Source organism: Sorex araneus, chromosome 6, assembly GCF_027595985.1.
Source record: "Sorex araneus isolate mSorAra2 chromosome 6, mSorAra2.pri, whole genome shotgun sequence".
Classification (NCBI taxonomy): Eukaryota; Metazoa; Chordata; class Mammalia; order Eulipotyphla; family Soricidae; genus Sorex; species Sorex araneus.
In genome coordinates, this window is record NC_073307.1 from 157,091,017 (window position 1) to 157,235,195 (window position 144,179).

General features: G+C 38.7%; 7 protein-coding genes and 3 pseudogenes across 7 annotated transcripts; 6 read left to right on the top strand and 4 right to left on the bottom strand.

Annotated features, from left to right (window-relative positions):
- The first annotated feature begins 8,499 nt into the window (after nucleotides 1–8,499).
- Nucleotides 8,500–18,517, top strand: LOC129406043 (olfactory receptor 1440-like). The gene is made up of 3 exons (XM_055143787.1): nucleotides 8,500–8,527; nucleotides 8,816–9,057; nucleotides 17,555–18,517. Exons 1-3 carry the CDS (start codon nucleotides 8,500–8,502, stop codon nucleotides 18,515–18,517), a joined length of 1,233 nt encoding a protein of 410 aa, XP_054999762.1.
- Nucleotides 18,518–28,392: 9,875 nt separating this feature from the next.
- LOC129406044 (olfactory receptor 5A1-like) lies at nucleotides 28,393–29,355 on the bottom strand. Its single transcript, XM_055143788.1, has one exon. The coding sequence runs from the start codon at nucleotides 29,353–29,355 to the stop codon at nucleotides 28,393–28,395; it is 963 nt and encodes a 320-aa protein (XP_054999763.1).
- Nucleotides 29,356–41,899: 12,544 nt separating this feature from the next.
- Nucleotides 41,900–42,862, top strand: LOC129406045 (olfactory receptor 1440-like). The gene has a single exon (XM_055143789.1). The coding sequence runs from the start codon at nucleotides 41,900–41,902 to the stop codon at nucleotides 42,860–42,862; it is 963 nt and encodes a 320-aa protein (XP_054999764.1).
- Nucleotides 42,863–43,768: 906 nt separating this feature from the next.
- On the top strand, nucleotides 43,769–67,142 carry LOC101552786 (olfactory receptor 1440-like). The gene is made up of 2 exons (XM_055143790.1): nucleotides 43,769–43,846; nucleotides 66,180–67,142. Exons 1-2 carry the CDS (start codon nucleotides 43,769–43,771, stop codon nucleotides 67,140–67,142), a joined length of 1,041 nt encoding a protein of 346 aa, XP_054999765.1.
- LOC129406151 (small nucleolar RNA U3) lies at nucleotides 50,046–50,118 on the bottom strand (annotated as a pseudogene).
- A 17,008-nt stretch (nucleotides 67,143–84,150) lies between the features above and the next one.
- On the bottom strand, nucleotides 84,151–85,110 carry LOC129406046 (olfactory receptor 5A1-like). The gene has a single exon (XM_055143791.1). It carries the CDS (start codon nucleotides 85,108–85,110, stop codon nucleotides 84,151–84,153), a length of 960 nt encoding a protein of 319 aa, XP_054999766.1.
- A 4,358-nt stretch (nucleotides 85,111–89,468) lies between these two features.
- Nucleotides 89,469–90,395, top strand: LOC129406047 (olfactory receptor 5A1-like). Its single transcript, XM_055143792.1, has one exon. It carries the CDS (start codon nucleotides 89,469–89,471, stop codon nucleotides 90,393–90,395), a length of 927 nt encoding a protein of 308 aa, XP_054999767.1.
- Nucleotides 90,396–96,308: 5,913 nt separating this feature from the next.
- On the top strand, nucleotides 96,309–102,130 carry LOC129406048 (olfactory receptor 5AN1-like). Its single transcript, XM_055143793.1, has 3 exons — nucleotides 96,309–96,368; nucleotides 100,168–100,241; nucleotides 101,182–102,130. Exons 1-3 carry the CDS (start codon nucleotides 96,309–96,311, stop codon nucleotides 102,128–102,130), a joined length of 1,083 nt encoding a protein of 360 aa, XP_054999768.1.
- An 18,680-nt stretch (nucleotides 102,131–120,810) lies between these two features.
- LOC129405790 (olfactory receptor 1440-like) lies at nucleotides 120,811–121,754 on the top strand (annotated as a pseudogene).
- A 5,617-nt stretch (nucleotides 121,755–127,371) lies between these two features.
- LOC105943518 (uncharacterized) lies at nucleotides 127,372–134,350 on the bottom strand (annotated as a pseudogene).
- Between the last annotated feature and the right edge of the window lie 9,829 nt (nucleotides 134,351–144,179).

Genomic DNA, 144,179 nt, shown 5'->3' on the forward strand with positions numbered 1-144,179 from the left:
AACTTTCCACATGGTGATTCAATAAAAAATTTTTTAAAATAAATAAATAAATAACTCCCGACTCTCACAGTCTGACCTCTGATTTAAATCACGAACTTACAGTCCACCTCACACTTGAAGCTAAAATGTATTCACATAGTCTAATGATTCATTTCACCCTTCAATAGATTTACTTTCATCATCGTCAACAAGTCACCACAGCCTAATAATCATTCATTATCTCTAATCTTCAAGGGAAAAGGCAGTGAGTTATTTTTACATCTTTGATATTATTACTGAATTCAATGTACTCAACATTCCTTACAACAAGACCTTAATGACTCACCTAAGAGTTGTGGTAAAATTTAACCTTGTGAGTTCTAACTCCTCAGACTTCATGGTATAACCAGATAGTCAAATATGACCAAGACATTGTTCACTGCAGGCTTCTGAGAGTAACCCACCTGTCAGGATTCTGACTACTCAAGTCCACAGTCTTTTGATAAGTGAAGTTTGGTTCACAAAACTTTTTTTCAGAAGCTATCCAACCGGGGAAGATAAGGTCTCTAAAAGCTGTGGGGTGCGTTCTACCACATCCAAGAAATGATGTGGGAACAAAAAGAAAAAATAATTACAATTTTATAGGCTGAAACATTTTCCCTTGGGCATAGAGGAAGATCAACTCTATAATTGGTCCCTTGTTGAGGCTACAAGAGATTCCTGTGACAAGAGTTTAATCTCTTGAGACATTATTATATCAAGAAAAAACTTCATTTAATCTTAGAAGGATCGTGTGGCTAAAATCAGAGGTAACTCCCAAATTTGTCATGAACATAATAGAAAAGTATAGAAGTAATAACTTATAGAACCCGTCTTCCGGCAAAAACACCAGGAAATAGCATAACATAGTCAGTACTTAATGAGACTTCGTTCAATTGAGGAAGTCTCTGCCCTCAGCCTTCTTTCTTTGAACCAATTGTTTTACTTTCAGCTGGAATGCCTTAGGTGAACCAAGTTCAGAAACATTAGAGGAAGCTGGAGTAGAGTCAATCAAATGAAGTCCTTTGTTTTTTCTCATGAGTAAATCTGTATGCTTTGAAAAGTAGGAGAGTGAGAATGACATAGAAGACATAAATGACTGTGAATGGAGGATGAAGATCAGGGGAAAAGAGAAGACTGGACAAAGTGCTCACTGTCACTGTCATCCCGTTGTCATCAATTTGTTCAAGCAGGCACCAGTAATATCGCTCATTGAGAGACTTATTGTTACTGTTTTTGGCATATCTAATACGAACGGGTAGCTTGCCAGGCTCTGCCACGTGGGCTCCATACTCTTCGTAGCTTGCCGGGCTCTCCGAGAGGGGTGGAGGAATCAAACTCGGGTTGGCCCCATGAAAGGCGAACGTCCAACCGCTGTGCTATCGCTCCAGCCCCAGACAAAGTGCTCATAAACTTTAAACATATAATAAGCAAGTCTCCCCAAAATACATGTCATATTTTTCAATCATCACTTTCAATACTTTTCTTTCATTGAACTTTCAATTAAAAAGTGTGCTTGTACATATGTACACATATGTAGCACTGTAGTACTGTCCTCCTGTTGTACATCAATTTGCTCGAGTAGGCACCAGTAACGTCTCCATTGTGAGACTTGTTGTCACTGTTTTTGGCCTACTGAATATGCCATGGTAGCATGCCAGGCTCTGCCATGTGGGCAGGATACTCTTGGTAGCTTGCTGGTCTCTCTGAGAGAGACGGAAGAATTGAACCTGGGTCAGCCCCATGCAAGGCAAACACCCTTCCTGCTGTGCTATAGCTCCAACCCTGTACACATATGTACACAATGTAAACGCACACATTGTATGTGCATAGATATTATGTATTTATACATGTATGAGTACAGAAGAAGAAACTTTTTAAGTCTTTTACTAATAATAATAACAGTTTTCTAGTCCTTATTTAATTATTCTGACCATCAATACAAGCTTAGTGTTGAAAAAAGGGTGGGGGGGGAGTCTCCTTTGCTTGTTTTCTTATTTTAAAGTTATCGACTTTTGCCATTGAGTGTGGATTTTAATTGTAGTGATTTTGTTAAATTAAGGTGCTTTCCTGATCTGTTTTGTTTGTTGAGTTTTTACAATCATGAGTCAGATGATTGAGTTTTGAGAATGTTGAATTTTATCAAATGATTTCTGTATCTGTTGAACATGCAACTTTTTCCCTCATTTTTTTTGATGTGGTACATAAAATGAGTTGATTTGCGTGAGTTGAAGCATATTTGTTTCCTAGAATAAATCCTCAGGATAGAGAGATAGTACAGCAAATGGGGTGCTTGCCTTGCATGCAGCCAGCCCTGGTTCACTACATTTGGTCCCCTAAAGCTCCACCAGGATTGATTCCCTAAGAACAGACCCAGGAGTAAACCCTGAGTATCACCTGATATAACTGAAAAATAAAAAGAAACAACTAAAAAAGATATACCACTAGTACCTGATGCTTAGTCCTTTTATTGTATATTTAATTAGATTTATTACTATTTTCTTCATTGTATTTCCATGCTGTTTGTCATACAATTTTACATTCTTATGGTGCCTTGGTCTGATTTTTGGTATCAAGCTGCTTCTTCCTTCAAAAGTAAGTGTTGAAATCTTCCTTCATGAAAGTTTATTTCTCTGACAGTCTTTAAACCGATGTTTGATAAATAAAAAGTAAAACAAAGTGAATTAAAACGTCATGTATGCTTTAAAAATTTAGAAAAAATTAACATGATGTCATAAAGATATGAATAATGAAGAAATGTCAAAATATTGGTAAACTATTAAACATGTATTTGAGAGTAACAAATGTATGTCATTACATTGGAATCTATATATTATGGGTAGTAAGAAAAGTCAAGATAAATTCACTATCTTCTAAATTTTTAACTACATTCTTGCCCTCAGTTGCCTGGACATTCTAATCCATGTAATATGTGCCTTTATGATGTGTCTAGAGAAAGAAAATCAAGATGTTGAGGAGGAAGGTCATACCTTATACCTTTTGTTAATGTCTGATGCTGCAAAACAAGAATTACTACTACTGTTCATTAGGAGATTTATGAGTGGATTTGGAATGAAGTGTAAACCTTCTCCTATTTGTACTTGGGGAAAATTGACTATTTCATTAAAATGGTTTATTTTTTTGCCCCATCATCTCAGTTTTCTATCTTTTCCCTTTTGTCTCTGCCCTTCTTCCATCTTTTCTCATTCCCCACTCTTACGCTTTCATAGCTGTAAAGAAAATAGTTGGAATCACAGGACTCAAGTGTAATTTTTGTTTCTTTCTTACTACTGCAAATCCCTATAAGTATGTCTAAATATGATAAATCTCAATTAGCACAACGGGTGGGGCATTTGCCTTGCATGGGGAGGACCAGGGTTTGATTCCTCCATCTATCTCGGAGAGCCCGGCAGCTACCGAGAATATCGTGACCACACAGAAGAGCCTTGCAAGCTACCTGTGGGTATTTAATATGCCAAAAATAGTAACAAGTCTCACAATGGAGACATTACTGAAGCTTGCTCCAGGAAAATACATGAATAGCGAGATGACAAGGCTAACAGTGCTATCGTTGAATTACTATTTCGTGGAATACCAGTTTAGCGTTATACATCTACATCTGTGTAGGTGTCACCATAACACAATTAAAGAAACAGAGTGGGGCACGGAGCTATTGTATAGCCCGTAGCATGTTAGCCTTGCATGTGGCCAAACTGGCTGCCCTCCCAGAGCTACATAAGGTCCCCAAAGCCCCTCTTAGAGTGATCCCTGAGTACAGAGTCAGGAATAAACCCTGATAACCCCTGGGTCTGCCATCAAAATCAGAGAGAGTGATCAATTCCTAACACAAGAGAGAAAAGCAAAGATAGTAAGGGAACATCAAGTGGTCAAAGTCGTCAAAACTGATGAATTTGTCTAGAGAACTGAGCTCTCATGGCAGGAGGGGTACTTAGAACTCTGGGGAGGGGAGTGGGCTCTCCGGGTATTATGTTTTCAAGAAAAGGCTAAGTAACAATTTTATATATCTAAGCACCTAACTAAAATAATTTAGATTATATAATTCTTAAATAAAATGTGATGAATTTATTCATAATTTAATAAAATGTAAATTTTATTTTATCTTAAAATCATCTAAACTTAGTTATTTGGTTTAAAATAATAAATAAATATGGAAAACCTATACAGTAAAATCTTAAAGCCAAAGAACTGTTTCAAATAAGAATGTGGAAAGCTATGCTCCTCTACTGAAGAAACACACTTCACCATTGACGGTTCATAGCAGATTTTTCCCAGTGATTCTTTGATGATTATTAATATGTTTTCATGACATAAATTTATTTCACCATTTAAAAGGTCGTCAGAGGAGCTGAAGAGATAGGTCTGGGTCAAGCACTTGCCTTGTATGTGGCTGATCTGTATTTGATTCCTGACACCCAAGATAATCCCGTAAACACCACCCAGCAGAGATCTCTGAATACAGAGCCCGGCGTAAGCTCTGAGCACTGCCAGATATGGCCCCTGAACAAACAAAAATTTTAGAAGTGATGTTTATAACAGACCCATAATACTTCCAGGGTGAAAGAACTTTTGATATAATGAAGTCTCAAAAGAATAATGCCATGACGGAATATCTTGTTGAGACCAATTATTAGACTTCATCTGCCTGTGGTCCCAGGAGAGGTAATTGACAGCTTGAGATGTTAATTGCTTTGCTTCTCTGTAGTTGTCCTCCCATTTTCTTTCTTAGATGTGATGGAGCAGGTTCAGGAACATTTAAGGCTTCTTTTTTCCACATGAAGATCAGTCCTGGAGTTTCAGTGAGTCAAACATCATTAACAAAAGATTGTTGACTCCCCTCAAGTTAACTCCCTAATTCTCTTAGAACACTGACAAGAATCCCTTCAAAGCAGGAAGACAATCATCTATTGGCCTTTTCAATTTCCTGGTACACTACAAGTAAAAGAACCTGGATCACTGGAGAGTAGAACTTTGCAGAATTCTTAGGTGAGTTATTCGACACTGCTCTGAAGAATATGAAGGACCTGTGATCTAGAAAGAAATCAAAATGTGTACAAACATCTCAGTATCATTGTCCTTAAATTTTAAATTGTATAGGGGTCCTTTCCATACCTCCTTTAGCATGTAAATGTAAAGCAAAATCAGTTGAAGGACAATATCATAGCATAAAGTGGATCTACACTGCCTCTAAGTCATCTGTTTTTAAAAAGAACTAAAAATCAAAGAGCTGTGAATTGTTTTAGGGTTCTGTACTACCTTATCAGTTCTATTCTTTAGTGGCCTCAGAAGATTCTCTGGGCGCCATCCACAACTGAGTAGATCTGTGTGTCATCCATTACTGTGCTAGGCTCCAGAATAAGAAAAAAAATCAGTCAAGAATAAAAGGAACACTTGCTTTTGTGAGAATAATCTTGTCTGTACTAAAGTGTTCAACAAGCTCTTCAGACTTTGCTTCCTGGCCTACAAAATTTACCCAGCTCAAACAATTTAATATCAGAAGGATTACCCAACTTTTCTAAAAAAACAAGGACCACATTTCATGTTTCCTTTCCATTTTCTCCTTCTCCTCACTCTACCCCTCTCCCCACCACCCACCCTCCTATCCTTACCCCTCCTCCTCACCCCTTCATTACCTCCATATCCACCTCCTCCTCCTCCTCCTTCTCCTCTTGTCCTCCTCATCCTCCTTCTCTCATCCTCCTCTTCTCTACCTCCTCCTCCTTCTTTTTCTTCTTTTCCTGCTCATCCTCCTTCTTTTTTCATATCCTCCTTCTCATTCTTCTCCTTCTCCTTTTTCTCCTTCTCCTTCTCCTTATCCTCCTTCTTCTTCTCCTTCTCCTTCTCCTTCTCCTTCTTCTTCTTCTTCTTCTTCTTCTTCTTCTTCTTCTTCTTCTTCTTCTTCTTCTTCTTCTTCTTCTTCTTCTTCTTCTTCTTCTCCTCCTCCTCCTCCTCCTCCTCCTCCTCCTCCTCCTCCTTCTTCTTCTGCTTCTCCTCCCCCTCCCCCTCACCTTCCTTCTCCTTCCCCTAATCCTTCTCCTCCTCCTTTTTCTTCTTCTTCTTCTTCTTCTTCTTCTTCTTCTTCTTCTTCTTCTTCTTCTTCTTCTTCTTCTTCTTCTTCTTCTTCTTCTCCTCCTCCTTCTTGTTCTTCTCCTTCTTCTTCATCTTTTTCTTTTTCTTCTTCTCTTCTTCCTCTCCTTCTTCTCCTTCGCTCTTTATTCTCTTTCTCCTGCACCTTCTTCTCCTTCTTCATCTTCATCATCATCTTCTTCTTCTTCTTCTCCTACTCCTTCTCAATCTCATTCTTCTTCTTCTTTTTCTTTTTTCTTCATCTTCTTCTTCCTCTTCTTTCTCTTCTTCCTCTCCTTCTTCTCCTTCTCCTTCTTCTCCTTCTGCTTCTTCTTTTTCTTCTTATTCTCCTTCTGCTTCTCCTTGTCCTTCTCCTTCTCTTTTTCCTTCTCCTTCTCCTTCTTCTTCTTCTTCTTCTTCTTCTTCTTCTTCTTCTTCTTCTTCTTCTTCTTCTTCTTCTTCTTCTTCTTCTTCTTCTTCTTCTTCTCCTTCTTCTTCTCCTTCTTCTTCTCCTTCTTGTTGTTGTTGTTGTTGTTCTTCTTCTTCCTCTTCTTCTTCTTCTTCTTCATCTTCATCTTCTTGCTCCTCCTACTAGTCCTCCTCTTCCTCTTCCTCGTTCTCCTCCTCCTCCTCCTATCCTCCTCTTCAACCTTCTTCAGGGTCCAATGGAAATGAGTATGGAGAGATGAATATACTATGTCAATAATTATGTGAAAGAAAAATGAAAAATGAAGGGTCAATCAATAGCAACCATATTTGAAACAAAAGAAAATGTAGGCATCTTTGAAATAGAAAGTAAAACTAAATATATGTTGAACTTAAAGATAAGTTGAACTCCAAATATATGAAACTAAAATTTCTAAATGAGAATTCATAGAATCTGGCATGATTTAGAGAACAAACATGGCAATTAGTCTTACCCATATTAACATGTGTCATTAATTCCATATACTTCCTTGCACAAGGGTTTTTGATTGATTTTGCTGTTTCTTTGAGTTCAATTGCTGTAATTATTTATATTCTACATATGCGTTATAATGCATTGTCCTTCAGTATAATTATTTCCTCTCAATTTATGACTTATTTCCAGGGATAAGCATTCATGATCCATCCATTTGTTACAAAATATATTTCACATTTTTAATGATAAAGCAATCCAAAAATAATATGTACCAGCTTCTTAATCTGACTATCTGTTGATGGACATTTTGGTTGGAAGTTGCCAATAATGTTCTTATTAGCATATGTATTTAATAAATGTTTTCTTACTGGTTGAATAAGCGTCTGAGAGTAGTACTATGGAAACATATGGAATCTCCATTTCAATTTTTTATCTCCATGACATTTACCACTGGGGTTGTACCAACTGATATCACACTCAACAATTTACATTAACCTCAATTGTGCGCGTGAAATCATTTTACTCCACTTTTGCAAAGAATGATTTCAATTTTTGCCTTCCTTGATTCCCACAACTACGAATTGACATGCTGCAGTTTACTTTTTGGTTATCATCTTCCTAATAAGGGATAAAGAACATTATTTTCATGTGTCTGTGAAGAAGTGCCTAAGTGTTTTCCCAAATTTGATTTCGTTGTTTTCTTGTTGGTGTTGTTGTAGTTGTTGTTGCTGTTTTGTAAATGTGTGATAAGTTTATGCATTCCCAAAAGGTCTCAAAGATTGGCGATTATCAATGGAATGTGCAGTTTGACACAATATTAGATACAAGGCTATAAGTACAAGACTATACTTAGAGTCAGAGCTGGCTAGATGAAAATAATAATCATTCCTTTTTGGTTTTTCTTTGTTTGTGAGGGGATGAAGTGGTTGGCTCACACATGGCAGTGATCAGAAGTTATTCCTGGCTCTGTGCTCAAGGATCATCCCTAAGGACCACATGTGCTTTCAGGCATTGATCCAACGCTGTTCATGTTCATAGCTAGTGCCTTTCCCTCTGTACTCTCTATCTAGCCCTCCGTTTGGTATTTTAATTCTGAATATTTTCTTTCATCTTTTCCTCAACAGATGTCTGAAAGCATCTCTCAGGAAGGATATAGAAACCACACCTCCGTGACCATGTTTCTACTCTTGGGACTCACGAGTGAAAAAAATCTACAGCTCATTCTCTTTCCTGTCTTCCTAGTGATCTACCTGGTGACCCTAATTTCAAACCTGGGTCTGATCATCCTAATCAGAATGGACTCTCACCTGCACACACCTATGTACTTTTTTCTCAGCTGCCTGTCGTTCATAGATATCTGCTATACGACTTCCATTAGCCCAAGGATGCTTTCAGATTTCCTTAAGGATGTAAAAATGATTTCCTTTGTTTCATGTGCTACTCAGCATTCTGTGTTTGCTTGGATGTGACTGTCTGAGTGCTTCATCTTAGCCACCATGGCCTATGACAGATATGTGGCCATTGGTAACCCTCTGCAATACTCAGCCATTATGAACCCTAATTTCTGTTGCAAAATGGTTACTGCAGCCCTTGGAAGTAGTTTTATTAGTATTTTAGTTGAAACAGTGATTTGCATTAATCTTTATTTCTGTGGTCCAAACATCATTCAACATTTCTTCTGTGACCTACCCCAGATTGTTTCCTTGGCTTGCTCCAATACCTTTGTCTGCCAAGTCATTATTTTTCTGGTAGCTCTGTTGTTTGGTTTTGGTTCTATGCTCTTTATCCTTTTGTCCTATGGTTTTATTGCAGCTTCCATCCTGAAAATATCCTCTGGTAAAGGCAGTCTCAAGGCCTTCAATACCTGTGCCTCCCACCTGGCAGTTGTGACCCTCTTCTATGGCACAGCCCTCGCAGTGTACATGCGTCCTAGTTCTAATAATTCCAAGAATCAGGTCAAGATTCTGTCAGTGTTCTATATTAATGTTATTCCCATGCTGAATCCTCTTATCTATAGTCTGAGAAACAAGGAGATCAAAGAGTCTCTTAAAAGGGTGATGAAAAGGGCAAGATTTTTATCTTAATAGATTAATACCTTGTTGTTGGGTTTAAAACATATAAGGTAGTGTAAGAATTTGCAAGTAATCTATTGTCAGTTATAATAACAGCCAGGTAGAGATAATAATGAATAATTCTGCATTCTTCCTCTTTATGTTATCATTTTTAGTTGTGAGTTAATATCTGTAAAAAACTAAAGCTCGCAGAGGACTGGATCAGGACAGCCGTGGTCAAGTCTCTGAATGTACTCTGCTACCTTCTCTAGTCTCTCCTTCCCCATGTCTCTCTCTCGGAACCCCTTTTTGCTCATGGCGCAATACATTGATGTCACCAAAGGCACCGAAAGATCTTACAGGAAGAACATTGACGCAACATTATTCTCTTGTATCTGCAGGCCAGTAATCTAGGTCTCTGGAAAGAAGATACAAAACCAAAACTAAAGCCTTCCTTGGGCTGAAAAGCATTCGGATTTACATACCAAAGACTGCGCTGGGCTGCCACATGAAATCTACATTGTCAATTACAAACTAGGCAGCACCTGAAATCTACATCCCAAAAACTAGGCTGGGCCAGAGCCTGGAATCTACAATGTAACAATTCAAGCTTAAAAGGTTCAGTAACACCTATTCTCTAGGACAGATACTCTTTCAGCAGGACCCATCAATGATGAAATCCCATGGTTGTGTTTCTCCTCTCCTTGTCCAACAAACATATAAGCATTCATAATATTAATCATTTTGTATGGGTATAGCAAGAGATGCATTAATCTTTTAGAATTGCTCTCCTGGGGTCATCTCAATCTCAGACTACAGTGCTCAGGCCAGATTAGTCTTTCCTATCCCTAGCAGGTTCCTAGTCTCGTCATTACTTTAAGATCATGACAGCACTTGTCCATTATCAGACACTTAACTTATAGTTAAGAATGAGGCACTTTGGCCAGGCCCATCTCGATGCCAGGATAGCACATAACTTACCACATGCCCTGGGTCCGTCTCGTCCCCCGTTGGGACCCTGCCTTTTAGAGGGCTAGGAACTGAGGGCAACCAAGGCTACAGTTAATAAAGCAGATGCTCGGGAATTAATAATATTCAAAGCCAATTAAATCCCAATTGTAAGGGCATATTAATAAATGCCTTTCTTTGTCCATACAAAAAGGACTTGCTCTGAATAAGCTATGCAAAGGACTCAAGGAGAAGAGAAAGACATTATTTACAAGTCAACAGAACACTAAGAAAGAAGCTACAAATAAACACAGAGGAATGGGAGCACTGTGACGGGAGTAACCCAAAAAACCTAAACTACCTTAAACTATGTAATCCTACAAATATCACCATAGTTCAAGTTGGTTTTATAAGCTTGTTTCTAGGCCAGATTGATAGTACAGTGTGTAGGGTACATCCTGGCATGTAGCAACCCAGGTTTGATACCCGGCACCACATAGGGTCCCCTGAGCACCAATATAAATGATCTCTGAGCACAAAACTAGAAGTAAGCTGTAAGGAACTTGATGTGGTGAAAAAATTAAATAAATATAAATAAAAGCTTGTTTCCACGATCTAATCCAAGATCAAGGCCTAAGCAATGAGAATAGAAATCCTTGTGGATATATGTAAAGAAATTACAAGCTCAAGATGCCACATAGATTGTTGTTTTCATCACTGTTTCCCTTTATTTACTTATATATATACTCATTAAGGATTTTGTACATCTATAAAAATAGAGCAAAATTAAAGCATGTGAAATTATTTTTAGACATTAAATGAGTGCTTGGTGGTGAATCCACAATACAGCTCGTGGAGGATTTTAATATACTGAGTTTGAATGCCCTGTTTGACCAAGACTTCAGTCTCAACTGAATAGAAGGCCTTCTTTAAGTCGATGAATGTTTGACATCTGGAACTCTCTGGAGCGGCATCTGGAACTCTCGCAAAACTTCAATGAGTTTGGTCACTGTGTGGATATGGTCTATGGTGCTGAATCTTCTTTGGAACCCAGCTTGCTCGCATGGTTCTCCTTCCTCTAGTGTTCTGCCTAGTCTATTCAGGATGACACGGGTGAACAACTTGTAGATGACAGAGAACAGGCAGATTGGACGATAGTTGCCTATGTCGTGGATGTCTCCCTTCTTGTACAATAGAATGGTCCTACTAGTTTTCCACTGGGATGGAACCTTGCATGTGAAGGTAGCGTGTGAAGGGTCAGGCCAGTATATTGATGAGTATTGGCGGCAGATTGTTCAGGTGTTCGGGTCTGACCTTGTCTGGACCAGGTGGTGTTAGCATCTTTACCAGCGAAATGGCATGTCGGATTTCAGAAGGGAGAACGTTGGGAACAATATATCCATCCTGTGGAATCTGGTATGTGGGCAGGTGGACATGGCTGTCAAAGATATCCTAGTAGAAGTTGTGAATAATTTTCTCCATTGCCTTTCTGGAGAATGTGATAGATCCATCGGGACCTAGAAGGGCAGTCATCTTGGTCTTGTAGTTGGCGAAGGACAGGTGAGCGTTGCGAATACTTTTGCCGGCTTCTGCTGCACTGGCTAACACTGTTGCTCTTCTCTCTTTGAGGTCTTCCTTTATCGCATCTCTGCACAGCTTTGTGAGCTCAGACGTTAGCTTGTGGTTGCCTGAGGCTCGCGCCAAACCACATTGACAAATGAGCTAGAGAGTTTCTGAAGACAGGCGTCTGTTTGTGGCTTTCTCACTCTCGGCATTCTTCGCACAGACATGGAGGTGCTGAACCATTCGACTGTATTCCTTGTCGATGTTGTCAAGGATGGCATCTTCCCACCATTCTACAAGGAAGTGATCATTGATGTAAAGAGAGGGCTGCAGCAAGGTGATACCATTTCACCAAAACTCTTCAGTGCCGCCCTTGAGACAACTGGAATGGGAAGGAATGGGAGTGAAGATAGACGGTCGGCAATTACACCACCTCCACTTCGCTGATGACATCGTTCTCATAACGCCAAACATTAGCCAAGTGGCACAAATGCTGGCCGACTTCGACCGCGAGTGTGGAAAGGTCAGATTGCAGCTGAATCTAAACAAGACGATGTTCATGAAAAATGAACTGGTCCCTGAAGCTCCATTTGCTCTCAATGGAATGAACATCTCTGAATGCCGCAGCTATGTGTACCTGGGTCGAGAAATCACCATGAGGAATGACAGAGAAAGTGAACAGAGAAAGTGAATGTATTTGATAACGATGAAAGAGAAAGAGAGGGTAAGAGTGAGATAGATAATATCAGGGTCGTTTTTTAGAAATACACTACATTTAGCAGTTACATGTTTCCTTCCTTTGTTAACTTATGCTTTTATATTAAAAGACATTACAATGATTTTTAAACAATTTTGTATCTCTACTTCACAATCCCTAAGTGTAGCTTTAATAAGTATTCTTATGTGTGTGGGAATTAAAGATACATCAGGAAGGTGCAACAAAAAGAACAAAGGTAACACAATGGAAGAACTGAGCAACACAACTGAGATGGTGGCTTGGGGAGTTAAAGACAGCAACATTGGGGTCCTGGGGAAGAGAGGTAGGTGCACGCGGCTAAGTGTTGTGTTAATATATGTGCATTGAAAAGCATGCACCAGTAACAAAAGTATGATTTTATGGTTTACAAATCATAAAACATGAACGAAAGTAGACATAAAAATTAATAGACATTCTTAAAAGTACTCTTAATTGGGTTCTCTAGTGTAACAAATTTCTAATTGCTGTATCACTTTAGTTTTATCTATGTCAAAACTATGTCATTCCCCCCCAAGATTATACAAATGCATATGCATGCAATGTTCTAGTGCTTTTTATTGCAGAAAGACTGATATCGAATATCATTTATAGGAGAAATCATAATCTATAATTTAAAACATTCAATTTTCCAATTATTTAATCCCTATCAATATTCCAGCTTTCTTCATTTATTTTTGATGCCAGTCAAATCTTAGAATCATAGTATATTATCAGTGTTTAGAATACTTGTCAATTTGAAGTTAATGTCTGTTCTAATGACTAGTATTTTAAAATTATAATTGCTTATTTATTAATATACACTTTCATCTAATCACTTGTATCACTTGTAGTCCCGTTGATCTTCAATTTGCTCAAGCAGGTGCCAGTAACGTCTCCATTTGTCCCTGTCTCGAGCTAGTGCAGCCCAATGATACCTCTTGCTCGAGGAACAGGAAGAACCTCAAATCGTTCATTCAGAGATTTAACAAAGAAATCTGACGATCTAGTTGGTGGGCGGAAACGAGGTCTTCTGATATCCATGGAATTCAGTCGGTAACAGCTCTAGTCCAGTGGTCGTCTCTGAATCACATTACATGACCGGCCCATCTGATTTTTGATGCCTTGGCAAATGAGATAGCATCCCTGATTTTTGATCGTCGACGGAGGTCAGAACTCCGGATTCCTTCTCTCACTTGAGTGAGACATGAGATTCCCAGCATAGCTCTTTTGATTCCTCTTTGGGATACCCAAATAGCATTCTCATCCTGTTTGCATAGGGCCCAGGTCTCTTCATCTAATAAAGAATAATTTATATTCATAACATATCCAGTTTGTGCTCTTTATTATTAACCTGTGAATGTGCTCTAACATCCTGACTGCATCCCTCTATCCTCAAAGTCGTCAAAACTAATGAATATCTCTAGAGAACTGAGCTCTCATGGAAGGAAGGATACTTAGAACACTGGGGAAGGGAAGTGGGCTCTCTGGGTATGATGTTTTCAGGAAAAAGCTAAGTAACAATTTTATAAATCTAAGTACTTAAATAAAAAATTTAGATTATTGCATTCTTAAATCAAATGTGATAATTTTATTCATAATTTAATAAAATGTCATTTTTTATTTTATTTAAAATCATCTAAATTTAGTTATTTACTTTTAAAATAATAAATCAATGTGGTAAATCTATATAGTAAAATCTGAAAGCCAAAGAACTGTTTCAATTAAGAATGTGGAAAGCTACAATCCTCTACTGAAGAAACACATTCCGGGGGCCGGAGCGATAGCACAGCGGGTAGGGCGTTTGCCTTGCATGCGGCCGGCCCGGGTTCGATCCCCGGCATCCCATATGGTCCCCCAAGCACCTCCAGGAGTAATTCCTGAGTTTAGAGCCAGGAGTAACCCCTGAGCATTGCCAGGTGTAACCCAAAAAGCAAAAAAAAAAAAAAAAAGAAACACATTCCACCGTTGAGGGTTCATAGCAGGTATTTCCAAGGTGTTCTCGATGATTATTAATAGGTTTTCTTGATATAAATTTATTTCACCATTTAAAAGGTCAGTAGAGGATCTGAAGAGATACGTCTGGGTGAAGCAAGTGCCTTGCATGTGGCTGATCTGCATTTGATTCCTGACACCCCAGATAATCCCCTAAACACCACCCAGGAGAGATCTCTGGATACAGAGCCTGGCATAAGCCCTGAGCATTGCCAGTGGTGACCTCCAAACATAGAAAAATTTTGGAAGGGTTTATAACAGACCCAGATTTCTTCCAGGGTGAAAGGACTTTTGATATAATGAAGTCTCAAGAGAATAATGCCATGAAGGAATATCTTGTTGAGACCAATTATTAGACTTCATCTGCCTCTGTACCCAGGAGAGGTAATTGACAGCTTACAATGTTAATTGCTCTGCTTCATTGTAGTTGTCCTCCCATTTTCGTTCTTAGATGTGATGGAGCAGGTTCAGGAACATTTAAAAAAAATAATTTTTTTCCACATTAAGATATTTTCTGGAGTTTCAGTGAGTCAAACATCATTAACAAAAGATTGTTGACTCCTCTCAAGTTAACTCCCTAATTCTCTTAGAACACTGACGAGGATTTTCTCAAAGCAGGAAGACAAACATCTACTGGCATTTTCTGAATCCTGGGTACACTACAAGTAAAAGAACCTGGATCACAGGAAAGTAGAACTTTGAAGAATTCTTAGGTGAGTTATTAGACACTGCTCTGAAGAATATCAAGGACCTATGATCTAGAAAGAAATCAAAATGTGTACAAATATCTCAGTATATTGTCCTTAAATTTTAAATTTTATAGGGGACCTTTCCAGACCTCCTTTAGCATGTAAATGCAAAGCAAAATCAGTTGAAGGACAGTGTCTTAGCATAAAGTGGATTTACACTGCCTCTAACTCGTCTGTTTAAGAAAAAAAAACTAAAACTCAAAGAGCTTGAATTATTTTAGAGTTCTGTACTATCGTATCAGTTCTATTTCTTAGTGGCCTCAGAAGATTCTGTGGGAGGCATCCATAATTGAGTAGTTCTGTGTTTCATCTATTACCATGCTAGGCTCTAGAATAAGAAAAAAGAATTAGTCAAGAATAAATGGAACACTTGTTTTTCTGAGAATAATCTTTTCTGTACTGAAGTGTTCAAAAGAGCTCTTCAGCCTTTGCTTCCTGGCCTACAAAATTTTCCCCTTTCAGACAATTAAATATTTTAAAGGATTACTGCTCTTTCCTAAAAAACAAGCAACATTTTTCATGTTTCTTTCCATCTTCTCCTTCTTCTCACCCTCCTGCTCTCCCCACCAAATTCCCCCTATCCTCACCCCTCCTCCTCCTCACCCCTCCTCATAAACCTCCTCCTTCTCCTCCTGCTCCTTCTGTTCTTCTCCTCTTTGTCTTCCTCCTTTCCTTCTCCTTCTACTGAACCTCTTCCTTCTTCTTTTTCTCCTTCTTCTGCTCCTTCTTTTCTCCTTCTCCTTCTTCTTTTCTTTTCTCTTTCTTCTTCTTCTTCTTCTTCTTCTTCTTCTTCTTCTTCTTCTTCTTCTTCTTCTTCTTCTTCTTCTTCTTCTTCTTCTTCTTCTTCTTCTTCTTCTTCTCTTTCTCCTTCTCCTTCTTCTCCTTCTACTCCTCCTCCTCCTACTCCTCCTCCTCCTCCTCCTCCTTCTTCTCCTTCTCCTTCTCCTTCTTCTTCTTCTTCGTCTTCGTCTTCTTCTTCCTCTTCTTCTTCTTCTTCTTCTACTTCTTCTTCTTCTTCTTCTTCTTCTTCTTCTTCTTCTTCTTCTTCTTCTTCTTCTTCTTCTTCTTCTTCTTCTTCTTCTTCTTCTCCTCCTCCTCCTCCTTGTCCTCCTCCACCTTCTCCTCCTCCACGTCAACCTCTTCCTCCTCGTTCTCCTCCTCCTTCTCTTTCTGCAGGGTCCAGTGGAAATGAGTATGGAGAATGAATATGCTATGTCGATAATTATGTGAGGAAAAAATGAAGGGTGAATCAACAGCACCTGTATCTGAAACAAAAGGAAATTTAGGCATCTTAGAAAAAGAAAGTTCAATAAAATATATGAACTCAAAATAAAGTTGAGACAAAAATATGTGAAATCAAAATTTCTTAATGAGAAGTCATGAATCTGGCATGATTTGGAGAACAAACATTGTCATTAGACTTACTCAGATTAACAACAGTGTCATTGGTTCCACATAGTTCTTTGCATATGGTTCCTTAATCGGTTTTGCTATTTCATTCAGTACAATTGCTGTAATTATTTATATCCTACATGTAAGCAATATGCATTGTCCTTCAGTATAATTATGTCCTTTCAATTCATGACTAAATACTCAATAATCAACACAAGATCCATCCATTTGTTTCAAAATGTATTTTATCTTTTTTAATGATAAAACATTCCAAAAATAGTATGTACCAGTTTCTAAATCTGACCATCTGTTGATGGACATTTATGTTGGCAGTTGCGAGTAATGCTCTTATTAGCATATGTATTTAATAAATGTGTTCTTACATATTGAGTAAGTGCCTAAGAGTAATACTATGGAAACACATGGAATCTCTATTTCAATATTTTTAACTCCATGACATTTACCACAGTGGTTGTACCAACTGATATCACAGCCAACAGCTTATGTTAAGCTCAACTGTACACCAGAATTCACTTCTCTCCACTTCTTTGACAAGACTGATTTTAATATTTGCCTAATGTGATTCTCACAGTTGTGAATTGACATGCTGCAGTTAATGTTTTGATTTTCATCTTCTGAATAAGGGATATAGAACATTCTTTACATGTGTCTGTGGAGAAGTGTCTAAGATTTATGCTTAATTTTATTTGGTTGTTGCTGTTGCTCTTTTGTAAATGTGTGATAAATTTATACATGCCCAAACCGTCTAAAATGTTGGAGATTATCCATGGAATGTACAGATTGACGCAATATTAGATACAATGCTATAAGTATAAGACTATACTTAGAGTCAGCTAACTGGCTAGAGAAAATAATAAAAATTCCCTTTTGGTTTTTCTATGTTGGGTGATGGAGTGAAGTGTTTGCTCACCCGTGGTAGTGATCAGAAGTTACTCCTGGCTCTGGGCTCAAGGAACATTACTAAGGAAAACATGTGATTTCAGGGATTTGTCCGATGTTGGTCATGTGCAAAGAAAGTCTCTTTCCTGCTACACTCTCTCTCTAGCCCTCCGTTTGGTGTTCAGAGTCTGAATATTTTCTTTCATCTTTTCCTCAACAGATGTCTGAAAGCATCTCTAAGGAAGGATATAGAAACCACACCTCCGTGACCATGTTTGTCCTCTTGGGACTCACAAGTGAAAAAGATCTACAGTTCATTCTCTTTCCTGTCTTCCTAGTGATCTACCTGGTGACCCTAATTTCAAACCTGGGTCTGATCATCCTAATCAGAATGGACTCTCACCTGCACACACCTATGTACTTTTTTCTCAGCTGCCTGTCGTTCATAGATATCTGCTATACGACTTCCGTTAGCCCAAGGATGCTTTCAGATTTCTTTAAGGATAGAAAGATGATTTCCTTTGTTTCATGTGCTACTCAGTATTTTATGTTTGCTTGGATGGGTCTGTCTGAGTGCTGCCTCTTAGCCACCATGGCCTATGACAGATATGTGGCCATTGGTAACCCTCTGCAGTACTCAGCCATCATGAACCCTAACTTCTGTTGTAAAATGGTTATTGCATCCCTTGGAAGTGGTTTTCTTAGTTGTTTAGCTGAGACAGTGCCTTGCGTTAGTCTTTATTATTGTGGTCCAAACATAATTCGACATTTCTTTTGTGAGTTACCCCAGATTATTTCCTTGTCTTGCTCCAATACCTTTGTTTGCCAAGTCATGATTTTTCTGGTGGCTCTATTGTTTGTGTTTGGTCCTATGATCTTTATACTTTTATCCTATGCTTTTATTGTAGCTTCCATCCTGAAAATATCCTCTGCTAAAGGCAGTCTCAAGGCCTTCAATACCTGTGCCTCCCACCTGGCAGTCGTGACCCTCTTCTATGGCACAGTCCTGCTTGTGTACATGCGTCCTACTTCTAATAGTTCCAAGAGTCAGGACAAGGTTCTGTCAGTGTTCTATGTTAATGTTATTCCCATGTTGAATCCTCTTATCTATAGTCTGAGGAACAAGGAGATCAAAGAGGCTCTTAAAAGGGTGATGAAGAGGGCAACATTTTTATCTCAATAGAGTAATACCTAGTAGGGGGGGTTAAAACATATAATAAAGGTAGTGTAAGAATTTATAATCTTATAAATTTATAATCTGATCTATTGCCATTTAAAATAACAGGTAGAGATAATAATGACAAATTCTGCTTTCTTACTCTTTATGTTATCATAGTTGTGAGGGAATGTCACTATAGTTGGAGTAGGTTTTAAAAGTTTGTTTCTAGGCCAGATTGATAGTACAGTGTGTAGGTTACATCCTGGCATGCAGCAACCCAGGTTTGATACCGGCACCACATTTGGTCCCCTGAGCACCACTATGAATGACCTCTGAGCACAGAACTAGGAGTAAGCTGTAAGCATTACTGGGTATAGTAAAAAAATTAAATAAACAGAAGTAAAGGCTTGTTTCCAGGATCTAATCCAAGATCAAGTTCTAAGTAATGAATATAGAATTCCTTATAGATATTTGTTAAGAAATTACAAGCTCAAGATGCCACACAGATTGTTGTTTTCATCACTGTTTCCCTTAATTTACTTATATATATTCATTAAGGATTTTATACGTCTATAAAATAGAGCAAAAATAAAGCATGTGAAATTATTTTTAGACATTAAATAAATGCTTAATTTACTTACACTGCAACAGAGAGCGTGACTATATGTGTGTATTTGATAAAGATGAAATAGAAAGTGAGAGTAAGAGTGATTAATACAACATCAGGGTAATGTTTTAGAAATACACTACATTTAACAGTTATGTTTCCTTCCCTTATTAACTTATGCTTTTATATTTAAAGACATTACAATGATTTTTAAACATTTTTATAGTTTTACTTCATAATCACTAAGTATACCTTTAATAAGTATTCTTATCTATATGGGACTTAAAGATACATCAGAAAGTTGCAACAAAAATAACAAAGGCAACACAATGGAAGAACTGAGCAACACAACTGAGATGGCGGCTTGGGGAGTTGAAGACAGGAAATTGGGGTCCTTGTTGAAGAGCGGTAGGTGCACGGGGCTGTGTTGTGTTGATACATGTGCATTGAAAAGCATGCACCATTATAAAACTATTGTAAGTCATAAAACATCAACAAAAGTTGACATAAAATATATACATTTTTAAGTATTCTTATAATTGGTTCTCTAATGTAACAAATTTCTACTTGCTGTTTCAAAATAATTGCTGTTTTTTGGTTTTATCTCTGTCAAAAAAATGTCATTCTCTCCCCAGGATTATACAACCCCATATGCATGCAATGTTCTGATGCTTTTTATGACAGTAAGAGTGATATCACACATCATTTATAAAATAAATTATAATTTATAATTAAAAACGTTTGATTTGCCAAATATTAAATCTCTACCAATATTCAGCTTTTTCATTTGTTTTTGATCCAAGTCAAATTTTCCAGTCATAGTATATTATAAATGTTTTGAATACTTGTCAATTTGAACTTTATGTCTGTTCTAATGACTAGTATTTTAAAATTATAATTTCTTGTTTATTAGTATACTCTTTCATCTCAGGGAGAATAATTTATATTCATAACATATCCAGTTGGTGCTCTTTATTATACACCTGTGAATGTGCTCTAACATCCTGACTGCATCCCTCTATTCTCAAGTGTATTTATCTGCATCCCTCCATCCTCAAATGTATTTATCTTGTTTTATTTGCAAGCTGAAATATTTTCTCTCAGCCTCTTAAAGGATAAAGGTCTACCTGAGCTTGTTACTTTTTGACAGGTATTGATTTGATCCTAGTATATTTCAATAAAGTAAAAATAAATTGAAAAGTATTTACTAATTTTTTCATGATTTATTTCTCCATGGTCCCAGACAGTTTGCCTTGTCTAAATCCACACCACAAAAATGGACTGTTTCTGGGGTAAATTATATCTCAGAAATTTGTCCAAATTAGCCCATAATATTCTACACCCCACATTTTCAATCCATAAGAACAGTTTACATTCATGGTTATCTGCAAGCAAGAAAGGCAACACCCCCCTTTTTTTTAATGAATCACCATGAGGTACAGTTACAGATTTGCAAACGTTCGTGCTTACGATTCGTCATACAATGTTCACCACCAGAGCTAATTCTCCCTTGGGATCAAAACAATAACTTTTGAACTATTGCTGCATATTGAATGGTGTGCTGATATATTTAGGAATTTTTTCAAATATCATTTCATAGGCTGAGACTGTATCAGCAATAAACCTTTTTTGTCAGTCTTATTAAGACATAGCAAATGTGTCAGTGTAATGGATACAACATACTGATTTCATATCCATACATATTGTTAAACAATTACCACGTAACAAATTGGTTTACTCTATAATTTATATAGCTATCATATTTTGTGTGTAAAACACAAAAATAAAAAGAAAGGGCGCGCAGGCGGAGAGGCAGGCGAAGGAAGGAACAAGGCCAAACTGGTTGCTCGATCGGTTTATTTCATGTCCATCTCCATTCTCCTCTGATTCTCCTCCTGCTTCTTTCTCCCCCATCCTACTTCATTCTCTCTCTCTCTCTCTCTGCCTCTCGTCCGGCTCTCGGTCTCTCTCTCTGGATCTGTGGATCTGGCTCTCGTGGATCTGGCCCCGTGGATCTGGCCCCCGTGGATCTGGCCCCCAACCCACTCTTACAGCCTAGTTAAATCTCCACAGCATGAGGGGGTTGGGGCATACACATAGGTGTGGTCAGCAATAGGGTAAGGTTCTTTTCCCTCAGTGGATGCTTCTCCTAGGACTTAATTCTCTATCAGCAGGAGGATCCACCCAAAGGCAGAGTCCCATGAATGTGTTTCTCTTCTCCTCAGCCAGCAAACATATAAGAATTCATAATATTAATTATTTTGTATGGACACAATAAGAGATGCATTAAAGCTTATAGAATTGCTCTCCTGGGGCCATCTCAATCTCAGACTACAGTGCTCAGGCCAGATCAGTCTTTCCTATCCCTGGCAGGGTCCCAGTCTCATAATTACTATTGGATCATGACAGCATTTGTCTATGATCAAGCTCTTAACTTATAGTTAAGAATTAGGCACTTTGGCCAGGCCCATCTCGATGCCAGGGTAGCACATAACTCACCGCTTGCCCTGGATCCTTCCTGTCCCACGTCGGGGACCCTACTTTGGGGTGCTAGGAACTGAGGGCAACTGAGGCTTAAGTAGAGAAAGCAGATGCCCAGAAGGGAATAATATTCGAGGCCAATTAAGTCTTAAGTTATAAAAACATAATATTGTCTTCTTGTGTCTATACAAAAAAGACATAGCTTTAAAGTAAATTATTCAAAAGGCATAAAGAGGAGAGAAAGGCAATGTTATAATATTCAGTGTCCTAGAAAGTTCTGACCTTACCAATTAACAGAGCTTGATTAAGGGAAGAGCAGATAAACTGGTAGAAATGGTTACAGATAAACAAAGGAATGGGAGTGACTCGGGAGCACCTTGATGGGTGTGACTGATAAACCTAAGCTCCTAGTGGCAAGGGGGAAAGGACAAACCAATGATATCCAACATCTTGCTCATGTATGATGCAACTTTGCATAGATTTAGGTCTGATACAATATTTGGTCTTTTGTTTTGGGGCCACATCAATGGTGCTCAAGACTTACTTCTTGCCATTCACCCAGAAATCTCCGCTGATGGGCTCAGGGGACCTTTTTGGGTGCTAAAGATTGAACCCAGATAGGCTGCATGCAAGGCAGATGTTCTGTCCTCATGAGATACCTGATCTGTTAGTGACCAAAAGAATTTATCCTTATAGAATGGCTGTATTAAACTCATAAAAAAAAAACACTTCTGTGGGGAATTTACATGTGGATTTCTATAAACTTCATGTTGCCTTTGCTTCCTTACAGGCCAACCACATCTTTTTTTTTTGAAGTTTTTGTACTACTTTTATTACATTTATTTTTACATTCTTTATAGCTTTTGTGGCTACAAAATATGGTTCTTAAAATAAATTTTAAGAACAGCATCACAGTGAACTGAAGACTACACAGAGAAGAGTTATAAGGGGGTTCTCATGAGTAAGCATCTGGGGATATAGCTAAAGGATGGAATTGCATGCCTTACACTTGCCAGGTGCCAAGATCCATCCTTGGTACTGTGTTTTCCCCTTGGGGCTGACAGGGTGAGAAGTACAAGGCTTGAGCAGTTCTGCATACCCAGAGCAGAACACTGAACTGACAAGGCCCACACAACCATTTGAGTAAGGCTGTAGTTCCTGGGTCCCCTGAGCACTGCTTGGGAGGCTCCTCAGAACATGTCAGTGCAAATGATCATTCTAGATGGGGACTGTGTGCTTCAAGGAGTAAAGGAACAAACATGAGGACCTCTCAGTATCTTTGTTGTGGATCATAGTGCCCAGAAGAATAGGGTGGTGGGAGGGAGAGAAAGAAAGTGCCTGGTATAGAGCCCTATAGGAAAGCTGGGGTGGGAGGGAAGGTGGTAGGATGGAAACTGGGGTCATTGGTGGTGGTAAATTGACACTGGTGGAGGGAGGAATGTTGTATCATTGTATGGTTTAAACCTGATCCATACAGCTTCGTAACTATATATCTACTGTGACTCAATTAAAAAGATAAGTTTTTAAATATAATAATGTCAGGAATACTATATCAGCTAAGTTGTTTTCAAGGCCAATGAGATACCCTTGCACCCCCTATGGTTCCCCAACACTGCCCGGAATGATCCCTGAGCAGAGTCAGGAGTAAGCCCTGAGAATTAACTGGTATACCATCCCCCAAAAAAAACTATTACCATTTTGATGAGTAATGAAGATGCTCTTAACCCTTTTGAAGTCTATACTTTGACCCACTTTGCATTGCTGAAATGCCATTGCAAAGATTATCATTCTACCAAATTAATAAAACATTTTATTTTTATGATCAATGGTAATAAACATTAAAGTAGAATAGTAAAAATGAAATTATACCACATAGTGAGCATTTGGCATATACCCGACATTACTTGAATGCTTATACGTAAATATATATACCAACTCATTTACTCATTTCAAGGAACCTCTTGAATAATTAATATTATTCTTATTGTATCACTGTATCACTGTCATCCTGTTGTTCGTGGATTTACTCAAGTGAGCACCAGTAACATCTCTATTACGCTCAAACCTGAGATTTTAGCAGCCTCTCCTTACTCATCTTTCCCAATGATTGGAAGCTCTTTCAAGGTCAGGGGAATGAGACCTATCGTTACGATTTTTGGCATATCAAATACACCATTGGTAGCTTGCCAGGCTCTGCTGTGTGGGCGGGATACTCTTGGTAGCTTGCCGGGCTCTCCAAGAGGTATGTGTATATCTTTTACTTTATTTGGATGAATACGCCATGAGGAGCTTACAAAGCTCTCCTGTGTGGACAATAGACTCTTGGTTGTTTTTCAGGTACTCTGAGAAGGAGAACAAGGCTATTAGATATTGCGCGACCTCATGAAATTGCAGTTTGCAAACACTGAGAGTGTCTGGAGGATATTGATGCAGGTGAGGCAGAAGCAGTGGCCGAGGGTCTCTGTTGGTTCATGAAATTCAGGCACTTCGATATTTTCAAGAGACAAATTATTGAAAAATAAAGATGCTCGAACTTCGGTTTGGAAAGTAGAAAATTTTATTGGAAGTAGAAGAGAAAAGAGAAGGAGCTCCCCAAGTAGGGAGGAACTTAATATAGGACTATGTAAACTATGGTTTGTTTTGTGAGACTTATATAGGGAAACTGGGTCTTTTAGTAAAACCTGAATTGATAGGTATGAACGCCCCCACCCAAAAAAAAAGTAAAAAAATAAAAGGCGTAATGATGCTTTTAGACAAAAATTATTGAGGTATACCTATCTGGTATATACTGCATAAAATCTACTTATTTGCATCTAAAATATGGGTGTTATTGTTACACCCGATTTCTTACCAAGGATCACTACTATCACTTGTCATCCTGTTGATCTATTTGCTCAAACGTCTCCATTCATCCCTGTTACGTGCTAGTGTAGCCCAATGGTATCTGCTCGCTCCAGAAACACAAAGAGCCTCAATCCATTCTTCCAGGGTTTTGATGAAGAATCAAAACTTTTTTTTTATCAAAAAAAACTCAAAATTTTGAAGTTCAAAATAGTATTGCCGGTAAGTAGCTTTGTAATAAAAAGTTAAATAATGGAACTTCCATCTTAACTTTTGCTTTTTAAATATACATTCAGACATTTGCTCAGTGTCCTATTAATAACCAACCAATCCTGTGAGACAGATTTTAGATTAATCCATTTTATTGGTGAGAAAAGACAGGTGAAGTAGGGACATGAAAAAACAAAGTCAAGATAAGACAATTACAACAGTCATAATCAGGGTTAACAGAATCACCCAATCTGGGGTGACTTCTAGTTTCTTTATATCTACTAATGTGACTAGAGAAACTTAACATGTGCAAGCTCAATTTTATTATCTATAAAGCCAGTAGTAGTAGTTGTTATATACAGTAGTAGTTATTATATACAGTAGGTTATCAATGAGTGAATCAAATTAATGTCTATAAAATGCCTATGAGTTTTTAATACAGTGAATATCTGACATTAATGGTAGGTACATTCATGTGACCTAATATAATTTTTACATTATATGACACTATTAATTCTTCACTACAAATGTCAATTTCAGATCATTGCCACAAATATTTATTCTTTTTATCTGCATTGAACTCATCTACACTGACTGTTACTAGGGATATAGTTTAGTATTAACAAGATCCCATTGATTTTATGTATATAAGTTACAAGATTGTATATGTATTAGATTGGGCTACAGTTTCATGCATTTCTTAAAAAGTACATATTACCAGTACTGAGAAAACCGGAATGTCACATGCAAAAAACTGAAAACTGGATACGTATCTTACAAAGGTTAATTCTAAGTGGGAAAATACTTTGACAGGGGCTAGAGCGATAGTACAATGGATAGGGTGTTTGCCTTGCATGTGGCCAACCTGGGTTCAATTCCCAGCATTCTATATGGTCCCCCGAGTACTGCCAAGAGTAATTCCTGAGTGCAAATCTAGGAGTAACCCCGATGCATCATCAGGTATGACCGAAAAAGCAAACAAAAAACCTTAATATTGAATCAGGATTCATAACATATATTGAGACATAGGTGGGACATTCCAGAATATGTACCTCAGACATATCTGCAACAATTTGATTCTGCTGGCAAAGAAAACAATTGCAGAAATAAACAAAGGGGACTATATAACAAACTAAAAAGGTTTGGCATAGATAAAATGTGAGCTAAGCTCGAAAGATCCTACTCAATAGGAATCAATATTTGTACATAAGACATCACATAGTCTGCTAACTTCCAAGGTATATGTAGAAGCTCATAAATCTCACAACAACAAAAAGCCAACCTATCAAAATGTGAGAAAGGAAATGCCAGACAACTTCCCAAAGAGTAGAGTCATATGGAAAAGTGTTTCTCAGCACTTTTGTGAGAAAAATGCAAATTAAAATGAAAATGAACTATTATTTCACAGCAACAAATACAGAATACATCCAAAAGACTGGAAACACCTTCTAGTGATGGGGGCAGAGTGAGAAAGTAACCTGCATTTACTACTGGTGAGAATGTTTTCCAGTTCAGTCACTAGAGAAAAAGTGTGGTGACTTCTCAAAAAGGAAAGAACTTCTAGCTGACCCAGTTATTTCTCTTCATGATACCCCTCCCATTAAAAAATAACTTAATTTTTTAAAATATGTTTTGAAATAATTTTGAAAATATATATCCTTATGTTCTGTCACTGTCATCCTGTTGCTCATCAATTTGCTCAAGTTGGCACCAGTAACGTCTACACTGTGAGACTTGTTACTATTTTTGGCATATCGAATACGCCACGGGAAGCATACCAGGCTCTGCCATGCCGTCTAGATACTCTTGGTAGCTTCCCAGGCTCTCCAAGAGGGGAAGAGTAATCAAACCCGGGTCAGCCTCATGCAAGGCAAATGCCCTAAGACTGTGCTATCACTCCAGCCTTCCCCTATGTTAATTAATTTTAAAAGATATATACTATGCACACTTACATTTATTGCTCTGCTAATACAATAGCCAGATAGAAAAACAACCAAAATGTTTAATGACAGATGGATAGAGCAAGTATGATATAGATACAAAACAAATATAGTGCAGTTTTAACAAAAAACAAAATATTGAATTCATCTGCAATCTAAATGGAATTTAAATAAGTCAGAAGAAAAAGATCAAATACCATTTTCTCCCACTCATTGAGAGGCATAAAGAAACAAACCCCAAAAAAGAAAGACCTAGACATAGCAAACAACAACAAACCTATTACCTTGGATTTTAAAAAATGAAATCAACAAAAAATCAATGAAGAGCATGACAATGCTGTGAAGAAATGTAAAAATACCATGAGGATAAATTTTGATAATCTCTATGAATTTTATTTTTCCAATCATAAGTTTAATGGTTGTTAAATCAGAAATGAGACAAGGTAATATGGTATTGACTCAGGTAATAGAAACTCAGAGTTCTCACTGTACCATCACCCCACCACACACACACACACACACACACACACACACACACACACACACACACACACACAGAATATTGGCAAAGGCAAAAAAAAATATTCACTGTCCCGGTGGAAACACCTCAAATTTTAAATTGTACTTGTTCTTCTGATTCCTGCCCAAACTTTGGAGTAAATCTCCAGAAAAAGTCAAATCTCTGGGGCTGGAGTGATAGCACAGTGGGAAGGGTGTTTGCCTTACATGCGGCCGACCTGGGTTCGATTCCCAGCATCCCATATGGTTCCCTGAGCACTCAGGATAATTCCTGAGTGCAGAGCCAGGAGTGTCCCATGTGCACCGCTGGGTGTGACCCAAAAAGCAAAGCAAAAAAAAAAAGCCAAATCTCTGGATGGGACACGGATTCTACCCTTCTAGATGTTATCCAGCACAAACATAAAATCTTGTACAGTTTTTTGAAATCAACCATGAAGCACATCCCAGGCACATCTATGTGACTAAAAAGATACCAATGCTTCTTTCTGGCTGCAGGGAATTTTCCTGATCTTGATTTTAAGAGAATCCCATTCCTTTCCATGACTTTCCCTCATATTTTTAAAGTATAGCACAATAGCACAGCGTGTAGGGTGTCTGCCTTGCATGGGGGTGACCCAGGTTTGATTTCCAACATCCCCTATGATCCCCCTAGCACCATCAGGAGTAATTCCTGAGTACATGAGCCAGGAGTAACCCCTGTGCATCGTCAGATGTGACCCAAAAATGAAAAAAAAAGACAGTTCATTGAGAAAGGTGGAAGGAAAGAAGTCATTTGGGAAAAAAACATACTGAAAATTATCGCTCTTCTTTCATTAGTTCTCCCCCACACTGCCCCCTTTTCTCTTCCACACTTTCTCTGTTCCTCTGGCATTAAAGATTTTTTTCATTATTTCAACTTTCATATATTTAGCTGTGTGAAATATTTTAATTTTATTTAACTATACTTGCTGAACAATCAAATATAAAGACATATAGAAAATAAACAAAACAAAAGGGCAATTCAATTAAATATCTTGTCATTTCCCTAACTTGTCATTTCTATGGGACTTTATCTACCTAAATGTAGTCATGGAGACAGATGCTTAAATAGGCATCTGTATCAATGGTAGTAGTTGAGGCACATTAATTTTGGGAGAATGAATCAATGGAAACAGGAACCAAGGAAACCAGGTTTCACTTTCCAAAATGGATATTATTATACCTACTGAAATGTCACACATTCTTAAACTGTCTCTTTTACAGTTTAATGTAAAAATTAATAATGTCTGGACAGGCTCAGAATACCTGTCCAGACATTATTCTTATTGGGGCAAATGTCTCACCTTCTTCATCACCCTCCTCAGAGCCTCTTTTATTTCCTTATTCCTCAGACTATAGATTAGAGGATTTAACACGGGAATAATGATAACATAGAACACTGACAGTACCGTGTCCTGCTTATCGGGGTGACTCGAAGTAGGACGCATGTACACAGCCAGGGCTGTGCCATAATTGAGGGTCACAACTGCCAGGTGGGAGGCACAGGTATTGAAGGCCTTGGCACTACATTTCACCGAGGATATTTTCAGGATGGAAGCAGCAATGAAACTGTAGGATAACAGGATACTGAGCAAAGAACCGAACCCAACAAGCAGAGCGACAAGAAAAATAATCATTTGAGTGATGGAAGGATCAGAGCAAGACAAGGTAAGAATCTGGGGTATATTACAAAAGAAATGTTGAATGATATTTGACCCACAGTAGTACATATGAAAGGCAGGAATTGTCTCAAGCAAACTACAGAGGAAACCAGTTCCAAGGGCCCCAGCCACCATCTTCTGACAGAACCCAGGCGCCATGATGGTTGAGTACTGCAGAGGGTTACCAATGGCCACGTATCTGTCATAGGCCATGGCCGCCAAGAGGCAGCACTCAGACAGAGCCATCCAGCACCCAACAAAATACTGGATGGCACAGCCAATGAGGGAAATTGTTTTTTCATCTTTGAAGAAATCAGAAAGCATACTTGGGCTGATGGAAGAAGAGTAACAAATGTCAATAAATGACAGAACGCTCAGAAAAAAGTACATAGGTGTTTGCAGGTGGGAGTCCATCCTGATTAGGAGGATGATACCAAGGTTCCACAATATTGTCAGAAGATAGATCCCTAGGAAGACTGGAAAGAGAATCAGTTGCAGCTCCTTTTCATCTGTGAGTCCCAATAAAACAAACACAACCACTGAGGTGTTATTTCTATTCTTTTCGGTCAAGATGCTTGAGTCCATCTGCAGAAAGGGAGATGATTAAAAAAACAATGACTCCATTCACATAATATGACACAGGTGTTTCTCTTTTTTTAAGTCATGTATTAGACCAGATACATAATATTGAAGCATCATCATTGAGTTAGTTTCTGTTGTCAATGTATAAATATATATTTTATTAATTTTTAATTGAATCACCAGTGACAGTGACAATTGTATAACTGTGAGATAGACAGTCACAAAGTTGTTTGTGATTAGGTTTCAGCCATACAATGTTCCAATATCACTCCTGTCACCAATGTACATTGTCATCACCAGTGTCCCCAGTTTTCCTCCCCCATCCCCAGCCTGCTTCTATTGAAGCACTTTTCCTCCCTCTCTTCCCTCCCCCCTCTCTCCAATTATACACTTCAACTGAAAAATTCTCTTAAATAAATTTCTCACATTCTCTTTGGGAATAAAAATAAAATTTGATATCTTTGGAATATTGTACACTAAAATTTCTTATTCGTTTTTTCCATTTTATATTTATAAGGTATAAGAACTAAAGGAAATACATTAGAAAAAAATCTGTCTTTTCTCTATTTGCTGATCCAGTATTATTTTACACAGGCTCAGGTTTGATAAATAATTCAATGTTTAAAGTGCCTAAGAATTCTGGACCTCTTATGTAAAATAGGATACTGGAACAGATATTCATAAAATCTCCTTGAGTGCAAACATTCACTTCTTCCCTGTCAGGGAAGAGAGACAATTCTTTAGCTGACTCTCTGCTTTCAAATACTTAAAGATATGTAAGAATAACATCATGAGGGGCTGGTGTGATAGCACAGCAGGTAGGGCATTTTGCCCTGCATGCGGCCGAACTGGGTTCGATTCCCAGCATCCCATTTTGTCCCCTGAGAACCGCCAGGAGTAATTCTTGAGTACCTGAGCCAGGAGTAACCCCTGTGCATTGCTGGGTGTGGTCCAAAAAAAAGGAAAAAAATTTAAAAAAAAAAGAATGACATCATGAAATTAGAGTAATGGTCACACAGTGAGAGACGGCTTGAAAATGAATATTATCTAATCAACATAGTTGAAGTTTGAAATTTTTTTAAGTTTTTGTTAAGGCAAAAGTTTAAAGTCATGCTATCTTTACTTTCTTGCAGCTGCAAAATTTACTTATGTAATTCAAAGAAAAGTAAAACAACTTGTCTATAATGAATATCCTTAATCTTTTGTTTATGATAATTTTCGAAAATGTGTTAAAATATCTAGGACCTCCTTGCATAAAACTATAAGATATGTTTATAGTTTTATTGAAATAATTTATTTTATTAAATTTATTGAGTTGATTGATGTGAATATTATATCTCTTATGATACTCAAAATGCAGAATTATAACACCAAGGTCCTACAAAGATTTGTAACTGGAAATTATACACGGTTTATGATGCTTAAGCAATGAACACAGAAATTCGGAAAATGAAGTAAGGTTTCTGGAAGCTCTATCCTCTTTTAATTTTGGGGGATTAGTCTAAGGAAAGTCTTCAGAATGAATGATAAATAATCTGAAGAATATTTTTCAAGAACAAAATATGTTGTCCTCAATATGCTATGGATATTACTTTCTCCACTCATTGAAAAGTTTTCAACACAAACAAAATTTTGATCAGAAAAACTTAAACTAGATGTAAAACTATAGAAAATTTATAGATAGAAAGTAGCTGTCAATAAACCCTGGGGATTGGTTAGACAGAAGAATGTAGAAGTTTTAAATATTTCTCTTGAAAAAAACATAGACATTACTGAAATGAATAAAGCCCATGGCCATAAATATCTGTCAACATTAGCCAGCCATAATGTCTTCTTCCCTACAGCCATTTTCTCTCTTAGCCCAAAAAATGAATTATACAGAAAATATACCCCCCTTACTCAGAATAATATTGTCAAAGGGGTAATTTCCCCTCAAATAATGAGTCATTTCTTGTACACTGCTGTGAGAATTTGTGATTATAAATGGATGGACATGAAGAACACCATGCTAAGTGAAATGAGTCCGAAGGAGAGGGACAGACACAGAATGATTACACTCATTTGTGGAATAAAAAAACATAGTATGAGAATAATACTCAAGAAGAGTAGAAATAAGGACGAGGAGAACTAGTTCATGGTTGGAAGCTTGCCATAGCGGGAGGTAGTGGGGAGTGCAGTTAGGACAAACAACCACTGTGACAATGATAGCTGGAAATGATCGCTCCAGAAAGAACTGTGTAACGAAAGGAAGTAAAGGGACATACACTCAGTATCTATATTGCAAATTATAATTTCCAAAAGAAAAGAAAAAGGAAGGAGAAATTCTTTCCAAAATGAAAGAGAAAGAGACTAGTGGGAGAGAGAGAGAAAGAAAGAAAGAGAAGAAGAAAGAAAGAAAAGAAAGAAAGAAAGAAAGAAAGAAAGAAGGAAGGAAGGAAGGAAGGAAGGAAGGAAGGAAGGAAGGAAGGAAGGAAGGAAGGAAGGAAGGAAGGAAGGAAGGAAGGAAGAAAGGAAGGAAGGAAGAAAGAAGGAAGGAAGGAAGGAAGGAAGGAAGGAAGGAAGGAAGGAAGGAAGGAAGGAAGGAAGGAAGGAAGGAAGGAAGGAAGGAAGGAAGGAAGGAAGGAGAGAAAGAAGGAAGGAAGGAAGGAAGGAAGGAAGGAAGGAAGGAAGGAAGGAAGGAAGGAAGGAAGGAAGGAAGGAAGGAAGGAAGGAAGGAAGGAAGGAAGGAAGCACTTGCCATAGAAACTGGCTGTGGGAGGGGGCAGGTATGATGGGAGGGAAATTGGGGATATTGGTGGTGAGAAATGTGCACTGGTGAAGATATTGGTGTTAGAACATTGTATGACTGAAACCCAGTCATGAACCACTTTGTAACCGTGTATCTCACAGGGATTCAATTTTTAAAAAGGTAGGAAAAAAAAGAAAAATATCAGTGAGCTATGTATTTATCACCCTACACTGAGGTTGGTTGTGTCCACAGTAAGACTGAGTGGAGAGACTATTCTATGTAAAGATAGCAAGTAATAGCAGTTTATCAATCCCAGGTCAGCCACAATAAGGCAAGTTCCTACCCACTGTACAATCGCTTTCACCACCACCACACACTTTAATGTAGATATTATTTCAGGAAATAAACTGAGAAACTGCACTGCTTGCTACTTGCCTAGTAAATGAGATAAGTTGTAGAAGAATGTAACTCTTTTAGGAGGAATAAATGAGAAAGCACCTATTCACAGCATTTTTTAAAAGATAAACATTGCAAAGCATATGTTCATAGGTTACTAAGGAATGAAATATCACAATAAACCGTACTGGAAACAGAAGGTTATTTTAAACCAGTGATAATGGTTTAATCTTAGAAAATGTATTGTTATCATAATGCTATTTCTCAGCCAACACAGACTATAATTTATAATAAAGTCTTAAATCTAGTTGTCTCTTATTTATTAAGAAATCAGGAATTTCCTTCTTGCTTAAAAATTTATTTTGGGGGGCCGGAGCAATGGTACAGCATTACGGAGTTTGCGTTGCACGCAGCTAAACCTGGTTCAAAACCTGACATCCCATATGGTTCCCCAAGCACCACCAGGAGTAATCCTGAGTGCAAAGCCAGGAGTAACCCCTGAGCATCAATGGGTGTGACCCAAAAAGAAAAAAAATACTTATTTGGGCTGCCTTTTGATTTTTCTCAAATATTCTTAGTATAAGAATCGTTTCTCCGCATGTTTAAAGTGGCCGACCTGGATTTGATTCCTCCGCCCCAGCAACCTACCAAGAGTTTCCCATCGGCACGGCAAAGACTGGCAAGCTAACCATGGTGTATTCCACATGCCAAAAATAGTAACAAGTCTCACAACGGAGACTTTACTTGTGTGCGCTCCAGCAAAACGATGAACAATGGGACATCAGTGCTACAGTTTCTGAGAAATGAAAATAAGATAGAGGAGAAGAGAATATTTAATAGTGGTCCCTTTGACTGTTTCTTCATTTAAGTTAATCCATCAGTAGTCCTTCCTCATGTTCACTTAATAAATATTGGAAAGTTCAATGTCTTCACAGGTAATGAAACAAAATTTGAAACTTGCTTGTCAGGAACAGGATAAATAACGTTAATTTCAGAATAACAAATTTCATTGGTAACACTGTATTGGAATTTAATCACTTCCTCTAGAACTTGGAAAGTTAATCCAAGTTGCATTGAACCCTCTCAGGTCAGAAATAATACGTGCATGAGTGAAACTGCTGAAATGTGACTTTATATAGAATGCATGAGCGTGAGGCCATTTAAATACCTCCCGACTCTTTCACAGTCTGACCTGTCATTGTAATCACTAAATTTTAGCCCTCCTCACACTTCAAGCTAAAATGTATTGACATAATCTAATGATTCATTTCACCCTTCAATAGATTTACTTTCATCATCATCAAGTCACCACAGCCTAATAATCATTTATTATCTCTAATCTTCAAGGAAAAAGGTAATGAGTTATTTTTACATCTTTGATATTATTAATAAATTTTATGCACTCAACACTCCTTACAGCAAGACCTTAATAACTCACCTAAGAGTTCTGGTAAACTTTAATCTTGTGAGTTCCAACTCCTCAGACGTCATGGTATAACTTGATAGTCAAATATGACCAAGACATTGTTCACTGCAGGCTTCTGAGAGTAACCCACCCTGTCACGACTCTGAGTACTCAAGTCCATAGTATTTTGATAAGTGAAGTTTGGTTCACATAAGTTTTTTTCAGAAGCTATCCAACTGAGGAAGATAAGGTCTCTAAAATCTGTGGGGTCTGCTCTACCACATCCAAGAAATGATGTGGGAACAAAAAGGAAAAATAATTAAAATTTTATAGGCTGAAACATTTTCCCTTGGGCATAGAGGAAGATCAACTCTATAATTGGTCCCTTGTTGAGGCTACAAGAGATTCCTGTGACAAGAGTGCAATCTCTTGAGACATTATTATATCAAGATAAAACTTCCTTCAATCTTAAAAGTATCCTGTGGCTAAAAATCAGAGGTAACTCCCAAGATTGTAATGAACATAATAGCAAAGTATAGAAGTAATAACTCATCGAACCCATCTTCTTGACAAAAGCACCAGGAAAAAACATAACATTGTCAGCACTAAATCTGACTTCCTTCAACAGAGGAAGTCTCTGCCCTCAGCCTTCTTTCTTTGAACCAATTGTTTTACTTTCAGCTGGAATGCCTTAGATGAACCAAGTTCAGAAACATTAGAGAAAGTTGAAGTAAAGTTGATCAAATGAAGTCCTTTGTTTTTTCTCATGAGTAAATAAATCTGTATGCTTTGAAAAGTAGTACAATGAGAATGAGATAGAAGAGATAAATGACTGTGAATGTAGGATGAAGATTGGGGGGAAAGAGACAGGACTGGACAAAGTGCTCACAAACTTTAAGCATATAATAAGCCAGTCTCCCCAAAATACATGCCATATTTTTAATCAACACTCTCAATACTTTTCTTTCATTGAACTTTCAATTAAAAAGTGTGCTTATCATGAAAAAGTGCTCTGCATCACTAATCATCAGAGAGATGCAGATCAAAACAACCATGAGATACCACCTCACACCACAGAGACTGGCACACATCCAAAAGAACAAAAACAACCGCTGTTGGAGAGGATGTGGGGAGAAAGGGACCCTTCTACACTGCTGGTGGGAATGCCGGCTACTTCAGCCCTTTTGGAAAACAGTATGGACGATTCTCAGAAAACTAGAGGCTGAGCTCCCATTTGACCCAGCAATACCACTGCTGGGAATATATCCCAGAGAGGCAAAAAAGTACAATCGAAACAACATCTGCACATGTATGTTCATCGCAGCACTGTTTACAATAGCCAGAATCTGGAAAAAACCCGAATGCCCTAAAACGGATGACTGGTTGAGGAAACTTTGGTACATCTATACAATGGAATACTATGCAGCTGTTAGAAAAAAGGAAGTCAAGAATTTTGTAGTTAAGTGGATGGGCATGAAAAGTTTCATGCTGAGTGAAATGAGTCAGAAAGAGAGAGACAGACATAGAAAGACTGCACTCATCTATGGTATATAGAATATCAGAGTGGGAGACTAATACCCAAGAACCGTAGAAATAAGTACCAGGAGGTTGACCCCATGGCTTCGCGGCTGGCCTCACGTTCCGGGGAAAGGGCCACTCAGAGAAGCGATCACCAACTACATTGTAGTTGAAGGCCATGTGGGGGAAGGGAGTTGCAGGCTGAATGAGGGCTAGAGACTGAGCACAGCGGCCACTCAACACCTTTATTGCAAACCACAACAGCTAATTAGAGAGAGAGAACAGAAGGGAATGCCCTGCCACAGTGGCAGGGGGGGTTGGGGGGAGATGGGATCGGGGAGGGTGGGAGGGATGCTGGGTTTACTGGGTTTACTGGTGGTGGAGAATGGGCACTGGTGAAGGGATGGGTTCCCGAACTTTGTATGAGGGAAGTATAAGCACAAAAGTGTATAAATCTGTAACTGTACCCTCACGGTGATTCTCTAATTAAAAATAAATAAATTATAAAAAAAAGTGTGCTTATACATATGTACACATATGTAGCACTGTTCTACTGTCCTCCTTTTGTTCATCAATTTGCTTGGGCGGGCACCAGAAACGTCTCCATTGTGAGACTTGTTCTCACTGTTTTTGGTATACTGAATATGCCACGCGTAGCTTGCCAGGCTCTGCCATGTGGGCGGGATACTCTTGGTAGCTTCCCGGTCTCTCTGAGAGGGACAGAAGAATTGAACCCGGGTCAGCCACGTGCAAGGCAAACCCCCTACCTGCTGTGCTATAGCTCTAGCCCTATACACATATGTACACAATGTACATGCACACATTGTATGTGCATAGATATTATGTATTTATACATGTATGAGCTACAGAGGAAGACAATTTTTAAGGCTTTTACTACTCACAATATCATTTTTCTAATTTTATTTAATTATTCTGACCATCAATACAAGCTTAGTGTTGATAAATGGGTTGGAGGGGGGCTGTAAGTCTCCTTTGCTTGTTTTCTTTTTTAAAGATATCAGCTTTGGCCATTGAGTGTGGACTTTTATTGTATTGATTTTGTTACATTGAGGTGTTTTCCTGATCTGCCTTGTTTCTTGAGTTTTTACAATCATGAGTCAAATGATAGAGTTTTGAGAATGTTGAATTTTGTCAAATTATTTCTGTATATGTTGAAGACGCAACTTGTTCCCTCATTTTTTTTTGATGTGGTACATAAAATTATTTGATTTGTGTAATTTGAAGCATCTTTGTTTCCTGGAATAAATCCTCAGGATAGAGAGATAGTACAGCAAATGGGGTGCTTGCCTTGCATGCAGCCAGCCCTGGTTCACTACATTTGGTTCCCTAAAGCTCCAGCAGGATTGATTCCCTAAGAACAGACCCAGGAGTAAACCCTGAGTATCACCTGATATAACTGAAAAATAAAAAGAAACAACTAAAAAAGATATCTCAGTAGTTCCTGGTGCTTGGTCCTTTTATTGTATATTGAATTAGATTTATTAATATTTTCTTCATTGTATTTACATGTTGTTTGTCATACAATTTTACATTCTTATGGTGTCTTGGTTTAATTTTTGGTATCAAGTTGCTTCTTCCACAAAAAGTAAGTTTTGAAATCTTCCTTCATGAAAGTTTATTTCTCTAACAGTCTTTAAACCGATGTTTGATGAATAAAAAGTAAAATAAAGTGAGTTAAAACATCATGTATGCTTTAAAAATTTAAAACAGTTAACAGATGTCATAAAAATATGAAAAATGAAGAAATGTCAAAAAATTGGTAAACTATCAAACATGTATTTGAGAGTAATAAATGTATGTCATTACATTGGAATCCATATAATATGGGTAGTATGAAAAGTCAAAATAAATTCACTATCTCCTACATTTGAAACTACATTCTTGCCCTCGGTTGTCTGGACTTTCTCACCCATGTAATATGTGCCTTTACGATGTGTCTAGAGAAAGAAAAACAAGATCTTGAGGAGGAAGGTCATACCTTATGCCTTTTGTTAATGTCTGATGCTGCAAAACAAGAATTACTTCTCCTGTTCATTTGGAGATTTAAGAGTGGATCTGGAATGAAGTGAAAAAGTTCTCCCATTTGTACTTGGGGAAATTTGACTATTTCATTAAAAATTTTTTTTTAGCCTCATCGACTCAGTTTTCTATCTTTTCCCTTTTGTCTCTGCCCTTCTTCCACTTTCTTTCATTTCCCGCTCTTACTCTTTAATAGCTGTAAAGAAAATTGTTTGAATCACAGGACTCAAGAATAATTTTTGGTTCTTTCTCACTACTGCAAATCCCTATAAGTATGTCTAAATATGAAATATCTCAATTAGCACAGTGGGTAGGGCATTTTCCTTGCACGCGGACGACAAGGGTTTGATTCCTCCATCCCTCTAGGAGAGCCCAGCAGCTACCGATAATATCCTGACCACATGGCAGAGCCTTGCAAGCTACCTGTGGGTATTGAATATGCCAAAAACAATAACAACAAGTCTCACAATGGAGACATTACTGGTGCTCGCTCAAGCAGAATGCACGAATAATTAGAGGACAAGGCTAACAGTGCTATCGTTGATTTACTATTTCTTGGATTACCAGTTTAGCGTTATACATCTACATCTGTGTAGGTGTCACCATAACCCAATTAAAGAAACAGAGTGGGGCACGGAGCTATTGTATAGCCCATAGAGTGTTAGCCTTGCATGTGGCCAAGCTGACTGCCCTCCCAGTGCTACATAAGGTCCCCCAAGCCCCTCTAAGAGTGATCCCTGATCATAGAGTCAGGAATAAACCCTGATATCACCGGGATTTGCCACCAAAAACAAAGAGAGTGATCAATTCCTAACACAAGAGAGAAAAGCAAAGATAGTAAGGGAACATCAAGTGGTCAAAGTCGTCAAAACTGATGAATTTTTATAGAGAACTGAGATCTCATGGCAGGAGGGATACTTAGAACTCTGGGGAAGGAAGTGGGCTCTCCGGATATTATGTTTTCAAGAAAAGGCTAAGTAACAGTTTTATAAATCTAAGTACCTAACTAAAATTATTTAGATTATTCCATTCTTAAATAAAATGTGATGATTTTATTCAAAATTTAATAAAATGTAATTTTTTATTTTATTTTAAAATCATCTAAACTTAATTATTTGTTTTAAAATAATAAATAAATATGGTAAACCTATATAATAAAATCTTAAAGCCAAAGAACTGTTTATAAATAAGAATATGGAAAGTTACGATCTTCTACTGAAGAAACAGACTTCACCGTTGAAGGTTCATAGCAGATTTTTCCCAGAGTTTCTTTGATAATTATTAATATGTTTTTGTGATATAAATTTATTTCAGCATTTAAAAGGTCATCAGAGGAGCTGAAGAAATAGGTCTGGGTCAAGCACTTGCCTTGTATGTGGCTGATCTGTATTTGATTCCTGACACCCAAGATAATCCCGTAAACACCACCCAGGAGAGATCTCTGAATATAGAACCCGGCGTAAGCTCTGAGCACGGCCAGATGTGGCCCCTGAACAAACAAAAATTTTAGAAGTGATGTTTATAACAGACCCATAAGTCTTCCAGGGTGAAAGGACTTTGATATAATGAAGTCTCAAAAGAATAATTCCATGAAGGTATATCTTGTTGAGACCAATTATTAGATTTCATCTGACTCTGTACCCAGGAGAGGTAATTGACAGATTTCTATGTTAATTGCTCTGCTTCGTTGTAATTGTCCTCCTATTTTCTTTCTTAGATATGATTGAGCAGGTTCAGAAACATTTAAGGCTTCTTTTTTCCACACTAAGATGATTTCTGGAGTTTCAGTGAGTCAAACATCACTAACAAAAGATTGTTGACTCCCCTCAAGTTAACTCCCTAATTCTCTTAGAACACTGACAAGGATCCTTCAAAGCAGGAAGACAAACATTTATTGGCCTTTTCTGATTTTTGGGTACACTACAAGTAAAAGAACCTGGATCAGAGGAAAGTAGAACTTTGAAGAATTCTTAGGTGAGTTATTAGAAAATGCTCTGAAGAATATCAAGGACCTATGATCTAGAAAGAAATCAAAATGTGTACACACATCCATGGTATCATTGTCCTTAAATTTTAAATTTTATAGGGGTCCTTTCCATACCTCCTTTAGCATGTAAATGTAAAGAAAAATCTGTTGAAGGAGAGTATCAGAGCATAAAGTGGATCTACACTGCCTCTAACTCATCTGTTTTAAAAAATGAACTAAGACTCAAAGAGCTGTGAATTGTTTTAGAGTTCTGTACTACCTTATCAATTTTACTCTTTTGTGGCCTCAGAAGATTCTGTGGGCGCCATCCAGATTTGAGTAGATCTGTGTGTCATCCATTACCGTGCTAGGCTCTAGAATAAGAAAAAGAAATCAGTCAAGAATAAATGGAACACTTGCTTTTCTGAGAATAATCTTGTCTGTACTAAGGTGTTCAACAAGCTCTTCAGACTTTGCTTCCTTGCCTACAAAATTTTCCCAGCTCAAACAATTTAATATGAGAAGGATTCTGATCTTTTTTTAAAAACAAGGACCACTTTTCATGTTTCCTTTCCATTTTCTCCTTCTCTTCCCCCTCTCCCTCTCCCCACCACACTCCCTTCTCTCCTCACCCCTCCTCCTCCTCACCCCTGCTTTTCCTCCACATCCACATCCTCCTCCTCCTTCTCCTCTTGTCCCCCTATTCATCCTCCTCCTCTCATCCTCCTCATCTCAATCTCCTCCTCCTTCTTTTTCTTCTTTTCCTGCTCCTCCTCCTTCTCTTTTTCTCCTTCTCCTTCCCCTTCTTCTTCTTCTTCTCCTCTTTCTCCTTTTTCTTCTCCTTCTCCTTCTCCATAATCTTCTTCTCCTTCTCCTTCTCCATAATCTTCTTCTTCTTCTTCTTCTTCTTCTTCTTCTTCTTCTTCTTCTTCTTCTTCTTCTTCTTCTTCTTCTTCTTCTTCTTCTTCTTCTTCTTCTTCTTCTTCTTCTTCGTCGTCTTCTTCTTCTTCTTCTTCTTCTTCTTCTTCTTCTTCTTCTTCTTCTTCTTCTTCTTCTTCTTCTTCTTCTTCTTCTTCTTCTTCTTCTTCTTCTTCTTCTTCTTCCTCCTCGTCCTCCTCCTCCTCCTCTGCTCCTCGTCCTTCTGCAGGGTTCAGTGGAAATGAGTATGGAGAGATGAAAATACTATGTCAATAATTATGTAAAGGAAAAATGAAGGGTCAATCAATAGCACCCGTATCTGAAACAAAAAAAATTAGGCATCTTTGAAAAAGAAAGGTGAACTAAATATATGATGAACTCAAAGAAAAGTTTAACTAAAAATATGTAAAACTAAAGTTTCTTAATGAGAAGTCATAGAATCTGGCATGATTTAGAGAACAAACATGGTCATTAGACTTATTCAGATTAACAACAGTGTCATTGATTCCATATAGTTCTTTGCACAAGGTTTTTTGATTGATTTTGCTCTTTCTTTGAGTTCAGTTCTTGTAATTATTTATATTCTACATATGAGCAATATGCATGGTCCTTCAGTATGATTATTTCCTTTCAATTTATGACTCATTTCCTTGGATAATCAATTCATGATCTATCCATTTTTTACAAAATATATTTCACTTTTTTGATGATAAAGCATTCCAAAAACAATATGTACAGCTTCTTGATCTGTTGATGGACATTTAGGTTGGCATTTGCAAATAATGTTCTTATTACCATATATATTTAATAAATGTTTTCTTACATATTGAATAACCATCTGAGAGTAGTACTATGGAAACATATGGAATCTCCATTTCAATATTTTGTCTCCATGACATTTACCACAGTGGTTGTACCAACTGATAGCACACTCTACAATTTACATTAACCTCAATTGTGCACCTGAAATCATTTTTCTCCACTTCTCTGCAAAGAATGATTTAAATTTTTGCCTAATTAGATTCTCACAGGTGCGAATTGACATGCTGCAGTTAACTTTTTGGTTTTCATCTTCCTGATAAAGGATATAGAACATTTTTTCATGTGTCTGTAAAGAAGTGTCTAAGTGTTTTCCCAAATTTGATTTGGTTGTTTTGTTGTTGATGTTGTTGTGGTGGTGCTCTTTTGCAAATGGGTGATAAGTTTACGCATTCCCAAAAGGTCTCAAAGATTGGCGATTATTAATGGAATGTACAGTTTGACACAATATTAGATATAATGCTATAAGTACAAGACTATACTTAGAGTCAGAGCAGGCTAGATGAAAATAATGATCATTCCTTTTTGGTTTTTGTTTGTTGGTGAGGGAGTGAAGTGTTTGGCTCTCAAATGGCAGTGATCAGAAGTTATTCCTGGCTCTGTGCTCAAGGATCAACCCTAAGGACCACATATGCTGTCAGGGATTGATCCAACAATGGTCATGTTCATAGCTAGTGCCTTTCACTCTGTACTCTCTCTCGAGTCCTCCGTTTGGTGTTTTGAGTCTGAATATTTTCTTTCATCTTTTCCTCAACAGATGTCTGAAAGCATCTCTAAGGAAGGATATAGAAACCACACCCGCGTGACCATGTTTGTCCTCTTGGGACTCACAAGTGAAAACGATCTGCAGCTCATTCTCTTTCCTGTCTTCCTAGTGATCTACCTGGTGACCCTAATTTCAAACCTGGGTCTGATCATCCTAATCAGAATGGACTCTCAGCTGCACACACCTATGTACTTTTTTCTCAGTTGCCTGTCGTTCATAGATATCTGCTATACGACTTCCATTAGCCCAAGGATGCTTTCAGATTTCTTTAAGGATGGAAAGATGATTTCCTTTGTTTCATGTGCTACTCAGTATTTGGTGTTTGCTTGGATGGGTCTGTCTGAGTGCTGCATCTTAGCCACCATGGCCTATGACAGATATGTGGCCATTGGTAACCCTCTGCAGTACTCAGCCATTATGAACCCTAACCTCTGTTGCAAAATGGTTACTGCAGCCCTTGGAAGTGGTTTTATTAGTAGTTTAGTTGAAACAGTGACTTGCATTAATCTTTATTACTGTGGTCCAAACATCATTCGACATTTCTTCTGTGATTTACCCCAGATTGTTTCCTTGTCTTGCTCCAATACCTTTGTCTGCCAAGTCATGATTTTTCTGGTAGCTCTGTTGTTTGGTTTTGGTTCTATGCTCTTTATCCTCTTATCCTATGGTTTCATTGCAGCTTCCATCCTGAAAATATCCTCTGCTAAAGGCAGTCTCAAGGCCTTCAACACCTGTGCCTCCCACCTGGCAGTTGTGACCCTCTTCTATGGCACAGCCCTCTCAGTGTACATGCGTCCTACTTCTAATCATTCCAAGAATCAGGACAAGGTTCTGTCAGTGTTCTATATTAATGTTATTCCCATGCTGAATCCTCTTATCTATAGTCTGAGAAACAAGGAGATTAAAGAGGCTCTTAAAAGGGTGATGAAGAGGGCGAGATTTTTATCTCAGTAGAGTAATACCTAGTAGGGGGGGTTAAAACATCTAATAAAGTTAGTGCAAGAATTTATAAGTAATCTATTGTCAGTTATAATAACAGTCAGGTAGACATAATAATGAATCATTCTGCTTTCTTACTCCTTATGTTATCATTCTTAGTTGTGAGGTAATATTATCATAGTTGAAGTTGGTTTTAAAAGTTTGTTTCTATGATCCCAGATTGATAGCACAGTGTGTAGGGCACATCCTGGCATGGAGCACCCCAGGTTTGATATCCGGCACCACATATGGTCCCCTGAGCACCGATACGAAGGATCCCTGAGCACAAAACTTGGAGTAAGCTGTAAGCAAGTGGGTGTGGTGAAAAAAATAAATAAATATAAATAAAAGCTTGTTTCCATGATCTAATTCAAAATCAAGGTCTAAGTAATGAAAATAGAATTTCTTGTATATAAATGTAAAGAAATTAGAAGTTCACTATGGAACATAGATTGTTATTTTCATCAGTTTCCCTTTATTTACTTATATAAATTCATTAAGGATTTTATACATCTATAAATATAGAGAAAAAATAAAGCATGTGAAATTATTTTTAGACATTAAATGAATGCTTAATACACTTACACTGCAATGGAGAAAGTGAATGTATGTGTGTATTTGATAAAGATGAAAGAGAAAGGGAGGGTAAGAGTGAGATAGATAATATCAGGGTCATTTTTTAGAAATACACTACATTTAGCACTTACATGTTTCCTTCCTTTATTAACTTATGCTTTTATATTAAAAGACATTACAATGATTTTTAAACAATTTTTATAGCTCTACTTCACAATCACTAAGTGTAGCTTTAATAAGTATTCTTATGTTGTGGGAATTAAAGATACATCAGAAAGGTGCAACAAAAAGAACAAAGGTAACACAATGGCAGAACTGAGCAACACAACTGAGATGGTGGATTGGGGAGTTAAAGACGGCAACATTGGGTCCTTGATAAGACAGGTTGGTGCACGTGGCTAAGTGTTGTGTTGATATATGTGCATTGAAAAGCATGCACCAGTAACAAAAGTATGATTTTATGATTTACAAATCATAAAACATGAACGGAAGTAGACATAAAAATTAATAGACATTCTTAAAAGTACTCTTAATTGGGTTCTCTATTGTAACAAATTTCTAATTGCCGTATCACTTTTTGGTTTTATCTATGTCTAAAAAATCTCATTCCCACCCTGCAATAGTGGCAGTTTGTGGTGGGGGGAGATGGGACTGGGGAGGGTGGGAGGGACGCTGGGTTTACTGGTGGTGAGAATGGGCACTGATGAAGGGATGGGTTCTCGAACTTTGTATGGGGGAAACATGAGCAGAATAATGTATAAATCTGTAACTGTACCCTTACAGTGATTCACTAATTAAAAATAAATGAATAAGTAAATAAAATTTAAAAAATAATAATAAAAAAATTAAAAATCTCATTCTCTTCCAAAGATTATACAAATGCATATGCATGCAATGTTCTAATTATTTTTATGACAGCAAAACTGATATAAAATATCATTTATGGGAGAAATTATAATCTATAATTTAAAACATTCAATTTCTCAAATATTAAATCCCTATCAATATTCCAGTTTTCATTTATTTTTGATGCCAGTCAAATTTTACAATCATAGTATATTATCAGTGTCTAGAATACTTGTCAATTTGAGCTTAATGTCTGTTCTAATGACTAGTATTTTAAAATTACAATTGCTTATTTACTAATATACTCTTTCATCTAATCACTTGTTTCACTTGTAGTCCCGTTGATCTTCGATTTGTTCGAGCAGGTGCCAGTAACGTCTCCATTTGTCCCTGTCTCGAGCTAGTGCAGCCCAATGATACCTGCTCGCTCCAGGAACAGGAAGAACCTCAAATCGTTCATTCAGAGATTTGACGAAGAAATCTGAACATCTAGTTGGTGGGCAGCCACAAGGTCTTCTGACATCCCGTGGAATTCAGTCGGTAACAGCTCTAGTCCAGCGGTCATCTCTGACTCTCATTACATGACCAGCCCATCTGATTTTTGATGCCTTGGTAAACGAGACAGCGTCCCTGATTTTTGACCGTCGATGGAAGTCAGAACTCCGGATTACCTCTCTCACTTGAGTGAGACATGAGATTCCCAGCATAGCTCTTTCGATTCCTCTTTGGGACCCTAATAGCATTCTCATCCTGTTTGCGTAGGGCCAAGGTCTCTTCATCTAATAGAGAATAATTTATATTCATAACATATCCAGTTCATGCTCTTTATTATAAACCGGTGAATGTGCTCTAACATCCTGACTGCATCCCTCTATCCTCAAGTGTATTTATCTGCATCCCTCCATCCGCACATGTATTTATCTTGTTTTATTTGCAAGCTTAAATATTTTCTCTCGCCCTCTTAAAAGATAAAGATCTACCTGAGTTTGTTACTTTTTGGCAGGTATTGATTTGATCCTAGTATATTTTAATAAAGTAAAAATAAACTGAAAATTATTTACTAATTTTTTCATGATTTCATGATTTATGTCTGCGTGGTCCCAGACAGTTTGCCTTGTCTAAATCTACACCACAAAAATGGACTGTTTTTGGGATATATTATGTCTCAGAAATTTGTTCAAATTTGCCCATTATATTCTACCCCCACCCCATTTTCAATCCATAGGTACAGTTTACATTCATGGTTATCTGCAAGCTAGAAAGGCAACACTGCATTTTTCTTTTTTTTAACGAATCACCGTGATTTACAGTTACAGATTTGCAAACATTCCTGCTTACTATTCAGACATACAATGTTCAAGTACCCATCTCTCCACCAGTGCCAATTGTCCCGTGGGATCAATGCAACACCTTTTGAACTATTGTTGGATATTGAATGGTTTGCTGATATTTACAGGAATTTTTTCAAATACCATTTCATAGAATGAGACTATATCAGCAATAAACCTCTCTTTAGCCAGTCTTATTGAGATATAACAACTGTGTCAGTGAAATGGACAGAACATACTGATTTCATATCTGTAGATATTGTTAAATGATTACCACTTTACAAATTGGTTTAGTCTATAATTCATATAGCTGTCATGTTTTGCTAATGTATGATGCAAATCTGCATAGATATAGTCTGATACAATTTTTGGTCATTTGTTTTGGGGCCACATCAATGGTGCTCAAGAATTACTTCTTGCTCTCTACCCAGAAATCTATACTGGTAGGCTCAGTGGACCTTTTTGGATGCTAAAGATTGAACCCAGATAGGCTGCATGTAAGGCAGATGTTCTGTCCCTATGAGATACCTGATTCTATTAACCACCAAAAGAACTAGTGACAAAAAGAAGTTAGTTACCAAAAGAATCTTTAGGGCATGGCTGTATCAAACTCATAAAAAAATACCCACTTATGTGGGGAATTTACATGTGGATTTCTATAAACTTCATTTTGCCTTTGCTTCCTACAAGCCAACCACATCTTATGTACTAGAATTATTGACTTGTAATGAATGTCATTTTTCTGTAGTAGTTAGCTAACTGGCAAAACACTTGATGTCTGTCTTCTCCAAAAATTAAAACTAAAAAGGGGATTGGCTGGGAAAAAGATAGTTCAAAGAATGGGAGCACATACTTTGCATGTGGAAGGCTCCACTTCAATCCCTGACCCCCATGGTCCCCTGTAAACTCCAAGTTCTGAGTCAGCAGTAGTACCTGAATGGTTTTCTGTGTGCTCCACTCAAAAATAAGTCAAAAACATACAGAGTTTTACTACTGTCAAATATACATGTGGCCAAACAAAGATATTTATAAGGACATATTCTGACTCTATATTCATGTGGAATGTACTGAAAGATGGTGATCGTGAAACTAGCATAAAGAAATGATTAAGTAAATCAGTATAAGAACACAAAAGGGTTGTGTAGGCAAAGAAAACTGTCCTTTCTTACCTACCCCAGTCTAACTTTTTTGCTTTGCTTAGTTTCACAGATACGACAGAGTGTGCTGACAACACAGTCTGCCCACAGGGGAATTTATTGTTCATTCTAGCTTTGCACAGTGGCGGTATTGTTGCCACGAGGTTTATCTGAGGAGTGATCATTGCTAATTGAAAACTTTATTGTTCATTCTGGCACCCATTGGCCCACAACCCACCCCCTTTCTACAAATCTACTTCATGTTCTCCTTCTCTACAAAAAGCCTTCTTGTGCCCCTGCAAGGCAGATGGTTTCTTGGAGGACAGAAGTCCAGCATCACCCAACCAACCTATTTGTTGCCAAAAAAGGCTCTTTCTCAAACCATCACCTGATCACTGACCCTATAACAGCAGCAAAACCAGACTCTTGCAGTCACCATGGCCCCACTAATACCAAAGCATGAGGCATAATTCATTTATATAGTTAAGATTGGCTACAAAAAATGAGTTTTAAGAAGAGCATCACAGTGAACTGAAGACTACACAGAGAAGAGTGGAGAAGGGGGTTCTCATGAGTAAGGAGCTGGGGCGATGGCTTAAAGGATGAGAGTGCATGCCTTACACTCGCCAGGTGCCCAGTCCCATCCTTGCTACTGTGTTCTCCCCTTGGGGCCTACAGGGGGGTGAACCCAGAAGCACAAGGCTTGAGCAGTTCTGCATAGGCAGAGCAGAACACTGAACTGACAAGGCCCACTCATCCATTTGAGTAAGACTGTAGATCCTGTGTCCTATGAGCACTGCTTGGGAGGCTCCTCAAAACATGTCAGTGCAAATGATCATTCTGGATAGGAACTGTATGCTTCAAGGAGGTAAAGGAACCAACATGAGGACTTCTCAGTGTCTGTGTTGTTGACTATAGTGCCCAGAAGGAAAGGGGGGGTGGAGAGAAAGAAAGTGCCTGGCATAGAGCCATAGAGGCAGGCTGGGGTGGGAGGGAGGGTGGCAGGATAGAAACTGGGGTCATTGGTGGTAGTAAATGGACACCGGTGGAGGGAGGGATGTTGTATCACTGTATGACTGAAACCTGATCATATATAGCTTCGTAACTGTGTATTTCACTGTGACTCAATCAAATAGATAATTTTTAAATGCCATAATGTGAGGAATATTATAGCAGCTAAGGTGTTTGCAAGGCCAATTAGATACCCTTGCACCACATATGGTTCTCCAGAGCCCTGCCCGGAATGATCCCTGAGCAGAGTCAGGAGTAAGCCCTGAGAACTAACTGGTATACCATCCCCCAAAACAACTATTAAAAGTTTGATGAGTAATGAAGATGCTCTTAACCCTTTTTAAGTCTACACTTTGACCACTTTGCAATGCTTGAAAGCCATTGCACAGATTATTTTTCTATCAAATTAACAAAACATTTTATTTTTATGATCAAGGGTAGTAATTCATTAAAGTAGAATGGTAAAAATGAAATTATACCACATAATGAGCATTTAGAATGTACGAGACATTACTTGAATGCTTATATATATACAAACTCATTTAATTCATTTCAAGGAACCTCTTGCATAATTAATATTATTCTTATGTGTAGAATAAAATTTTTTATTTTTTTCTTGTTAAAAATATTTTTATTTTATTGAATCACTGTGATATATAGTGACAAGCTTTCATGTTTCAGTTACAATCACACAATAATCAAACACCCATCCCTCCACAAGTGCACATTCTCCACCACCAATATCCCGGGTATACCCCCCCTTTCCCACCCTCCCCCTGCCTCTATAGCAGACAGTATTCCCCATACTCTCTGTCTACTTTGGGCATTATGCTTTACAGCGCAGATAGGGAGCGATTATCATTCTTGCTCCTTTTTCTACTTGTAGCACATATTTCCATCCTGACAGATTCCTCCAACCATCATTTTCTTAGTGATCCCTTCTCTATACCAGCTGCCTTCTCCCCACCCACCCCGCTCATGAGGCAGACTTCAAACTATGGAGCAATCTTACTGGCCCTTGTATCTACTGTCCTTGGATGTCAGTCTCATGTTAAGTTATTTTGTACTCCACAAATGAGTGCAGTCCTTCTATACCTGTCCCTCTCTTTCTGACTCATTTCACTTAGCATGATACTCTCCATGTCTATCCACTTAAAAGCAAATTTCATGGCTTCATCTCTCCTAACAGATGCATAGTATTCCATTGTGTAGATGTACCAAAGTTAGAATAATATTATAATATATAAAATAGAAGATATATACAAACCATGTCTCTGAGAAGAGGTAAGATTAATATTCAAAAAAGCTAAAAGACTCTACAACTTAATATAATAAAACTATCTAATTAAAAACTTGGCATCCATCCTGAATAGGCAGTTTTCCAAAGAAGACAACGGCCAACAGAACATGTAAAGGTAATCACATTCACTAATCATCAGGAAAATGTAAATCAAAAACTATAGTGGGATATCAATAAACATCTCTTAGGATTTGGTAATCTCTTATTACCAAAACTACAAGGGCTAGCAAATGGTAAGACGTATATAATGAGAAGCTTTGTGCATGAATTTGGGAATGTAAGGTGCTACAAGCACAGAGGAAAATAGTAAAGAGATCCTCTGAAAGTTCAAGGTACAGAACTGGAGCTGGAGACATAATTTATATTATAAAAGAAATGCTCAAGGAGCTGAAGGGATAGCTCAGCAGGTAGAGCATTTGCCTTGCACGCGGCTGACCCGAGTTCGACTCCCGGCATCACATATGTTCCCTTGAATGCCGCCAGGAGTAATTCCTGAGTGCATGAGCCAGGTATAACCCTTGGCATCACCGGGTGTGGCCCAAAAAGCAAAAAAATAAGAGCTCAAGTTTGACCCCAGTACCGTATGGTCCCTAAACACCATGTATGGCCTTCGTGGCCGCGGACAATCTCCAGGATGACTCTAGTGTCTTCCAACTCCACCAGCTGAGAAGTGAGTTGCATATCCACATCACTGAGCACAGGACATAGGAATGACTGAGATCCTCTGACTACTGCTTAGGGTGACACGTCTAAATAAAAACTTACTGCCTATATTCTACCAAATTCATTTGTATATATCCACAGGCATGAAAAATCACAGACCTCAGTACCCACGCCCCTTTGTGTACTATTGGCAAACATTATCCAAACACTTGTCCATTCTCTCTTGGCAATTTAAGTGTCCAAATGATAGATAAATGAGAGAATCATTGTATGTATATATTTATATGTGTGTATATAGAGTCACTGCTGTACATGATCAGAGAAACTTCTCTAGTAACATACTATAGAAATGATCCCTGAAAGTATGGACACATTGTCATAAAGGGAAATATATATACATACATATAAATTTATATATGTATAAATATATATGCCTCTTGGAGATCCCGGCAATCTATCGAGAGCATCTGCCCACACAGAAGAGCCTGGCAATATTCCCATGGTGTATTCAATATGCCAAATACAGTAACAATAACAGGTCTTACTCCCTGACCCTGAAAAGAGCCTCTAATGGTTGGGAAAAACGAGTAAGGAAAGGCTGCTAAAATCACAGGGCTGAGATGAATTGACCTGGCGTCTGCTCTAGTAAATAGATGAACAACGAGATGACAGTGAAAGTGACAGTGATACAGTATATAGAATCACATTATATAATTAGATGTCAAAACTATAATATGGACTGATTTTGTAACTCTGAAATAAATTTATATTATTAAATATAGGGGTTCACATTTATATCAATGTTTTTCAGATAAAATGAAAATACTGAGCTAGTGGCAAGCAGAGTGATATGCTAGGTGAAATCACTCTGTGAAAGAGTATTTCATGATCTCACTTTAAGTAAAATCTAAATATAAACAAATTCAAAAGGTCAAAAAATAGATTTATGATTGCCAGAGGCAGTAGATGTGAATGAGATAGTGGGTAATGTGTCCAAAATTTCTAGGCTTCCATTTACATTATCACTAAATACTGGGAATAAAATATAGAATATTGTGAGTATAGTTCTCAGAATTACTATCATAAGAAGTAAAATTTAAACTATGTGCTGCTATTTGTGTTTTTGTGGTAATCAGTTTGAATGTACACATATATATATCAAGTTATCAAGTCATCCATGAACTGTATCTCTGAATAAAATTAAACAACTAAAAAATTAGTACCAGTATTGTCTCATTCTGTGAAATTCAAGAATATTATAAGGGCTATGTGAAGAAGTTTGTGCAAAGATTTAGCATCACTTGTATCACTTGTAGTCCCGTTGACCTTTGATTTGCTCGAGCAGGCACCAGTAATGTCTCCATTAGTCCCTGTCGCATGCTAGTGCAGCCCAATGATACCTGCTTGCTCCAGGAACAGAAAGAGCCTCAAATCATTCATTCAGGGACCCTGAAGATGTACCATTTGTTGACAGAGACATTAAGGACAGTTCACGAGCACATCAACATTGAATAAGTAGATCAGAATTTGGGGTATTTTACATAACTACCAGAAGGCATCCTTAAAACCTCAAGTCTTGACAATTTCCTGTTCTATTTTTGCCCATGTTTCCACGGCATCTAAAAGACCCTAAATGGTCTTATTCTATGCTAAGCTGGAACATCTTTGCAGCCAACAAAATTATTCTATTCTTATCTGAGTGCAGTTTTGCATTCTAAGACCTAAACTATTTTACCAAGGGGCATATTCCATTATTGGGTTGCTTTTCATTTTTATTAGGGGGATGAATTCCCACAAAACATAAAATTGCAGTTTGCAAAAACCCAGAGGATCTGGAGGGTATTGATGCAGGAGAGACAGAAGCAGTGGCCAGGGTCTCTGTTGGTTCACGAAACCCAGGCACTTCAGTATTTTCAAGAGACAAAATATTGAAAAATAAAGATGCTCAAACTCCAGTTTGGAAAGTAGAAAAGTATATTGAAAGTAGAAGAGAAACGAGAAGGAGCTCTTCAGTAGGGAGGAATTAAGTATAGAACTATGTTAACTATGGTCTTTTTGTGAGGTTTATATAGGGAATCTGGATCTTCATGTAACTCCTGAATTGATGGGTATGACCGACTCCACAAAAAAAAGCAAAAGATTTAATGATGCTTTTAGATAAAAATTATTGAGGCATAACTTAGACACTGAATAAAACCTACTTATTTGCATCTAAAATATAGGTGTTACTGTTACACCTGATTTCTAACCAAGGATCACTAGTATCACTTGTCATCCCATTGATCTTCAATTTGCTCCTGTGGGTGCCAGTTATGTCTCCATTTGTCCCAGTTGCATGCTAGTGTAGCCTAAGGATATCTGCTCACTCTAGGAACAGGAGGAACCTCAAACCGTTCATTCAGGGTTTTGACGAAGAAGTATGACCATCTTGCTGATGGGGGCCACGTGGTCTTTTGACATCCCGAGGAATCTAGTCAGCAACAGCTCTAGTACAGCAGTCATCTCTAAATCGCATTACCTGTCCAGCCCATCTGATTTTTGATGCCTTGGCAAACGAGACAGCGTCCCTCATTCTTATCTTCGATGAAACTCGGAACTCTGGATTCCTACTCTCACATGAGTGAAACGTGATACTGCAAGCAGAGTTCTTTCAATTCCTCTTTGGGATACCTAATTAGTGGTCTCAACCTGTCTTCCCAGGACCCAGGTCTCTGAGGCGTATGTTAGTGCAGGAAGAATGATGGAGTCCAAAAGATATGCCCGAGAGCCAGAGTTTCTTCATCCTCTTATCTTCTTTTTTGATACTCTGAAGGCATTCCACTCTGCTCTCTTCCTCCTGTGCAGTACTGGCACCAAGTCGTTCCTCATGTTGAGTTCTTGACCCAGGTACACAGAGCTGCTGCATTCAGAGATGTTTGTTCCATTAAGAGCAAATGGAACGTCAGAGGCTAGTTCGTTTTTTATGTTTTGCTGAGATTCAGCTGCGGTCCAACATTTCCAGACTCGAGGTCAAAGTCAGCCAGCATTTGTGCCACGTGGCTAATGCTTGATGTTATGAGAACGATGTCATCAGCGAAGCGGAAGTGGTGTAATTGCCAACTGTCTATCTTCACTCACATTGCTTCCCATTCCAGTCATCGCATGATGTTCGTGGGTGGCACTGAAGAGTTTCGATGAAATGATATCACCCTGCCCAATCCCTCTCTTTACGTCAATGATCACTTCCTTGTAGAATCGTGAGATCCTGGTGGTGAATCTGTAATACAGCTCTCAGAGGATATTGATGTACTGAGTTCGAATGCCCTGTTTGGTTAGGTCTTCGATGACTGTGTCAGTCTCAACAGAATCGAAGCTCTTTTTTAAATCAATGAATGTTAGAGCAGCATCTTGAACTCTTGCGAAACTTCAATGAGATTGGTCACTCTGTGGATAGGGTCGATCATGGTGAATCTTTTTCAGAACTACATTTGCTCATATGGTTCTCCTTAATCTATTGTTCTGCCTATTCTATTCAGTATGACTTGAGTGAGCAACTTGTAGACGATGGACAACAGGCAGATTGGGCTATAGTTGCCGATGTCATGGATGTCTCCCTTTCTGTACAAAAGAATAGTCCTGCTAGTTTTTCACTGGGACAGAACATTGCATATGGACAGCATGTAAAGAGCCTAGCCAGTGTATTGACAAGTACTGTAGCAGATTTTTCAGGTGTTGATGTTTGACCTTGTCTGACTGGGTGATGAATGCATCTTTACTAACGGAATGGCATGTCAGATTTGAGAAGGGAGGACATTGGGGACAACATATCCATCCTACGAAATTTGGTATGTGGGTCGGTGGACATCGCTATCGAAGAGATCTGAGTAGAAGTCATGAATAATCCTCTCCATTGTCCTTCTGGAAGATGTGATAGATCCATCAGGACATCGGAGGGCAGTCATCTGGTCTTTTAGTTGGCTACAGACAGGCGAACGTTGCGAATACTTTTCCCGGCTTCTGCCACATCAGCCAACACTGCTGCTCTTCTCTCTTTGAGGGCTTCCTTTATCGCATCTCTGCACAGCTTTTCGAGCATGGATGTTAACTTGTGATTTCCTGAGGCTCATGCCAAACCGCGTTAATGAATGAGCTTGAGAGTTTCCGAAGACAGGCTTTCCCACTCTCAGCATTCCTCAAGCTGTCATGGAGCTGATTTCTAACCCAGGATATAATGATTAATAGAAGCTGAGGCATTTCTTATGCTTATGTGCATAAAATGGCAAAATCAAAATTCAAGCCACAAGTTTTGAGTTAAAAGTCACTTCTGTTGGAGGTATACTTTCATCCAAGTGGTTTTGGTATTCATACTCTGCATTGACTTCATCTGTAGAAACATGAAAACACAGAAAGATGTGCTAGTACTCTACCATGGGAATGACTTGTAAATCATTTTAAAAGGAGCATACATTATTCATCACAAGTATATCAAGTTAATTTGTGTTTTTTTGAGGTTATTTGTTATAATTAGGTTGGAAAACTGTGCATGTGATTTTGTATATCGCATCAATGAGAAAAGATCTCAACAAAGTTTGCCCTACTTTTTAAAAAAATTTATTTATTTATTCATTCATTTTTTAATGAATCACCGTGGGTACAGTTACAGATTTACAATTTTTTGTGCTTATGTTTTAGTCATACAATGGATCTAGTGCCCATCCCTCCACTAGTGCCCGTTCTCCACCACCAATGTTCTCAAGATCCCTCCCATCCCCTATACTTCCCTGGCCGCATCTGTGACAGGCACATTTCCTTTTAATCTCTCTCTCATTTAGGGTTTTGTGCTATGCAATGCAGTTATTGAATGGCCATCAAGTTTTGTCTATAGTCTACTTTTTAAAAAACATTATTCTTGTATTGAATCACCATGTGGAAAGTTACAAAGTTTTCAGGTTAAAGTCTCAGTTATACAATGCTTGAACACCCATCCCTTCAGCAGTGCATATATTCCACCACCAAGAATCGCAGTATACCTCCCACCACCACCCCACTTCCCCAGCCCCCCCACCCCTCCTGTGTAACTGATAAATTTCACTTTACTTTCACTTTACTTTGATTACATTCAATATTTCAACAAAAAACTCACTATTATTGTTTGGAGGTTCTTTCCCCTAAAGTCGGACCTGCTGAAAAGGAAGCATTTGATAATTTGTTTTCTATTGCTGGGAATGAAGAGATACGAGTTCGAGTGGCCACACTAGCGGCCACATGGTTCTGGATTTCTGTATTTTAGTACTTTGGTAACTAAGTCCAGAGAAATATCTGCCAGAAATTGCATCATTGCAAGCTTGCACCTCTCAGCTGCTTTATATTCCACATACGAGTGCAATCTTTCTATGTCTGTCTCTTTCTTTCTGACTCATTTCACTCAACATGATACTTTTCATGTTGATCCACTTATATGCAAATTTCATGACTTCATGTTTTCTGACAGCTATATAGTATTCCATTGTGTAGATGTATCAGAGTTTCTTTAACCAGTCATGTGTTTTGGGCACTCTGGCTTTTTCAGAATTGTGGCTATTGTAAACAGTGCTGCAATGAACAAAGAAATAGAGATGTCATTTCTACTATACCTTTTCGCCTCTCCGGGATATATTCCCAGGAGTGGTATTGCTGGGTCAAATGGAAGCTCAATTTCTAATTTTTTGAGAATCGTCCATATTGTTTTCCAAAAGGGCTGAACCAGTAGGCATTCCCACCAGCAGTGAAGGAGAGTCCCTTTCTCCCCACATCCACGCCAATACCGGTTGCTTTTGTTTTTTGGGATGTAGATCAGTCTCTGGGGTGTGAGATGATATATCATTGTTGTTTTGATCTGCATCTACCTGATGATTAGTGATGTCGAGCATTTTCTCATGTGCCTCTCAGCCACTCGGATTTCTTCTTTGGGAAACTTTCTGTTCATTTTATCACCCCATTTTTTGATTGGGTCGGCAGTTTACTTCTTGTGGAGTTCAACCAGTGCATTGTATATCCTTGATATCAACCCCTTATTGGATGGGTACTGAGTAAATATCCTTTCCCATTCTGTAAGCTGTCTTTGTACTTTGGTCACTGTATCTTTTGAGGTGCAGAAGCTCTTAGTTTGAGATAGTCCCATTTATTTATCTCTGTTTTCACTTGCTTGGCCAGTGGTGTGTAGGCTTTGAAGATACTGTTGGCTACCATGTCGTGGAGGGTTTTGCCGACCTTATCTTCTATGTACCTTATGGATTGTGTTCTGATGTTGAGGTCTTTAATCTATTTTGATCTGACTTTTGTACATGGTGATAGGTGGAGATCAAAGCCCATTTTTTTGCATGTAGCTGTACAGTTTTGCCAGCACAATTTGTTAAACATGCTTTCCTTGCTCCACTTCACATTTCTTGCTTCCTTATAAAAATTAGATGATCATATATTTGGGGGTGTGTGTCAGAGTATTCAACCCTGTTCCATTGGTCTGCAGCTCTGCCTTTGTTCCAGTACCATGCTGTTTTAATGACTAGCGCTTTGTAGTAGAGTTGGAAGTTGGGGACGTTGATTCCTCCCATTTTCTTTTTTACCAAGAATTGCTTTAGCTATTCGTGGGGGCTTATTGTTCCATATGAATTTCAGGAGCACTTGCTCCATTTCTTTGAAGAATGTCAAGGGTATCTCTATAGGGATCACACTGAATTTGTACAATGCTTTGGGGAGTATTGCCATTTTGACTATATTAATTCTTCCAATCCATGAGTAGGGGATGTCTTTCCATTTCCTCATGTCTTCTTTTATTTCCTGAAGTAGCGTTTTTTAGTTTTCATTATACAAGTCCTTTACCTCCTTAGTTAAGCTGATTCCAAGGTACTTGATTTTTTGCTGCACAATTGTGAAAGGGATTGCTTTTATCATGTCGCTTTCTTCTCTCTCATTATTTGCATATAGGAAAGCCATGGACTTTTGGGTATTGATTTTATAGCCTGCAACTTTACTATATGAGTCTATTGTTCCTAGGAGTTTCTTCTTAGAAGTTTCAGGGTTCTCTAAGTATAGTATCATATCATCTGCGAATAGTGAGAGCTTGATTTCTTCTGATGCTTGCCAGAGGCTTGTGGTTAACAGCTTTGACTGTATTGAGGAAGGTTCCTCCTATACCCATTTTGGTGAGAGTTTTCATCACAAACAGGTGCTGGATGATGTCAAATGCTTTCTCTGCATCTATTGATGTGATTATATGATTTTTATCTTTTGTTGATATGATGGATAATGTTTATTGATTTCCAGATGTTAAACCATCCTTGCGTCCCTGGGATGGATCCAACTTGGTCGTGGTGCATGATCTTTTTGATGAGTTGTTGAATTCTATTTGCTAATATTTTGTTGAGAATCTTCGCACCTGTGTTCATCAGGGATATTGGCCTGTAGTTTTCTTTTTTTGTGGTGTCTTTGTTTGCTTTTGGTATTAGGGAGATATGAGCCTCATAAAAACTGTTTGGGAGGGTTACTGTTTCTTCAATTTCCTGGAAAAGCTTGGGAAGAACTGGCAATAGGTCCTTTTTAAATGTTTGAAAGAATTCGCTAGTGAATCCGTTTGGACCTGGGCTTTTGTTTTTTGGAATACTTTTGATTACTGTTTCAATTTCCTTGATATTAATAGGACTATTCAGGTACTCAGGGTCTTCTTGGTTCAGCCTTGGGAGATTATAGGAATCCAGGAATTTATTCATTTCTTCTAGGTTCTCTTGTTTCGTGGCATACAGAATTTCAAAGTAGTCTCTGATGATCTTTCGAATTTCATTGTTTTCTGTTGTGATGTCCCCCTTTTCATTTGAACAAAAATGGGCATTGCCTCCTCCTGAGCCAGCGGCCCCTCACGCGGCCATACATATTTTCAAAATACCAAGCAATTTTTCGGTACATCTCAGTGTCCATCACGTATGTCCCTGAGTATCATCTTAGGTGTCCCCAAAACAGTTCACCAATAGGTTTCTACTAATTCCAATTTTCAAAATTACCAATGAATATAAGCAGCTCTTCAAGCCAAAGGTAAAGGAGCCCATTCTCAAAAACATCACTTAAAACCCCACATAAGAATAGAGGAACATCAGAGAGGGACATGTTCTAGAGGGGGTACAGAAAAAATTGATCACCACTGACCAAGCCCATTCAAAATCCTTTTTCACAACCAGAGCTGAACTTGAAGGTCCCTATTCCATACAACCACAACAATATGGAGGAACAGCGCAAATCCCCGCCACAAGGAGAGGACAATGAAAGGAGTCCAGATGCCTCAATAGACGTTTCCTACAAACTTGAGCTCTTCGATAAAGAATTCAGAGGTGAAAACCTGAAGATGCTCAATGAACTCAATGGAAAGATTGACAAGTTAAAGGAGGACCTGACAGAAATGATGCAACAGGCAGCCGAGAAATTATGGGAAGAAATGAGAGCGGAAATAAAAAACCTACAAAAGAAAATATCACAAATAAAGGATTCCGTAGATAAATTAAAAAACTCAGTGGGTGCCTTCAACAATAGAATGGGTACAGCTGAAGAGAGAATCAGTGAGCTCGAAGATTAGCTGCAGAAAGCCTACAGGCAACAACAATCAATGGGGAGAGACCTCAAAATAGCTCTAGGGAGAATCAGAGTCCTAGGGGATAATTTCAAGAGGAAAAACATTAGAATTATCGGAGTAACAGAAGGTCAGGGAACCAACCCCAAGGAAAAAGCCACAGTCAAAAAAATCATTGCTGAATAGTTCCCAGAGCTGGAGAATGCAGACATCCAGATTCAAGGAGTCAGTAGGGTGCCAGCTAAAAGAGACCCTAACAAAAAACTCCAAGACATATCATAGTTAGGATGATGGACCTAACGGATAGAGACACAACGCTGCAAGCAACAAGGTTGAAGAAGGAAATCACATTCAAAGAAGAACCCCTTAGATTCACAGAAGACCTATTGGAGGAAAACCTCCAAACCCAAAGGCAGTGGTGGGATATAGTGAAAAAACTCAATGAAATGAACGCTTCACCAAGAATACTTTATCTGGCCAAACTCTCATTCAAACTAGAAGGAATGATACACTATTTGGGTGATAAACAACTCAGGAACTTCATAGACTCAAAACCAAACCAAAAAGGACTAAAGGGGCTACTGTAAGACAAGAAAAAACCCTACAAGCACAACAAACCCTTACAGAAAGATGGCACAAAACCCCATGACAATAATATCTCTCAATGTCAATGGTCTTAATTCACGAATTAAGAGATACAGACTGGCAAAATAAATTCAGAGACTGAACCCCACATTCTGCTGCCTGCAAGAAACAAATATGAATAGGCAGAACAAACACAGACTAAAAGTCAAAGGATAGAAAAAATCCTGCAAGCAAACAACTCCCTCAAAAAAAGCTGGGGTGGCTTTACTAGTATTGGACAACATAGACTTCAGGTTGAAATAGATGAGAAGGGATAGTGAAGGCCATTTTTTATTAATCAAGGGATATGTACAGCAGGAAGAAATCACACTCCTAAACGTGTACGCACCCAGTGAGAGACCAGCTAAATACCTACTATAGTTGCTAAAAGACCTTAAGAAGGACATTGTGAGCAACAGAATAGTAGTTGGAGACTTCAACACCGCCCTATCATCTCTGTACAGATCAAGAAGATTAAAACTCACCAAGGAAATACTGGATTTGATGGAAGAAATAGAAGAGAGAGGGCTAATAGATCTATACAGGGCTTTATGTCCCCCCAAAAAAGGAATACAAATTCTTTTCCAGTGCACATGGAACATTTTCCAGAATAGACCATGCGCTGGGCCACACAACATACCTCAACAGAATCAACAAGATAGACATTGTACCAGCTATCTTTTCAGACCATGATGCACTGAAGATTGAAGTTAATCATGGACAGATGCAGAAAACCAAATCAAACACCTGGAAATTAAACAGCTCGATGTTGAACAATGAGTGGGTCAGGAAGGATATCAAGGAAGAAATCAAAAGGTACCTGGAAACAAATGAGAATGAAGACACGAGCTACCAGAACCTGTGGGATGCAGCTAAAGCTGTATTAAGGGGAAAATTTATAGCTCTCCAAGCATATCTCAGGAAGGAAGAAAGGGCCCGCACAAATAACTTGACCTCACAGCTCAAGACCTTAGAAAAGGACCAACAAAGGATCCCAAACCAGGCAGAAGGAAAGAGACAATAAAACTTAGAGCAGAAATCAATGACATGGAAACCCAAAAAGACTATCTGAAAGATCAATGAAACCAAGAGCTGGTTCTTCGAGAAAATAAACAAGATTGATAAACCACTAGCAAGACTCATATAGTCTGCTTTTGGCATGCATCTCACATCCCAAGCATGTCCTCCAAGCATCATTTACGTGGTGTTCTCTTCTGTAGCTGAGCGTTTTTTCCCCCACCGTGTGAGGCTGGCTTCCAAGCCATGAACCAAACCTCCTGATACTTATCTCTACTATCCTTGGGTGATAGTCTCCCTTTCTTCTACTTTATATTCCACAAATGAGTACAATATTTCTATGTCTGTCCCTCTCTTTCAGATTCATTTCACTTAACATGATACTTTTCATGTTCATCCACTGATAAGCAAATGTCATGACTTCATGTTTTCTAGCAGTGGCATAGTATCCCATTGTATAGAAGTGCTAAAGTTTCTTTAACCAGTCATCTGTTCTTGAACACTGTTTTTTCGATTCTGTCTATTGTAAACAGTGCTGCAATGAATATACAAGTAAAGATGTCATCTCTACTATACTTTTTTGCATCTCTAGGATATATTCCCAAGACTGGTATTACTGGGTCCAATGGAAGCTCAATTTCTAATTTTTTACTGAACCAGTCGGCATTCCCACCAGCAGTGAAGCAGAGTCCCTTTCACCCCACATCCATGCCAACAGCGATTGATTGTGTTTTTCTGAATGTGGGCCAGTCTTTCTGGTGTGAGATGATATCTCATTGTTGTTTTGATCTGCATCTCCCTGATGATTAATGATGAAGAGCATTTTTTCATGTGCCTTTTGATATTCGGATTTCTTCTTTGAGAAAATTTCTGTTTATTTCATCGCCCCATTTTCCTATGGGGTTGGATATTTTCTTAAAGTGTTCAACCAGTGCTTTGTATATCCTTGATATTAACCCCTTATCAGATGGGTATTGGGTGAATAACTTTTCGCATTCTGAAGATTGTCTTTGTAGTCTGCTCACTGTTTCTTTTGAGGTACAGAAGCTTCTTACTTTATCCAGCTAGGCCTCACTCAAACTCAAAGGATCCATACACAATTTCATGAATGAACAACAGCTCATTAACTTCATAGATTCAAAACCAAACTTAAAAGAAGGAATAAAGGGGCTCCTGTAAGAAAAAGAAAACCCCCTGCAAGCACAACAAACTCCTACAGAAAGATGGCAAAAACTCCATGACAATAATCTCGCTCAACATCAATGGTCTGAATACAACCATCAAGAGACACAGAGTGACAAAATGGATTCAGAAACTGAACCCAGCATTCTTCTGCCTACAAGAAACACATCTGAATGGTCAGAGCAAACACAGACTCAAAGTCAAAGAATAGAAACCAATCCTTCAAACAAACAACTCCCTCAAAATAAGACGGGGTGGCCGTACTAGTATCGGAGAATATAGATTTCAGGTTGAAAAAGATTAGAAGTGACAGCAAAGGTAATTTCTTACTAATCAAGGTATACGTAAAACAGGACAAATTCACATCCATAAAAGTATATGCAGTTTATGAGGGACCAACCAATTACTAAAAACAACTTGCTTGCTGGGTTCTCCAAGAGGGACGAAGGAATCGAGCCCTGGTCGGCCTCATGCAAGGCAAACACCCACATGGCAGAGCCTTGCAAGCTCCCTGTGGCGTATTCGATATGCCAAAAACAGTAACAACAAGTCTCACAATGGAGATGTTACTGGTGCTTGCTTGAGCAACAAGCACGAATAACTGGACGACAAGGCTAACAGTGCTATCATTGACTTACTATTTAGTGGAATACCAGTTTAGCGTTATACATCTACATCTGTGTAGGTGTCACCGCAACCCAATTGAAGACACAGAGTGGGGCACGGAGCTATTGTGCAGCCCGTAAGGTGTTAGCCTTGCATGTGGCCAAACTGGCTGCCCTCCCAGTGCTACATCAGGTCCCCTAAACTCTCTAGATGTGATCCCTGAGCACAGAGTCAGGAATAAACCATGATAACTCCGGGGTGTGCCACCAAAATCAGAAAGAGTGATTATTCCTAACACAAGAGAGAAAAGCAAAGATAGTAAGAGAACATCAAGTGGTCAAAGTCATCAAAACTGATGAATTTGTCTAGAGAACTGAGCTCTCATGGCAGGAGGGATATACAGAACTCTGAGAGAGGGAAGTGGGCTCTCTGGTACGATGTTTTTAGGAAAAGGCTAAGTAACAATGTTATAAATCTAAGTATCTAAATAAAATTACTTAGATTATTTCATTCTTAAATATAATGATATGATTTTATTCGTAATTTAATAAAATGTAAATACTTATTTTATTTTAAGATAATACAAATTTAGTTATTTACTTTTAAAATAATAAATAAATATGGTAAATTTTTATGGAAAAATCTTAAAGCCAAAGAACTGTTTCAAATAAGAATGTGGAAAGCTACGATCCTCTACTGAAGAAACACCATTGAAGGTTCATAGTAGATTTTTCAGAGGTTCTTTGATGATTATGAATATGTTTTGGTGATATAAATTTATTTCACTTTTAAAAGGTCAGCAGAGGAGCTGAAGAGATAGGTCTGGTCAAGCACTTGCCTTGCATGTGACTGATCTGCATTTGATTCCTGACACCCCAGATAATTCCCTAAACACCACCCAGGAGAGATCTCTGAATACAGAGCCTGGCATAAGCCCTGAGCATTGCCAGTGGTGACCACCAAACAAACAAAAATTTTGGAAGTGTTGTTTATAACAGACCCATATTTCTTCCAGGGTGAAAGGACTTTTGATATGATGAAGTCTCAAAAGAATAATGCCATAAAGGAATGTCTTGTTGAGACCAATTATTAAACTTCATCTGCCTCTGTACCCAGGAGAGGTCATCGTCAGCTTGCGATGTTAATTGCTCTGCTTCATGGTAGTTGTCCTCCCATTTTCTTCCTTAGATGTGGTGGAGCAGGTTCAGGAATATTTAAGGCTTCTTTTTTCCACACTAAGATGATTTCTGGAGTTTCAGTGAGTCAAACATCATTAACAAAAGATTGTTGACTCCCCTCAAGTTCACTCCCTAAGTCTCTTAGAACACTAATGAGGATCCCCTCAAAGCAGTAAAAGAAACATCCATTAAACTTTTCTGAATCCTGCGGACACTACAAGTAAAAAGAACCTGTATCACAGGAACGTAGAACTTTGAAGAATTCTTAGGTGAGTTATTAGACACTGCTTTGAAGAATGTAAGCACCTATGATCTAGAAAGAAATCAAAATGTGTACACTGATGTCACTATCATTGTCTTTAAATTTTAAATTTTAATTTTTAAATTTTATAGGGGTCCTTTCCAGACCCTATTTTGTATGTAAATGTAAAGCAAAATCTGTTGAAGGACAGTGTCATAGCATAAAGTGGATCTACACTGCCTCTAACTTATCTGTTTAAGAAAAAAAGAACTGGGGCTGGAGTGATAGCACAGCGGGTAGGGCGTTTGCCTTGCACGCGGCCAACCCAGGTTCGAATCCCAGCATCCCATATGGTCCTCTGAGCACCGCCAGGAGTGATTCCTGAGTGCATGAGCCAGGAGTGACCCCTGTGCATCGCCGGGTGACCCAAAAAGAAAAAAAAACGGAACTAAGACTCAAAGAGCTGTGAATTATTTTAGAGTTCTGTACTACCTTATCAGTTCTATTCTTTAGTGACCTCAGCAAATTCTCTGGGAGCCATCCAGATTTGAGTAGGTCTCTGTGTCATCTATTACCATGCTAGCCTCTAGAATAAGAAAAAAGAATCAGTCCAGAATAAATGGAACACTGCTTTTCTGAGAATAATCTTGTCTCTACTAAAGTGTTCAACAGAGCTCTTCAGACTGCTTCCTGGCCTACAAAATTTTCCCCATTCAGAAAATTAAATGTTAGAAAGGATTAATGATCTTTCCCAAAAAAATACAGACCACATTTCATGTTTCCTTTGCATCTTCTTCTTCTCACCCTCCCCATCTCCCCACCATCTTCCTCTTCTCCTCACCCCTCTTCTTCCTCACCCCTCATCATCAACTTCCTCCTTCTCTTCCTTTTTCTATTCTTCTCCTCCTCTTTGTCCTCCTCCTATCCTCCTCCTTCTCCTGCACCTTCTCCTTCTTCTTTTTCTACTTCTCCATCTGCTCCATCTTTTCTCCTTCTCCTTCTCCTAATTCTCCTGCTTCTTCTGCTTTTCCTCCTCCCCCTTCTCCTCCTCCTCCTTCTTCTTCTTCTTTTTCTTCTTTTTCTTCTTCTTCTTCATCATCTTCTTCTTCTTCTGCTTCTGCTTCTTCTCTTCCTCTTCTTCTTCCTCTTCTTCCTCTTCCTCTTATTCTTCCTCTTCTTCCTCTTCCTCTACTACTTCTTGTTCTTGTTTTTCTTGTTCTTGTTCTTCTTCTTCATCTTCTTCTTCTTCTGCTGCTTCTTCTCTTCCTCTTCTTCTTCCTCTTCTTCCTCTTCCTCTTCTTCTTCCTCTTCTTCCTCTTCCTCTTCTTCTTCCTCTTCTTCCTCTTCCTCTACTACTTCTTGTTCTTGTTTTTCTTGTTCTTGTTCTTCTTCTTCATCTTCTTCTTCTGCTGCTGCTTCTTCTCTTCCTCTTCTTCTTCCTCTTCTTCTTCCTCTTCTTCCTCTTCCTCTACTACTTCTTGTTCTTGTTTTTCTTGTTCTTGTTCTTGTTCTTCTTCATCTTCTTCTTCTTCTTCTTCTTCTTCTTCTTCTTCTTTCTAGTTCTTCTTCTTCTTGTTGGTCTTCTTCTTCTTCTTCTATTCTTCTTCGTCTTCTTCCTCTTCCTCCTCCTCTTCCTCCTCCACTTTAACCTCCTCCTCCTCCTCTTTCTGCAGGGTCCAGTGGAAATGAGTGTGGAGAGATGAATATGTTATGTCTATAATTATGTGAGGGAAAAATAAAGGGTGAATCAACAGCACCTACATCTGAAACAAAAGAAAATTTAGGCATCTTAGAAGAAGAAAAGTGAATGAAATATATGATGAACTCAAAGGTGAGCAAAAAAAATGTGAAATCAAAATTTCTTAATGAGAAGTCATGAATCTGGCATTATTTAGAGAACAAACATGATCATTATACTTACTCAGATTAGGAACAGTGTCATTAATTCCACATAGTTCTGTGCATATGGTTCTTTGATCAGTTTTACTATTTTGTTCCATTCAATTGCTGTAATTATTTATATTCTACATACTACCAATATGGATTGTCCTTCAGTATAATTATGTTTTTTCAATTTATGACTTATTTCTCAGGATAATCAACTCAAGATCCATCTATTTGTTTCAAAATGTATTTTATCATTTTTAATGATAAAACATTCCAAAAATAATATGCACCAGCTTCTAGAACTGACCATCTGTTGATGGACATTTTGGTTAGCAGTTGCAAATGATGTTCTTATTAGCATATGGATTAATAAATGTTTTCTTACATGTTGAATAAGTGCCTGAGAGTAGTACTATGGAAACATATGGAATCTTCATTTCAATATGTTTAACTCCATGACATTTACCACAGTGGTTGTACCAACTGATATCACAGTCAACAGCTTACACTAAACCTCAATTGTGCAACAGAATTCACTTTTCTCCACTTCTTCGCCAAGACTGATTTCAATATTTGCCTTATGTGATTCTCACAGGTGTGAATTGGCATGCTACAGTTAACTTTTTGGTTTTCTTCTTCCTGATAAGGGATATAGAACATTCTTTATATGTGTCTGTGGAGAAGTGTCTAAGTTTTATGCCAAATTTGACCTCGTTGCTTTGTTGTTGTTGTTGCTCTTTTGTAAATGTGTGATAAATTTATACATTCCCAAAACGTCTAAAAGATTGGAGATTATCCATGGGATGTACAGATTGACACAATATTAGATCCAAGGTTATAAAACTATACTTAGAGTCAACTAGCGGGCTAGAGAAAATAATAAGAATTCTGTTTTGGTTTTTCTTTGTTGGGTGATTGAGTGAAGTGTTTGGCTCACACATGGCAGTGATCAGAAGTTACTCCCGGCTCTGTGCTCAAGGATCATCCCTAAGGAAAACATGTGATTTCAAGGATTTGTCCAATATTGGTCATGTGCAAAGGAAGTCTCTTTCCTGCTACACTCTCTCTCTAGCCCTCCATTTGGTGTTTTGAGTCTGAATATTTTCTTTCATCTTTTCCTCAACAGATGTCTGAAAGCATCTCTAAGGAAGGATATAGAAACCACACCTCCGTTACCATGTTTGTCCTCTTGGGACTCACAAGTGAAAAAGATCTGCAGCTCATTCTCTTTCCTCTCTTCCTAGTGATCTACCTGGTGACCCTAATTTCAAACCTGGGTCTGATCATCCTAATCAGAATGGACTCTCACCTGCACACACCGATGTACTTTTTTCTCAGCTGCCTGTCATTCATAGATATCTGCTATACGACTTCCGTTAGCCCAAGGATGCTTTCAGATTTCTTTAAGGATAGAAAGATGATTTCCTTTGTTTCATGTGCTACTCAGTATTATATGTTTGCTTCGATGGGTCTGTCTGAGTGCTGCCTCTTAGCCACCATGGCCTATGACAGATATGTGGCCATTGGTAACCCTCTGCAGTACTCAGCCATTATGAACCCTAACGTCTGTTGCAAAATGGTTACTGCAGTCCTTGGAAGTGGTTTTCTTAGTTGTTTAGCTGAGACAGTGCCTTGCTTTAATCTTTATTACTGTGGTCCAAACATCGTTCGACATTTCTTCTGTGAGTTACCCCAGATTGTTTCCTTATCATGCTCCAATGCCTTTTTTTGCCAAGTCATGATTTTTCTGGTGGCTCTATTGTTTGGGTTTGGTTCTATGCTCTTTACCCTTTTATCCTACATTTTTATTGCAGTTTCCATTCTGAAAATATCCTCAGCTAGAGGCAGTCTCAAGGCCTTCAATACCTGTGCCTCCCACCTCGCAGTTGTCACCCTCTTCTATGGCACATGCCTCTCTGTGTACTTGAGTCCTTCTTCTAATCATTCCAAGAGTAAGGATAAGTTTCTGTCAGTGTTCTATATTAATGTTATTCCCATGTTGAATCCTCTTATCTATAGTCTGAGGAACAAGGAAATCAAAGAGGCTCTTAAAAGGGTAATGAAGAGGGCAAGATTTTTATCTCAATAGAGTAATACCTAGTAGGGGGGTTTAAGACATATAATAGAGGTAGTGTAAGAATTTATAAGTGATCTATTGTCAGTTACAATAACAGTCAGGTAGATATAATAATGAATAATACTGTTTTCTAACTCCTTATGTTATTCTTAGTTGTGAGGTAATGTCACCATAGTTGAAGTTGGTTTTAAAAGTTTGTTTCTAGGATCCCACATTGATAGTAAATTGTGTAGGGTACAACATGGCATGCAGGTTTGATACCCAGTTTGATACCTGGTACCACATATAGTCCCCTGAGCACTATTATGAATGATCCCTGAGAACAGAACTAGGAGTAAGCTGTAAGAAACTGGATGTGGTTAAACATTTAAATAAACAGAAATAAAAGCTTGTTTCCATGTTCTAATCCAAGATCAAGGCCTAAGTATTAAGAATAGAAATTCTTATAGACATATGTAAAGAAATTGAAGCTCAAGATGCCACATAGATTGTTGTTTTCATCACTGTTTCTCTTTATTTCCTTATATATATTTATTAACTATTTATACATCTATAAAAATACAACAAAAATAAAGCATGTGAAATTATTTTTAAACATTAAATGAATGCTTAATACATTTATACTGCAACAGAGAGAGTGAATGTATGTTTGTATCTGATAAAGATGAAAGAGTGAGAGTGAGAAAGATTATATCAGGTAATTTTTTAGAAACACACTGCATTTAGCAGTTACACGTTTCCTTCCTTTATTAACGTATGCTTTTATATAGAAAGACATTACAGTGATTTTTAAGCATTTTTTATAGCTTTACTTCACTAAGTGTAGTTTTCATAAGTATTCTTATGTATGTGGGACTTAAAGATACATCAGAAAAGTGCAAGAAAAAGAACAAAGGGAACACAATGGAAGAACTGAGAAACACAATGGAGATGGTGGCTTAGGGAGTTGAAAGCAGCAATCTTGGGGTTTTGCGGAAGGGAGGTAGGTGCACGAGGCTAAGTATTGTGTTGACACATGTGCAGTGGAAAGCACCTGTGATAAAAGTATTGTAAATTATTAAACATCAACAAAAATAGACATAAAAATAAATATACATTTTTAAGTATTCTTATAATTGAACTCTTATGTAACAAATTTCTAATTTCTGTATCACTTTTTGGTTTTATCTATGTCCAAAAAATTGTCATTCCCTTCCCAAGATTATAGAAATGCATATGCATGCAATGTTCTAATGCTTTTTTATGACAGCAGGACTGATATCACACATCGTTTATGAGAGAAATTATAACCTATAATTTAAAACATTCAATTTGCCAAATATTAAATCCCTACCAATGTTCCAGTTATTTCTATTAATGAATCACCATGAGGGCACAGATACAGATTTACATATTCTCCTGCTTGTGTTTCTGTCATGCACAGCTTGAGTACCCATCCCTCCACCAGTGCCCGTTCTCCACTGATGACCCCATCATCCCTCCAACCCCCCCAACCACCTCCCCCACCCCGCCTCTGTGGCAGGGCATTCCCTTTTGTTCTCTCTCTCCTTTTGTGGGTTGTGGTTATCAATGGAGGAATTGGGTGACCATCGTGTTCGGTCTATACTCTGTTTTGAGCACGTCTCTCCCATCCGGAGCTGGTCTTCCCACCACATTTTCCTTGGTGTTCCCTACTCTAGTCTGAACTGTCTTTTCCCCCAGCATGTGAGGCCATTTTCCAAGCCATGGAGAAAATTTGGTACTTATTTCTGCTGTTCTTGGGTGTTAGTCTCCCATTCTGTTGTTTTATATTCCGCAGATGAATGCAATTCTTCTATATCTCTCTCTCTCTTTCTGGCTCATTTCACTTAGCATACTTTCCACGTTGATCCACTTATATGCAAAGTTCATGACTTCGTCTTTTCTAACAGCTGCATAGTATTCCATTGTGTAGATTTACCAAAGTTTCTTTAACCAGTCATCTGTTCTCGGGCACTCGGGTTTCATCCAGATTCTGGCTATTGTAAACAGTGCTGCAATGAACATACCAGTGCAGATGTCATTTCGACTATACCTTTTGCCTCTTCAGGATGTATTCCCAGAAGTGGTATTGCTGGGTCAAATGAGAGCTCAATTTCTAATTTTTTGAGGAGCCACCATATTGTTTTCCAGAAGGGTTGAACCAGTCGGTTTTCCCACTAGTCTTGTAGGAGAGTCCCTTACTTCCCGCGTCCAAGCCAACAGCCGTTGCTTCTGTTCTTTTGGATGTGGTCAGGTCTCTGTGGTGTGAGGTGGTATCTGATAGTTGTTTTGGTATGCATCTGCCTGATGATTAGTCATGAACAGCATTTTTCCATGTGCCTTTTGGCCATTTGTATTTCTTCCTTGAGAAAGTTTCTGTTCATTTCTTCCATTCCAGTTTTTTTAATTTATTTTTGTTGCAAGTCAAATTTAACAATCACAGTATATTATCAATGTTTAGAATACTTGTCAATTTGAACTTTATGTCTCTTCTAATGATTAGTATTTTAAAATTAGACTTGCTTGTTTATTAATATACTCTTTTATTCCAAGGACAATAATTATTTTCATAACATATCCAGTGGGTACCCTATATTTTTATAAACCTGTGAATGTGCTCTAGCATCCTGACTGCATCCCTCTATCCTCAAATGTATTTATCTGCATGTCTCCATCCTCAAACGTATTTATCTTGTTTTATTTGGGAGCTGAAATATTTACTCTCACCTTCTTAAAGGATAAAGGTCTACGTGAGCTTGTTACCTTTTGAAAGGTATTTATTTGATCCTAGTATATTTCAATAAAGTCAAATTAAACTGAAAATAATTTCTTAATTTTTTCATGATTTATGTCTCCATGGTCCCAGACAGGTTGCCTTGTCTAAATCTGCACCACAAAAATTGACTGTTTGGGGGGTAAATTGTATCTCTGAAATTTGTCCAAATTAGTTCACAATATTCTACTGCCCCACATTTTCATTCCATAGGTACAGTTTACATTCATGGTTATCTGCAAGCAAGTAAGGCAACACCTTTTTTTTTTCTTTTTTTTTAATGAATCAGCTTGAGGTACAGTTACAGATTTGCAAACTTTCATGCTTACAATTCAGTCATACAATGTTCACCACCAGTGCCAATTCTCCCTTGGGATCAAGACAATACCTTTTGAACAATTGGTGCATATTGAATGGTATGCTGATATATTTAGGAATTTCTTCAAATACCATTCCATAGACTGAGACTAGATCAGCAATAAACCTCTTTTATCACTCTTATTTAGACATAGCAACTGTGTCAGTATAATGGATAAAATATACCGAATTCATATCTGTCCATATTGTAAAACGATTACCATGTTAACAAACTGTTTTACACTATAATTCATACACCTATCATGTTTTACTCATGTATGATGAAAATCTGCATAGATTTAGGTCTGATACAATTTTGGGGTTGTTTTTGGGCCACATCAATGGTGCTCAAGACTTACTTCTTGCTCTGTACCCAGAGATCACTACTCTCTGCTCAGGGAATCTTTTGGGGTGCTAAAGATTGAACCCAGATAGGCTGCATGCAAGGCAGATGTTCTGTCCCTATGAGATACCTGATTCTGGGAGTGACCAAAAGAATTTATCTTTAGGGCATGGCTGTATCAAACTCATAAAAAAACCCACATATGTGAAGAATTTACATGTGGATTTCTATAAACTGCACGTTGCCTTTGCTTCCTACAAGCCAACCACATCTTATGCACTAGAATTACTGATTTATAATGAATGTCACTGTTCCTTAGTAGTTAGGTAACTGGCAAAACCACTTGATGTCTATATTCTCCAAAAATTAAAATTTAAAATGGGGTGGCTCAGAAGAAGATAGTTCAAAGAACGGAAATACATACTTTGCATGTGGAAGGCTCCACTTTAATCCCTGACCCCGCATGGCCCCCCGTGAACTCCCAGTACTGAGTCAGCAGTAGTACCTGTACTGACTATGTACCCCACTCAAAAATAAAACAAAAACATACAGAGATTCACTACTGTAAAATATGCATGTGGCCAAACAAAGATATTTATAAGGACATATTCTGACTCTTTATTCCCGTGAAATGAATTTAAAAATGATGATAGGAAAGCCAGCATAAAGAAATAGTTAACTAAATTCAGTATAAGAAACCAAAAGGGTTGTGTAGGCAAAAAAAAACCCTGTACTTTCTTACCTTCCCCCTATAGTCTAACTTTTTTGCTTTGCTTAGCTTCAAGATACGACAGAGTGTCCTGGACAATACAGTCTGCCTACAGAAGCATTTATTGTTCATTCTACCACCCAATGGCCCACACCCCCACCTTTCTGAAAATGTGCTTCCTTGTTCTCCTTCTCTACAAAACATTTCTTGTGGCCCTGCAAGTTTTAAGAACAGCATCACAGTGAACTAAAGACTACACAGAGAAGAGTGAATAAGGGGGTACTCGTGAGTAAGGATGTGGGGAGATAGCTTAAAGGATGGGAGTGCATGCCTTACACTCGCCAGGTGCCAAGTTCCATCCTTGGTACTGTGTTTTCCCCTTGGGGCCGACAGGGGGAGAAGTACAAGGCTTGAGCAGTTCTGCATAGCCAGAGCTGAACACTGAACTGACAAGGCCCACTCAACCATGTGAGTAAGGCTATAGTTCCTGGGTCCCCTGAGCACTGCTTTGGAGGCTCCTCAAAACATGTCAGTGCAAATGATCATTCTGGATAGGAACTGCGTGCTCCAAAGAGTAAAGGAACAAACATGAAGACCTCTCAGTGTCTGTGTTGTGGACCATAGTGCCCATAAGGAATCGGTGGGGGAGGGAGAGAAGGAAAGTGCCTGGCATAGAGCCTTAGAGGCAGGGTGAGGTGGGAAGGAAGGTGGCAGGATGGAAACTTGGGTCATTGGTGTTGGTAAATGGACACTGGTGGAGGGAGGGATGTTGTATCACTATATGATTGAAATCTTATCCAATATGGCTTTGTAACTGTGTATCTACTGTGACTCAATTAAAAAGATAATTTTTTAAATGTCATAATGTTAGGAATAGTATAACAGCTAAGGTGTTTGCAAGGGCAATTAGATACCCTTTCACCACATATGGTTCTACTGAGCCCTGCCAGGAATGATCCCTGAGCAGGGTCAGGAGTAAGCCCTGAGAACTAACTGGTATACCATGCCCCCAAAATAACTATTAACAGTTTGATGAGTAATAAAGATGCTCTTAACCCTTTTGAAGTCTACACTTTGACCCACTTTGCAATGCTGAAAAGCCATTGCAAAGATTATTTTTCTACCAAATTAATAAAATGTATTTTATTTTTATAATCAATAGTGATAAATCATTAAAGTAGAATAGTATTAATAAAACTATACCACATAGTGAGCATTTATTGTACCGGACATTACTTGAATGCTTATATATATGTGTATATATATATATATCAACCCATTTACTCATTTTCAAGGAATCTCTTGCATAATTAATATTATTCTAATTATATCACCATATCACTGTCATCCCATTGTTCATCGATTTACTAGAGCGAGGACCAGTAACATCTTTATTACACTCAGCCCTCTGATTTTAGCAGCCTCTCCTTACTCATCTTTCCCAATGATTGGAGACTCTTTCAGGGTCAGGGGAATGAGACCTATTGTTACTATTTTTGGCATATCGAATACACCACGGTAGCTACCAGGCTCTGCCATGTGGGCAGGATACTCTCAGTAGCTTGCCGGGCTCTCCAAGAGGTATGTATATATCTTTTACAGTATTTGGGATAATAATACTCCATGGGGAGCTTACAAAGCTTCCCGTGTGGGCAATAGATTCTTGGAAGCTTGTCAGGTTCTCCAAGAAGGAGACCAAGGCTATTGGATGTTTCGAGGCCACATGAAATCGCAGTTTGCAAAAACTGAGAGGGTCTGGAGGGTATTGATGCAGGTGAGGCAGAAGCGGTGGCCGAGGGTCTCTGTTGGTTCACAAAACCCAGGCACTTTGATATTTTCAAGAGAAAAAATATTGAAAAGTAAAGATTCTCAGACTCTGGTTTCGAAAGTAGAAAAGTATATTGAAAATAGAAAAGAGAAGGTGCTCCCTAAGTAGGGAGGAACTTAGTATAGGACTAAGTTAACTATGGCTCTTTGGGTGAGATTTATATATAGAAACTGGGTCTTTGAGTAACTCCTGAATTGATGGGTATGAACGCCCCCACCAAAAAAAAGTAAAAAATTAAAAGATTTAATGATGCTTTTGGACAAAAATTATTGAGGTATACCTATCTGTTAGACACTGCATAAAACCTACTTATTTGCATCTAAATTATAGGTGTTATTGTTATGCCTGATTTCTAACCAAGGATCATTAGTATCACTTGTCATCCCATTGACCTACGATTTTCTTAAGTGGGTGCCAAAACGTCTCCATTTGTCCCTGTTGCATGCTAGTGTAGCCCAATGGTATCTGCTCACTCCAGGAACACGAAGAGTGCCAAACCGTAAGTTCAGGGTTTTGATGAAGAAGCCTGACCATCTTGTAGTTGGGGTGTCACTCGGTCTTTTGACATCCCTCAGAATCCAGTCAGTAACAGCTCTAGTCCAGGGGTTGTCTCTAAATCACATTACGTGTATGGCCCATCTGATTTTTGACTCCTTGGCAAACAGACAGCATCCCTGAATCTTGACCATTGACAGAGGTCAGAACTCCATATTCCTACTCTCACTTGAGTGAAACGTGATACTCCAAGCATTCCTGTTTGGGATTGCCAAATAGAGTTCTCATCCTGTTTTCATAGGGCCCAGGTCTCTGAGGCTTATGTCAATGCAGGAAGAACAGTGGAGTCGAAAAGATGTGCCCGGAGCCAGAGATTCTTTGTCCTCTTAACCACTTCTTCGACGCTCTTGAAGTTGTTCCATGCTACTTCTTTCTCCTGCACAGTTCTGGCTCCAAGTTGTTCCTCATGTTGAGTTCTCAACCCAGGTACACATAGCTGCTGCATTTGGAGATGTTTGTCCCATTGAGAGCAAATAGAATGTCAGGGACTAGTTCGTTTTTCATGAACATTGTTTTCCTGAGATTCAGCTGTAGTCCAACCTTACCAGACTCGCATTCAAAGTCAGCCAGCATTTGTGCCGCTTGGCTAATGTTTGCTGTTATTAGAATAATGTTATTAGTACATCAACAAAGCGGAGGTGGTGTAGTTGCCAACTGTCTACCTTCACTCCAATTCCTTCCCATTGCAGTAGTTGCATGACATTCTCGAGGGTGGCACTAAAGAGTTTCGATGAAATGGCATCACCCTGCCAAATCCCTCTCTCTACATCAATGATCACTTCCTTGTAGAATGGTGAGATCCTGGTGGTGAATCTGTAATCTCACAGAGGAACTTGATGTACTGAGTTTGAATGCCCTGTTTGGCTAGGGCTTCGATGACCACTTCAGCCTCAACAGAATCAAAGACTTTATTTAAATCTATGAATGTTAGACAGAGCAGCATCTTGAACTCTCGAGAAACTTCAATGATCTTGGTCACTGTATGGAAATGGCTAATTGTCCTGAATACTTTTTGAAACCTGGCTTGCTCACATGGTTGTCCTTCGTCTAGTGTCCTATCTATTCTCTTCAGGATGACTTGAGTGAACAAATTGTAGACGATGAACAACAGGCAGATTGGGCGATAGTCGCTGATGTCATGTATGTCTCCCTTCTTGTATAACAGAATGGTCCTGCTGGTTTTTCATTGGGACAAAACCTTGCATATGGACAGGTAGTGTGTGAAGAGCTGAGTCAGTGTATTGATGAAAACTGGCAGCAGATTCTTCAAGTATTTGTGTCTGACCTTGTCTGGACCGGGTGCTGTACACGTCTTTACCGACCAAATGGCATGTCAGATTTCGGAAGGGAGGCCCTTGGGAATGACATATCCATCCTGTGGAATTTGGTATCTGGGCAGGTGGACGTGGCAGTCAAAGATATCCGAGTAGAAGTCGTGAGCAATCCTCTCCATTGCTCTTCTAGAAGATGTGATAGATCCATCAGGCCGTTGGAGGGCAGTCAACTTGGTCTTGTAGTTCTTGAAGCACAGGTGGGCATTGTGAATACTCTTCCCAGATTCTGCCACATCGGCCAACACTGTTGCTCTTCTCTCCTTAAGGTCTTCCTTTGTCACTTCTCTACTCAGTGTTGCCAGCTCGAACATTAGCTTGTGATTTCCTGAGGCTCGTGCCAAACCACCTTGTCGAAAGAGCTCAAGAGTTTCTGAAGACAGGCGTCTCTTTGTGTCTTTCCCATTCTTGTCTTTCCTAATGAAGTAATGGAGCTGATTTCTAACCCAGGATATAATAATTAATAGAACTTAAGGCACTTCCTATGCTTATGTGCATAAAATGGTAAAATCAAAATTCAAGTCAAACGTTTTTAGTTAAAAATCAATTTTGTTTGAGGTTTACTTTCATCAAAGTGGTTCTTGTATTCATACTTTGTTTTTTGAGTTCATCTGTAGAAACATAAAAGCACAGAAAGATGTGCTAATACCCTCCCATGTGAATAACTTGTAAATCATTTTAAAAGGAGCATGCATTATTCATCACAATGATATCCAGTTGACTTGAAGTTGTTTTTAGTTTATTTGGTATAATTAGGTTGGAAAACTTTGTATGTAATTTTGTTTAATGCATCAATGAGAAAAGATCTCAACAAAGTTTGCCCTACTTCTTTTTAAATTTTATTTATTTATTCATTTTTTAATATATCACCCTGGGGTACAATTACAGACTTACAAATTTTTGTGCTTACATTTCAGTCATACAATGGATCTAGTGCCCATTCCTCGACCAGTGCCTGTTCTCCACCACAAATGTTTTCAGCAACCCTCCCATCCTTCATATCCCCCCTACCTCACCCCCCTCCACCTCCTTGATGGGCATATTTCCTTTTACTCTCTCTCTCTCTCCTTTAGGGTTTTGTGCTCTGCAATGCAAGTATTCAGTGGCCATCATGTTTGGTCTATAGTCTACTTTCGACACGCATCTCCCATCCAGAGTGGGCCCTCTAAACACACTTTCTTGGTAGTTCCTTCTCTATCTGAGCTGTCTTTTCCCCCAGCATGTAAGGTTGGCTACAAGCCATGGTGCCTGGTACTTATCTCTCCTATCCTTGGGTGATAGTCTCCTGTTCTGTTACTTTATATTCCACAAACGAGCTCAATCTTTTTATGTCTGTTTTTATATCTCTATTTCAGACTGATTTCACTTGACATGATAATTACCATGTTGTTCCACTGATATGCAAATTTCATGTCTTCATCTTTTCTAATAGCTGCATAGTATTCCATTATGTAGATGTGACAAAGTTTCTTTAACCAGTCATCTGTTCTGGGGCACTATTTTTTCCAGATTCTGGCTATTCTAAACAATGCTGCAATAAACATATATGTACAGGTGTCATTTCTATTACACTTTTTGGCATCTCCGGGTTATATTCCCAGAAGTGGTATTGTTGGGTCAAATGGGAGCTCAATTTCTAATTTTTTCAGAAGTGTTTCCATACTGTTTTCCAAGGAAGGCTGAACCAGTCGGCATTCCCACCAGCAATAAATGAGAGTCCCTTTCTCCCCACATCCACGCCAATAACAGTTGCTTTTGTTCTTTGGATGTGGCCAGTCTCTGTGTTGTGAGATGGTATCTCATTGTTGTTTTGATCTGCATCTCCCTGATGATTAGTGATGAAGAATGTTTCTCCATGTGCCTTTTAGCCAGTCAAATTACTTCTTTGAGAAAATTTTTGTTCTTTCATCACCCCATTTTCCGATGGGATTAGATGTTTTCTTCTAGTAAAGTTCAACCAGTGCTTTGTATATCCTTGATATCAACCCCTTATCAGATGGGTTTGGGTGAATATCCTTTCCCATTCTGTAGATTGTCTTTGTAATCTAGTCACTGTTTCATTTGAGGTACAGAAGCTTCTTAGTTTTTAATAGTCCCATTTGTTTATCACTGTTTCCACTTGCCTGTCCAGTGGCATTTCATCTTAGATGATACCTTTAGCTTCAATGTCCTGGAGGGTCTTAGGGAACTTTTCTTCAATTTACCTTATGAATTCTGGACTGATGTTGAGGTCTTTAATGCATTTTGATCTGACTTTTGTGCATGGAGTTAGGTAGAGGTCCGAGCCCATTCTTTTGTATGTAGCTGTCCAGTTTTGCCAGTACCACTTGTTAAAGAGGCTTTCCTTGCTCCATTTCACATTTCTTTAACCCTCATCAAAGATTAGATGATCATATATTTGAGGTTGAGTGTAAGGATATTGAACCCTATTTCATTAGTCTATGGCTCTGCCTTTGCTACAGTACCATGCTATTTTAATTATTACTGCTTCCTAGTAGAGTTTGAGGTTGGGGAAAGTGATGCATCCCATCTTCTTTTTCCCCAGTACTGCTATAGCTATTTGTGGGGGCTTTCTGTTCTGTATGGATTTCAGGAGTGTTTGATCCATTTCTTTGAAGAATGTCATGGATATCCTTATAGGATCGTATTGAATCTGTATAATGCTTTGAGGAGTATTGCCATTTTGACAATGTTAATTCTCCCAATCCATAAGCAGGGAATAAGTTTACATTTCCTTGTGTCCTCATTTATTTCTTGTGAAGTAGCATTTTGTAGATTTCTTTTTATAGGTCCTTTACCTCCTTAGTTAAGCTGATTCCACGGTACTTGATTTTCTGAGGATGATTGTGAACTGAATTACTATTTTCATGTCACTTTCTTCTCTCTCATTATTTGCATATAAGAAAGCTATGGACTTTTGGGTATTGATTTTATAGCCTGTGACTTTACTATACAAGTCTATTGTTCTGGGAGTTTCTTAGAAGAGGCTTTAGGGTTCTCTAAATATAGTATTATATCATCTGCAATAGTGAGAGCTTGATTTCTTCCTTTCATATCTGGATGCCTTTAATATATTTTTCTTGTCTACCTGCTTTGCAAGTACTTACTATTCTGTTCTATATTGTAAAGAAGGGGTAAAAGTGGGCATCCTTGACTTGTCCCTAATCTTAGAGAAAAGGCTCTTAATTTTTCCCCATTGAAGATGATGCTTGCCATAGGTTTGTAGTAGAGGGCTTTAACTAGATTGAGGAAAGTTCGTTCAATGCCCATTTTGGTAAGAGTTTTCATCATAAATAGATGCTGGATCTTGTCAAATGCTTTCTCTGCATCTATTGATATGATCATATGGTTTTTATCTTTTCTTTGTTGATATGATGGATCATATTGATTGCTTTCCAGATGTTTAACCATCCTTGCATCCCCGGGATTAATCCCACTTGGTCGGGGCATATGATTTTTTTGATGAGTTGTTGGATTCTATTGCTAATATTTTGTTAAGATTCTTTGCATCCATTATCATCAGGGATATAGGCCTGTAGTTTTCTTTTTCTGTGGTGTCTCTGTTTGCTTTTGGTATTAGGAGATATGTGCTTGTTAGAAAATGCCTGGTAGAGTTTTTATTTCTTCAATTTCCTGGAAAATCTTGCGATGAACTGGCAATAGCTCATCTCTAAATGTTTGGAAGAATCGCTAGTGAATCCATCTGGACCTGAGCTTTTGTTTTGGGGAAGACTTTTGATTGCAGTTTCAATTTCCTTGATCGTAATAGGGCTATTCAGGTATTCTAAATCTTCTTTGTTCAGTCTTGGGAGATTATAGGAATCCAGGAATTTACCCATTTCTTCTAGGTTCTCTTGTTTCATCGCATATAGACTTTCAAAGTAGTCTCTGATGATCTTTTGAATTTCTTTAGTTTCTGTTGTGATGTCCCCCTTTCCATTTCTGATTCAGCTTATTTGGGATCTCAATTTCTTTGTGAGTCTTGTTTTTATTTTTTCTCAAAGAAACAGCTCTTGGTTACACTGATCTTTCGGTTTTTTTTATTTCTATGTCATTAATATCTGCTCTAGGTTTTATTATTTCTTTCCTTCTGCCTGGTTTGGGCTCCTTTTTCTGGTTCTTTTCTAACATTATGAGCTGTGAAGTCAGGTTATTTTTGTGGGTTCTTTCTTTCTTCCTGAGAAATGCTTCCAGAGCTATAAATTTTCCCCTTAACACATCTTTAGCTGCGTATTTGTGGCTAATGCCTGTTGAGGCTTCTCCACTCTACTTTATTCTCTCCTTGTGGTGGAATTTGCGTTGTTTCTTCATGTTGTTGTGGTGGTATGAAGGTGGGACCTTCCAGTTCACTACAGTATTCCCCACTTGCTGCAAGAAAGGATTTGTATGAGCTCAGTTGATGGTGGCCTCCTTTTTATCCTTCTAGAATATTAGCTTCTTTTTACGCAGTCTTCTTTTACTTGTGTGAGGCCTCTAGTGAAGCTACATAGGTTGTTTTCTTTTATATTAACTTGCACAACTTCTTTTTTTCATTTTTTTTAAATTAGAGAATCACTCTGAGGTACAGTTACAGACTTACAAGTTTTTGTGCTTGTGTTTTAGTCATACAATGCTAGAATACCCATCCCTCCACCAGTGCCCATTCTCCACCACTGAAGATCCCAGTGTCCTCCCACCCTCCTATCCAATCCCCCCCAACCCCACCTCGCCTCTGTGACAGGGCATTCCGTTTTGCTCTCTCTCCCTCTTTTTGGATGTTGTGGTTCGCAATAGAGGTATTGAGTGTCCATTGTGTTTGATCCATAGTCCACTTTCAGCGTGCATCTCCATCCCCAGCGAGTCCTCAAACCACACTTTACCTGCTTCTCCCTTCTCTATCTGAGCCACCTTTTCCCCCCTGCTTGTGTTGCACAGCTTCTTTTGTTTACCATTATTTTGTGAAGTTGGAATGGGCTAGTGGACTATTGGTCTATTGTATTTGAAATAGCCAGGAAGTTCTCTACAGAATTAGGAAATGGGAATTGAGATATGAGTCCAGAGTGCTGGGAAAGGGGGAAATGAATGAGGATGGAGGCCACACCCCTGCAGTGCAAGCCACGCCCCTGCTATAGAGGCCACACTCACTACTGCAGAGGCCACACCTCCTGCCACTCCCAGGATGCTCAGAGGTGTTCAGGTCCTGGTGGTCGACTGGGGCACAGGTGTAGGGTTGGACCGAAGGCCAGGAGGTCACTCACCTATGTAGCAAACCAGGGGTGCTAGAAGGGCCTGCTCTATGGTTTTAGCCCTTCTTGATTTGGTAGAGACAACCATATATACCATTTGTGAGTGTCATACCTAGTGCAACATGACGGAAGTTCTCCTGTGCCTTAATGGAGCTCTTTCAAACACTTTCATTCAAGCTGTGAATTTCCTAAGCTGTTGCCTGTTCATAACCCTCTGTGTAGTTCCTTCAAACATGAATGATAATCTAGCTAGATAGAGTATTCCTGGTGACATATTCTTTCATTGATTATTTTGTACTATATATTTCCATAATCCTTCGGCTTTTCAAGTCTCATTTGATAGGTCTGTTGTATGACTATTAGGTTTTCCTTCATATTTAAATTCCTTTTTGTACCTTGCTGCTTTTAGTATTCTGATTCTATCTTTGAATTTGATCATTTTGAGTATAATGTGCATTTGAGTTTTTCTAATTTGGTCTATTTTCACTGGGACACCTTGGGCCTGTTGGATCTGAATGCCTATTACCCTCAAATCTGGGACATTCTTATTGATGATTTAACTATTGCTTCTTTGTCACTTTTGCATTCCTTCTATTCATTGATGGATATAGATTTTCTGTAAACAAAGTTGGAGCTGTAAGAATTGGAAAGTGTCTCCAAAGAGTCCTATCTAGTTCATTGTCTTATGACGAACTTGAACCAGAGGAACCAGCTGATTAATTCAAGATAGTACTGCTGGTAAATAGCTTCATAAAGGAAAGTTAAATAATGGAACATCCATCTTAACTTTTGCTTTTTAAATATACATTCAGACATTTGCTTAGTGTCCTATACATAAACAACCAATCTTGTGAGACAGATTATGCATTAATCTGTTTTATTAGTGAGAAAAGACAGGTAACGTAGGGCCATAAAAAAACAAAGTCAAGATAAGACAATTACAATGGTCATAATCAGGGTTAACAGAATTACCCAATCTGGGGTGAATTCTAGTTTCTTTATATCTAGTAATGTGACTAGAGAAACTTAACATGTGCAAGCTCAATTTTATTATCTATAAAGCCAGTAGTAGTAGTTGTTATATACAGTAGTAGTTTTTTTTTAATTTATTTATTTTTAATTAGAGAATCACCGTGAGGGTACAGTTACAGATTTATACACTTTTGTGCTTATACTTCCCTCATACAAAGTTTGGGAACCCATCCCTTCACCAGTGCCCATTCTCCACCACCCGTAAACCCAGTGTCCCTCCCACCCTCCCCAATCCCATCTCCCCCCCACCCCACCCTGCCACTGTGGCAAGGCATTCCCTTCTGTTTTCTCTCTCTAATTAGCTGTTGTGGTTTGCAATAAAGGTGTTGAGTGGCCGCTGTGCTCAGTCTCTAGCCCTCATTCAGCCCGCAACTCCCTTCCCCCACATGGCCTTCGACTACAATGTAGTTGGTGATCGCTTCTCTGAGTTGACCTTTCCCCGGAACGTGAGGCCAGCCTCGAAGCCATGGAGTCAACCTCCTGGTTATACAGTAGTAGTTATTATATACAGTAGGTTATCAATGAGTGAATCAAATTAATGTTTATAAAATGCCTATGAGTGTTTAATACACTGAATATCTTACATTAATGGTAGGTACATTCATGTGACCTAATATAATTTTTACAACATTATATGACACTATTAATTCTTCAGTACAAATGTCAACTTCAAATATTGCCACAAATATTTATTCCTTTTATTTGCATTGAACTCATCTATAATGACTGTTACTAGGGATATAGTTTAGTTTTAACAAGATCCCATTCTTTATTTTATGTATACAAGTTACAAGATCATATATGTATTAGATTAGGCTACAGTTTTATCCATTTCTTCAAAAATACATATTACAAGTGCTGAGAAAACTGGACTGTCACATGCAAAAATGAAAACTGGATACATCTCTTACAAAGGTTAATTCTAAGTGGGAAAATACTTTGAAGGGGCTGGAGTGATAGTACAGTGTGTAGGGTGTTTGCCTTGTGTCTGGCAAACCCGAGTTCAATTCCCAGCATCCCATATGATCCTCCAAGCAATACCAGGAGTAATTGCTGAGTGCAAATTTTTGGCATATCAAATGCACCACGGATAGCTAGCCAGGCTCTGCCGTGCAAGTGAGATACTCTCGGTAGCTTGCCAGGCTCTTCGAGAGGGGCAAAGTAATCAAACCTGGGTCAGCTTCATGCAAGGCAAACGCCCTACAGCTGTGCTATCTCTCCAGCCCTCCCCTATGTTAATTAATTTTTAAAAGATATACACTATGCACACTAACATTTATTGCTGTGCTAATACAATAGCCAGATAGAAAAACAACCAAAATGTCCAATGACAGATGAATAGATAGAGCAACTATGACATAGATACAAAATAAATATTATGCAGTTATAACAAAAAGTCAAATATTGAGTTCATCTGCAATCTGAATGGAATTTAAAGGCATTGTATTAATTTAAATCAGTCAGGAGGAAAAGAGTAAATACCACTTTCTCCCACTCATATGGGATGTATAAAGAAACAAGTCCCCAAAAAGAAAGAACTAGATATAGCAAACATCAACAAACCTCTTACCTTGGATTTTAAAAAATGAAATCAACATTAAATCAATGAAGAGCATGACAATGCTGTGAAGAAATGTAAATATACAATGAGAATAAATTTGGGTAATCTCTATAAAATTTATTGTTCCAATCATAAGTTTAGTACTTGTAAAATCAAAAATGAGACAAGGTAATATGTTATTGACTCAGGTAACAGAAACTTAGAGTTCTCACTGTACCATCACTCCCACCACACACACACACACACACACACACACACACACACACAGATACACACAGACATTAAGTATTGGCAAAGGCAAAAAAAAAATTATTGTCCTGGTGAAAACACCCCAAATTTTAAATTGTACTTGTTCTTCTGATTCCTGTTCAAACTTTGGAGTAAAACTTCTGGAAACATCAAATCTCTGGATGGGACCCAGATACTACCTTGCTAGATGTTGTCCAGCACAAGCATGAAATCTTGTACAGTCTTTGGGAATCAACCATGAAGCAAGTCCTAGGCACATCTATGTGGAGAAATTGATACCAATTCCTCTTTCTGGATGCTGGGAACTTTCTGATCTTGATTTTAAGAGAACCCCTTTACTTTTCCATGACTCTCCCTGATTTTTTTAAAGAATAGCACAGCAATAGCACAGCTAGAAGGGCGTTTTCCTTGCATGTGGTCGACCTGGCTTCAATTTCCAACATCCCATATGGTCCCCGGAGCACTGCAGGAGTAATTTCTGAGTACATGAGCCAGGAATAACCCCTGTGCATCATCGGGTGTGACACAAAAAGAAAAAAATACATACAGACAAATATCTTTGTCACTCTTCCTTCCTTAGTTCTCCCCCATCCCGCCCCCTTTTTTCTTCCACACTTTGTCTGTTCCTGTGGGATTAAAGTTTTTTCTCATTATTTCAACTTTCACATATTTAGCTAAAATAATTTCAGTAAACTATATGTGTTGAACAATCAAATATAAAGACATATAGAAAATAAACGAAACAAAAGGGCAATTCAATTAAATATCTTGTCATTTACCTAACTTTCCATTTCTATGGGTCTTTATCTACCTAAATCTAGTCATGGAGACCGATGCTTAAATAGGCATCTGTATCAATGGTAGTAGTTGAGGCACATTAATTTTGGTGAGAATGAATCAATGGAAACAGGAACCAAGAAAACCAAGTTTCACTTTCTTAATAGGATATTATTATAACTATTATAATAATATAGGATATTATTATAACTAAGAAATGTCACACATTCTTAACTGTCTCTTTTACGGTGCTCAGGATATCTGTCCAGACATTATTCTATTAGGGCAAATGTCTCACCTTCTTCATCACCCTCCTCAGAGCCTCTTTTATCTCCTTATTCCTCAGACTATAGATTAGAGGATTTAACACGGGAATAATGATAATATAGAACACTGACAGTACCGTGTCCTGCTTATCGGGGTGACAAGAAGTAGGACGCATGTACACAGCCAGGGCTGTGCCATAATAAAGGGTCACAACTGCCAGGTGGGAGGCACAGGTATTGAAGGCCTTGGCGCTACCTTTCACCGAGGATATTTTTAGGATGGAAGCAGCAATGAAACTGTAGGATAACAGGATACTGAGCAAAGAACCGAATCCAACAAGCAGAGCGACAAGAAAAATAATCATTTGAGTGATGGAAGGATCAGAGCAAGACAAGGTAACAATCTGGGGTAAATTACAAAAGAAATGTTGAATGATATTTGGCCCACAGTAGTCGAGATTAAAGCAAGAGATTATTTCAAGTAAGCTACAGAGGAAACCAGTTCCAAGGGCCCCAGCAACCATCTTCTGACAGAATTCAGGCGCCATGATGGTCGAGTACTGTAGAGGATTACCAATGGCCACGTATCTGTCATAGGCCATGGCGGCCAAGAGGCAACACTCAGACAGAGCCATCCAGCACACACAAAAATACTGGGTGGCACAGCCAATGAAGGAAATCGTTTTTTCATCTTTAAAGAAATCTGAAAGCATACTTGGGCTGATGGAAGAAGAATAACAGATGTCAATAAAAGACAGAACGCTGAGAAAAAAGTACATAGTTGTTTGCAGGTGGGAGTCCATCCTGATTAGGAGGATGATACCAAGGTTCCACAAGAAGGTCACAAGATAGATCCCTAGGAAGACTGGAAAGAGAATCAGTTGCAGCTCCTTTTCATGTGTGAGTCCTAGGAAAACAAATACAACCACTGAGGTGTAATTTCTATTCCCTTCCGTTGAGTGGCTTGGATCCATCTGCAGAAAGGGAGATGATAAAAAAAACGACTTCATTCACAAAATACAACACAGGTGTTTCTCATTTTTCAGTCATGTATTAGACCAGATACTTAATATTGAATCCTCATCATTGAGTTAGTTTATGTCTCCCACGTATAGTTATCTATTTTATTTTTATTTTTTTTTTAATTGACTCACTATGAGATATACAGTTACAAAGTTGTTTGTGACTGGGTTTGAGTCACACAATGTTCCAACATCAGTCCTGTCACCAGTGTACATTTCTCACAACCAGTGTCCAGTTTTCCTCCCCTGTTCCCAGCCCCCCAGCCTGCCTCTATAGGAAGCATTTTCCTGCCTCTGTAGGAAGCACTTTTCTTCTCTCTATCTTTTTCTCTCTCACTCTCCTTCTCTCTCTTTTTTTCTCTCTCTCCATCTCTCTCATTCCTCCTCTCCACTCTCTCCTATAATACACCTTAACTGAACAATTCTCTTAACTAAATTTCATTTCTTGTACACTGCTGTGAGAATTTGTGGATTATAAATGGATGGACATGGAGAGTACCATGCTAAGTGAAATGAGTCTGAAGGAGAGGGACAGACATAGAATGATTGCACTCATTTGTGGAATTTAAAAAATAGTATGAGAATAATACTCAAGGAGAGTAGAAATAAGGGCGAGGAGAACTGGTTCATGTTTGGAAGCTTTTCACAGCAAGAGGTAGTAGGGAGGGCCGTTAGGACAGAGAAAAGACCACTATGACAATGATAGCTGGAAATGATCGCTCCAGAAAGAACTGTGTAATGAAAGAAGGTATAGGGACATACATGATACCTTTCAGTACCTATATTGCAAGTCATAATTCCTCCACCCAAACCCCCCATTTTCCAGTAGTTTAGCAGCCACACCCACAGACTGCCTCTGGCACCATGTAATCCCATCAACAGCCAAGATCCAGAGACTATAAAACAATGCTCTTTGAAGAGAGGATGCAGAGTCTCTTGCCCCCGCATCTAGCTGTCTTCACCAGGGCCCCTAGGAGCAGGCGAGTTGAGTTTCCCTCTCGGCCCTGAGCAGAGCCCAGGCAGCCGGAGACCTCCGGAACCCAGCCACAACCATGTTCAAGGCCCCTCTCCACACGTTCGAACAAGCCTCATGGGTGAAGGAACCGGCAGAGGAACCCAGGTGTGCAGGACCCGGGTCTGAGGTCTATAAGCCTGCTTGGACTGGGCCTCCTCCACCCAGAACCCCCATTTTCCAGTAGCTTGGAAGCCACATCCACAAACTGCCCCCCCCATGTAATCCCATCAAAGGCCAAGATTCAGAGACTATAAAACAATGCTCCCAGAAGTGTGTGGCCACATCCGCAGCAGTGCAACCTCTTATAGCCTAGTTCTCCCTCTCAGAGAACCTGGCAAGGTACGGAGAGCATCCTGCCCACACTGCTGAGCCTGGCAAGCTCTCCGTGGTGTATTCAATATGTCAAATACAGTAACAATGATGGGTCTCATTCACCTTATCCTGAAAAGGCCTCCAATGAGGGACCGCTGGGAAGAACATGTAAAGCGATTCTGCAAAAATCTCAGGGTTAGGATGAATGGAGACGTTACTGGTGCCTGCTCAAAAAAATTGATGATCAATGGGATGACAGTGATACAGTGATACTTATGCAAATTCTCTAATGCTCATTCATTCAATACACTAAGGTAGTTCTGCTAGGTTATTTACTGAATCTTAACTTTAATCTAAAACTTTATTCTATGTTTATGTTCTTAAAACACACATCATGCTCTATCCTCCACTTCTTGGCATCTACCCTAATGACCCAAAAACACTGCTCAGATAAGACAATGGTACATTCTTGTTACATTTTTGGTTTTGGTGCATACAGTTATTGTATCTCAACACCACCAAAGTGACCCAAACTCTTACCACTGCCCTTATATTATATATAGTCCTCCTCTTTATTCCATTCAATGATGCTCTGTTTGATGAGCACAGTTTTCACAGAAAAAATTTAAAAGTACAATACATGAATTTAATATGACAGTATTACTTAACACACAGAGTATGCTGAGCAAAAATAGTGTAAGACAAGTAGTATAAGCATAAGAAATAAAATTATAGATCAAATTTTCAAAAATGCACTAAATTATTTAACAATACTGTTTAAATTATTTTAATGTGTTTAAATAAGACATTAAAAGTATGATGGAATATAAAAAGATTCTCAAAATGACCCCTTGAAAAAAATAAATTGTAACATCTAGGGGGAATATAAGCTATTATCATTGATATTTTTAATTCAGTTATTGAGCTAAATCACCAATTATTGACACATTATAGATTAATCTGAACAAATTTGCTGAAAATTATATATAATTAATTGAAACTCGGTAAGGATATACAAGCCTATATTTCTGATATGCTGGGTAGAACACAATAATTCAGCATATATAATTGTACTCCAGAGAAATATAAAACAAATATAGAATCAATTTTCAGAATACTAGATAGCAGGTATATATTACTGAACTAGATGTATATTACTAAATTTTTTATTATCTTCTTCAACATATGGAGAAATTAGAATATGTTATGGATAATCAATGAGTATTTTATTTGTAATGATTATTGATTATTGTGATAATGATAAGAATGTAACTTTCTTATTTGAAAAAAAAATCCCTCCACTGAGTCTTACTGTGGGAAATACTAACTTAAGTCTGGGATCAGGAATTCATTATCTATTTGCTATTATTTCTCATTCATATTGATGGAAGACATTTTTATTTTCATTTGTTATTAGCCACTGCATAAGTCTTAATTCTTTTTTACAGTTTGTCAAGAAGAAATTACTCATTATCTGGGGGAAAAATGCTTTAACTTTACCTATCAGTGGAGATTTACTTATAATTCTGTGGAGATTTACTCTTTAATTCACTTTTGGACTAAGACTGGACAAAGGTTGTGGAAAATGAAGACATTCTGAATGATTGACACATGTATGTAGTTCATAGACATAGTTTACTTTATTAATTCATAATTTTTCTCCAGTGTCCCTAGGACTTCTGCTTGTTTCCATCTATACAACTTCGAGGATACAGGTATTAGCTATATTCTACCTTAAAATTTTCCGTAATTTTGCTCACAGTTTAAGCTTGTCTAATAAAATTTTATTTGGAACTATAGCACAGTGGGTAAGGCGTTTGCCTTGTATGTGGCCAACCCAGGTTCGATTCCTCCGTCCCTCTCAGAGAGCCAGGCAAGCTACTGAGAGTGTCCAGCCCACACGGCAGAGCCTCACAAGTTACCCCTGGTGTATTAGATATGCCCAAAACAGTAACAACAATTCTCACAATGAAGACATTACTGGTGCCTGCTCGAGCAAATCGATGAGCAACAGGATGGAAGTTATTCTAATAGTCATCTGGAGAAAGTAACATTCACAACATATTGAAGAGAACATTGCCCGCTGCAAAAACATTCTTTTGCTTATTTATATTTGTCCTGAATATCTGCTTGCCTTCCCTATACTGATCACATAGAAGGGGAAAAAAAGAACGAAAAAGGACTTCCAGATATTTTGCCACGTTTCCTAATTGCCATGTATATTGCTTAAATATCCAAAACATTATATGAGTTCAGACCATTATTCTTTGTAAGAATTTAGTGTTCCTAGTGTGTCGTCTGAGAACCAAGAATTGACACAAGCTTGACTTGAGAATTCAAATAGCCATGTTATGCTTTTCTGGAGGTGGAAACTAAAGATCCAAAAGAGTTGAAAAATGAAAAAAGGATCACTGAAAGGAAGCTAACTTTTTTTTTCTAGAGAATGAATTAAATAGAATGTGTGATGGCAAAAAGGGGGACATGATGGATCTTTGGATTTTGTTTTACGATTCAGCAGTTTATCTAGCTTCAATTATACTGATCGTACATATGTTTTCAAGCTGCTTCTCACTGCGTCCTGGTCCCTGAATACCATTACATAACTCTTATGTACACCGAGACTTTCTAAAAAACAGAAAGGAAATTAAAGACTTATAGACCCTCCCTGACATGAATTTATTGTTTTCTGAAAATAATTCTTAAACATCTGTAAATATTTGGAATGGGAGAACTTAAAATGAAGAAATTTTAGATGATATACTGGAGCTTGTCAATGACTGTATTTGCCTCCAAAGGCAGAGTTAAAATGTTAGGTTAGAGAAATGTTCGGTTAGACCACAGTTATACATGGAAAACAGGGATTAACTCAACTGTGGTGATTTGTAATTTTGTATCAAGTCTTATGCTTTGCTGAATTAAAGAAGTGTCTTTTGTTTTATTCTTTTGTCTTTTTATTTTCCAGCACATGGAACCAAGAATCCCCATGAATGAGAGTAGAAATTACTCCTCAGTGGTCATGTTTGTTCTCCTGGGGCTAACAGATGACAAAGAGTTGCAGCTTATTCTATTTCCAATATTCCTAGGGATCTATCTTGTAACCATATTCTGGAACCTTAGTCTTATCCTACTAATCAGAATGGACTCCCATCTGCACACACCGATGTACTTTTTTCTCAGCTTCCTTTCATTCATAGACATCTGCTACTCTTCTTCCACCAGCCCAAGGATGCTTTCAGATTTCTTCAAAGATGAAAGAACAATTTCCTTCATTGCCTGTGCTACCCAGTATTTCGTTGGGTGCTGGATGGCTTTGAGTGAGTGTTGCCTCTTGGCCGCCATGGCCTATGACAGATACGTGGCCATTGGTAACCCTCTCCAGTACACAACCATCATGGCGCCTGGGTTCTGTCAGAAGATGGTGGCTGGGGCCCTCGGGAGTGGTTTCCTTAATAGTTTACTTCAAACAATCCCTTGCTTTAATCTCTACTATTGTAAATCAAATGCCATTCAACATTTTTTCTGCAATTTACCCCAGATTATTGCCTTGTCTTGCTCCAGTCCCTTCATTACTCAAATAATTCTTTTTCTGGAAGCTCTATTTATTGGATTCGGTTCCTTGGTCTTTATCCTGTTATCCTATGGTTTCATTACAGCCTCCATCCTGAAAATATCCTCCATCAAGGGCAGTGCCAAGGCCTTCAATACCTGTGCCTCCCACCTCACAGTTGTGTCACTCTTCTATGGCACAGCCCTCAGTTCGGTCCACCCCAATAAACAGGACAAGGCTTTGTCAGTGCTCTATGCTATAATCATCCCCATGTTGGACCCTTTGATCTATAGTCTGAGGAACAAGGAGATCAAAGAGGCTCTCAGAAGGCTGATGAAGAGGATATGGCATTTACCTCAGTAGGAATATTATTTGGTCAGGTATTATCGCCACTATATGGAAGATAAATTAAGAATTTTTCAGTGACATTTTAGAAGATAAAAGAGTAGCTAAGGAGAGAAAATAAAATATCCTGGTTCCTTCCTTCTTGGCCCATTTTTCTCAGCAGTCACCAAAATTAATCCTTTTTAGCAGTGACCTTGACATTTATGCCTGTTAAAACACTTGTTTCCATGATTAGACCTAGAAAAAGTCTTATGGTTTGAGAATAAAAGATCTAATCATACATTTAGAGAAATGACAAGAGTATTGGATGCCACAAAATTATTTATTCATTTTTTAATTCCTGTATTTTTATTTAACTAATTACTTCAGTAAAAATAAAAATGCATAATTATGTTCATAAAATTAAAAATTATTTTATAAAACACTTTAATTCTAAACAGAAACAGAAGAAGAGTGATAAAAGCCAAAAAAGCAAATAGAATAGAATAATATGTTTTTTAAAACATTAAAACAGGGGGCATATATGGCACATACAATTTATTCTACAATGAGTTGTGTATTTTATTAATTTCCATTTATTTTACTTATTTGAGAGGTGATTGTTGGGCCAATCTGTGGATGTTCAAGGCTTACTCCTGGCTTTGCACACAGGAAGTACAGCTGGTGGTGCTCAGGGGACCAGATGTGGTCCCGGGCATGAAACTTGGGTCAGCTGCATGCAAGGCAAGTGCTTGCCAGCTGTACTATCTCACCAGTCTCTACATTTACAATAGTAAGTGCTACTGCACCACTATAGGATAACATTGACTTCGTCCTTTTAGCCTTGCTGCAGGGAACTTAGTTTACCTTAAAGCAATGTCCTTTCTGTATGGACACAGGAAGACAGTGAATACTATGCTTTGTAACTTGGGAGCTGATTGACTCCAACATTTACTCCCAGGCATCTGCTTTCTCAACTCAGTTGCCCTTAGTTCCTAGCAACCCAAATGCAGGGTCCCTACGAGGGACAGAATGGAACCCAGGGCAAGCTGTGAGCTACTCTGGCATCAAAATGGGCCAGGCCAAAGCACCACAATCCTCAACTGGAAATTGAGAGCATGGTCATAGACAAATGCTGTCATGATCCAAAAGTAACGACGAGACTAGGACCCTGCTGGGGTTAGGAAGGCTAACTTGACCTGAGGACTGTGGTCTAGAAAATATAGTGAGATGTCCTCAGGAAGAACCAAACTTTAAGTTTGATACATCTCTTACTGTGCTCATACAGAATGACATTGCTGGAAATATTTGAAGTAGATTTACAACTGTTTCAGTGGATTACTAGCTGAGGAAGGAAGAAAGGGACACACCCCGACACACCCTTGTTTGGACCGCACACTTGAGCAGATCTCCTAGTAATCTGGAGTAATCTTCTTAGATGAGATTTTTGTTAATCTCCTGGAGAAGTGGTCTTACCCCTCTTTGTTGGTTTGTTATTGTTCAACCCACCTTTGTGTCACTGCCCTATGTGATTGCTATATAAACTAAGACTGTGGGGGAAGAGAAGGAGACAGCAGAGACAAAAGAAGAGGCAACAGGACAGAGACAGAGGCAGCAGGACACAGACAGATGAAGACACAGGAAAGAGAGGACAGAGGCAAGACACAGAAGCAGAGGTAAGACAGAAGCAAGGAGAAGACACAGAAGCGGAGAGAGAAGACACAGAAGCAAAAGAGAAGAAGCAGAGACAGAGAGAGGTTGAAAGAGACCAGAGGAGAGACTACAGAGACAGAGACAGAGATAGAGAGATGGACAGAAGAGAGCACAGTGGCACACACAGAAGCAGAGCACAAGGAGGAGCCATCCTGATCGGTCCATACACAGAGGCCCAAGAGCACCGAACGCGAGTGGTGAGAGAGAGAGAGAGAGAGAGAGAGAGAGAGAGCAAGCGCCGCCCCAAGAGCCTGCAAACAACAGAACAAAACACACACATCACATCTCCCCCTACCAAGTGTGCACACCCTTTGTAATTTTTAACACACCACCATTAACCCAAAATCTCCCCACATGTTGCAGCATCCAAATTCCCACCCGACGTCCCATCTCTCAGATCAGATATAGTCAGTAGAACTGTATCTTGGGATATAGTTGTATAGCTTTGCTTATCCTCCACATATCTGTATCATTATCTGCGGCTTTTCTTTTGCTTCTGATTCTCTTAAGATAATTTCCTCCAATTCCATCTGCAGAAAATGGCATGATTTTTTTCTCCCATCCCTCCATTATATTTAGACACCAAGAGTCACAACACTATTAATGACAGAGCTTTCATGCACACAGTGTGTCAACAGCACTCCCACCACCAACAGGTCATTGTTGGAATATAGCTCTAAATATGTTAGGCCTGACTTTGGTTCGTCCTTGCTCCCCTTGCCCAAGGAGCTTGGGTTTATCAGTCACACCCATCAAAGTGCTCCCGAGTCACTCCCATTCCTTTGTTTATCTGTAACCACTTCTACCAGTTTATCTGCTCTTCCTCTAATCAAACTCTGTTAATTGGTAAGGTCAGAACTTCCTAGGACACTGAATATTATAACATTGCCTTTCTCTCCTCTTTATGCCTTTTGAATAATTTACTTTAAAGCTATGTCTTTTTTGTATAGACACAAGAAGACAATATTATGTTTTTATAACTTGGGACTTAATTGGGCTCGAATATTATTCCCTCCCGGGCATCTGCTTTCTCCACTTAAGCCTCAGTTGCCCTCAGTTCCTAGCACCCCAAAAGCAGGGTCCCGACGAGGGACAGGAAGGATCCAGGGCAGGCGGTGAGTTATGTGCTACCCTGGCATCGAGATGGGCCTGGCCAAAGTGCCTAATTCTTAACTGTAAGTTAAGAGCTTGATCATAGACAAATGCTGTCATGATCCAAAAGTAATGATGAGACTAGGACCCTGCTAGGGATAGGAAAGACTGTTCTGGCCTGAGCACTGTAGTCTGAGATTGAGATGGCCCCAGGAGAGCAATTCTATAAGCTTTAATGCATCTCTTATTGTGTCCATACAAAATGATTAATATTATGAATTCTTATATGTTTGCTGGCTGAGGAGAAGAGAAACACATTCATGGGACTCTGCCCTTGGGTGGATCCTCCTGCTGAAAGAGAGATTCTGTCCTAGTGAAAGCATTCCCCTAAGGGATAGAACTTTACCCCCTATGGATTGTAAACACACCTTTGCATAAGCCCCAGGCTTATGGGGGGACTCGGGAGATTTAAGGTAGCTGTGTGAGGGGGCAAGGGGAGAGTTCCAGAGGAGAGTGTATAGAGGGAAGATTGGAATAAACTGCAAGTGAGACCAAACATCTTGGCTCCATTCCTTCCTTCGCCTGCCACATCATCACCATCAACCTCCCCGGGGTGGGGGAAGCGGCCGGAGGCTACCGAACTCAGGTGGCGGGAGAGACAGCGCTGCTGCCCTAGGCCCTGTGCGGTGAGGCGCTCTTTGCCTCGCCCACACCTTTCTTTTTATTTTTGTGTTTTACACAGGTCATGACCCTCTAGATCCACCCGCATAGAGGCAGATTATGTGATTTCATTATTGCTTGTAGCTGAGTCATATTCCATTGTTGATATATACCAGAACTCCTGAATCCACTCATTTGTTTGTGGGTTGTTTCCAGAATTTAGCTATTGTAGCTGGTTGTTTCCAGACTTTGGCTATTGTGAATAGATCTACAATGAGCATAGAAACAACGGGTGTCTTTTTAAAATAGTGTTTATAGACTTTTGGTGTGGATCCCAAGAAGTGGAATTGCCATGTCATAGGGGAGCCCAATTCTTAATTCTTTGAGAAGTCTCCAAATGTTTTCAGCCCATAGGGCTGAACCAGTCAACATTCCCAACAGTGAATAAATCTTTTATTCCACAGCCCCATCTGCTCTGGCTGCTTCCGATCTTTTTGACTTGTACCAATCTCACTGGTGTGAGGTGATATCTCATGATTTTGATTTACATTTCCCTGAGGATATGTGATTAGGAATATTTTTCATACAACTATTGACCATAGGTATGTCTTTCTCTGAAGAAATTTTGGTTCAATTTTTCTCCTCACTCTTATGGGGTTGGGGTTTTTGTTATTAAATTTTATGAGTTATTTAGATATCTTGTATATATATATATTAGCCCATTTGTTTATTTTTATTTGTTTGCTTGACCAATGTCATTGAGTCATTGAAAATGCCAATACATTCAATGCTAGAAGGGGTCTCTCTGCTTTCCTGATTATAATTAATTAAATCAGATCTGATACCAAGGTCTCTAGTCCATTTTGGATTGATTTGAATTTTGTGTATGGTATATGGTGAACTTTGTGTATGGTGGGAGATAGGTGTCAGAGTTCATTTATTGTATGTGGCTGACTAGGTTTCCAGGTATCATTAGCTGAATAGGCTTTCCTTGCTCGACTTCATATATCTAAATCCTTTGTCAAAAATTAGCGCTATGTGTGCATGTATGTGTGTGTGTGTATAAATACTATCACTGTAGCACTGTAATCCCATGGTTCATTGATTTGCTCGAGCAGGCAACCGTAACATCTCCACTGTGAGACTTGTTACTGTTTTTGGCATATCGAATACGCCACAGGAAGCTTGCCAGGCTCTGCCGTGCTGTCTGAATACTTTCGGTAGTTTGCCGGGCTCTCTAAGAGGGACAGAGGAATCCATCCTAGGTCGGCCACATGCAAGGCAAATGCCTTCCCTGCTGTGCTATCGCTCCAGTCTCATATATACACTATAGTTTTATAATTTAAAACAGAGGAAGAAAATCCTCTCATCTGCTTTCATAGGATTATTTTGGATATTCAGGGAGAACATGGGATGCCTTTCACTCTTCTGCTATACTGATTCCCAGATGCTCAATTTTGAGGTGAGGTAGCACAATTGGAATGGGACAGAAAGTCTTTCTCTATTATTAGGCACAAAACAAGGTTATTCACTCTCACCACTATTATTCAAACATAATATTTGAAGTCTTGACACAGAAAGCAGACAAGAAATATGTATTAATGTTATCCAGATTGGAAAAAGGTCAAACTATCACATTTTGCTAATTACATAATACATACTTGGAAAACCTGACTATTCTGCCAAAAAAAATTCAAGAAACAGTAAACTTTTACAGTAAAGTGGCAGGCTACAAAATCAATGTAAACAAATCCATTGCATTTCTATAAGCAAACAATAAAGTAGAAGAAAGAGGGGCTGGGGAAAAGATATAATCTCTTCTCTGACTGGAGTACTATTCATTGGGTAAACACCACAATATCTTTATGTATTAATCTTTGTTAAGCATCTATGTTGTCTCCAGATCATGGCTATTATAAATAATACTAGGATGAAAAAGATATTTTAAACATACTTATTATTATCAGTCTAATTTTTGAAGTACCAATGCTGATTCTTTCAAATGGTAAGTGAATGAGTCAGAATTTAACTCATATTGACTCGTACCAATATCTATGGTTGAAACCAAAATAACTCATGCATTTATAAGTGTCATCAGTGTTTCTGTGGCCCTCATTGCTTTGATATTTTTACCTATGCTAAATACATTATGCATGGGTACCTCAAAGAGCTGCAGTGATGATTTGATGATTTTTAAGGTCTGGAAGAGAAGGTAATGTAAGTACAAAGTACATAAACTATCAGTTGGTAAACAGGGAAATATTTACATATTAAATCCATTGCTATCCTTTTTACAAGCTATCTATATCATACTCGGAAAATCTTTTAACTTCATTGATTTTAGATTCCACACCCAGAAATTGAACGTGCTAGATCACATGATCTAGCTCTGTCATTTCTAATGACTACCAGTTCATTAAAATAAAACATACAATTAAGAGTTTAGATAGGACCATGAGGGACGATGGGAATTGAATCAGAAGGGACATGGAAAAAGATGTTGAAATTAGTCAAAAACTCTATGGCAACCATGACTACAGAGAACAAGTATCTGGAGGGTTTTCTCTGGCTGTCTTTTCTCCTTTCACCTCCACTTAATATCACATTTAAAAGTACCCCTCATCTATGGGCACCTTTATTGTTGTGGCTGATTTTTTTTTAATTGCTTGACCATGAAAAGACCCTTCTTAGAGGAAAATAGGGACCTTCCGGAAAATCCCTCTGGCAAAAACTCAATTCAACTTTTGCCAAGAATGTTGTCTTTGTGGAGCATCTGGATCAAGATGTGAAGGCAAGACTTAGAGATAACAGTGGATTCTGTGTTCTTTAAATAACAATTTGATCCTTCTAGTAGGACCTGAATGAAGCAAGGTTTATATTCTCACTCTCTCGCATCCTTCAAGCCTTCCATATTTCTCTTCTATATCCTACACTAGGGATCTTCCTGTCATTCTCCTTCCTTTCCCAAATTCTCAACCTTCAGTGAAACCTGGTCTAAAAGTTTTTGCTTTGTGATAAAGGGGGAGATGCTATATTCAAGTTCTGAAATTTCTTTTCTTTCTTTCTTTTTTTATTTTTTGCTTTTTGGATCACACCTGGCTATGCACAGGGGTTACTCCTGGCTCTGCACTCAGAAATTACTCCAGGCAATGCTCAGAGCACTATATGGGATGCTGGAAATTGAACCCAGGTCGGCCACATGCAAGGCAAATGACCCACCTGCTATGCTATTGCTCTAGCCCCCACTGAAATTTCTTAAGAATTTGACCTTTAATTCTCTTTCCTTCTAGCTTTTTATATGAAAAATAAAAATATAATTCAAAATCTAAAGAGATGATATAAAATCTAATAATTGTAAACCAAATAAAGTAATATATATTTTTTAATTCAGGGGACTTTACTAAGATAAAACATGTTTTTATCTTCATCCTAACTATATATATCACAAGTACCCTTTATTAGTTTTTCCTTTGAAATCTTTGTTTTTATTTAATAATAATTAATTGCAGTTCCTTTTCAATTAAAAATTTTGATGCAAAAATTTTGAGTAACTAAAGGCAAGCTAAGCAGTCTGTAATACAAAACAAAGTACTCACACACAATTCCACTGGACTTGAACATCTTTCAGGTAGTTCTTGATTGTCATCTTGAAGACACTAATATGGGGCACACAGATATCAGAAATGCACCACTCTAAGCAGTAATGGTTTGGTGAGTCTTTTGCTTTTAACCACCTTATATTCCATTGATCTTCATTGATCTTCATTCAGCAGCATGGATTTCTAAAACTACTGTTGAATCTGAACAAACTTGCAAATGACTAGGTTATAAGCAAATCAGATCTGCCTATATTTGGAAAAGGTTTTGACTAGCTAGATCTGTTAGCTGTCTAGCTAGTTAAAAATATTCAACTAAGTGAACCAGTTCAAGCAAATGGATGAGCAATGGGATGACAGTGATACAGTGATATAGTTTATATCCTATATATGAGAGCATAAAGTGCCTTATATTATTAGCATAATATCCTCAAGAGCTGTCAAAGATACATTAGAACTGAGGATTTCCTTTGTCATTCTAAAGTAATATTCCATTGCACATGCATACTGTTAATATATGTATACATACTTTTATGGTATACATGAATGTATTTTCATATATCTTAATTGTCCATATTTATGATAATTTCTTTGGTAATTGGGCCCTTAAGTTAATAAAATGACTTGTAAATAATGCTATAATTAGCATGAGTAGATATAATTCTGCATTTTTCCTTTCCTTTGGATATATACCTAGAAAAGGAATTAATTAATATGATAGTTCTATATTTAAATTTCTGAGGAACTTCCACATATATGATTTTGGTGACTGTACCAATTTACACTCTCACCAACAGTGCAAAAAGTTTTATGTATTTTCTAGGAGTTTATAATTAGCTTATATGTAATCCTAATTCATTTGGGACACGATCTAGTTTTTGTGCATGGAGTGACGTTCTTTTCTTCATCCACACATTCTTCAATTTTAGGCTCCCTGTAAAAATACTAGTTGACCACATGAGGATAATTTTATTTCTGAATTCTGATTTTGTTCCATTGGTTAATGTGTCTGGATTTATGCCAGGTCCAATTGTTTCTATTATTGTAATTTTGCAATACAAACTGAAATCAGTATGTATAGTGAATCCAACTTTATTCTCTCTCAAGATTGAATCATCTGTTCAGGATCTTTTGTGCTTATGTAAAAAATATATAGGATTGTTCTATTTCTGTGAAAATGTCATTACACTCTTGATTAGGGTTGCACTGAATCTATTATGTACTTTATTTATTTATTTATTTGCTTTTGGGTCACACCCGGCGATGCACAGGGGTCACTCCTGGCTCTGCACTCAGGAATTACCCCTGGCTGAGCTCAGGAGACCATATGGGATGCTGGGACTCGAACCCGGGTCGGCCGCATGCAAGGCAAACGCCCTACCCACTGAGCTATCACTCCAGCCCCTGAACCTATTATGTACTTTAAATCATGTGAATGATCTTAAAGTATGAATTATTTCCACCCTTGAATGTAAGATAAACTCTTATTATTTATATCTCTGCTTCCTTTTTCAAAGTCTAACAGCATTAGTTTCAGAGGTCATTAACCTCCTTGTTTAAATTTATTCCTAAGTATTTTATTGTGTTTGATGTCAATAAATGAAATTGTTCTCTTTTTTCAGATTATTCATGTCATTACAGAAACACCACTGATTTATACATATTGATTTTGTATCCTGCAAGTTTGTTAAATTAGATAGATCTAATAGTAGTTCCTGCAGTAGTTAGGATGTTTTACATGTCAAATCATGTTATCTACAATAGAGACTATTTTAATTATTTATTTACAATGCAAATGCTTTTCTCTTTATGTTGTTTACATTGATTAAGACTTAATTTTCTATAATATAGGTGAGATTGATCACCTCTGTCTTTTTCCCGATCTTAAATGAAAAGTTTCAAATCTTTTACCATTGATTAGACTGGATGTTAACTTACTAGATACTTTTATTATTTTGAAATAAGTTCTAACATGCTAAATTTTCGGAGGCTTTTCATGTGTCATGAATATTGTCAAATGCATTCAGTGTATCTGATAAGGGAATTATGTGTTTTATGTTTTATCTATCAATGTGATTATCATATTCATTTATTTTTACATGTTGAATTATTTCATCCCAGAGTGAATTCTCCTTGATCTTAGTGTAGTAGTCCTTTAAAGTGCTAGTGAAATCAGTTTTCTGATTTTGTTGGGAATTTTGAAATCTGTAATAATGAGGGATATTGTCTTTAAAACTAAAGACTTTGGTGCAAGTGTCTATATCTGACTTTGACATTCAGTTCAATGGCCTTTAACAGGCCATTATGCTGACCTTGTTTTAATACATTCATCCTTACTCAATTTTTGGCAAGACAGAAATTCGATGTGAATTCTTATCTTAATACTTAGTATAATTTACCACAAAGATATCTGTTCCAGAATTTTTTGCTCTTGATGTGAGATTTTGGTTACTGACCTAGTAGTCTTACTTGTTATTGATCTATGGAGATTTTATGCCTTCCTGATTGAGATTTGGGGCTCTATATTTCTTATTCTTTTGGTTTGGTTTAATTTGTTTTTGGACCTAGCAGAGCTCAGCACTTACTCCTGGCTCTATGCTCAGGGAAAACTCCTGGCAGGCTCTAAGTACCAGATGGGGTGCTGGGGAACAAACCCTGGTCAGCTGTGTGCCAGGCAAGTGCCTTAACCTCTGTACAATTTCTCTGGCACCCAAGTTCTCTATTTCTATGAATTTAGCTATTTTTTCTAGGTTATCAGGATTATTAAAACAACTGTTGATCAGAAAAGGCCCTTACGGCATGGTGCACTACCACAGCAGATACGGTGAGAGTTTAACTGCTTGCCTTCCGTTCCAATGTGGTCCTTCTCAGTCTCTGTTCCAGTCTTATGGCCATGTTCTAAGATTTTCACAATGATGTCATTATTTATGAATGACTGTTATTTGTTTTCCCGGTGAAGAAAATTAGGTCAGATTGACCTATATACTCTCTTAATGATGTCTCTCAGAGCTAAACCTCTTAATCACAGTACTATATTGTTTCTTAACAAGAAAAATATTCTAAAATTGAGACAATAGTTGGGATCAGTAGACCAATAGACTAGGAGTTGAACTAGTCTTCTTTTGGGAATGTTCACATGAAATTTTCCCAAAAATTATCTAATAACATATGGTACATAAATGTGTAACCCAAGAAAGTATTATCAGCAATATCAATTTTGATATAATTGTCCAAGCCATTTGGACATGGTATGTTAAATATATTTGTGAAAATGTTTGAGAAGTTAATATAAACTTTCTAAAGACTCTGACAAGTAAAGAAGAAATATTTAAAAACTTTCTAGATGATCATTTGGGAGAGGAGTTATTTTATATTTATCCTGAAGTATTGCCATTTAGGTTTCAATATTAAAAGGGAGTAGTTATTTATATATTAAATTGTTATAAGTCTTTTAAATGTCATTTATTTTTGTCAATCATCTCTACCTTATTTTAGCAGTGATAGGATGTCGCTTTTTAAACTTATCTATTAAAAGTATAGATATTTTAATTTCCATTAGACTATGAAATAATTGAGAACCTGAAGCACTAAGAAGTACTTTGAAACAGTCAAGATGAAAAGTTGGGGTACATCCATTAGGTCAGTGTAACATTTAGCCTTTCCCAGTAATCAAAGAGGGGGAAAAGATGGCACACGGGAAAATTATAATGCTATCATTCCTCCTGAGTCACTAATATATTCTTTTGTCATTTTTATGATTTTAGGAGCATCAGCCCAGTGACAGGTGGAAATAATATTACAGAAATCACTGTGTTCATCTTCTTAGGATTCTCAGATTTCCCCAAATTCTTAGCAGTTCTCTTCGTTGTATTTCTATTCATCTATATTTCCACTCTGACTTGGAATCTGTGCCTTATTGTACTAATAAGAACGAACGCCCACCTTCACACCCCCATGTACTTCTTCCTCAGTAATTTGTCCTTTATAGATATCTGCTATGTGACCTCTACGGCTCCTAAGATGCTCTCTGGATTTTTCCAGGAGCAGCCAACTATCACCTTCGTGGGTTGTGCTGTTCAGTACTTTGTCTTTTCAACCATGGGACTGACTGAGTCTTGTCTTATGACAGCCATGGCTTATGACCGCTATGCTGCCATTTGTAATCCACTTCTCTACTCATCAATCATGTCACCCACCCTTTGTGTGAGGATGGTGTTGGGATCCTATCTGGCTGCGCTCTCTGGTTCTGTATCCCAATTGTGTGCCATACTTCAGCTCCATTTCTGTGGTCCCAATCTCATCCATCACTTCTTCTGTGACATGCCCCAATTGTTAATCTTGTCCTGCACGGACACTTTCTTTGTACAACTCATGTTGGCTATATTATCAATGATTTTTGGGATAACAAATGTTGTACTTATCATGATATCCTACATCTATATTGTCCTCTCCATCTTAAAGATCACTTCAGCTAGAGGCAGAGCCAAGGCTTTCAATACCTGTGCTTCTCACCTGACAGCCGTCACTCTCTTTTACACCTCAGCTATCTTTGTCTACTTGAGTTCCAGCACCGGAAGTTCCTCAGCCTTTGACAGATTCGCATCAGTGTTCTATACTGTGTTGATCCCCATGTTGAATCCTTTGATTTACAGCTTAAGAAACCGAGAAATAAAAGATGCCATGAAAAAGTTTCCAAAGAAAAGGTATTGCTGAGGTCACATATCTGGTCTTTCAGAATTCCTTAGTCAACAAAAATATACACATGAATGTACCGTCGCACAATTCAGATGCCTTTGGATAAAGAAGATTCTAACACAAATAATATGCTAAAGTGGACGCAGATCTCAGTCAGTGCCACACAAACATCATAGCCCTCATTCGTGACTTTCATTATTTTAAAACTACATGAGGATGTATTAATCTTCCAGAAAACGTTTGTGGGAATCTGCGGTTTAGAAATGAGTTGCTTCTGTTTCTGAGGTTGATCTTTGTTCACTCTCAAATATCTGATACTGATACCTGACAAAGGTACCAGGTGATAAAACCCTTGCTACTTAAGATGCAACATAACTCAGACATGTTTGTGATTGCTGTATGCACTGTTACTTGAATGAGAATAAATTGTTATGGGAGATATGTTTTAGACCAAAAAAATTATTCATTTGACTTAGTGTTTCCTGGGAAAATCAGTGTCAATATATAATATTTGTCTAAGACCTCTTCAAGTCCTAATCATTTTACATGGTTTCAGCTACATCCTACTCTCCATCAGGGTAAGATGTGTACATTTCACTAGTGTACATTTCCCAGCAATGTTCAGTTTCCCTCCTGCCCCCACCCACCACCTCACCACCTGCCTCTATGGGCAAATATTCTCTCCTCTCTCATTCTCTCTCTCTCTCTCTCTCTCTCTCTCTCTCTCTCTCTCTCTCTCTCCCTCTCTCTCTCTCTCTCTTTCCTCTTGGGCATTATGGTTTTTCAACCCAGGTACTGAAAGCTTCTCATGTCTATCCCTTTACCTCCTTTCAGCACTCAGTTCTTGTTCAGAGTGATCATTTCCAACTATCATTGTCGTAGTAGTTACTTCTCTTTCCTAACTGCTCTCCCCAACCTCTTACTGGTGGCAAACTTCCAACCATGGATCAGTTCTCCTGACCCTCATTTCTACTGTCCTTGAGAATGTTGATTTGAAGAACAAAGAGGAGTTATGGGATCCCATCACTGACTTATAATTAAGTTTCTTGCATCTAGTGTCCAGTGGTAACCTCTGATTTTAGAATACGCAAATTTCACGGCATAGCTAACAGTTTCTGATATTGTATGACTTAAAACATCCCATTACATGTTGAAAATATAGCCTGTTTGGCATGGGGAGTTGGATCACACTAATCATTTCTGATAATTCAAGAAATCAACTCTGTTTATTATGAGGAAACTTTCCTCAGAGGTCTCTGTAATAAATGAATAATAGAACATTCAATATTGCAGACTATGAAAAACTGATATGCCCACTTTCCTATTGTCTAGTCAATATTTTCTGTGCTAGAGATTTGTAATTAGATGAAGTGATATAACTGACACAGTAGACTGGCTAGATTTACTTTAATGCTATTTCCTGGAACCTCAAGATTTCCCAGGAGAGGAAATAGATACTGGAATAAACAAGGTCTTCAACTCTGACCAGCTTTTGCCGTCTAAAGAGGATAAAAAGTCGTGATCCTTGAGGTCTGGTTTAAAAGAGAGCAGAGTGTGCAGCCACATTGACTACTTAATTCCAGATTTTCCAGTTTTGAACTAATATACAGCAGATGCAATTACAGTTCCATATTATCCTTTGTGATTTATTCGATTTTAAAATCTTTTAAGGTCTCAAATTTACGAGTCACATAAATTATCCTGCTTAATTAAAGACTATAAGAGCTATTTGAAGCCTTTGTCAAAACTTTCATGGGTTTACATATGGAAAAGATTGAGAGGAAGGAGTTTTGGACTTCCGTGAGAAAATGTGTGGGCTTAAAGTCAAGAAAATAATGTAATATGAACAAAAGTTGTATGATTACTTCGACCAAGTTAGGCATGATCTATGATGCATTGTCTTGAATATGAATGAATGTGTGATAATTGTATTTCTGAAGGGAGAGATGCGGGCTAAGACAGATTTTTGCTTGTTTATAATACAGTGTTGCTGCTTATAATTATGATGTGCTTTAGAGAAAATACAAACATTGGGAAAATCCATTTTAAGGGTACAGGCTAATCAATAAAGAGGAGTAAGTTTTAGCAGTGTTTAAAAGAGTATGTTCGAGTGCACATCTTCTAAAAAATCATCCCAATTTTTCTGCTCCCAGATCTTAGTAACAACCATTTTTCTTTGTTTCTGTGAAAATGGAATTTTATATTTCATATATCAATTATATCATATGGTTTTGCCATTTTCTGTCCAGTTTAGCTCACTGAGTATAATGCTCTCAAGTTCTACACTAGTAGTAACAATTTTATAGCATTTTTTTCTCCTGTGGTTGAATGATACTATGTTACATACCACATCCTCATCCATTCATCCACTGGCAGTTCCTATATTTTAGCTACCACAAATAATGATACAATACATATAGGGGTACAGGTATATTTTAAATATCTTCTTTTCATTTTCTTTGATTATGTATTCAGAAGTCAAATTACTGAATTATGCACTATTTGAAGCAAACCATCTGATTTTCATAGTAACTAAACAATTTCTTCTTCCCCATAAATGAAATGTAAGGTCTTCTTTCTCCATATTGTGATCAAACTTTTTCATCTTTAGTTTTCTTGATGATAGACATTCTAACAGATGTGAAATTATATATCATTTTGGGGTTTGGGTTTGTTTGTTTTTTTTTTTTTTTTTGCTTTTTGGGTCACACCCGGCAATGCTCAGGGGTTACTTTTGGCTCATGCACTCAGAAATTACTCCTGGCAGTACGTGGGGGACCATATGGGATCCTGGGCATCGAACCCGAGTTGGTCACATGCAAGGCAAACACCCTATCTCCTGTGCAGTCACTCTAGCCCATTATTTTGGTTTTGATTTTAATTTCTCTAATGGCCAGTGACATGGATCATCTCTTTGGTCTTGTTGACCATTTAGATGTCCACTTTAGGAAAATATACATTGGGTTCCTCTGTCTATTATTAAGTTGGATTGTTTCGCTTTTTGTTTGTGTTATTTGTTTTGAATTGGAAAACTTCTTTATATAGTTTGGTTATTACCCCTTAAATGGAAAATGGCTCACAAATATTTTTTCTAATTTCTATTTTGTTATTTTTACTGTTGTCAATTTTTTAAATCAACATCTTGTATTTTGGGGTACAGAGGTTTAGTACAGTTGGTAGGGTGCTTGCCTAACATGTGACCAACCTGAGTTTGATCCCTAGGACCCTATATTGTTCCCCAGACCTGATGAGAGTGATCTCTGAGCACAGAGCCAGGGGTAAACCCTGAGAACCATCAGTTGTGGTACAAAAAACCAAAATCTTGTATTTTGCACTAGTATGATTTTACAGCACCAACGTCCCCAGTTTTCCTTCCATCCCCTCAAACCCCCTCAAATCCCCCCACCACAACCTACCTCCATGGCATGCACCTCTCTGTCTCTCTCTCTCTCTTTCTCTCTCTCTCTCTCACACACACACACTAGCTTGCTCACTCGCTCGTTCTCATTTTAGGCATATATATATATATTTTTTTATTAAAGAACCACAATTGACAAAGTCATTAATAGTTGAGTTCTAGACAGATAATGTTCTAGTGTTTTTTGAAGTGAATACCTTGGAATGGAATTACTGAGTCATATGATAATCCATTTTTATGGAATTACCGAATCATACAATAATTCTATTTTTAATTTTTGCATAACCTGTTAGCTATAAAAGTTGAGCCAGTTTATATTTCCATTAACACTAAATAAGAGTCTCTTATTCTCCCCATCCATCTCAGAAAAGTTTGTTTTTAACTTTTAATTTGTAGGTTATTCTTACTGGTGTGAGGTGATATCACATTACCATGTTGATTTGCAATTCCCTGACAATCAGTAATGTGATAAGAATATTTTCATGTGTCTGTGGACATATGCATCTTTTCCCATTTTGTTTGTATTTTTGTTTCAAGGGCTGTTCTGGCTATGCATTTAGGGATCACTCCTAGTGGGGTTTGGATTGTATGTGGTGCCAGAGATTGAATCTGGGTTAACCTTCCCAAGTGCCTTACCCACTGTAGTCTCTCTTTGGTCCATCTTTAGCTATATGTTTTCTTTGAAGATATATCTCCTCTTTTCTTGAAATGTCATTGTGTATATTTTGTGATTGAGTTTTATGTGTCCCGTGTCTTTAGTATTGATGTGCAAATTCTCTTTTTGTTTTAATGATAGTTGCTATCATTGTGAAGAAACATTGTATTTTGATGTAATCCTATTTGGTTTTTTTTTCTTTTTTCTTGCCAGTGGAGTGAAACCACCAAAGACAACATTCAAGAAAATATCACAAAGAGTGTTTTGCCCATTTTCTTGATTGTGTTTTGTGGGCTTGGTTTAACATTTATATCATTAATGAGTTTTTTAATTGACTTTTTTACCTAACCTGAGACATGGTCCAGTTTCATTCTTTAGTGCATGACTGTCCAGTTTTCTCAGTGCCATTTGTTGTAAAAAAACCTTTTTCTTCTTCATTTTTATGTCCTGGCTCTTTGGAATAAATTAATTGTCCATCCATCTGACAGTTTATTTCTAGACCAAGCTCTCAATTCTTTTCCACCAATCTAAATGTCTGTTTTTATTCCAAGTTCAAGCTGTTTTGAGTGCTATCATGGTAGTATAGTTAAAAGCCAGGGACCGTCTACTCCAGATGGAATCCTGGCGACCAAGAGCTTCCACAAGCAAGGCCCAGGTATGCAGGTTCCAGGATTAAATCTCTATGGCCCATGGTGGCAGACATGCTGAGCCGTCCCTCCCCGGTTCCCTACTCGCTCACTGGCCTGGCTGTCAGCCCACAATGTGCCTCTGGGCACCACCTTGGCTCACTAACAGCCCTGGTCCAGAGAGGCCCAGTTGAATCCCAAAATGGGTTAGTGCCCCACAGAAATGTCTCCAGAAGCCAACCATTTACAATCTAGGATTCCAGAAGTGCCAGCCACCGCACCCAAGATTTTCAAAGTGAGCAATGTATAATAAATGATCTATTATCTGCATCATGGGCTGGAGCGATAGCACAGCAGTTGGGCGTTCTCCTTTCACGCGGCCGACCTGAGTTCGATTCCTCCGCCCCTCTCAGAGAGCCTGGCAAGCTACCAAGAGTGTGAGCCCTCGTAGCAGAGCCTGGCAAGCTACCCGTGCATATTAAATATGCCAAAAACAGTAACAATAAGTCTCTCAATGAGAGACGTTACTGGTGCCCGCTCGAACAAATCGATGAGCAACAGGATGACAGTGACAGTGACACATCTGCATCTGCCCCTGACAGGCAGGCTTGAACGGTGGTGGGAAAATTCGAGGAAAACATAATGGCCAAAAGCAGAGAGAGAGAGAGTATTGGGGAAATTGCCTGCCATGGACGCAGGGTGAGGACTGGGATGAGGGTGGGGATATATACTGGGGACACTGGTGGTGGAAAGTGTGCACTGGTGGAGGGATGGGTGTTCGATCATTGTACGGCTGAATCTTGAACATGGAAGCTTTGTAATTGTATCTCACGGTGATTCAATTAAAAAAAAAAGTAATGTGGAGTTCATGTCCAATTCAATCAGCTGAATCAATGACTGAATAAAAAGCAGTACTCCTACATTAAAAAAAAAAAGCCAGGGACTGTGATGTGCCCCATGTTCATTTCTCTCAGGATTGTTTTGCCAATTTAAGGAGTTTTGTGATTCTATAAAATTTTGGTAATGTTTGTTCTATGACCTTGAAAATGCCATTGTAAATTTGATTTAGGATTTTATTAATTGCATAATGCTTTGAGTAGATAGACTTTTAAGCAATACTAATTTTTAAGCAATACTAATCTTTTCATCTATCAGCTTGAAAAACTTTTACGTATTTGTTATATTCTATTCTTTTGTATAGTATATTCTTTGTATAATTTTTTTCCTCTTTTAAGCTGATTCTTAGGCCAGGGCCAGAGTGATAGTACAGCTGATATAGGGAATTGATCCTTCTCGAAGCAGATCCGGGTTTGATCCTGGGAATCCCCTATGTTCCCAGAGCACTGCCAGCAGAGCCAGGAGTAACCCCTGAGCACCTCTGGGTATAACTCAAAACAAACAAACAAACAAAAAAGATTCTTAGGAATTAATTTTTGTTGATACAATTGCAATTAGAATTATGTTATTCATTTCTTTCTTTTAAATTTTGTTGCTGGTATGTAGAAATGCGAAGCACTTTGTATGTCGATTTGTAACCTCCCACTTTGCTACATTTTATCATCATCATCATTATTATTATTATTATTATTATTATTATTTGCTTTTTTGGCTCACTCCTGGTGATATGCAGGGGTTACTCCTGGGTCATGCACTCGGGAATTACTCCTGGCAGTGCTCAGGGGACCATATGGGATTCTGGGAATCGAACCCAGGTCGACCGTTTGCAAGGCAAACACCCTCCCCGCTGTGCTATCGCTCCAGCCCCCATTTTATTATTTTTATTAGCTGCATATAATTAAGCCATTAGATTTTTCTATGCATGTTATCATATCTGAAAATTATGATGATTGAGAGTTTGTTATTGTTTTGGGACTACACCAGAATTCAGGGCTTACTCCTGGCTCTGTGTTCAGTAATCACTCCTGGCAGAGCACAGAAGTGATAGGGTCCCTGAAGATCAAACCTGGTGGGCCACATGTGAGATAAGCACCCTACCGGCTGCAAGATCTCTCCATGCCAAGATTTAAAAAACTTTTTTTCCAATTTGGGAAGCTTTGCTTTTTTTTTTTTATTTCCAAGTTTCTGTGTCTAATACTTCCACTACTATACTGAATAATAGTGGTGATCATAGACATACTTGTGTCTGATTTCTGAGGAAATATTTTTAGTTTTTCACTACTTAGTATGGTGTTAGTTGGCAGTTTGTTGTACATGTACAGCAAAAATAAATAAGTTAACAAATAAATAAATAAAAATGGACTTTCATTATTACCCAGTTATGCTGTTCTTATGTACTTCTATGAAGGCAATGAAACCGCCTTTATTTCAAAAATTACTTGCATCTATACATTGTAGCAGCATTATTCACGGCAGTCAAAACAAAGTATCAATTTAAACATCCATAATATTCATCTACAGGTGACTGGATAGAGGACTGGCTATATATATATATATATATATATATATATATGTGTGTGTGTGTGTGTGTGTGTGTGTGCAAGTGTGTATGTATATATATACACACACACACATATATATAGAATACTATACTGCCGAAAACAACCCGAGTGCCAGTGACAATTTAATATCTCAACATCCATGTAATTAACTACATTGTATTGAATATGTTACAGTAGTGATCATTCTAGCAAACGTATAAACTTTCAAAAAATTTTAAATGAAAATTTTCCATATATACAATGGAATACCACTGCAACTATAAGAAAAGATGAAGTCTTACCTTTTGCTACAACATGAATATAACTGGAGGGTGTAAAAATAAGCAAAAGAAGTTAAAAGGAGAAGGACAGATTCCAGATGATCTCATTCATGGTAGTATATAAAGAAACAAAGCCAAGGAACAGACAATGTCCAGTAAAAACAAACCCTCAGACTCTGACAACAGAATTGAGTTTATCCAATGAGAAAAAATCAAAAAGAAGGACCCCATGAGCTGAGATATTGACACATTGGTGATGGGTGTAATGTGTGACGCCGTATTCTTAAAACAAGAATTTTTATACTTATTAAACTATGCAACCTCATTATATTCAAAATCAAATCATGTCTTCTGAAGTAAAATGAATTTAACTTGAAGCGGTTATACTAAGTGTAATAATAAAGAATCGAGTGATAATCACTGAGTGAAAATATGGTGGTTAGAGTAGTAAAAGAAAAAGGGAAAAAATTAAAATAAAATTTTTAAAAAAAGGAAAAAGGGGTAGAAAGAATGAGTAGAAGAAGCCCAGCTGTAGGGTGTTTGCTTTGCACAAGGCTGACCTGGGTTCCATTCCTCCGCCCCTCTTGGAGAGCCCGGCAAGCTACCACCAGTATCTCGCCTGCACAGCAGAGCCTGGCAAGATACCTGTGGTGTATTTGATAAGCCAAAAACAGTAACAAGTCTCACAATGGAGACATTACTGGTGCCCGCTTGAGCAAATTGATGAGCAACGGGATGACAGTGATAGTAACAGAGATCAAGGCACTTGCCTGGTTTGCAACTGACCCTTGGGTCCATCCCTGGTATGCTTATGGATCCCTGGGCTACCAGAAGAAACTCCTGATCACAGAGCTAGGGGAGTATGCCTTGAGAATATGTAGGTATGGCCTAAAGCTCAAAGAATTTTTAAAATATAAGACAATAATTGGATATGGCAAAAATTAATTTAATTTAAATTTTGAATAGGATAGTATATGTATATTTTATAATAGAATTTGCAGTTTCTATTATAATTGTGTAGCAAAAGCAATAGTAAGTTCATATATTATATGGCCTCAACTTTAATCAAAGTATTACCATAAGTAATTTGGAAATCAACATAATAATAACATTACCAAGAATAAAATTCCAAGCATTACCATGCACTTTGCAAATATAGCTTCCTTTAAGTTCACCACAGTCCTATTAACTACTAACTACTATTATTCCAAATTCACTCTATTATCAACTTAATTTTACTGACTAAGTAATTGAGGCACAGATAGATTAAGTAAAAAAAGGATCAAGGTCACATAGCTCATAAGGAATTTTGTCAGAATTCAGCTTGGTTGGATTCAACCCAAGTTGAATTCTTGGGTTGAAATTCAAGGTTCAGGGCCCAATTTCATAATCACCAAATATACAGCGAAAGAAAATTGAAAGCATCAACTGTTGACTGACCACACAATCTGGTTTGCCTCACACAGTCTTAATTTTTATGTTTCTTGTCCTGACAGGACTATTAATAGTTCTACTTTCCATGACCCAAATTATCCAACAGGATGATCAATGCTATATTCACTCTGTTTGGAGAGTTTGTCTTAAATCTATGTTTCAAAAATTCCTGAAGGTAAAGATGAGCTTGATTCAACTAGGTCACGTGGGGGATCATGACAGTGTTTAGAAATGGAATCGACTGGGGACATACCTCTATTGTTTGCTCCATCCATCACTCTAGAGAATAATTTACAGATAATGGCGCCTTTCTGTTAATTGCCTCATCTAGCTATCTTCACTAAGGACCCCGCATTTAAGAGAATCTGTAGTTGGAATCACCTCTTCCAAATATGATACGGCTGCTAGAGTCATATTCAAAGTCTCAGAGCCCAGAGGATGCAAATTCCTCCATCCTGAACGCTCATATTCATGTTCGCGTGCTCTCACTCTCTAAAGAACTCTGTGCACTTCTGGCACTTCTGGTCATCCAGAGTGCAGTTAAGATTTGGGTCCAGAAGAAAGCAGCTGTGACGGAAGCATTCCCTCAAATTTGCCAAAACACTCCTGTCCAAGTATTAACAAAAATATCTAGGAGGGTAAAATCGCCACATGACAAATTTTCTTCCTCCCTCCCTCCCTCCCTCCCTCCCTCCCTCTCTCCCTTTCCTTCCTTCCTTCCACCCTTCTTTCTTTATTTCTTTCCTTCCTTCCATTTTTCCTTCCTTCCTTCCTCCTTTTCTCTTTTTCTGTCTTTCTTTCTTTTTCCTTTTGTTTTCTTTTGCATCCATATTTTGTAAACTCAACACAGAAACCTCATGTCTTCAAGGTTAATTGCTATATTTTTCTTTTTTGTAAATGTTCCTACAATAACCATGTTCCCTTTTCCCCATCCCTGTGAGATAACTTGAATTCATATATATATATATAAATTTGAATTTCTATATTATATATGTTCATAAATCCAAAATATAACAGAAACCAAGATATATGTGACAAAATAAAAAATGTAACAGGAATTTCTGACATCAGAAATTAGGTGGAGTAAGAAATGGATTACAGAGAAGTTTATGTAAGCAAAATAATGCTTTAACTTTTTATCACCAAATAATCCTATTCTTTCCCTGTAAGAGATTTTGGTCAAAATTAAAAGATGTAAAAGATTTTTAGTTGAAAAAACATTTAAGATATAATCAATATTTTTACTTATTATATCAACTGCTATTTTTGAGAGTTTATTATGTGAACTGCTCTCCATTGCATATACATACTTAAATAGGTCTTTACCAAAACCACAAAGTGATAATCATTTCCTTTTCACAGATAGAGAAATAGAAGGAGATGGTGTTATGTGCCAAAAATCATAAAATTAATAAATGGTGGGACTAAATATATTATTTCTCAGTAATTAATTTAATGTTCCATTTATATTCATCAGAGATAACTAAAACTTCTAGATTAATCTGAAGGAGAGTAGCAGAGAGAGGTGATGTAATATTACTACAGTTCAATTTTATAATATTATTTTTGCATAAATATATAACTTTCATAGCTTTGGGAAATATTAAAAATTATCCTCAGTGTCTATCTTTATAGGCCTGAAAAATGATAATCATAATAGTTGATGTAGTGGGTGTTTTACTTTCCAAACCTATTCATATATGTTTATAAATGTAAAAGAATCTTCAAATTTTAAATAATTATATATTTCATGAAATATATACAAAGCTAATGACTAGGAATATTCAGAGGAAAGAGAATACACTCTTTTATTTATTTATTTATTTATTTGCTTTTTGGGTCACACCCGGCAATGCACAGGGGTTACTCCTGGCTCTGCACTCAGGAATCTCCCCTGGCGGTGCTCAGGGCACCAGATGGGATGCTGGGATTCGAACCTGGGTCAACCGCGTGCTGGGCAAATGCCCTACCCGCTGTGCTATTCCTCCAGCCCCAGAATACACTCTTTTAATGCAACTTTTTAGCATGGTGTAATTGTTAAATGCACCACCAGCATGCTAGTCTACTTGACTAGATTTTTAAATTCCAAGTTTATGAGCATGATAAATTCTCCAATTCCATCTACATTATATTTAGATAGGGCTGTTGCAGAGATGTAATGGATTAATATATGTATTAGAAGAACGACCAGATCAACAAGTTCTTAACTGACAAAGACAGAAATAAAGTGTAGATATCGACACTCTACCCAAAATACTATAGTTGACTTGACTGATATTCAAACCCTATCAGAATGCAATCTCTTCATGGTTCATACTAGTTTGCTTCATTTCATAATATCTAAGTATTTTAGTAAGAAACTATTTATTTCACATTTAGAGTCATGTGTTTCTGACTAAATTCATTGTCCTTCTTAGAACTTAATGTTTATGGCATGTAAATGAACTATCCCAATTCTTACCCCAAGTCCTGAAATGTGGAGAACTTCTATAATCAATGAATTAAATGTTCCTCATTGTGGATCTACATCCTTTTCTCCCCTAAGTGTGGCACTTTTTTTTTTCGCTTTTTTTTTTAATTTATTTTTTTTTATTTATTTTTAATTAGAGAATCACCGTGAGGGTACAGTTACAGATTTATACACTTTTGTGCTTATACTTCCCTCATACAAAGTTCGGAAACCCATCCCTTCACCAGTGCCCATTCTCCACCACCCGTAAACCCGGCGTCCCTCCCACCCTCCCCACTCCCATCTCCCCCCCACCCCACCCTGCCACTGTGGCAGGGCATTCCCTTCTGTTCTCTCTCTCTAATTAGCTGTTGTGGTTTGCAATAAAGGTGTTGAGTGGCCGCTGTGCTCAGTCTCTAGCCCTCATTCAGCCCACAACTTCCTTCCCCCACATGGCCTTCAACTACAATGTAGTTGGTGATCGCTTCTCTGAGTTGCCCTTTCCCCAGAACATGAGGCCAGCCGCGAAGCCATGGGGTCAACCTCCTGGTACTTATTTCTACGGTTCTTGGGTATTAGTCTCCCATTCTGATATTCTATATACCATAGATGAGTGCAGTCTTTCTATGTCTGTCTCTCTCTTTCTGACTCATTTCACTCAGCATGAAACTTTTCATGCCCATCCACTTACCTACAAAATTCTTGACTTCCTTTTTTCTAACAGCTGCATAGTATTCCATTGTATAGATGTACCAAAGTTTCCTCAACCAGTCATCCGTTTTGGGGCATTCGGGTTTTTTCCAGATTCTGGCTATTGTAAACAGTGCTGCGATGAACATACATGTGCAGATGTTGTTTCGATTGTACTTTTTTGACTCTCTGGGATATATTCCCAGCAGTGGTATTGCTGGGTCAAATGGGAGCTCAACCTCTAGTTTTCTGAGAATCGTCCATACTGTTTTCCAAAAGGGCTGAACTAGCCGGCATTCCCACCAGCAGTGTAGAAGGGTCCCTTTCTCCCCACATCCTCTCCAACAGCGGTTGCTTTTGTTCTTTTGGATGTGTGCCAGTCTCTGTGGTGTGAGGTGGTATTTTTAATTAGAGAATCACCGTGAGGGTACAGTTACAGATTTATACACTTTTGTGCTTATACTTCCCTCATACAAAGTTCGGGAACCCATCCCTTCACCAGTGCCCATTCTCCACCACCCGTAAACCCAGTGTCCCTCCCACCCTCCCCAATCCCATCTCCCCCCCACCCCACCCTGCCACTGTGGCAAGGCATTCCCTTCTGTTCTCTCTCTCTAATTAGCTGTTGTGGTTTGCAATAAAGGTGTTGAGTGGCCGCAGTGTGGCACTTTTTAAGATATGGACATCATTACTATTCTGTCTTATTACTTCCTTTGTTTTTTTCTTCTATTTCCTTCCTGCAAGAAATAAAAGGAGAAAATGACTTATGAAGGAGAGAACATATTTGCCTTTGATAATTTAAGACGTTTACATTGGGCGGTCTTTTCTAATGGTTTACAATGAACATCAATGAACATTGTAAATCATAATGACACCATTTATTGCATGAAAGGTCCCTAATTAGTTAATCTCACTAAAGAAAACACCCTCAAATCCCAAGAGAGTCATTGTCTTGGAATTTTTGGAGTTCCTGTCCTGGGAAACTAATTTAACAGAAAACATAAGGACAAATTGTGCTGCCTTCCAAAAAATGGGATATTTTTCCATTTTATCTCATGCTATTGTCTTAGAGAAACTTGAACTTTGTTTCTCAGTCTGTAATAAAATATTTGGAAGTTTGGGAACACTCTATACACAGTGAATATATATATATGTATACATATATATATTTCCCTCCAGTGGTGATATTTCAATGAATTAATCTCTTACAAATCTTATTTAGCTCTGTGAATATGCTTGTTTTACAACATGAACTAAGATCCGTCATATTTACACATAGTTTGAATATTTATAAAGTAAGAAATTTCATTATTAGTTTGAAATATCTTAATCTTATATTCTGACAACTTATTGGTCATATGTATATCCTCATTGAGAAAGTGTTCTTCAGCTCTTTCCCATTCTTTGATGGGATTCTTTGTTTTATTGTTGTAAACTTTGAGAGTGCTTCATATGACTTGATTATTAACTCTGGTCAGTTATATGGGGAATAAATAATTTTTCCAGTTACTAGAGTTCTAGAGCATCTTTCTATCGTAGTCTTCTGTCCTTTTGCTATGCAGAGGTTTCTAAATTTGATACAGTCTCATTCATTTATTTTTACTTCTGCTTTCTTGCTTAATGGCATTGAGTCATTGAAGGTGGCTCTAGAGTCACTATCCCCTGTTCATAGACTGGAAGGATTATCATTATTCAAATGACAATTCTACTCAAAGCACTATAAAGATTCAATAAAAAGTACCAATAAAAAGTACTGGGCCTTGTTTTAAGGATAAGGACTAAATACTGTTAATATTTATATGGAGTAATAAAATATCCTGAATGGAAAAAAGAATCCTTAGGGGAAAAAGAAAATGGAAAACTTTTTCTCCCAAACTTTATATTATGAAGCTATAGTAATCAAGAGGCATGGTACCCAAATGAAGGCAGACTCTCAGGTCAAATAGAATTGAGAGCTCAGAGACAACCCTTACATCTCTGAGAAACTGTCACTGTCACTGTCAGCCCGTTGCTCATCAATTCGTTCAAGTAGGCACCAGTAATGTCTTTCCTTGTGAGACTTGTTACTGTTTTTGGCATATCCAATACGCCACGGGTAGCTTGCCAGGCTCTGCCGTGCGGGTGCGATACTCTCGGTAGCTTGCTGGGCTCTCCGAGAAAAGATCTAGATCTAGATGTACATGTATCTAGATATATGAATTGGAACAAGGAATAGTGCTGGGGAAACTAGTCACATGCGAAAAAGATATATCTAGATGTCTATCTCACACCATACTGAATAGTTAGCTCAAAACCCATTAAAGACCTTGATAATTTCCCAAATCCATAAACTATGTTGAAAAAATATGTGCAGAATTCTTAATTTGCAGATATTTTGCAAACACCGATGCCTGGCTTCTAGTCCTGAGTCTCTGATTGAGTTGGTTTGGGCACCATATGGTTCTTATGCAGAGTCAAGACTGAGCACCTCTACTTGAGAGCAATAATGTTCAAGATGGGTTGAGTTAGTTGTAGAGAGTGAAGATATACCTGTGATGGCAACAGGAGGAAGAGTGAAGATATATCCGTGATGGCAACTTCCTCCTGTGCCACTGGACTACAACAGTATTCGAGAGCAAGACACTGAAGAGTACAGTTAGATGGATTTAGGCACCTGACTCAAAAGTTAAATTATAGGGATAATGTCAAAGACTCTTGTAACTACCTTCTCTTTCACTTTTCTCTTGTCCTGAAAATTGCAGAATTGAGAATTTTATGAGACCGTTCATGAATTAATCAGTTATATTCTGGATATAGAATTTTAATGAGTTGTAGAATCAAGGTGTAGGGTTTTAATTTTTTTCTATTTATTGTATTGTTAGTTATATTTACTGACTACACAAGACTAAGACTTTAAGTACTGTGGTCTTTACAATCAAAGATTTTTCTTTTTTTTTTGTTTTTGTTTTTTTTGCTTTTTGGGTCACACGCAGCGATGCTCAGGGGTTACTCCTGGCTTTGCACTCAGGAATTACTCCTGGCGGTGCTTGGGGGACCATATGGGATGCCGGGGATCGAACCTGGGTCGGCCGCGTGCAAGGCAAACCCCCTACCCGCTGTGCTATCGCTCCGGCCCCAGATTTTTCTTTTATGATTTTTTGGTTTTAAATTTACCTCCAGATATATATTCTTAAAAAGCTCAAAGGCATAGAGACCTTAAGTTCCTCATGTTTTAATGTGAATGTAAACTTGCTTTCAGTCTTGAGTAACAGCTTTGTTAGGTACAAAATTTGGAGCACCACATTTTATCACCAAACTTCGTGAACATTATTCTTTACTAGTCTACTGCTGAATGTACACGAAGAAATACGTGGTGGGCTGATTTTCATCACCTCCTATAACTTGGTAATTTTCTAAATGATGAATGATACTTTTTAAAAAAATATGTAAATTTTTGCAACATAGTGCACAAGTAGATTTTGACTTTAACTTTTTCACTCCAGGAAAATATAGGTGAAACATTTTATATGTACTTTTTAATTTCCCTTCTTTGGGATTGATTTTCTTTAGTGACATCAATTCAATCTTCCATCTGTGTTATATACTCACTACTCCTTTTTAACTCTTTCAATTTTGATTTTGATTTGTAAACTTAGTTATTTTGTTTTTCACAAGTCTTCAGTAGCTCACGGTCTCATTCTATAAATCCTTCATAAATTTATGTTCTGTTATTGCCTATATCAAAGACTTGTACTCTAGGCTTTTGTTTCATAGATCATTTTTCCCAGTGAGCACTTAAATTTCATAATATATTAGTCCACAATTTCCATCTGCCATAGAAAAATATTTTCCTACTATCTTCCTCTGCTGTTTGTTTTCACTGGTACACTAATCATGTTTTATTTCAATATTTTGTGTTTGTGCTAATAAATTTTTATTACAAGAAGTTAAGGCTATAATAAATCAGGAATAGTTATTTGTGGGGAGATGTTTTGGAAGAAGAATAAGACATGTCCTAACTAAATGAGAATTTTAGTCATCGATAACATAACTATGTGTGTGTTCATAAGTGTTTAATTCTTCACCATCATCAAAATAATGTAAATTTTAGTTTATCATTAGTTTAGCATTTATTTTTTACCAATTCATTATGTACTAATGAACATTTGAATATAGAAAATTATTTTCCAATGGTAAATTTGTTATTTGTGCCTATATAATAAAGTCTGAATTTATAGCACTTAATGATAATTATTTGGGTTTGATCAGGCAATTTCTTCTATTATTGGGTAAAACCCCAAAACAAACTAAAAATATTATCTTCCAATACATGAACATGATTAATCATTCCATTTATTTTCATGGAGATTTATAATTTCATCTAGTAGGACTTTTTTATCTTTTGCTAAATTTATTCCTGAGTATTATTTTAAATGGGTTTTTTAGCTTAACCTTTTAAGCTGTTTTTTGGATTCTACTATATTTTATTGAATCACCATGAGATACACAGTTGCAAGGCTGTTCATGATCAGGTTTCAGGCTTATGGGCCACACACGGTGGTACTCAAGACTCGCTCCTGGCTCTGCACTCAGGGGTCAGTCCTGGTGGGCTCTGGGGACCATATGGGATGCTTTGGATCAAGCCCAGTTTGGCAGTTTGCAGAGTGAACACCCTGCATTTTGTACTGTAGCTCTGGTCCTACTATATATTCTTTTGTAATTTATACGTAGACGTTTAGATCATCTGGGAATAATTGTATTTCTAATAATTGATATAAAGTTTCTTTGGGTTTCTCTACAAAGAGAACCATATTTCCTAGAGGTAATGAAAGTAGGATTTCTATGAAATTCTAATTCTCATGCCTTTAATAACAATGTTAAAAGAAACAGCTAGATAAATTGTGTGGATATGTGACTTTTTATCAATAAACTAGTTTGTTTTTAATATTTATATTATGAAAAGAATGTTAGTTTCTTTTAAACTTAAGGGCATACATATCAGATAATTCATCTCCAAATTATTTAGCCTTAAGATACATGTCTGTACAGTGATTTGCTGATTGACTTCCATAAATTATTCATTTGTAAGAGCTAGATATTAGAAAAATATGAACGTCTATTAAAAGGTCGATAGAGGAACACCTTGTTGAATATATATGTGTATATATGTGTGTATGTGTGTGTGTACAGGGTAATATTACTGAGCCAGTGAGATCACCTAGTATTTGCCTTTTTCCTTCTGACTTATTTTGCTTAATATGGACTCCTTCTAGGTCCATCTAAGGTATATTAAAGCACAAGATTTCATCTTTTAGAGCTGAATAGCTTTCATTTATGATATTATGTTTCAGGTATGCTGCACCTTATAATTTGACCTCTGCATTCACTGAGAAATGATTAGCTCCTAAATACAATTCACATGCAACATCAAAAAATTAATTGCCATTTACCTAATCACCAACCCCCTGTGTTTATATACTACATTTTTACCCATTTATCCATTGATTGGCTCTCTTATAAATAACACCTTTATGAACTTAAGGATACACATGTATTTTTAAGGAGAATTTGTACATTCCTTAGAATATTCTTTAGGGTTAAGGAACAGTTGGATCATATGGGATTTGGTCTTAACTCTTTGAGAAGTTGTATGTTTTTCACGCTACACCAGTGTACGTTTCTACTCACAATTTATAAGGGTCCTCCATTCTCTACATCCTTGACAACACTGCTATTTCATGTCTTCAGGAGAAGAGCTGTTATCATAGAAATGAGATAATAGCTCACTAGTATTTTGATTTGCATTTCCCTAATAGTAATAATGAGCCTCTTTTCATGTGTCAGCCACTTTGTATGCCTTCTTCGGAGAAATTATTCAGAACATCTTCCCACTTTAAAATTGGATCTGAATGGTAGTCCAGTATATAGGACATTTGCCTTGCACACGGCCAACCTGAATTTGATCCCTGGCACCCTCTACAGTTCCCCAAGCCAAACAGGAGTAATCCCTAGTGCAGAGCCAGGAATAAGCCTTAGCATTGCTGACTGTAGCCCAAAGAACAAAACAAAATTTATAGAATGTCATCTAGATAGCCAACTCTGTAAAAGTTTAAAAGGCTTTACAAATCAAAGGAGCTTTTCAAATATTAATTATCAAAATATAATAATAAGAATATCTCATGACACTCTAGCTTACTATGCATATATGTATATATATATATGTGATAGAAACACTACCTGAATTAAAACCTATGAGATAGTTTCTATGATCACAATTTACATATGAAATTAGTAGTCATAAAGATAAAATATGACCTTCTTAGAGTCATGTAACTTTTGAGTAACTTGGCTACAATTCTGTGTGACATCAAAGGCTTATAGAAGGGAGTTAAAATTTCATTACCAATGTACTAAAATTTCTAAGGAATCTTTTAAGAAGAGCTTTTCAAGCTATATTTATCATACTTTGTTCTTGTAAGAGTATTATGAGTCAGTAATGAAAGCTTCAATTGTTTTCTTTTGCATGACACATAGAAAAATAATACACGGAACCAGTGTTATTCAAAGGTAAAGTTAAATGGCTCTATTTCTCCTGAAAGGGCTCAATTTTTCTCTTGGTTCTGTCATCAGTGTGCATAGAAGTGATTTATTCCCATAGAAATTGAGATAGTGACTGGTTTAGAACATTATTCTTTTATTTCACTACAGATTCTAGAATCACCAATCCAATGTCTGAGGAAAAGAACAGTACAGCAGTTCAAAGTTCATTCTCTTGGGATTCTCTGAATTTCCAAAGCTCACCATTTTCCTCTTTCCAATATTCCTAGGAATCTATATCATGACAGTATCCTGGAACGTGGGGCTAATCACACTCATTACAATGGACTCCCATCTACACATACCCATGTATTTTTTTCCTCAGTAATCTTTCCGTACTAGATATTTGCTATGTTTCCACTATTTCCCCCAGGATGCTGTCAGATTTCTTCAAGAAACAGAAATTCATCTCCTTTCTAGGGTGTACCATGCAATACTTCTTCTTCTCTGGCCTCGGTCTGACAGAGTGTTGTCTCCTGGCCTCCATGGCTTATGACCGATATGCTGCCATTTGTAACCCTCTGCTCTACACAACCATCATGTCTCCCACGCTCTGTGTGCAGATGGTGGTGGCTTGTTGCGTAACTGGATTCTTTGGCTCATCAATCCAACTGTGTGCCTTATTTCAGCTCCATTTCTGTGGGCCAAATGTCATCAATCACTTTTTCTGTGATCTTCCTCAACTACTGATTCTATCCTGCTCCTACACCTTCTTCTTTCAAGTTATGACCTCAGTGCTCACAGTGATCTATGGACTGACATCTGTTTTGGTCATCATGGTATCCTATGGTTATATTCTTGCCACTCTTTGAAGATCACTTCAGCTGAAGGCAAGTCTAAAGCCTTCAACACCTGTGCTTCTCACATAACAACAGTGACCCTATTTTTTGGCTCCGGTATCTTTGTTTATATGTATCCTAACTCTGGTGATTCCTTGAGCCAAAACAAATTGGCATCAGTCTTATACACTGTTATAATCCCCATGCTCAATCCATTGATCTACAGCCTGAGGAACAAGGAAATCAAAGAAGCTTTAGGCAGATGGAAGAAAAGAGCCTTTTCCTGCTGTTATTAGTTATGGAATTTATCGCAGGTTTATGTTGCCTGAGAAAGAGCAATTAAACACAGAGATCAATACTCTACCAATTGTGAACTACAAGACAGTGAACACACTGTTCTAATAGGAACTAACAATTGCCACAATGACAGAAAAAATGAATGAGAACTGTGTGGGAGCTCTATCTCTCCATTCTTTACCAGTTAAGGGTCTAAGAAATCATTAAGCCAAGCAATCTTCAGAAATAATGTAGCTAGTTGTTGTGGTGTAATCTTTCACTTTCAATATTCCTTCCCTACCTACTTCAAGGTTCAGAGATGCCAAGACTACACAATGATGCCAGTAGTACAGCAGACCTCACTATCCAGTTTTAGATGGAGGGGATTACTACCAATACTGAGAAAATTTTAAAAATAATTCCTTATCTGATTTTTAATATGCTCTTCATCTCTGAAAATGAAATTTCAACTTATTCACTTGTGGGTTAATTCAAAGCAAAGGTAATCATACTGCATTAAAAATTTGTTAACTTATACAAAATAATCTAGGAGTGTTTAATATAATATAGGAGTATTTAACATCTGTTAAGGTTTGTGACTACTTGGTTCTATAATCCCTGGATAATTCCTTGACTACTATAGCTACAAAGTCATCTTTGTTCTGTATCTTCATCTTACAACCAGAAAGGAGAAAAGAAACTGACATTATGTTGATGAGATAATTTAGTGCCTGATTTTGGCTCCTCTAACAATTTCTTAATGCTCCTTTTCTTTTATTTTATGAAAATCTTTATTTTGTAATGTAATTTGCAACATTTTCCATATAATTATTTTAAACTTAAACACTACCACTGCACCATGTCAATAATCTACTATTACTGTGTCAAGAACCCCTCTGCCCGCCTCTATCTCCATAGATCTCTGTTCTGTTAGCAACATGTCAATGCTTGTTACCTTTAGAAACGATCATTCATGATCTTTTACCTTCTCACTCACTTCACTTTGTATGATACCCTCAGACTTCATCTAGGTTGCAACTAGTTGCATGACTTCACCTTTTTTATAGTTGTATCATGTATATGTGTATATATATCATATATATATGTATATCATATATTACATATATGTGTGTGCCTCATTAATTTCCTTATTTATCTGTTGTGTCATGGAAATTCTATTCTTAATTTTCTGAGAAATCTCATTCTCACACCATTTTCCTTAAGGACTGAACCATATAAAATTCCTATGAACATTGAATGGTTGTCCCTTTTCTATCACATCCTTGTCAACTCCTGTCGTTGGGAGAGAGGAATATTGGGGGGATAACCAGTGCTTAGAAAGTCTGGGGGCCCCACCTATCATTCTCTACCAACTGGGTTGGTGCTCAAAGGATCTCAGGATGCAGTACTACTCAGGACCAGTGATGCCAGGGATTACCAGACAGCCTTTCAATGTGGGATCTCCAGGGCCACACCCCTCTGTGCTTGTAGTATTCCAAAGCAAAACCTGGCAAACTCAATGTTTGGGTATTTCCCTTCTTTCTGATGAGTCCATTCTCACTGGTATTAGACAATTTCTCATTGTTGTTTTGATTTGAGTTTCCCTAATAATCAGTGATGATGAAACCTTTTTTGTATGCCTCTCAGTCATCTTTTCAACTCCTCTGAAGAAGTGTCTGTTCAACTTCTTTTCACAGTTTGACTGTTTGGCTCTTCCTGTGAAAAAATTTTGAGTCCGTTAAATACAGTAATGAAAACAGGCAGAATACACCACCATATTGGCCTCACTTGAATTTTCAATGAGGTGAGCTCTTGGACAAAGAAAACAAAAGCAAAGAAATAATTGGACGAGATTAAATTTGCTGTTAAAGGAGAAAAATAGGATGTTATTTCTCCAATAATTAATTAATCTAAGGTAGACAGTAAAATTAACACTAAGGAGCAGAATTGGTATATAAATAAAATTTAGATTTGACTATTCCCCGTGTAGCCATGACTGGAATTACAAAGCATATTAGCAGCTGGATCAATAGCACAGCAGGTAGGGTACTTGCCTTGCTGCGGCCGACCCATGTTCAATTCCTCCATCCCTCTTGGAGAGCCCAGCAAGCTACTGAGAGTATCCCATCCGAATGGCAGAGCCGGGCAAACTACCAGTGGTTTATTCGATATGCCAAAAACAAGAACAAGTATCACAATGAGACGTTACTGGTGCCCCCTCAAGCAAATCGATGAACAATGGGAGAACAGTGCTACAGGGCTACTAAAGAGTTAGAGCTGAGACAGAAGATATATTACATTGGTCTTTCAATGGGATTATAATATAATCTTGGATGAGGAATAACAAACATATTTAAAAGATTGTTTCTTGATTTTTCTAAAATCATTGTAGAATTAGATATTTTTCCCTTTTTATTCAAAAAAGAAAATTCGAAATCTCCATGAGAATTTGTGTGGTAAGAACTTGAACCTTTTGGGGACCCTCTGTGCCTAAAGACTTTGATTCCAGAGACCTAACACATTCGGGCATCCAGTGCAGCTTCTTATAGCAATGCACTGGGACTGTGAACTTGGCTACAACTTCGTGCTTCCCGGGAGTGGATCTTTCCTCCCCACCATGTCTTCCTGTGGGAAAATGGCGGCGGCGGCAACATCCACATGGTAGGAGTCGTCTTCTAGACTTCTAACCCAGAGATATATGATTTTTACACTTGGGGCTCCTAGGGAATCATAGGAAGTGGGTGTAACTGGCGCGCCCTCGGCCAAGATAAATTCGGAGCTCCTGAGAGTGAATCAGACCCTCTGCGCCTAAAGATTTTTATTCCAGAGACTTCTTACAGCAATGCACTGGGACTGTGAGCTGGGCTATGCAATTTCTGGCAGAATTTTCCCTAGACTTTATACAGAAATCCAAAACCGCTCGGACGCTGCCGCTTCCATGCGACTTAACATTATAATTCTCAGCAATGTGAAACGGTTCCTTTTTAACAGGTCTGACTTGGGGGGGGTGGAATTCCAAATAATAACAGCGAGTTTCTGTTGGTATATTGAAGGTTATTAAAGTAGCAGCCATTTCTCTGAACTGTGAACTAAGCAACAGCCCCACGCTGGCTGAGAAAAGGAAATATCCCTCTTTCCCGGTTGTTTCCCATTTTCAGGGAGAAATGCGGCGTGGCATCCACCATACTATGAGGCACGGGAAGGGGGATGAGGAGGAAAAAAAAAGGAAAAGGAAAAAGAAAAACAAAAAGAGTTATGTACTTGGAGGAGTGGGGCTACATATCTCTTCATTCTCAGCAATGGAAAACTAATTATCAAATGTTTCCTTGGTAAGAGGGCTGTCTTTCTTTGGGGGAAACTTCAACAACAATAGTGAGTTTTGTGTTGAAATATGGAACGTAATCAAGGTAGAGAGAAAATGAAGTGAAATTCATCAGTTATACAGTTGGGGGTGGGAGGGCGGGGGTGGGGGGTATACTGGGGTTTTGGGTGGTGGAATATGGGCACTGGTGAAAGGATGGGTGTTTGAATATTGTATAACTGAGACATAAACCTGAGAACTTTGTAACTTTCCACATGGTGATTCAATAAAAATTTAAAAAATAATAATAATTTTTTAAAAAATTTTAAAAAATAAAAAATTAAAATTAAAAAGATCATACACCATGACCAAGTGGGATTCATCCCAGGGATGCAAGGATGGTTTAACATTCGGAAATCATTCAACATAATCCATCATATCAACAAAAGTAAAGATAAAAACCATATGATCATATTGATAGATGCAGAGAAAGCATTTGACAAGATCCAACATCAGTTCATGGTGAAAACAGTCACCAAATGGGTTTTGGAGGAACTTTCCTCAAGATAGTCAAAGCCATCTACCACAAACCTATGGCAAGTATTATCTTCAATGGGGAAAAGCTAAGGGCCTTTCCTCTAAGATCAGGGACAAGACAAGGATGCCCACTCTCATCACTGCTGTTCAGTATAGTACTGGAAGTATTTGCAATAGCTGTTAAGCAAGAAAAATATATTAAGGGTATCCAGATAGGAAAGGAACAAATCAAGCACTCACTATTTACAGACGATATGATATTATATCTAAAGAAGCATAAAACCTCTACTAAGAAACTCTTAGAAACAATAGACTTGTACAGTAAAGTTGCAGGCTATAAAATCAATACCCAAAAATCCATGACCTTCCTATTTGCAAACAATGAGGCAGAGGAAAGGTACATGAAAAAAGCAATCCCATTCAGTCGTGACCCAGAAAATCAAATACCTTAAAATCAGCTTAACTAAAGAAGTAAAGGACCTCTACAAAGAAAACTATAAAACGCTACTCCATGAAATAAAAGAGGACATGAGGAAATGGAAACCTATCCCCTGCTCATGGATAGGGAGAATCAACATTGTCAAAATGGCAATACTCCCCAAAGCATTATACAGATTCAATGCAATCCCTATAAAATACCCATGAAATTCTTCAAAGAAATGGACCAAGCAATCCTGAAATTCATTTGGAACAACAAATGCCCACGGATATCTAAAACAATTCTTGGGGAAAAGATGATGGGAGGCATCACCCTCCCCAATCTTAAACTTTACTAGAAAGTGTTAACAATTAAAACAGCATGGTACTGGAACAAAGGTCGACCTGCAGACCAGTGTAACAGGGTGGAATATCCCTACACACAACCTCAAACGTATGATCATCTAATCTTTGATAAAGGAGAAAGAAATGTAAAGTGGAACAAGGAAAGTCTCTTTAACAAATGGTGCTGGCATAACCGGACAACCACATGCAAAAGAATGGGCTTAGACCTTGACCTGACACCATGCACAAAAATTAGATCAAAATGGATTAAAGATCTCAACATCAGACCACAATCCATAAGGTACATCAAAAACAAGGTCAGCAAAACCCTCCATGATATTGAAGCTACAGGTATCATCAAAGATGACACACAACTGACCAACCAAGAGGAAACAGAGAAAAAGTAATGGGACTATATTAAACTAAGAAGCTTCTGCACAGCAAAAGATACAGAAACCAAAATACAAAGGCAATGCACAGAATGGGAAAGGATATTCACCGAATACCCATCTGATAAGGGGTTGATATCAAGGGTATATAAAGCACTGGCTAAACTCTACAGGAAGTAAACATCCAACCTCATCAGAAAATGGGGCGAAGAAATGAACAGAAACTTTTCTAAGGAAGAGATACGAATGGCCAAAAGGCACATGAAAAATGCTCTTCATCACTAATCATCAGGGAGATGCAGATCAAAACAACTATGAGATACCACCTCACACCACAGAGAATGGCCCACATCCAAAAGAACAAAAGCAACCGCTGTTGGAGAGGATGTGGGGAGAAAGGGACCCTTCTACACTACTGGTGGGAATGCCTTCTGGAAAACAACATGGACGCTTCTCAAAAAATTAGAAATTGAGCTTCCATTTGATCCAGCAATGCCACTTCTGGAAATATATCCCGGAGAAACAAAAAGGTATAGTCGAAATGACATCTGCACTTATATGTTCATTGCGGCACTGTTTACACAGGGCCAGGGCGGTAGGTCTCAGAGAGCCCTTTCCAGATATGTTTCTGGATGGCCTCCAGCTCCTTTAGCTGTGTCCCACCACTGAGGGCACAGTAGTGACCCCCAACCCATGCTCAGTCATAAGTCTGAGAGGGGGAGGTCCCCCATAAAGGATCTCAAATGGGGTTAGGTTTCTTCTAGAAGAAGAAGGGGTGTTCCGAGCATGGAAGAGGGCAAAAGGGAGGAGCACTGTCCAATCCTTTAAGCCAGTCTCTAATGCCAATTTGGTGAGAGTCTCCTGATTGTCCGATTCATTCTTTCTACCTGTCCTGAACTTTGGGGTCTATACGCACAATGTAATTTCCAATTGAACCCCAGAACCTTGGCCAATCCCTGACTTACCTGGGCCACAAACGCAGGTCCGTTATCAGAACTTATAACCTTAGGCAGTCCAAACCTGGGGAAAATTTCTTCCAGGATCTTCTTGGCAACCACCATAGCAGTATCCTTCTTGGTGGGGAATGCCTCAGTCCATCTAGAGAAGGTATCTACAAAAACTAGCAAATACCTGTTCCCAAATCGGGCAGGGGTGACGTCCGTGAAATCCACTTCCCAGTAGGTGCCCGGGAGATCTCCTCGGCTCCATGTGCCATGGGCATCTTCAGCCCGCCTTGCATTTACCATGGTGCAAGCTTCACAGGAGGTGACAATGCCCTGGGCAAGCTCCCTTGCCCGCCCAGGTGGAAGGACAGGCAGATTCTGGTCCTTAAGCAGTTTCCAGGAGCACTCTGGTACCTAGATGAGTCAAACGGTGGGTAAAGAGAAGAAACTCCTTTACCTTGGCCTCCGGTTCCTCCTAGGAGGTAGATTCCAGAGTCGTCAGGATGTCGACGGGGGACGCAGGGGGGTCCTGAAGCGCTGCCGCGCGAGCCTCCAAGTCTGCCCGCCGATTGCCTTCAGCGACTGGGTCGTCACCTTTCTGATGCTCGGGGCAGTGAATAATTGCCATCTGCTTGGGTAGGTGAATAGCATCCAGTAAAGCTAGCATTTCTGCTTTATGCTTGATCTCCTTGCCTGCGGACGTCAAAAGTCCCCTTTGCCGGTAGATGGCGCCATGTATATGAGCAGTGGCAAAGGCATAGCGGCTATCAGTATAGATGTTGGCCCGTTTCCCTTTGGCCAAGCGGAAATTAATTAATTCTGAGTCAGGGCTATTAATTCTGTTTTTTGGGCAGAAGTTCCCACAGGAAAAGAGGCAGACCAGACGGTGGTCTTAGGTCCTACCACTGCCGCCCCAGCTCTCCGCTCCCCCTTTTGCAGGAAGCTGCTTCCATCGGTAAAGAGAGTGAGGTCAGCTTGAGGCAGGGGCTCGTCCCGTAAATACGGTTGAGGCCCGGTTCCCTCGGCCAGGAATATCCTGGCAGGAATGCGCTATGGGCTCGTCGGTCTCTTCAGCTGGCAAGGTGACAGGGTTAAGGAGAGTTGGGCTGCCAAAGGAGACGCGGTCCTTGTCCAATAGCAGGCTCTGGTAGTGAGTGATGCAAGTGTTCGAGAGCCAGCAGTCGGGGGGTTTGCCTGATCACACTTTCCAGTGTGTGTGGGGCTATCCGGGTAATTCTTTGCCCCAGAGTCAGTTTGTCTGCGTCCTTTATTAAGAGGGCTGCGGCAGCAATCACTTTTAAGCAGCGAGGCCACCGGCTGCTAAAGAGATTAATCTTTTTGACAGGTGGGCAACAGGCCGCTTCCATGGGCCCAAGGATTGAGTTAGCACTCCCCTGGCCGTCCCCTTTCTCTCTTCCAGATATAGGGTAAAAGGTTTCTCTACATCTGGCAGGGCTAAGGCTGGGGCGCTGAGCAGGGCTTGCTTAATCTTATCAAAGGCTTCCTGCTGGGGTTCCTTCCACTTGAAGGGCTTGTCTCCCTTGGTGAGGGGATAGAGGGGGGCAGCCAGGTTGGCGAAGCCAGTATTCAAAGGCGACAGAACCCCCCCACCCCCGCAGTCCCCAAAAATTCACGTAGCTGTCTCTTAGATTGGGGAGGGAGTCTCTGAGTCATAGTTTTCTTTCTGGCATCAGTCAGCCACCTCTTCCCCTCCATAATCTTATACCCCAGGAAAGTCACCTCAGTTTTGCAGAGCTGTGCCATTTTTAAAAAAAATTTTATTTTTAATTAGTGAATCACCGTAAGGGTACAATTACAGATTTATACATTTTTGTGCTCATGTTTCCCCCATACAAAGTTCGAGAACCCATCCCTTCACCAGTGCCCATTCTCCACCACCAGTAAACCCAGCGTCCCTCCCACCCTCCCCAGTCCCGTCTCCCCCCACCCCAAACTGCCACTATGGCAGGGCATTCCCTTTCGTTCTCTCTCTCTCTGATTAGGTGTTGTGGTTTGCAATAAAGGTGTTGAGCAGCCATTGTGTTCAGTCTCTAGTCTACATTCGGCACGCGTCACCCTTCCACCTGCATGACCTCCGACCATATTTTACTTGGTGTTCCCTTCTCTGAGTTGCCCAGAATGAGAGACCAGCTTCCAAGCCATGAAGTCAACCTCCTAGTACTTATTTCTACTATTCTTGGATGTTAGACTCCTAGTCTATTATTCTATATTCCACAGATGAGTGCAATCTTTCTATGTCTGTCTCTCTCTTTCTGACTCATTTCACTTAGCCTTTATAGCAGAGGCGCAGTAGCCTAACAATTCTAGAGTCTTAAGCAATGCTTTGGTTCCCGCCTCACATTCGAGCTGAGTTTTGGCAGCGAGTAGGAGATCATCAACATATATCAAAAGAGTAAGAGAAGAATGAGTGGCTCTGAATGCCCTTAGGTCCTTATGCAGGGCTTCGTCAAAGAGAGTGGGGGAGTTCCTAAAGCCCTGAGGTAATCTTGTCCAGGTAAGCTGCCCCGAGATACCCTCTGCAAGGTCTGTCCACTCAAGGGCAAAGAGGGGTTGGCTGTCAGGGTGCAAGCGGAGGCAAAAGAAGGCATCCTTCAAATCTAGTACAGTATACCATGTCCAGGAAGGGTTAAGGGTGCTCAGGAGATTGTAGGGATCAGGCACTGTTGAGTGGATTACTTCCACTCTAGCATTGACTTCCCGGAGGTCCTGCACGGGTGATAATCGTTGGACCCAGGTTTTCTGACAGGAAGGAGGGGAGTATTCCAGGCAGATTGGCAGGGAACTAAGAGTCCCTGCTGTACTAGCTTAATTATGTGAGGCTTGATCCCTTCTCTTGCTTCCCTGCTCATGGGTACTGCTTGATTTGAATTGGAGTGGCGGAGGTCTTTAAGGACACCACAATGGGAGGCTGGGCGACTGCTAACCCCAGACCAGCAGTTTCTGCCCAAGTCTCGGGGAAGCCCTGGATCCAGGATTCCAAACTGGTGACAGAGTCAGTCAATGTAGGATTCTTATAGAGCTTGTACTTGTCCTCCAATGATAGAGTCAGAGTATTTATTCCTGGTGGTGTCAATCCAACTTTCGTTTGGTCTACGACGGGGCTTAAAAATTCAATAAGGGGACCTGATTCCATGAAGGTAATGCGGACCCTTAGTTTGGTTAGCAGGTCTCTTCCCATCAAAGGAGCCGGGCAGTCGGGCAGGACCAGGAAGGAGTGATGCACCTGGCCATTTCCTGAATTCACTGTCCTTTTTGTGGTCCAAGGGCAGTAGTGACTCCCATTTGCTCGTCTGACTAGGGCTTGTGTAGGGGAGAGGAGACCCAGGGGCTGCTGGAAGACTGAATAAACGGCACCTGTATCCACTTCAAAATTTATAGGGGTCCCCTCCACTTGAAAGTTTACCCTGAGCGCGGGGAGGGGATCCGAGCCCCGTCCCCCCTAGTCATCATCTTCCAGTGCCAGCAGTTTAGTGGCTTGTGCTGGTGGGCCTGGTCGCTGAGTTGATGGAGGCAGCCTGCCTTTTTTCTTGAGCAGTCCCACGACCAGTGGCCTCTGTCTTTGCAGTATGCGCACTGGTCAGAGGCCAGGTTGGGACGACGTCTAGCTGGTTGTGAGCCCAGGTTTCCTGTTCTACCTTCCTGGCGGGCACCCGCAGCCCTACCTGTGTCTACTACCACGGCCAAGATCTTAGTCCGTTCTCTGTTTCTCTTCCTATCTCTCTCTTGTTCCTGTTCATCTGCTCTTTCTCCCTTTCTTTTTCTCTTTCCTCTCTTTCCCTTTCTCTTCTCTCCTCTCTTTCTTCTGGGGTCTCCCTTTTATTGAATATCTTTTTAGCCTCTTTTACTAGATCTCTAAGGGACATCTCCTGTAAACCCTCCATCCTTTGCAGCTTCCTTCTTATATCTACAGCAGACTGGCCTATAAAGGCCATGGTCACAGAGGCCTGTTGTTCCTCTAAGGTAGGATTGAAGAGGGTGTACGCTCTATAAGCTACAAATAGTCTTTCTAAAAATACAGAGGGACTCTCTTCCGATCCCTGCACCACACTCCTTACATAGCCAAATTGGTGGGCTTACGCCCAGAGTCCTGGAGACCAGCCGCTAGAGTCTTGCAATGGATTTGGAGGTGTCTCCTACTTTCAGGTGTATTCGAGTCCCATTCTGAACGGGTCAAGGGGGAGAATTCATCAATTAGGTTCGGCAGGATGGTAGGGTGTCCATCCGGTCCTGGAACATGCTTACAGGCGTTAGTCAAGACACTTTCTTTCTCAGCCAAGGTCAGGAGGACAGAAAGAAGTTGCTGACAGTCATCCCAGGTAGGATTATGATAATTCATTAGAGAAATAATAAGATCAGTAAGGCGGGAAGGATCTTCCGAGAATGAAGGATTATTATTCTTCCAATTATAAAGATCGGAGGAGGAAAAAGGCCAATATTGAAGAGTTGGCATTCGTCTGCCCACCCCGTCGGGGATGTCTGGGCCAAAAGGGCATAAGGGGAGAACAGCAGCCTCTGCCTCATTTCGATCGTCAGGGGATCGGGCGGCCCGTCCATGGGTCCCATAAGCTGGTCCTGATGGGGAAACAGAAGAATCGGGAGTCGGGTGCAGAGGCAGGGAAAGGGGGGGTCTGTTGGAATGGGAATCAGCGGGGGCAGAGGTTGAGGTCCAGGTACCGGAGGATATGGAGGTGGCTCCTCAAAGAGGAGGAGGTGCTGAGACTCCGGCAGAGGGGGGTTTGGTTGAGGATATTGAGGTTGCTGCAGAGGCTGTGGAGAGGTCAATGTCAGAATCGGGGTAGAGGCAGAAGCAGGTATGGGAGTCAATATGCCAGAGGGGGGTAAGAAAGGTTTAATCCAAGAGGGGGGATTTTCGCAGAGATCCTGCCAGACCAGGATATAGGGTTCCTCGTCTGGATGCCCCTTTGGGAGAGGTTTATAAATGACTCCTTTCTCCTGCAAAATAAGGGAGAGGTGAAAAGACCCCTCAGGGGGCCAGTGAACCTTAAAAGAAGGCCATTCGGCAGAATAAAGAGTTTGCCATTTACTTTTCTTAACTATGAGAGAGAGATTCTGAGACCTTGAGCAGACTTCAGACCAGTGAGAGAGTCAGAGACAGCGGGGTGGAAGATGACTGTCCCATCCTCAGGAGATCTCTGTGGAGAAGGAGTCTGAAGGTGATCCAACCTAAAACAAAACCAAACGCAAGCGCTTGTCCCTTAGGGGACTTCAGGAGGAGAGAGAAATAGTAAAGCAGCCGATGTTCAGATTTCCTGGGATAGACCAGACGTAGATCCTCCGGATCTACCAGATAGGAGGCAGCCAGGCATCCCTGGGCCTCCTCATCCACCCTTGTGGTGTCCCCCAGGGCTGTGACCAGTGTCACCCAGACACGTCTGTCAGACACAAAGCTACTTCAGATCCCAGGAACAGTATACCACAGATACAGAATAATTGTGCACATAATAGTAACGGTACCGAAAAAAAAAATAGGGGCCAATACTTACCCCAGAGAAGCTCGGGACTGTCCTGTCCGGCGTCCCTCAGGCAGAGTCAAATCTCGGTGGGACCTCTCAATGTTAGGGTCGAACAGACCTCAAGCAGATCTCTACCCGGGGAGGTGCGGAGAGAGGAAGGAGACCGAGACAACTCTTTCTGCAAACACACGGGGTTTATTCAAGCCAACATGCCGGGACCCTACAGTGTACACAGTGAGGGTCCCGAACTCAAAAAACAAACAGTTTTTGTACCCTTTGGGAAAAAAGGGGGGGTTCACACCTATTGGATCAAAGGGAATCACACATATTGGATCAGAGGGAGTCACACATATTGGATCAAAGGGAATCACACCTATGTCACTTAATTTGCTAATCTCAACATTTGTTGACTGTTAACTGTTTCCATGCAAATGTTTGCTTACAGTTCCTAGAGCAGTTTGTTAGCCCATTTGGTGACCGTTTCCTGCCCAGGGGTAGGTTGAGAAAACATCTTTCAAAGCAGCCAAGCAGTTACAAAGGGCAAATTCAACGATTAACAGAAGTTTTTAACCCTTAACCTGCCCTCCTCTTCAGTTTTGTTTATCCTGACTGTGCTCACGGTTTACTCCTGGCTCTGTGCTCAGGAATCATTCTTGGCAATACTCAAGGAACATTATATGGTACAGGGATTGAACGTGAGAAGGGTGTCTGCAAGTCTTGTGCTTAAATTCCTGTATTTTCTCTCTGGCCCATGAGTAGTATTTTAACCTCAGAAGCACGTTAGACTCAAGGGTGAGTGTGAATATAATAATTCATATGTAAAGTGTTATGCAGATCTCTTGGTAGAATTTACAAAAGGACTTATGAAAAACCAATAGCATCCCAACCCTCCATGCCCACTCACTCCACGCGCAGCCCCAGGATCTGATCTTAATCCAGCATCCAGGAGGCAGGGATGCCGCCCCCAGCCGCCACCGACCCTGTGCTTTCTGCTTCCTCATTCAGGTGTGCCTGCTCCCCTCACTGAGCATCCCAGTCCTCTGTGCCCATGCACTCTGCATGCAGGCCCCAGGACCCAATCTCAACCCAGTGGCCAGTTGCCAGAAGGGGCGTGGCCTCTGTGATAGTGGGCATTGTCTCTGCTGCAGGGGGCGTGATCTCCGGGGACCGCCTCAGTTTTTTCCCCATGTTTTAGCCTACTTGACAGACGCCTCAATCCCCATTACCTAACTTTGTGGAGAACTCCAAAGCTACCTCAAAAACAAAAGGCAAATAAGCCACTAGACAACTCATATTGCATGAAAATATTGAAATCTCACAAAAAGAGAGATTAGCTCTAGTGAACTGGAAAGTCCCAACTCCATTCAACTGTGACAGCATGAAGAAATAGCACAAATGTGCACAGCAAGTAGAGGATGAAGAAAAAAGTCCAAAGCCCCAGTAGGAGTCTCCCACAAATAAGATCTCTCTGATAAAGAATTCAGAGAAGAAATTCTGAGAATGTTCATCAAATTAAAAAAACGGTGGAGCTGCCAGCAAAGAAATTATGGGAAGAAATGAGAGAAGAAATAGGAAAGCTATATTCAGAACTCTCATGAATAAAAGACATTGTAGACAAAATCAAAAGCACAGTGGGACAAGGAAAGCCTCTTCAACAAATGGTGCTGGCATAACTGGACAGCCACATGCAGAAAAAATGGGCTTAGACATAGATCTAACACCATGCACAAAAGTCAGATCAAAATGGATTAAAGACATCAACATCAGACCACAATCCATAAGAGTACATTGAAGACAAGTCAGCAAAACCCTTCACTATATTGAAGCTAAAGGTATCTTCAAAGATGACACGCAACTGACCAACCAAGAGGAAACAGAGAAAAAGTAATGGGACTACATTAAACTAAGAAGCTTCTGCACCTCAAAAGACACAGTGACCAGAATTCAAAGGCAATCTACAGAATGGGAAAGGATAGTCAACCAATACCCATCCGATAAAGGGTTTATAAAGGGTTTATCAAGGGTATATAAAGTACTGGTTGACCTCTATGAAAAGAAAACATCCAACCCAATCAAAAAATGGGGCGAAGAAATGAACAGAAACTTTCTCAAGGAAGAAATACGAATGGCTAAAAGGCACATGAAAAAATGCTCTTCATCACTAATCATCAGGGAGATGCAGATCAAAACAACTATGAGATACCACCTCAAACCCACAGATACTGGCTCACATCCAAAGAACAAAAACAACCGCTGTTGGCATGGATGTGGGGAGAAAGGAACCCTCCTACACTACTGGTGGGAATGTCGACTGCTTCAGCCATTTTAGAAAACAATATGATCGATTCTCAAAAAATTAGAAATTGAGCTCCCATTTGACCCAGCAATACCACTCCTGGGAATATACCCCGGAGAAGCAAAAAAGCATAGTCAAAATGACATCTGCACCTGTATGTTTATTGTAGCACAGTTTGCATTAGCCAGAATCTGGAAAAAAACGAATGCCCAGGAACAGATGACTGGCTAAAAAACCTTTGGTACATTTACACAATGGAATACTATGCAGCTGTTAGAAAGCATGAAGTCATGAAGTTTGCATATAAGTGGATCAATATGGAAAGTATCATGTTGAGTGAAATGAGTCAGAAAGAAAGAGACAGACACAGAAAGATTGCACTCATATGTGGAATATAAAGTAGCAGAGAGGTATGAGCTAGCAATGATACAACCTCTGGCAGAAAGCCCTCTGGACTTAGTCACTAAAATACTAAAATACAAAAATCTAGAACCTCACTGCCGCTACTGTGGCCACACAAACTCATATCTCCTCATTCTCAGCAATGGAAAACAAATTATCAAATGCTTCCTTTCCAGGAGGTCTGACTCTGGGTGGGGGATCCCCAAACAATAATAGTGAGTTTTTTTGTTTGTATGTGATCAAAGGAAAGAGAAAGTAAAGTGAAATTTATCAACTACACAGGCGGGATGGAGGACTGGGGGGCGGGGGTGGGGGGAGGTTTTCTATGGTTCTCGGTGGTGAAATATATGCACTGGTGAAGGTATGGGTGTTTGAGCATTATGTAACTGAGAGTTAAGCTTGAAAGTTTTGTAACTTTCAATATGGTGATTCAATTAAAAAAATAAATTAAAAAAAAAAACAGTGGGAGACCTCAACAGTAGAATTGCTACAGCTGAAGATAGAATTAGTGAGCTTGAAGATGAGCAGCAGAAAGCCCACAGGCTACAGCAAACAATTGGAAAAGACCTCAAAAATAGCTCTTGGGTGAAGCAGAGACCTAGAGTATAATGCCAAGAGGAATAAAATAAGAATCATTGGATTTCCAGAAGGACAGGGAGGCAACCCTAATGAGAAAGCCACAGTTAAAGAAATCATTGCTGAAAAAGTCCCCAGAGCTGGAGAATGCAGATGTTCAGATCCTAGGATCCCGAATGGTGCCAGCTAGAAGAGACCCTAATAAAATGACTCCAAGATATATCATAGTCAGAATGATGGGTGCCACGGATAGGACACAATACTGCAAGCAACACGGTCAAAAATATAAATCACATACAAAGGAGCACCCCTTAAATTCACAGCATACTTATCAGAGGAAACCCTACAAGCCAGATGACAATGGTGGTATATAGTGCAAAAACTTAATGAAATTAACACCTCACCATGAATACTTTATCGGCTAAGCTCTCACTCAAACTCAAAGGAACCATACACAATTTCCTGGATAAACAACAGCTCAGGAACTTCATAGATTCAAAACAAAACTTAAAACAAAGACTAAAGGGGCTCTTGTAAGAAAAGAAAACCCCCTACAATCACAACAAACTCCTACAGAAAGATGGCACAAAACTCCATGAAAATAATCTCTCAATGTCAGTGGTCTAAACGCACCCATCAAGAGACACAGAGTGGCAAAATGGATTAAGAAACTGAACCCAGCATTCGGCTGCCTACAAGAAACACATCTGAATGGTCAGAGCAAACACAGACTAAAAGTCAAAGGATGGAAAACAATCCTTCAAACAAACAACTCCCTCAAAAAAAGCCGGGGTGGACATACAAGTATCGGAGAATATAGATTTCAGGTTGAAAACATTAGAAGGGACAGAAAAAGTCATTTCTTACTAATCAAGGTATACGTAAAGCAGGACGAATTCACATCCATAAATGTACATGCACCTAATGAGGGACCAACAAATTACTTAAAACAACTGTTAACAGATTTTAGAGAGGACATTGCTAGCAACACAAGGGTAGTTGGAGACGTCAACACTGCCTTATCATCTCTGGATAGATCAACAAGATCAAAACTCAGCAAGAAAACACTGGCCTTGAAGGAAGAAATAGAAGAGAGAGGCCTTATAGATCTATACAGGGCTTTGCATCCCCATAAAAAATACATATTCTTTTCCAGTGCACACGGAACATTCTCCAAAATAGATCCTGCGCTGGGCCACAAAGCATACCTCAATAGATTCAGGAAGATAAAAATTGTATCAACTATCTTCTCTGCATGATGCACTGAAGATAGAAGTTAATCATGCACAGACTCAGGGATTAAACCATATACCTGGAAATTAAACACTTCAATGTTGAACAATGAGTGGGTCAGGGAGGAAATCAAGGAAGAAATCAAAAGGTACCTGGAAAAAAATGAAAATGAAGACACGAGCTACCAGAACCTGTGGGACACAGCTGAAGCTGGTGTTAAGGGGAAAATTTATAGCTCTGCAAGCATATCTTAGGAAGGAAAAAAGGGCCTACATAAATAACCTGAACTCACAGCTCAGGACCTTAGAAAAGGACCAACAAAAGAAGCCCAAACCAGGCAGAAGGAAAGAAATAATAAAACGTAGAGCAGAAATCAATGATATGGAAACCCAAAACACAATCCGAAAGATCAATGAATATAAGAGCTTTTTCTTTGAAAAAATCAATAAGATTGATAAACCACTAGCAAGACTCACATAGAAAGAGAGAGAGAGAACTCTGATAAACTAAATCAGAAATGAAAGGTGGGGCATCACAACAAAAACCAAAGAAATTCAAAAGATCATCCGAGACTACTTTGAAAGTCTGTACACCACAAAACAAGACAATCTAGAAGAAATGGATAAATTCCTGGAGTCTTGTTGCCTCCTAAGGCTGAACCAAGATGATTTAAAATACCTAAATAGACCCAGTACTATCAAGGAAATCGAAGCTGTAATCAAAAGTCTCCCCAGAAACAAAAGTCCAAGTCCAGATGGATTCGCTAGTGAATTCTTCCAAACATTTAAAGGACACATTGGCAGTTCTTTTCAAGCTTTTCCAGGAAATAAAGGAAATAAAAACACTCCAAGACAGTTTCTATGAGGCACATATCACCCAAATACCAAAATCAAGCAGAGACACCACAAAAAAAAACTACAGGTTGATATCTCTGAGGTACAGGGATGTGAAGTTCCTCAACAAAATCTTAGTAAATAGAATCCAGCAACTCATCAAAAAGGTCGTACATCACGACCAAGTGGGATTCATACCGGTGATGCAAGAGTGGTTTAATATTTGGAAAGCAATCAACATGATCTATAATATCAACAAAAGAAAAGATAAAAACCATATGATCATATCAATAGATGCAGAGAAAGCACTTGACAAGATCGAGGACATGTTTACGATGAAAACACTCACCAAATGGGCATAGTAGGGAACTTCCTCAATATAGTCAAAACCGTCTACCACAAGTCTCCTGCAAGAATTATCCTCAATGGGGAAAATCTAAGGGCCTTCCCTCTATTATCAGGGACAAGGCAAGGGTTCCCACTCTCAGCACTTCTGTTTAATATAGTACTGGAAGAACTTGCAATAGCGACTAGGCAAGAAAAAGACATTAAGGGCATCCAGATAGGAAAGGAAGTAATCAAGCTCTCACTATTCACAGATGATATGATATTATATTTAGAGAACCCCAAAGCCTCTACCAAGAAACTTCTCAAAATATAAGACTCGCATAGTAAAGTTGCAGGCTATAAAATCAATACCCAAAATTCCATGGCTTTCCTATATGCAAATAATGAGAGAGAAGAAAGCAATATGAAAAAAACAACCCCGTTCACAACCATGCCTCAGAAAATTAAGTACCTCGGAATCAACTTAACTAAGTAGGTGAAGGACCTATACAGAGAAAATTACAAAATGTTACTTCACAAAATAAAAGAGGACATGAGGAAGTGGAAGCACATCCCCTGTTTATGGAATGGAAGAATTAACATTGTCGAAATGGCAATACTTCCCAAAGCTTTATACAGATTCAATACAATCCCTATAAGGATACCCATGACATTCTGCAAGGAAGTGGACCAAAACTCCTAAAATTCATATGGAACAACAAAACCCTACGAATAGCTAAAGCAATTTTTGGGAAAAAGAAGATGGGAGGCTTCACCTTCTCCAACCTCAAACTCTACTACAAAGCGGTAATAATTAAAACTGCATGGTACTGGAACAAAGGCAGAGCAGTAGACCAATGGAGCAGGATAGAATATCCTTACACACAACCTCAAATATATGATCATCTAATCTTTGATAAGGGAGCAAGAAATGTGAAGTGGAGTAAGGAAAGCCTCTGTAACAAATGGTGCTGGCAACACTAGACAGCTACCTGCAAAAAAATGGGCTCAGACTTATACCTAACACCATGCACAAAAGTCAGATCAAAATGGATTAAAGACCTCAACATTAGACCAGAATCCATGAGGTACATTAAAGACAATGTCAGAAAAACCCTCCATGACATTGAAGCTAAAGGTATTGTCTAAGATAAAATGCCACTGGCCAAGCAAGTGGAAACAGTGATAAAGAAATGGGACTGTCAAAAACTAAGAGGCTTCTGTACCTCAAATGAAACAGTGACCAGAATACAAAGACAGTCTACAGAATGGGAAAGGATATTCAACCAATACCCATCTGATAAGGGGTAGATATTAAGGATTTACAAGGCACTGGTTGAACTTTACTAGAAGAAAACATCCAATCCCATCAGAAAATGGGGCGATGAAATGAACAGAAATTCTCTCAAAGAAGCAATCTGACTGGCTAAAAGGCACATGGAGAAACGTTCTTCATCACTAATCATCAGGGAGATGCAGATCAAAACAACAATGAGATACAATCTCACACCACAGAGACTGGCCCACATCCAAAGAACAAAAGTAACTGGTGTTGGCATAGATGTGGGGAGAAAGGTACTCTGCTTCACTGCTAGTGGGATTGCTGACTGGTTCAGCCCTTTTGGAAAACAGTATAGACACTCTTCAAAAAATCAAAAATTGAGCTTCCATTTGACCTAGCAATTCTACTTCTGAGAATATATCACCGAGATGCAAAAAAGTAAAGTAAGAGTGACATCTGCACCTATATATTCATTGCAGAACTGTTCACAATAGCCAGAATCTGGAAAAAACCTTAGTACCCGAGAACAGATGACTGGTTAAAGAAATTTTGGCACATCTACACAATGGAATGCTATGCCGCTGTTAGAAAAAATGAAGTAATGAAAAGATGATTTTGCATATAGGTGGATCAACATGGAAAGTGTCCTGTTAAGTGAAATGAGTCAGAAAGAGAGGACAGACATAGAAAGATTGCACTCATTTGTGGAACATAAATAACTGACCGGGAGACTAACACCCAAGAATAGTAGAGATAAGTACCAAGAGGAGTACTTCACAGCTTGGAAACTGACCTCACATGCTAGGTGAAGAAGCAGCTCTGACAGAGAAGGGATCACCAAGCAAAGGTGGTCCCACTAGGAATGGAAGATACGGGCTGAAAATAGACTATAAACTGCACATGATGCCTACTTAATACCTCTGTAGTGAACCACAACACCCAATAAGAGAAAGCAAGCAAATGGGAATTCCCTGCCACAGAGGCAGGGTGGGGTGAAGGGGACAGGGTGGGGGTGGTGGGAGGGGTGCTGGGACCATTGGTGGTGGAAAATGGGCACTGGTGTAGAGATGGTTACTAGATCATTGTATGACTGAAACATAAGCATGAAAACCTGTAAAGTCTGTAACTTTGTCTCATGGTGATTCACTAATAAAAAAAAGAAAGAAAAAGAAAAATCAATAGAAAAGGTCAATAATCACTATCCTAGGGCCTATAACTTGTATGTCTGATTTGAATGGAGAAAATCTATACATTCAAGGAAGTCAAAAGGGGTGCTTTCAATTTTTTTCTTAGTAACATATTTTCAATTAGCAATATAAAAAATTTGTAAATATGTTACTAAGAAAAATATTTGAAAAAAAGATTAAAAAATATTGGAGCCACAGCACAGCGGGTAGTGTGTTTGACTTGCATGAGGCTGAGCAGGGTTTGATTCCTCCATCCCTCTCGGGAAGTTCAACAAACAACCAAGAGTATCCCTCCCACAGGGCAGAGCCTTGCAAACTACTCGTGGCATATTCGATATGCCAAAAATAGTAACAACAAGTTTCACAATGGAGACATCACTGGTACTCGCTCGAGAAAATGCATGAATAATGGGATGACAAGGCCAACAGTGCTATCGTTCATTTACTATTTCTTGGAATACCAGTTGAGCATTATACATCTACATTTGTGTAGGTGTCACCATTACCCAATTAAAGATAAAGAGTGGGGCATGGAGCTATTGTACAACCCGTACGGGGGTTAGCCTTGCATGTGGCCAAACTGAGTGCCTCCCAGTGCTACATAAGGTTCCCCAAGCCCCTCTAAGAGTGAGCCCTGAGCACAGAGACAGGAATAAACCCTGATAACCCTGGGGTGTGCCACCAAAATCAGAGAGGGTGATCAATTCCTAACACGAGAGAGAAAAGCAAAGATAATAAAGGAACATCAAGTGGTCAAAGTCGTCAAAACTGATGAATTTCTCTAGAGAACTGAGCTCTCATGGAAGGAAGGATACTTAGAACACTGGGGGAGGGAAGTGGGCTCTCTGGGTATGATGTTTTCAGGAAAAGGCTAAGTAACAATTTTATAAATCTAAGTACTTAAAATAATTTAGATTATTGCACTCTTAAATAAAATGTGATAATTTTATTCATAATGTAATAAAACGTCAATTTTTATTTTATTTAAAATCACCTAAATTTAGTTATTTACTTTTAAAATAATAAATCAATGTGGTAAATCCATAAGAACTGGTTCAAATGAGAATGTGGAAAGCTACGATCCTCCACTGAAGAAACACACTCCACCGTTGAGGGTTCATTGCAGATATTTCCCAGAGGTTCTTTGATGATTATTAAAATGTTTTCTTGATATAAATTTATTTCACCATTTAAAAGGTTTGCAGAGGCCGCCGAGATGTGATCCCGGGGGACGCACGTATGTGCGGCCTCTCCGCAGCGGCACAAGCGTGAATCCAGACCCAGCAAAACCTCTTTCGGCATGGGCAACTCCTCGCAGAATGTCTCCAGCCTGGAACTAAGCCTCGGCTCCGTGCCCGCCCGGGAGGGGAAAGGTATTTCTCTCTCTCGCCTCTTTCTCTCCGGGGATGAAGGGCGCGGTGGCCGCCATATTAAGACGACCACAGATTGGGTTTTCAAGCCTGCAATTATCTAATATCTGGAAGAAATCTCCCTGGACTTCTTGTTAAAGTACAGAAATTCAAAACCGCGCAGCCGCGGACCTTATTTGTCTTCACAGTAGGTCTGAATGTAGTGGGGTACTCCTAAAAACAATAGTGAGGTTTGTGTTGAAATATCGAATGTAACCAAAGTAAACAGAATGTAAAATGAAACTTATCAGTTACAAGGTAGGGGGTGGGGGGGCTGGATGGGAGGTGTACTGTGTGGGTTTTTTTTTTTTTTTTTGGTGGTGGTATATGGGCACTGGTGAAGGGATGGTTGTTTCAGCATTGTATAACTGAGACCTAAGCCCGAAAGCATTGTAATCTTCCACACGGTGATTTAATAAAATAAAATAAAATAAAAATAAAATAAAATAAATAAAAGGTTTGCAGAGAAGCTGGAGAGATAGGTCTGGGTCAAGCACTTGCCTTGCATGTGGCTGATCTGCATTTGATACCTGATACCCCAGATAATCCCCTAAACACCACCCAGGAGAGATCTCTGAATACAGAGCCTAGCATAAGCCCTGACCATTGCCATTGCTGACCTCCAAACAAACAAAAATTTTGGAAGTGTTGTTTATAACAGACCCATAATTCTTCCAGGGTGAAAGGACTTTTGATATGATGAAGTCTCAAAAGAATAATGTCATGAAGGAATATCTTGTTGAGACCAATTATTAGACTTCATCTGCCTTTGTACCCAGGAGAGGTCATTGACAGCTTGCGATGTTAATTGCTCTGCTTCTCTGTAGTTGCCCTCCCATTTTCTTTCTTAGATGTGGTGGAGCAGGTTCAGGAACATTTAAGGCTTCTTTTTTCCACATTAAGATCATTTCTGGAGTTTCAGTGAGTCAAACATCACTAACAAAAGATTGTTGACTCTCCTCAAGTTAACTCATTAATTCTCTTAGAACACTGACAAGGATCCTCTCAAAGCAGGAAGACAAACATCTATTGGCCTTTTCTGAATCCTGGGTACACTACAAGTAGAAGAAGCTAAATCTCAGGAAAGTAGTACTTTGAAGAATTCTTAGGTGAGTTATTAGACACTGCTCTGAAGAATATCAAGGACCTATGATCTCAAAGAGCTGTGAATTGTTTTAGAGTTCTGTACTACCTTATCAGTTCTATTCCTTAGTGGCCTCAGAAGATTCTCTGGGCGCCATCCAGAATTGAGTAGCTCTGTGTGTCATCTATTACGGTGCTAGGCTCTAGAATAAAAAAAGAATCAGGCAAGAATAAATGGAACACTTGTTTTTCTGAGATTAATCTTTTCTGTACTGAAGTGTTCAAAAGAGCTCTTCAGGCTTTGCTTCCTGCCTACAAACTTTTCCCCATTCAGACAATTTAATATTAGAAAGGATTACTGCTCTTTCCTAAAAAACAAGCACCACTTT

What these genes read in the sequence shown, in the direction of transcription:
- LOC101552786 (XM_055143790.1), top strand. Translation starts at nt 43,769, where the DNA reads ATGGCAGAACTGAGCAACACAACTGAGATGGTGGATTGGGGAGTTAAA. An exon ending in TTGGGTCCTTGATAAGACAG is followed by an intron (nt 43,847 to 66,179) that starts GTTGGTGCACGT and finishes TTTCCTCAACAG; the next exon opens with ATGTCTGAAAGCATCTCTAA.
- LOC129406044 (XM_055143788.1), bottom strand. Translation starts at nt 29,355, where the DNA reads ATGGACTCAAGCATCTTGACCGAAAAGAATAGAAATAACACCTCAGTG.
- LOC129406046 (XM_055143791.1), bottom strand. Translation starts at nt 85,110, where the DNA reads ATGGATCCAAGCCACTCAACGGAAGGGAATAGAAATTACACCTCAGTG.
- LOC129406043 (XM_055143787.1), top strand. Translation starts at nt 8,500, where the DNA reads ATGGCCTATGACAGATATGTGGCCATTG. An exon ending in TGACAGATATGTGGCCATTG is followed by an intron (nt 8,528 to 8,815) that starts GTAACCCTCTGC and finishes GTTTTATTGCAG; the next exon opens with CTTCCATCCTGAAAATATCC. An exon ending in TCAAAGAGTCTCTTAAAAGG is followed by an intron (nt 9,058 to 17,554) that starts GTGATGAAAAGG and finishes TTTCCTCAACAG; the next exon opens with ATGTCTGAAAGCATCTCTAA.
- LOC129406048 (XM_055143793.1), top strand. Translation starts at nt 96,309, where the DNA reads ATGGAAAAAGATGTTGAAATTAGTCAAAAACTCTATGGCAACCATGAC. An exon ending in ACCATGACTACAGAGAACAA is followed by an intron (nt 96,369 to 100,167) that starts GTATCTGGAGGG and finishes TATTTTTTCTAG; the next exon opens with GTTATCAGGATTATTAAAAC. An exon ending in GCACTACCACAGCAGATACG is followed by an intron (nt 100,242 to 101,181) that starts GTGAGAGTTTAA and finishes TTATGATTTTAG; the next exon opens with GAGCATCAGCCCAGTGACAG.
- LOC129406045 (XM_055143789.1), top strand. Translation starts at nt 41,900, where the DNA reads ATGTCTGAAAGCATCTCTAAGGAAGGATATAGAAACCACACCCGCGTG.
- LOC129406047 (XM_055143792.1), top strand. Translation starts at nt 89,469, where the DNA reads ATGAATGAGAGTAGAAATTACTCCTCAGTGGTCATGTTTGTTCTCCTG.